This window comes from Carcharhinus amblyrhynchos, chromosome 6 (assembly GCF_965287045.1).
Source record: "Carcharhinus amblyrhynchos chromosome 6, sCarAmb.v2.hapA, whole genome shotgun sequence".
Classification (NCBI taxonomy): domain Eukaryota; kingdom Metazoa; phylum Chordata; class Chondrichthyes; order Carcharhiniformes; family Carcharhinidae; genus Carcharhinus; species Carcharhinus amblyrhynchos.
In genome coordinates, this window is record NC_137329.1 from 57,277,672 (window position 1) to 57,421,850 (window position 144,179).

The 144,179-nt window shown below is 42.1% G+C and overlaps 2 protein-coding genes across 3 annotated transcripts; one reads left to right on the forward strand and one right to left on the reverse strand.

The window, feature by feature from the left end:
• Nucleotides 1-2,589: 2,589 nt before the first annotated feature.
• On the reverse strand, nucleotides 2,590-71,221 carry traf6 (TNF receptor-associated factor 6). Of its 2 annotated transcripts, XM_080190502.1 has the most exons (9): nucleotides 71,136-71,221; nucleotides 68,744-68,920; nucleotides 67,849-67,936; nucleotides 42,713-43,033; nucleotides 32,266-32,416; nucleotides 31,268-31,426; nucleotides 25,855-25,926; nucleotides 19,973-20,050; nucleotides 2,590-11,294 (listed from the first exon to the last, which is right to left on the reverse strand). In XM_080190502.1, the coding sequence occupies exons 4-9, from the start codon at nucleotides 42,970-42,972 to the stop codon at nucleotides 10,356-10,358; spliced, it is 1,659 nt and encodes a 552-aa protein (XP_080046628.1). In that variant the 5' UTR covers nucleotides 42,973-43,033; nucleotides 67,849-67,936; nucleotides 68,744-68,920; nucleotides 71,136-71,221; the 3' UTR covers nucleotides 2,590-10,355. The 2 variants fall into 2 exon arrangements, with proteins under 2 accessions (XP_080046628.1, XP_080046627.1); XM_080190501.1 differs by lacking the exon at nucleotides 67,849-67,936.
• Nucleotides 71,222-87,076: 15,855 nt separating this feature from the next.
• On the forward strand, nucleotides 87,077-140,192 carry arhgap1 (Rho GTPase activating protein 1). Its single transcript, XM_080190503.1, has 13 exons — nucleotides 87,077-87,169; nucleotides 104,349-104,502; nucleotides 111,347-111,448; nucleotides 114,342-114,429; nucleotides 119,479-119,610; nucleotides 120,223-120,309; nucleotides 121,759-121,857; nucleotides 123,592-123,684; nucleotides 124,141-124,217; nucleotides 124,948-125,025; nucleotides 127,956-128,084; nucleotides 131,746-131,849; nucleotides 134,416-140,192. Exons 2-13 carry the CDS (start codon nucleotides 104,364-104,366, stop codon nucleotides 134,587-134,589), a joined length of 1,302 nt encoding a protein of 433 aa, XP_080046629.1. The 5' UTR covers nucleotides 87,077-87,169; nucleotides 104,349-104,363; the 3' UTR covers nucleotides 134,590-140,192.
• Nucleotides 140,193-144,179: the final 3,987 nt, after the last annotated feature.

The following is a 144,179-nucleotide window of genomic DNA, read 5'->3' on the forward strand; positions in this document are numbered from 1 at the left end:
GGTGTTAAAGGAGGTGGCAACAGAGATAGTGGATGCATTTGTTGTGATATTTAAAGTGGAAAAGGATTCTTGTTTACTTTTCAAAGTGGTCTTTAGTTGACAAGAAAATAATAGTTTATCAAAAATACATTTTACTTTTTATTTTGAAATGATCAATTTTCTTGCCATTATAAAGACCTTTGAAGTAGGAGGATTTCCTTCGCATGGCCCACTTTGGAGACATCAACTATTGGAAACCAACCATTCATCCTCAGTGATTCAATTGAAAAGAGTTAATGACATGGCTGGCAACAAACCAGGGACACAGTGGTGTAAAGTAATGGTGCTATATTAGTAGGCCTAGGTCGATGCTCTGGGGACATCGGTTTAAATCCCACTATGGCAGGTGGTGGAATTTGAATTGAGTTAATCAATATGGAATATGAAGCTCCACTTAGTAATGGTGACCATGAAACTACCATTGATTGTTGTAAAAACCCATCTGGTTCACTCATGCTCCTTTGGGGGAGGAAATCTGGCATCCTTACTTTGTCTGGTTTGTGTGTGACTCCAGACCCAAAGTAATATGGTTGACTCTTAATTGCTCCCTGAAATGACCCAGTAAGAGCAATTAGGGATAGGGGTTTGGGAACAAGTGCTGATTAGAGGCCAATTATATCTTGTTTAAAGTAAAGATTGAGGGGTAATGTCAATCCAGAGCCCAGGCTGATGCTCTGGGAACAAGGGTACCCCTGAATTCTGGCAAGGTACCAGTGGATTGGAAACACATTGATTGCTGGAGACAATCATTAAGAACGAGATAACTGAACACTTGGAAAAATAAAGCTCAATTCACCAGTGTCAGCATGGTTTTATGAAAGGCAAGTCATGCTTGACAAACCTGGAGTTCTTTAAGGATGCAACCCACAAGATGGATAATGGGGATCCTGTGGATCTGGTATATCTAGACCTTCAGAAGGCATCTGACAAGGTGCCACACAAAAGACTGATGATTCAGAAGATTGGGGTAGAGTATTGGCTTGGAGGATTGGTTGACTGACAGAAAGCAGAGAGTTGCTATAAATGGGCCCTTTTCTCATTAGCAAAATGTAACTAGTGGAGTACCGCAGTGTTCCAATTCTCAGACCTCAACTATTTATAATTATAAATGATTTGCCAACTGGGACAGAGTGCAACATAGCAAAATTTGTGGATGATACTAAAATAGGTGGGAAAGCAGGCAGTGATGAGGAGATAAAGAGTTTACAGATGGATATTGATAGGCTAGGAGAATGGGTTAAAATCTGGCAGATGGAGTTTAATGTGAATAAGTGTGAGGTTATCCATTTTGACCAGAAAAATAAAAGGGCAAATTATTTAAATGGGAAGCAGATTCAAAGTGTGGCAGTGCAGAAGGATATGGGTCCATGAATCGCAGAAAATCGGTATGCAGGTGTAGCATGGAATAAGGCAAATTGAATCTTGGCATTTATTGCAAAAGGACTGGACTTTAAAAATAAAGTGTTGTTAAGACCACACCTGGAGTGTTGTGTCCATTTTTGCTCTCCTTACTTGAGGAAGGATGTGGTGGCACCGGGGGCAGTTCAGAGGAGGTTCACCAGATCGATTCCAGAAATGAAAGGGCTGTCGCACAAATAGTTGAATAGCTTGGGCTTGTACTTGCTGGAGTTCAAAAGAATGAGGGGGGATCTGATTGAGGTATAAAATGCTAAAGGGGATTGATAAGGTGGGGATTGATAAGGTGGTGGTTGAACAGATGTTCCCCCATGCAGGAGAGTCTGGAACAAGAGATTATAGATATAGAATGAGAGGAGGCAGGTTTATAACTGTGATAAAGAGAAACTATTACTCTCAGTGGGTTGTGAATCTATGGAACTCACTGCCCCAGAGTGCAGTGGGGGGCAGAATCAGCCAACAGATTCAAGAAATACATATGTTTCTGAAGAAAAGCAGGATAAAGGGCTATGGGGAGCAGGCAGGAAAGTGAAGTTAAGACCAGAATAAGATCAGCCACAATCATGATAAATGGCAGAAGGGGCTTGAAGGACTGAATTGCCTACTCCCACTCCTAATTCCTATATTGCACTTGGACTACCTCTGACTGCTCACTTCCCAGGGTTTTAAATCCAACTCCCTTGATTCTACGTCCTGGCATAATTACATCTCTTTGTTAGACAGTTAACTTCATGTAGCTGACACTGTCCCCAATTTTTCTAAACTTCAGTCTTTCAACTGTATCCAACTATTTACAACTCCCAGGGCTTCCTCTGAGTTGTTTAACAGGGATTTCCAGGAGTTTTCTTTGTTTAACAGGGATTTCCAGGAGTTTTCTTTGTTTAACAGGGATTTCCAGGAGTTTTCTTTGTTTAACAGGGATTTCCAGTTTTCTTTGTTTAAACAGGGATTTCCAGGAGTTTTCTTTGTTTAAACAGGGATTTCCAGGAGTTTTCTTTGTTTAAACAGGGATTTCCAGGTGTTTTCTTTGTTTAAACAGGACATCCCACACAACCACCCCTCTCCCCCCCACCCCACCCCTCTCCCCTCCCATCCCATCCCAAATCCTCTCCCATCCCATCCCAAATCCTCTGTAATTAATAGGGCTTCCCCTGCTCCTGACTCCCAAAATTGACTGACTGCCAACTGCTGTTCACTGACACCTGAACTGATCTGGTGATCTGTCAAAACACTGAGGATCCCACCCTTTAGGCAGGAACCAATGTAACAAGCACTGGAATATCTTGTACTCAAATGTTATAATTGTCACAGACTACTAATTTAGCACCTAGGCTCACAAAGATCAAAGATTTCATGACAAGATATAGAAAGTAATTAGGAGAGCTAATGGAATATTTATTGCAAAAGGAATTGGATATAAAGTAGGAGATTATACTTCAGTTATACAGGGCATTGGCAAAACCATATTTAAAGTAGTGTACAGTATTGGTCTCTTTACTTAATAATGGAAAGACAATGGAGGCAATTCAGAAAAGGAGTACTAGACTATTTCCTGGAATGGGAGGCAAGATTCCACTGGACCTTAGTAAAGAGGTACCTTGATTGAAACATACAAGATCCTAAGTGACTTAACAGGTTGGATGTGGAAAAGATGTTTGTTTCTTGTGAGAGAATCTAGAACTAGGGAATCACTATTTAAAACTAAGAGGTCATCTATTTAACAGAGATGAGTAGAATATTTTCTCACAGAAGGTTGAATCTTTGGAATAGCAATATCTTTGAATGTTTTTAAGTCAGAGGTAGTTAAGATTCTTGTTAAGCAAGAGGGTAAAAGGTTAATGGGGTTAGAAGGAATGTGAGGTTGAAGTTACAATCAGATCAACCATGATCTTACTAAATGGTGGAGCATGCTCAAGGAGCCAAGTAGCCTACTCCTGCTCCTAATTTGTATGTTGATATGGTCCCCGAGCCTTAAGTACCCAAGTCCTCTGAATTTAGGTAAGTAGGGTGTGTATGTGCAGGGACATGTGCATTATGGGTTGGACTCGTGTTGATTCCTCTGTGGTTTAGTTTAGATTCTCACAACCATGTTGGAATTCAGCACGAGACCTCAGCTTACCAGAAAAGTCTCTAATCAGTTCACAACTGTGACAGCAAATTCAATCTCCAATCCTCTCATGTAAACCTCTGTTATCTGCTACCATTTTAACTCATTTCCAGCAAATTACTATGTGATCAAATTCCCGGTAATTAATTGGGTAAATTTGGCTCCCTTATCTCAGAAGAGTTGGATCTGCAGTACTTTATCAGTCAAGAACACTGCTACCAGACATCAGTTTGCCAGCTTTTTTTAAAATGGGCTTGCCTGCATTTGTTAGGTGAGGTTGCTTTTAATTGGCTTTTTCTATATTAAACTTCAATTTATCCTTCCCAAATTATCTGTAGCTTCACTCTATCCTCCTGTCATTTAACTGCATTAGACTGCAATCAACAGTCTATTCATAGCCAGGGTATCACCTGCATTGAATTCTGTTTCTGCTGCTGCACTGTTACATTTTCATAAGATCCTGCTTTATCACTTGGAATTCCATGTTCTAACCAGCTCTGGTATAAAGTGAATCATTCCTGATTGTTACCCCAATGGAAGTTAATACACGTGATGCCTCTCGTGGTTGAACATTATGTTATGACGGTTCAAATAACAATACTGAGACACCCAAAGAATCACCCATTAGCAAGAAATCGGAGTTCTCAGGAGAGCTGGAGAGGAATTTGAGGGGAAAGTCAGGGGGAGGAGTAAACCTATGACTCTTCTGTTATTCAAAGTGAAGATCATATATCCTCTCTGTAGCATTTGATGCTGCAATGTAAAAGAAACCAGGCAACATACCATCTGAGGAAAGTCATAGCCAGCAATTCAAATAGGAATCCTGTAATCCTATGGGCATCCCAACTCCACACATGATGGCAAATAAAAGACCTCCATTATGAAATGTGAATCAGTGACCCTAGGAGGGGCTGGTTAAAAACACAGAAGGCAAGATCCTGAAAACCACAGCTAAAGACTAACATTTCCAATGATCATGACATGAATGAATGAGTTACGGAGTGCCATTCCTTCACTGTTGCTGGATCAAAATCCTGGAACTCCCTCCTGAAACAGCACGGCGGGTGTACCTACACCAGATGGACTGCAGTGGTTCAAGGAAGCAGCTCACCATCACCTTCTTAAGAACAATTAGGGCAGTGAATACTGCCAGCAACTTCCACATCCCTTGAATGAATAAAAAATGTCAGAATAGACTGAACAGAGTTGAGTGTGAGATCAGTCAGATCTGGGGAGAGTACAGTCACGATGCAGGACAGAGTAGCTACAAAAATATATAATGCATGTAAAATAATAAGAAGTCCTGAAGTGCTTCATAGGAGCATTAACAGGCAAAAAAGACACGGAGCAACATAAGATGCATCGGTACATATGGTGAAATCTTAGTCAAAAGGTAGGTTTTAAAGCACATTGCAAGGGAGAAAAAAGGGATAGTGATTAGGGAAGGTATTCCAGAGCCTACCGCTGAGGGAGCAGGAGGCACAGCTGCCAATAATGGAAGGATTAAAAACATGGATTTTCAAGAGATCAGATTTAGATGAGCAGACGACAGTTGTGGGACTGGCGATTACAGTGGTAGGAAGGGGCAAGACCACAAGTTCTATTTCAAAACAGGAATCAGAATTTAAAATCAGGCACAGCTTAATTCAGGGCCTTTGTAGGTCAGTGAGCACAGGAAAAATGGGTGAACAGGACAGGAGAGCAGAATTTTGATTCTGAAAGCAGAATCTTAAATTTACAGAGGGTAGACCATTGGGGGTCAGCCAGAAGTGTGTTGGAATAGTCAACCGAAGAGGTAACAAAGATTTTAGAAATAGGTGAATGAAGGGCATGGGCAGAGTCAGGTGATGAGGTGGAAATTAATTGTTGTTATACATCATTGAAAGCTCATCTCAAGATAAATTATAATAGGATTGCAAATAATCTGATTCAGCCTCAGACAGTTGCCAAGGAAAATGGCAGTGTTGGTAACTAAGGAATGGAGTTTGTAACAAGGATCTAAGAAAATGGGCTTCAATCTTGCCAATAAGCAGCTGAAGGAAATTTCTCTTCAGTCACTACTGGATATCGAATTGCACTCTGATAACTTACCAATAATGGAGCTGTTGAGAGAGGAGATGGTGAGGTCGAGCTGGGTGTCATCAGCATGCATGTTGTGTTTCAGATAATGTTATTGAGGGGCCAAGGATAGGTTTTTAAGCAACAGAATATAGAGCTAAAGGCACTGAAGCAGAAAGAGAAGCTATTGCAGGAGATATTCTGACTATGATTACACAGGTTAAAATGGAAGGAGGTGGGCAGATCCACACACTATACAACAGTTTAGTGTCATTGGAGGGCGAGGTCAGCATCTGTGATGGATAAAATTTAATGCAGCGAAAGGTGAAGTAACTTGGCGAGGCAGTATAAAACAAAAGGTACAATTCAAAAAAAAGGGATAGGGAACTGGGATGTACGTGCGCAAACCATTGAAGATAGTAGGACAGGTTCAGCACCCGGTCAAAAAAAACTTAGGGATCCTGGTCTTTATAAAAAGGAGTATAGAGTACAAAATCAAAGAAGTTATGACAAACATAATTCATTCTCAACTGGAGTATTGAGCGCCAAATGTGTTTACAATGTTTTAGAAAGATGTGCAAATCTTAGAGGATGCAGAAAAAGATTCATGAATGGTTCCAGGGATGAGGAACTTTCATTGTGTAGAAAGATTGAAGAAGTTGGGGCTGTCCTTGCAGAGGAATTTGAGAGAAGATTTGAAGAGATATTTAAAATCATAAGGAATCTGAACAGAGCAAATAGGAAGAAACTGTTCCTATTGGTGGAAGGATCGAGAACCAGAGGGCACAGATTTAAGGAGATTGGCAGAAGTAGTAACAGTGAAATGAGGAAAAATCTTGATGCAACAAGTGGTTAGAATCTGGAAGGCACTGCCTCAGAATGTGGTGGAGGATCATTATCTGAAAAGGACAGATTTGCAGGGTTATAGGAAAAAGGAAAGTGAAGAGATATAAATTGCTCTTGCAAAGGGCTGTCACGGAGATAAGGAGCCAAATGGCCTCCATCAAGGCTGTAACCATTCTAAGATTCAAGTGTCAGCGGGTGTTCACAGATTGAGATGGTTAACTGACCTTTGTTACTGACACATAGGACAGCTCTTGTGACTTTGGTATGGGGCGTTTTGGTATTGTTGGGTCAGTTAAAATAGACACACCCATGCATTGAGTGCAGGATCAGTTAGAATTGACCAGAGTACAAAACTTTTAAGATTGAAGTGTTACTTAACTGGGAACAAATGTGCTCACTGAGGTTAGGGGTGATAGGTGAACAGGACTTGGCATGAGTTAGGACATGGGTGGAGTTTTGGATGACCTCAAGTTTATGGAGGGTGGAAAGTGCCAGTGTTGGAATAGTTAAACATATAAGACACAAACAGAATTTGCGGTAGTGATCAAAGTCAATTACTTTGACCTTCCAAATATTTGAAATTTCTGCTCATCCAACATTGGATATTGTTCAAGCAGTTTTATCATTTAGAGGCAGTGAAGGACCAAAATAAAACTTATCCACCTTTCAGTTCTTTCTCCACAGCTGCCTTCAAACACTGGGGTTCTTGATTCTTGTAACAGTTAATGGTCAAGCCTACTTCACTCCACCATATACCAGCAGAATTCAAGCCCAACACCGCAAACACTCAGGGTCAGACAGCCACATACAACACATGATTACATCTACCTCCAGCCTTTAACAGTGGGTCTGCCTTCTCCATACTCTCCTACTGTTGCAAGCACTGTGCCTGTCCCCATCCCCATCACTCCCTTTATGACTCTTTCCATGACAATGAGCCATCAGAGGAAGCAATAGGAGCAGTCAAGGTGGCCAAACGCAGAGGCACTTTGACGTGTAAGGGGGAGAGTGAGAGGGACAGTGAGAGCGAGGAGAGGGAGCAAAAATGGAAAGGACACAGAAAAGAAAGGAAAAGATCCCAGGAATCAGGGGAGTCACAGATCAACATCCCCAAATCTATCTCAACATACAGCTGCATAAAGTTCCCCAGTTGCGATGATATCTGAAACCCAAATATTTGTTATTCAGAAAGCAACAGTCCAATCTGACATTCATGGGTCAAAGGTTCCAATGCCTCTCTTCAGAGAGCCTTCAGTGCCCATAATATTTTAGTAGATAGACATTAACCTTTCAGCAACATAAGACATCATTGAGAACAAGTCAGTACAGATAACACATACAATCCACTCATTCCAAATAAGTGATGCTCACCGGAGGTGAATAGGTATTTTTAAAAATTAAGAACATTTTTAAAATCTCCATGAAGACACCTACTTTCTCTGAATGCAGTGTACTCTGAGCCACCAAAGCAGGCCCATGACTCCATCCAAGTTCAAAAACTAGATCAACAAAAAGCCCAAGGATTATGACTGTGAAAAAAGTGAAAGTACTTAAGTGTTGTTACTGTTGTATTATGCCCAAGTACAGTAGAGAATTTGTCTAGAACTAAGTCCCACATACAAAATGGAAAATAAATCTGGTTGTAAATGTTGTTGGCTCAGAGATAAGTATTGGCCAGGATGTTGGGAGAACTCAGACCTTTTAGTTTGATTTGCCAATGCAGCTGGGCCTCGGTTCAGTATTTCAACCCCTGAAAGTGCAGCAATTTCTCAGTGCCGGACTGAACTGATGAATACAGAATGTGCTGAAGTGTCTGGAGTAGCATTTGAGCCAATGTTCTTCATCCAAAAGTAGTCTAAAATACACAGGGTGAAACTAGAGGCAAAACAGTAGAAAATAGCCAAAAGTATAATTTTCATTGTTTTCATATTTTTTAATCAAATGCTTTGATTTTTGTTTTCTCCTCTTGGCGTGATTCTTCCTATTGAACAAGCTAGTGTTCCTCCTCCAAACACCATCACCAAAATCATTAACTGCTCATTCAACACATGATTATTTATGAAATCGGGTTAAATGATGACCAAGATTCCCTGTATGTCAATCAACGCACGTCATCTAATGTGTTGTCACAAATAAGCATTTGAGAAATCCAATAAGCAGCTGTTTCTTTAACAATCTACTGATGTTGACTGATGCAATAATTTAACAAGTAGCAAATGCTTTAGACCACTTCAGCCAAGGGGCTACTCTTTTTGTTCCCGACGACACAGGTCACTCAACTGCAAATGTCATCCCAGCTAAAACATTGAGCCATTCTCACCAGCTTCAATTACTTTAGAATAGGACGCAATGGAAGAGATGGCTGATGATTTGTCCACAACCCAAACCAGCAGCGCTCACCTCACCCACTGCCCCAGCTCATTCACTACAGAGCAGAGTGTCAACCTGGGGTCGACCAACCTGCAGAGATTACACTGGGTGGTGGCCTTCTCCCACTGACTAAGCCAGAGGGGAAGAGTTCTGATTGTTTTTCTGGTTCTAATTCTGAAATGGATGTGAAGTAGCCAAAAGAAGTTTCTTTTAGTAAAACAAAAAATTGGAGGCCAGAGGATACTAAAAAAGTAACAGGAATGGTCACGGTGTAGAATTTGTTATTCCGGTGTAATGATCTTAATCAGAAAAATTGTGCAAAAGCAAAATATACAGTCACTGTTACTTTGCCACAGTGAGGCACATTTATAATGAAACAAAGCTGCCCATGGACCTGCAACACCTTTCACTTCCACACAGCCAAAAGATACCATGACATTACAATCCCCAAGGTATCGCAATGCCCTTACTGCTTATATTGCAGGGAAACCTGGCAAATTTATGCATAGCAAGATCCCCAAACAGCAATAAAATTAAACAGATTGTATAGTTATTGTGAGCAGTGTGGTGTTAATGGACAACAGTAAGTCAGGACATTAGGAAAACACCCATGTTCTTCTTTAAATAATACTGATCCTTCTGATGTTGGAGCAAGGAAGGTCCTATATTCCAGATACGCACCAGATATGTGCCAAATTAGCTAATTTCAGCAATGAGAGGAAAGGATACGCTTGGGATTTAGAGAATAGGGAGCAGAGAGTAAACCACATTCAACAAACATTGCTGGAAATGTGGCCACCAAGCAAGGACAGGGGTGTGGATGAATAACTTGCCATCTTGACTCACACCTGAAGAATTGTCATTTAGCAAAATTCCTAGGACTCATCCAGCATAGAAACAAACTTTGAATAGAAGAGGGGAATAAATCAGTGAAAGGGGAAGGAAGGAGCTAAACCTCAGCAATTCCCTCTGGGGAACTGCAACCTGGCGAGGCCACAAAACAAAGCAAGGTTTCTGCTCTTGAAATGTTCACTTTGCAAGACAACTGAGGAATGCTCTGATTTTGTGGAGTGGGGGTTCATGATCAACAAACAAACATTCTGCATATTCAACCAGGCATCAATGTCCCTTAACTTGACTAGCATAAAAAAATACATTCGCATTTATTAGATAATAGATGTGTGGGGTCAGGAATATTAGACATAAACCAGCTTAATCATACTGACACAGGGAATATCATTTTTTCAGATCAATTTTAGGTATGAAAATAAATTTCTGCAAATAAATGGCTGGCAATATCAATTTAAATTTACCAACCTATTACTAATCACTGTAATCAGTGATTTTCAAGCACTCAGAAGAATGGACTATTCGTTTTTTGAAGACAATGATTGAGAAGGAGAAGAGGCCTATTTCCATGTAAAGTAACACTGTTAACCAGTTGTATTGTAATAGGCTCCGGTCCTTGCCCTGGGAACAAAGTTACACAATTAACCGGCACTGTGGCACCAGCCAAGTGTCACAGACAGCCTTCTGCTGAGCGGGGCTGGAAGTCATTCTTCCTCATCCAGTTCAGATCTGACCTGGTCACGACCTCACAGCGGACCAGCAGCATGTCATCTTTCACATACGTGCGCTGACTGAGTGCCTTGAGATGCAAGAAGGTGACATAACCAAAGCCCTTGGGATTGCGCGGCTGGAATGGCCGCTGGAAGGCCTGCAGTTCAGGCTTGCTTTCCATGACCTCCTCGTGGTTCTGCTTGATGGGGCCCTCGGACTGATCGAGGATAGAGAGCCGGATGGTGCCTTGGAAGGGCCAGGGCAGGTAACTGTCATACTCGCCTTGCATGGTGTGCACAAAGAGCGAGATGTAGTTGGAGCAGCGTTGGGCACTGGGTGTCTGCAGGTGCAGGCGGAGGCACAATTTGTAGCCTGGCTTGCCAGTATAGAAGCCGGGGCTGTGAAGTACCACAGGCTGGTCTTCTGCTTGTGCCTGCAGATGGGCGCTGAAGTTTTCCACCTTCCAAATATAAATCCCATTGGTTTGCTGGGCCTCCAGCTCACCAAGGCGCTCTTCCAGTGCACGGACAACCCGCTTCAGCTCCCCCACCTGACCACTCTGTGTCTCCATTTTAGCAGTGAGCTCACGGATCTGGTGATCCTGCCGGACCAGTCGCCCCTCCAGCTGCTGGACTGTCTCTTTTAGGTTCTGGATTAGAGGTGAACAGTCACACGATGCTGAGGTTCCAGGTGGTGGGGGCGGTGATGACTGTATGTGTGAGGCCTGCAGTGGCCCTGGGAATGTCGCTGGCTGGAAGTCAACCTCTGAACTCAGCATGTCGATGCAGGACAACTGAGAGTTTAGTCCCGTGCTCACACTGCGAAGCGTCTGGGCCATCATCCTCATGTGGGCCTGTGTGTAGTCCTGTAGGTGCATCGCCAGATCATTTCTCTGCATCTGAATGATTTGAAGCACTTACGTTAGCAGGATCCCACTCTACAGCACACATTATGTTTAATCAATTTTATTGATAAAGGAAGCAATAGTTATATTTATATAATCCTTTAACATAGCAAAATTATCCCAAAGGGCAATTATCAGACAAGACTTTGCATGAAGCACATTTGGGGGTAGTTGGAGAGATAATCAAAAGCTTAAAGAGTTGGTATTTCTATCTCTTTGGGAGGGGGCGATTTTGGAGCTTAGAGCTGAAGATTAATGGTTGGGACTGGGAGGTGTGGAGAAGTAGGGATTCTCAAGAGGCTAGGATTGGAGAAATAGAGAGACTCAGTGGCTTTTACAGCTGCTGAGATCAAAGTTGAGAATGCAACTTTGAATCATAGAATTCTACAGTGCAGAAGGAGGCCTCTCTGACAGAGCATCTTACCCAAGCCCTATCCCCACATATTTATTTGTCCTGTTAACTCCACATATTTATTTGTCCTGTTAATTCCCCTACACATCTTGGGACAATAAGAAACAATTTAGTATGGCCAATCAACCTAACCTGCACATCTTCAAACTGTGTGAGACACTGCAGCATCTGGAGGAGACACATGCAAACACGGGGAGAATGTGCAAAATCTACACAGACACAATGACCCAAGGCCAGAATTGAACCTGGGTTCTGATCCTCTAAATATGATTGTCAGAACAGAGTTAAAGAGAATGACGACAAGCACTGGAAATCTTAAAAAAAACAAAATGTTGGAAATGCAGAGATTACTAAGTTTCTGAAAGACGTAAGGGAGCTTGATGTATGTTTCAGTTTGAGGGGCCTTTGGTGGAAGTGGAAAGAGATGTAGGGGGATTATCAAGGTAAATATGTGGGGTTACGGGAATAGGACCTGGGTAAGATGCTTTACAGGACTTACCCAGGAATGCGTGGGAGGGGGAGAACAAGAGAGAGTGCTGCTAACACTCAAGACTCACCGATCTTCAGAAGATGCCTCAATGCTCACTCTTAATGACAGGAGCAATAGGAGGCCATTCAGCCCCTCAAGCCGGTTGTAACATGGCTGATTTGTACCTCAATCCTATCTACCCGGATACCCTTAACATTTTAAAAAATTCTAATTGAACTCCAGTTACAACAGATTTCCAGAGGGGTGTTCCAGATTCCACTTGTGTGAATAAGTGCTTCCTGACATTACTCCTGAACAATCTAACTCTAATTTTAGGATTATGCTCCTGTGTAGTTTTCTATACCTTTTAAACCTCCTCCCTGAACTGTGAGCAACAAGAACAGAAAGTACCAAAGTGAAGGATACAAACGGATTACTTTTAAAAAGGAACAGCCAGTCAATTTATTAAACAGCAATTGGCAAGTGCCAGGACGATAATTCCAGAATCAAGAAGATTGAAGCTGGGTAAAATCACATTTCATTCTCTCAAGGGTCTAAGACAGCAAGGTAAATTTATATTATAAACTGCATTGGCAGTACCCAACAATGCTACTATATGTGGCAGCAAGCAGAAGAACATGAAAGACCCCTCCAGCTATCTGCACAGTTTGTTATTATACAGTCCTGGCAAATGCAAGGATTTCTTCCTCGAGTTCTTGCTTCCCCACCACCAGCTGTCTCATTTATTGACACTGCTAGGTTTACCAATCACGCCAGTGAGGGAGTTAAAGAAAATGATTTCACCTAAAAGGTTGTTGAGACTATGCAATAGAAACACAGAAGATAAGAGCAGGAGGAGGCTATTTGGCCCTTCGAGCCTGCTCCACCATTCATTGTTGAGCTGGATGAACAGCCATGATCATAGTCTTATCCATAACCTTTGACTCCATTTGTCCCAAGTGCTCTAACCAGCTGCCTCTTGAATACATTCAACGTTTTGACATAACTACTTCCTGGGGTCATGAATTCCACAACCTCACCATTCTTTGGGTGAAGAAATGTCTCCTCACCTCCATCCGAAATGGTCTACCCTGAATCCTCAGACTGTGACCCCCTTGTTTTGGACTCCCCAACTATTGAGAACATCCTCCCTGCATCTACCCTGTCTAGTCCTGTTAGAATTTTATAGGTCTCTATGAGATTCATTCGTCTGAACTCTGGCGAAAACAATCCTAACCTACTCGATCTCGCCTCATACATTAGACCCACCATCTCCAGAATCAGCCTGGTAAACCTTCGCTGCACCCCCTCGAGAGCAAGAATATCCTTCCTCAGAAGAGGAAACCAAAACTGCACACAATATTCTAGGTGTGGCCTCATCAAGGTCCTGTATAATTGCAACAACACATCCCTGCTCCATTACTTGAAACCTCTCGCAATGAAGGCCAACATGCCACTTGCCTTCTTTACCGCCTGCTGCACTTGCATGTTTACCTTCAGTGACTGGCGCACAAGGACACCCAGGTCCCGCTGCACAGTCCTCTCTCCCAATTTACTGCCATTCAGGTAGTAATCTGCCTTTTTGTTTTTGCTTCCAAACTGAATAACCTCACACTTATCCAAATTATACTGCTTCTGCCATTGATTTGCCCACTCACCCAACCTGTCCAGATCACTCTGAAGGATCTCTGCACCCTCGTCACAGTTCACTCTCCCATCCAACTTGGTATCATCTGCAAACTTTGAGATGTTATATTTTGTTCCCTCATCCAAATCATTAATATATATTGCAAATAACTGGGGTTCTGGCACCGATCCCTGTGGCACCCATAGAAGCACAGAACCATTGAACATTACAGCACAGAAACAGGTCTTTTGGCCCTTCTTGGCTGTGCCGAACCATTTTTTTGCCTAGTCCCACTAACCTGCACCTGGACCATATCCCTCCACACTCCTCTTATCCATGTACCTGTCGAAGTTTTTCTTACATGTTAAAAGTGAGCCCGCATTTATCACTTCATCAGGCAGCTCATTCCACACTCCCACCACTCTATGTCTGAAGAAGCCCCCCCCCGATATTCCCTTTAAACCTTTCCCCCTTTACCCTTAACCCATGTCCTCTAGTTTTTTTCCTCCCCTAGCCTCAGTGGAAAAAGCCTACTTGCATTCACTCTATCTATACTCATCATCATTTTATACACCTCTATCAAATCTCCCCTCATTCTTCGTTGCTCCAGAAAATAAAGTCCTAACCTATTCAACCTTTCTCTGTAACTCAGTTTCTCAAGTCCCGGCAACATCCTTGTAAACTTCTCTGCACTCTTTCAACCTCATTAATATCCTTCCTGTAATTAGGTAACCAAAACTGCACACAATACTCTAAATTTGGCCTCACCAATGTCTTATACAACCTCACCAATACATTCCAACTCTTATACTCAATACTTTGATTTATAAAGGCCAATGTACCAAAAGCATTCTTTACGATCCTATCTACCTGTGACCCCACTTTTAGGGAATTACGTATCTGTATTCCCAGATCCCTCTGTTCTACTGCACATTTCAGTGTCCTACCATTTACCTTGTATATTTTACCTTGGTTTGTCCTTCCAAAGTGCAATACTTCACACTTGTCTGCATTAAACTCCATCTGCCATTTTTCAGCCCATTTTTCTAGCTGGTCCAAATCCCTCCGCAAGCTTTGAAAACCTTCCTCATCGTCCACTACATCTCCAATCTTTGTATCATCAGCAAATTTGCTGATCCAATTTACCATATTATCATCCAGATCATTGATATAGATGACAAACAACAATGGACCTAGCACTGATCCCTGTAGCACAACACTAGTCACAGGCCTCCACTCAGAGAAACAATCCTCCACTACCACTCTCTGGCTTCTTCCATTGAGCCAACATCTAATCCAATTTACTACCTCTCCATGTATACTTAGCCACTGAACCTTCCTAACTAACCTTCCATGCGGGGCCTTGTCAAACCCCACTAGTTACTGCCTGCCAATTTGAAAAGCACCCATTAATTCCTACCCTTTGTTTCTTCTCTGCCAACCAGTTGTCTATCCATCTCAATACACTTCCCCCAAACCCATGTGCTTTAATCTTGCACAATAATCTCTTGTGTAGGACTTTGTCAAACACTTTCTGAAATTCCAAATATACCATATAGACTGGTTCCCCCTTGTCAACTCTACTAATTACATCTTCAAAGAATTCCAATAGATTTGTCAAGCATGATTTCCCCTTCATAAATCCACGCTGACTCTGTCTGATTCTGCCACTGCTTTGTAAATGCTCTGCTATAAAGTCCTTGATAATGGATTTGAGAATTTTCCCCACTACTGATGTCAAGCTTAGTGGTTTATAATTCCCTGTTTTCTCTCTACCACATTTTTTTGAATATTGGAGTGATATTTGCTATTCTCCAATCTGCAGGGACTGTTTCAGAGTCTATAGAATCCTGGAAGATGACCACCAATGCATCCACCATTTCTAGAGCCATAAGTACTCTGGGATGAAGATTATCAATCCCTGGGGATTTATCCACTTTCAATCCCATCAATTTTCTCAGCACCATTTCTCTACTAATATTGATCTCCCTCAGTTCTTCTCACTAAATCTTGCATTCTCCAACATTTCTGGCATTTGATTGGTGCCCTCTTTTGTGAAGACAGAACCAAAGTATGTATTCAGTTACTCGGCCATTTCTTTGTCCCCTTTTATACATTCCCCTGTTTCTGTCCGTATGGGACCTACATTTGTCTTCACCAACCTCTCTCTTCACATATCTACAGAAACTCTCAGTGTCAGTCTTTATGTTCCCTGCAAGCTTACTTTCATACTGTATTTTCCTCTTCTTAATCAATCTCTTTGCTGAATTCTAAACTGCTCCCAATCTTCAGACATAGTATTTTCCTTGACCAATCTGTACGCTTCTTCCATAGATCGGATACTCTCTAATTTCCTTTGTAAGTCATGGATTGGCCTTCTTATCCATTTTGTGTTCAGTTTTAACAACGTGCTTTAACCACCTGAGTGTGAGAATTGTATTTTCCACAGCATCATTATGGTGCTTGAAAACTCTTGGCCTTTTGGCTAAGATCAAGTGTAGTTTTTGATCCTGCACTTGATAGAAATCAATGAGGCTATACTGACGCTTCATGTTACTACTTACGGCCACTAAAGTAGAAATTGAGTCAGAATGACAGAAAGATTGAAATTGGGTAAAGGATTAGAATATATCGCTTTAGCAAAGCTCCACCAACACCTTCTATAAAGCAACTCAATTCTCCTTTCCTACCCTTGCTGTAATCCCGTTTGGTCACACCACTCCAGATTTGAACCTAACAAATGTTAGTGGTAACCTAACAAATGTTAGTGTTAACATTTGTTTGTCGAACTGCAACCATTCGTATCTGGTACACATGTATCCCATTGTCAGCAGTGACCGATACTGGCATTAGGAATAATCCTCAGCCTCTAATGGCATACAAACTCACTTAGCAGCAGCAATTTTCAACTGTATGTGAGCAGACAACTAGAAGCAGTTCTTGCTCTGCAGCGAAGAACACCCCATTGTTGGCATTAAGGGAGGAACTGATTATATGGAAATCCCCCCTCATGGTTAATCACTGCTCTATGCTAGTACATGGACATTCAATTATCAAGGAGTAGTTTACTATATAACTATGTATTCATGCAGAATAACTACAAAGTGTAATTATTATTCTGTGCCAGTACACCGAGATAGAACTCTCATTATTTTGCTGGTGTGCAGATGTATAATTATTCTATACTGATGCACCAATTTGGAGTAATCATTACTCTGGACAGATACATGATGTACAATTATCAGGAGTAGTCATTACTCAGGAATGTAGAATGATCAGGAGTAGAATCTCTACAGTGCAAGAAAATAGTCATTCAGCCCACCAGGTCTGCACCAACTCTGACTGATACACTGACAGAATATCTCACCTAGACCCTCTGCATGCCCTATCCCACGACCCCACAGATTTAACACAGGTCAATCCACCTAACCTATACATCTTGGGACACTAAGGTATAATGGCCAATGCAACTAACCTGCACATCTTTGGACTCTGGGTAGAAACCAGAGCACCCAGAGAAACCCACGCAGACACGGGGATAACTTGCAAACTCCACAGTCACCCAAGACCAGGATTGAACCCAGGTCTCTGGCATTGACAGGCAGCAACGCTAACCATTTTGTCACTCGTACATGTAACTGGTATCCAGGGGTACTATCAGGATTACAGCAAATGGAAGGTACCAAAAATAATGGTAGAAAATCAAGGTACAGAAAGGAAGAACTTAAAATAATCACTATCACTAGCGAAAAAGTACTAAAGAAAACTAAGGGGACTAAAGGTTGACAAATCTGATGGACTGATGTCCTACATCTTAGGACCTTAAAAAGGAAGTGGCTACAGAGATAGTGGATGAATTGGTTGAAATCTTCCAAAATTTCCTAGATTCTGGAAACATCCCGGCGGAATAGAAAACTATAAATGTAATACCACGATTCAAGATGGAGAAGAGACAGAAAGCAGGAAACTGTGAGCCAGTTAGTCCAGTGGCCATCATTGGGAAAATATCTGAATCCATTATTAAGGAAATAGGAGCATAGAATCAAGCAGAGTTAACATGGTTTTGCGAAAGGGAAATAGAGTTTGACAAATTTATTAATGTTCTTTGAGAATGTAACAACAGGATTGCTTAAAGGGGAATCAGTTGATGCAATATATTTGGATTTCCAAAAGACATCTGATGGGGTGTCACATAAAGGATAACGAAAGGGCTCATGAACTTCAGAAGAGTCCTACTGGACCCGAAACACAAACTTGGCATCTCCACGAATGCTGCCAGGCCTGCTGAGATTTTCCAGTATTTTCTGTTTTTATTGCAGATTTCCAGCATCTGCAACACTTTATTTTTATTTATATAAGAGCTCATGGTGATGGGGGTAATACATTAGCATGGATGGAAGACTAACAGGAAACAGAGTTGGGATAAATGGGTCATTTTCAGGATGGCAAACTGCAGCTTATGGAGTGCCACAGAGATCAATGCTGGGATCCCAACTATTTACAATTTATATTAATGTCTTAGATAAAGGGATCTAGTGTATTATAGTCAAATTTGATGATGATACAAAGGTATGAGGATGCAGATATACAAAGGGATATTGATAGATTAAGCAAGTGAGCAAGGATTTGGCAGATGGAGAAAATGTGAGGTTGACCAGCTTGGTGGGAGGATTACAAAAGTAGAATATTATTTAGAATTGAGACAAACTGAAGAATACTGCAGTGCAGAGAGAACTGGGAAGTCCTCGCACGCAGCTATAGCAAGTAATCAGGCAGGCAAATGGAATGTTGGCTTTGATTGCAGAGGAATGGTGTACAAACGCAAGACATGTTGCTTTAATTGTTCAGGGCATTGGTGAGATGACACCTAGACAACTGCATACAGTTTCAGAATCCTTATTTAAGGAGGGATGTACTTGTATTAGAAGCAATTCACAGAACTGATTGTATCACAGCTTGGTATGGGTCTTGCTCTGCCCAAGACCGCAAGAAACTACAGAACGTTGTGAATGTCGCCCAATCAATCATGCAAACCAGCTTCCCATCCACTTCCTGCTGCCTTAGCGAAGCAGCCAGCATAATTAAGGACCTCACACATCCTGAACATTGTCTCTTCCACCTTCTTCCATCGGGAAAAAGATATAAAAGTCTGAGGTCATGTAGCAAACAACTCAAAACAGCTTCTTCCCTGCTGCTGTCAGACTTTTGAATGGACCTAGCTTGCATTAAGTTGATCTTTCTCTACTCCCTAGCTATGACTGTAACACTACATTCTGCACTCTCTCGTTTCCTTTTCTATGAACACTATGCTTTGTCGGTATAGCATGCAAGAAACAATACTTTTGACTATATGCTAATACACGTGACAATAATAAATCAAATCAAAGAAGTTCACTAAGTTGACTCCCGAGGTGAAGGGGTTTGTCTTATAAGGAAAAAGTTGAGCAGATTGGGTCTGAACTCAATGGAGTTTAGAAAATGAGAGGTGACCTTATTGAAAGATAAGATTCTGAGCGAACTTGACAGGGAAAATGATAAGGACATGTTTCCCCTTATGGGGGATTCTGGAACTAGGGAGCACAGTTTCAAAATAGGTCTCCCATTTAATAAGGAGTTTCTTCTCTCAGAGTCATTAAAGTTTGGAATTCCTGTTCCCAGAAAGCAGCGGAGGCTAGGTTATTGAATATATTCAAGGCTAAGATAGACAGATTTTTAAGCACAGACAGGGATGTGGAGTTGAGCCACAGCCAGATCATCTTGGGTATTAGTGAATGGCAGAGCAGACTCGAAAGACCAAATGGCCTACTCCTACTTCTTATGTTCTTGAGTAATTTATACCCTACCTTAGCTATTAGTTTATCGGTATTTGGAGTAAAGATGGAATAACTTCCGTGCTTAATTTGCCTGCATGAATTTTGTATAAACTCCTGTATATGTTAGTTTAACAACTACTAACCCGTTTAAAATAAATGATTGGCATTAAAATTGATAGAACTCCTACTCACTTTCTGTTCTACACTAGTAAAGGGATACAATTGTCAGAGTGAGGAGGCAACAGTTCATTTATTTCACGCTGGTTATAGACATTAGGATAACATCAATCACTTGAAACATGTCTTGTATCAGGCTGTACAAAGGCAGGCAATATTGTGGCACTGACTCACCTTTTCTGGGCAGCCAAAGGTACTAAAAGTGCAGGGTACAGGCGCTTTTGGGCAGTCCAGATTATAATGGTTTTGCATCTGTAGAGAGAATGATTACATTTAAGTTAAAAGCCAAATAGCGAGGTATAAAAATGGAGGACAGAAACTAACAGTTTGCAGAGTAGTGTCCACTGTATTTACTGAGGCATTCCTCTTCCTTCCACCCCCACTTGGTCAGCCCACATCCTCCCGCCGGTCCCCAGCTGCTGCAGAGGAATAGATTCTATCAAAACTGATTTCAGTACAGTCCAATCCCTCAACACAAGCGACTCGGATAATCTGTTCCCTTCATCTTGGCACAGAAACCTTCACAATCACCAATCCAGTACTTTGAAATCAAGGGTAACGTATCAACCGAATACCTAGTGGCCCATCAATGCAATATTAAAGAGAAACCTAATGTGTTTTACATTAGAGATCATTACTAGAAAGTTAACGTACTAAGACAGGACTGGGATGAGTTTCAGTCTGCGATGCAAAACAAAAGGTGCGTTAGTGTATTCAGTGCTACGGATATGTAGGGAGGCCAGATTGCTTCTTCCCCTTGAAGGAATTTTAATTCTGGAAAATCCTGAGTTGTTCCTGTTATCTACAAGTTTAATTCTCCTGTTTCACTACAAATTGGTACAAATGTAATTCAAGTCATCTGAGCCAGGTATACCTCTGCTTATTAAGATTGCCAAAAATGGAGGTTCCCTCTGTTGATGGACATCACCTGAGTTTCTCTCTTTCTCCTCACATCCCAAGGTCCCATCCAGATTTTTTTTTAATTCATTCATTTATTCAAAGGATAGAGGCATTGCTGGCAAGATGAGCTTTATTGCCCTCAAGGTGATGTTAAGTTATAAAAAATCTTTCTTGTGACATGGGCATTGCTGACAAGACCAGTAAATATTATTCATCCCTACTTGCCCTCGAGGTCATGGTGGTGAGCTGTCTTCTCAAATAGCTACAGTGGGTGTAGGTACACCCATAGTGCTTTAACAAGGGAGCTCCAGGATTTTGATACAGCAACAGCGAAGGAATGGTGATATATTTCCAAGTCAGAATGGCGTGTGGCTTGCAAGGGGACTTGTAGGTGGTGATGTTCCAAAGTAGGTGGCACAGGTTTGAAAGTGCTGTCAAAAGAGCCTTTGTGAGTTGTTATAGATGATATGTACTGCTGCCACTATGCATTGATGGTGGAGGGAGTGAACATTTGGTGGATGGAGTGTTGTTCAAACGAGTTTGCTTTGTCCTGGATGGTGTTGAGCTTTACAAGTGTTGTTGGAGTTGCACTCATTCCTGACTTGTGCCTTATAAATGGCACAAGTCACCTGATGAAGGGGCAACGCTCTGAAAGCTAGTGGCTTGCGCTACCAAATAAACCTATTGGACTTTAACCTGGTGTTGCAAGACTTCTTACTGTGTTTACCCCAGTCCAACACCAGCATCTCCACATCACTCTTGCAGACACAGTATTTATATGGCTGATCTGGTTCAGTCCATGTTCAATGGCAATCCTCTGGACATTGATAATGGAGAAATTAGTAATGGTAGTGCCATTGAATATCATGGGGAGATGGTAGATTATCTCTTGCTGGATATCATCATTATGTGGCATGAATGTCACTTTGTGATGAAACACTGCTACTACGTTAAGGTTCTTGATACAGTGCATCTTGTATATGGTACCCACTGCTATCACTATGCACTGCTGGATGGAAGAGTGAACGTTTAAGGTAGTGACTAAGTGCCAATCAAGTAGTTGCTTTGCTTTAGCTGTTGTCAAGGTTCAAGTGTTGTTGAAGCATCTAGGCAAGTGGTTCTCAACCTGAGGCCTGCATATCTCTGCAGATCCAAGATTGAATGTGAAAGCTTTTACCAAGCACAGTTGGGTAATGTGGGCAATCACCCAGGACAAGAGTAAAAGGTAAATAAGTGGGGGCTGCAGGTGGGCTAGCTTTGAGTGAGGAGCAGAGCACACTATTATATGTGCAGCACGGGATGGCTGCAAATCTCACCTCTGAGGAAAGAATACATGGAGGACTGCTGACAATGTCACAAAGATTACTAAGTAGACCTACAGTTGTCAGGGTTGGTAGATGGGTGCCTGACAATTTCAGCTTTGTTCAAGATTGGGGAGTTTTATTTAATATACAAGTACAATGCACTTAAAATCAAATTTGCTCATAGCACATTTTCCCCAAGGTCAGGAAGCTAAAATAGGTTCCCATCTGCAAGTGGAGAATAATTTATGGGAATCATTGTGAAATATCAAAGTAAAGATATACAGACTAGGTATTGAGTAGCAGGTACACTTATTTTACCGATACCTTCAAACATCTCTTTTCTTAAAACACTCTGTACTGATTTATTATTGTTACATGCATTAGTATATAGTGAAAAGTATTGTTTCTTGCGCACTATACAAACCACAGTTCATTCAGAAAGAAAGGATAAGAGTGCAGAATGTAGTGTTACAGTCATAACCAGAGTGTGGAGAAAGATCAACTTAATGCAAGTAAGTCCATTCAAAAGTCTCATGGCAGACTTTTGTATCTTTTTGCCAATGGAAGAGGTGCAAGAGAGTATGGTCAGAGTGCACTGGATCCTTGATTATGCTGCCTGCTTTGCCAAAGCTGTGGGAAGTGTAATCAGCATCAATGGATGGGACGCTGGTTTACGTGATGGATTGGGCTTCATTCATGACTCTTTGTGGTTTTTTGCAGTCCTTGACAGAGGAAGAGCCATACCAGGCTGTGATACAACCAGAAAGCATGCTGTCTATGGTGCATCTGTAAAAGTTGGTGAGAGTTGTAGCGAATATGCCAAATTTCGTTAGTCTTCTGAGAAAGTAAGGCATTGGTGGGCTTTCATAACTATAGTGTCAGCATGAGGAGGACCTGGTGATCAGAACACTTAAAATTCTGAAGCTCTTGGCCATTTCTATTAGTCTTCATTGACATAGACAGGGCCATGTCTTCCACTACGCTTCCTGAAGTCGAAGACCATTTTCTTCATTTTATTGACACTGAAGAACAGATTATTGTCAGTTCACCAGATTCTCTCTCTCTTTCCTGTATTCCATCACTTCATTGTTTGAGATCTAACCCACTATAGTGGTGTCATCAGCAAACTTGAAAATTGAGTTGGGCACACAGTGATAGGTGTATAAGTAGTACAGTAAAGAACTGAGGACACAGTATTCTGGGGCATTGGTGTTCAAGATGATCATAGAGGTGTTGTTGCCTATCCTTACTGATTGTGGTCTGTGGGTTCAGAAGTTTAGGATCCAGTCTCAGAGGGAAGAGCCAAGGCCCAGGCCATGGAGTTGGGAGATGAGTTTTGTAGGAATAATGGCACTGAAGGCTGAGCTGTAGTCGATAAATAGGAGTCTGTCTGACATAGATGCCTTTGCTACCTCGGTGTTCCAGAGTTGAGTGCATAGCCAGGAAGATGGCGTTTGCTGCTTATCTATTGCAGCGGTAGGCAAACTGTAGTGGATCCAGGCAATCTGAAAGGCTGAAATGGATTTGTGCCATGACAACTCTTTCAAAGCACTTCATGATGATGGACATGAGAGCCACCAGACAATAGTCATTAAGGCACGCTGCCTGGCTTCTTTTTGCTACCAGGATGATGGTCATCTTCTTGAAGCTGATAGGGACCTCAGATAAAATTTACATAAAGTGTTACATGCAACACTTTCAAAATGAGCCTCATAAGTATTATAACTTAGGTGGGAGCAGGTGATTACTTATAAATTTGAAATGGGACCCCTCGACCCAAAAAATCTGAGAAGCCTTGACATGGGCAGTGGCGAGCATTCCACCACATTCCCAAGTTATGCCTTGTAGATAGTGGAAAGGCTTTGACGTTCATATAACTCACTCACTGCAGACTTCCCAGTCTCAGAATTACTCTATCTTGCTGTTGAAGCCATAGTATTTTACATCGCTGGTCCAGTTAAGTTTCTGTTCAATGGCTTGAAGTTTTCAAATGACACTGCTTTGAGATGTTTTACTGTCTTAAAGATGCTATATAAATAAAAGTTGTCACTGCCAACAGTGATCAGATTATTGGTTAATAAATGCCACTACTGTGATCAATGTTTCTATCATTTGACTAACCAAAAGTGGGCTGTCAGGGCAGTTATTAATAAGATTGAATTTGTCCTACTTCTTGTGGCAAAGAATACATAGCTAAGCAATTTTCAAGTCTGTCAGATAGACAGCATTGCTGTAGCTGTATTGGAACAACCTGTATAAAGACGTGACTAACTTGGCTATGGTGTCAGAGCCCAATGCTTCTGAGCGATCCAGAGTTCTCAAGTATGTTAATTCCTACCCAGTTTTGTTGAAGAACTTTCACCACACTGATTGTGCAATGCTCAGAGCAGAGGCTCATCTGCCACCTTATCCAGCCAGAGAGCATCTGGCTATGTCTATATCCCAAGTACTTGTGGGGGGTGTTGTTGTTGATGTCCACAAACTGCATTTTTTTCGAGCTCTAATGTTACTCATTTTTTAATCTGTTCTTTTAATTCTGATGCCCGACCCTGAATTATCTGATCCTGATGTGTATTATCTATGCTACCTTCCTGGGAGATCATGGCTGAACTTAGAACATAACATAAGAACATAAGAAATAGGAGCAGGAGTAGGCCATCTAGCCCTTCGAGCCTGCTCCGCCATTCAATAAGATCATGGCTGATCTGTCGTAACTCAGTTCCACATTCCCGCCCTCTCCCCATAACCCTTAATCCCCTCGCTTATCAAAAACCCATCAACCCGCGTCTTAAAAATATTTAGCGAGGCAGCCTCCACCACTTCAACAGGCAGAGATTCACCACCCTTTGAGTGAAGAAGTTCCTCCTCAACTCCATTCTAAACTGCCCCCCCTTTATCTTGAGGCTGTGCCCCCTAGTCCTACTGTCCTTTCTGAGTGGGAAGAGTCTCTCCACCTCTATCCTATCCATCCCATTCATCATCCTATACGTCTCAATGAGATCTCCCCTCATTCTTCTAAACTCTAACGAGTACAAGCCTAGTTTATTCAGCCTCTCCTCATAGCTCAACCCCCTCAACTCCGGTATCAGCCTAGTAAACCACCTCTGCACTCCCTCCAAGGCCAAAATATCCTTGCGTAAGTGCGGCAACCAAAACTGCACACAGTACTCCAGCTGCGGCCTCACCAATGCCCTATACAGCTGCAGCAAGACCTGCCTACTTTTATATTCAATCCCCCTCGCTATGAAGGCCAGCATCCCATTAGCCTTCCTGACCACCTGCTGCACCTGCAGGCTGGGTTTTTGCGACTCATGCACAAGGAACCCGACGTCCCTCTGCACCGTCGCCTGCTGCAGTTTTTTGCCACGTAAGTGATAGTCCTTCCTACCATAGTGGACCACCTCACACTTGCCAACATTAAATTCCATTTGCCAGTTCCTGGCCCATTTGCCCAGCCTATCTAGATCCTTCTGCAGACTCTCCACACCCTCCGCACAATTTGCCGTTCCACCAATCTTGGTGCCTTCAGCAAATTTCGACACCATACACTCGGTTCCCTCCTCCAGATCATCTATATAAATGGTAAATAGCTGAGGCCCCAGCACCGACCCCTGGGGCACTCCACTAGTCACCAACTGCCAATCCAAATAGCACCCATTAACCCCCACTCTCTGCCTCCTATTTGACAACCAATCCTCTATCCACACTAACACCGTACCCCCAACTCCATACCCCCTTACCTTTTGTGTGGTAAATGAAGAATAGAAAACTCTCAATAAAAATATCTTTTAAAAAATATCTGCAGAGGACTTTTGATAGTATGTACAATGTAGCGTCACTAGATCCACTCACCTGTTCTCGGATTAGTTCCATGTTGCAGTATTCACAGGTCACATTGGCCAATGGACAATTGAGATCATGACTCTGAATCAGAAACAAAACCCACAGTTCAGTAAACATTCGTGTATCCGACCAGAAATCAGCTCAGGGTTCTGACAGTTGGATAATGCTGCCTACATTATTCTGTTAGTTCACTGACATGGGAGAAGGAATTTGATCCACAGAAGTTTGGTACAATGGGAAAAAATGGGAAGGGATTTGGGCCATTGGAATTTCAGAAAATGGAAATAAATCGGAGCACTGTGGATGATTGGAATGTTACTAGTATCTAATGCATTTGCATGCGTTTAAACTGAAGGGGGGGGGGGATCTGCTGCCACTCTGCCCATGACCTGTGAAGAGGAACGGGGTGCACTGCCACTCTGCCCTGAGATCGATGGGGAAGGGATAAGGGGGTCAGTAATGTTGTGGGAGTGGGACAATATCTGTAGGGGCTGGGGGAGGCATTATCCGGCCCGGAAGGAACGTAGCAGGGGAGCAGCATTCTATCATTTCTTTTCTGTGCATGCGCAGTTGGAGCTGCAGGGTTTTGGGTGCGTTAAGTCCTGCCCACAGCACGATTTGGAATCGCTGATATTTTTTCAGGCAAAGTGTGTACGGAGGCACCTGAGAACGGGTCTAATAGTCGGATCTGAACCACTCCCAGTTTCAAGTCCACCCCAACACTTAGAATCAAAGTGGTAAAATATGTTCCAGTGAGCTCCAAGACTCCTACCACCCGCTGGGTGAAAATGTTTTTCCTCACATCCCCTATAAATCTCCTTACCTTGATCTGTGCCCCCGGTCATTGATTTCTTCCAGCCTACTCTACCTATGTCCCTCATAATCTTAGATATCTTAATCAGGCCCCTCTTCAATCTCTGCTCCAAGGAAAACAACCCCAGTCTATCTAATTTTTCTTCATAACTAAAACTTCCAGCCCGGGCAATATCCTAGTAAATCGCACCTGTGCCCTTTCCAGTGCTATCACATCCCTCCTGTACTGTGAATTCCAGAACTATACACAATACTCTAGCTATGACCTAACCAACATTTTACATAGTTCCAGCATAACCTTCCTGCTCTTAAACTCCATGCCTCAGCTAATAAAGGCAAGTATATTATATATCTTGACTACTTTATCCACCTGTCCTGCTATCTTAAGGGACTGGTGTACATGCACACCTCTCTCTCTCTGACCCTCAGTGCTTCCCAGGGCCCTGCCACAGATCATGTATTCCCTTGTTTTGTTTGTCCTGCCCAAGAGCGTCACCTCACACTTATCCAGATTGAATTCCGTTTGCCACTGATCAGACCATCTGACCAGCCCATTTATATCCTCCTATAATCTAAGGTTATCTGCCTCACCATTTATCACCCTACCAATTTTTGTATCAACCGCAAACTTACTGATCAAACCTCCTACATTTAAGCCCAATCGTTTAAAGTTTATTTTATTGGTCTCACAAGTAAGCTTTCATTAACACTGCAATGAAGTTACTGTGAAAATTTCCTAGTGGCCACATTCCAGTGCCTATTCAAGTACACTGAGGGAGAATTTAGCATGGCCAACGCACCTAACCAGCACGTCTTTCATACTGTGGGAGGAAACCAGAGCACTTGGAGGAAATCCATGCAGGTACAGGAAGAATGTGCAGACTCCATGCAGCTAGTCACCCAAACCAGGAGTTGACCCGGGTTCCTGTGTAGTGGGGCAGCAATGCTAACCACTGTCATTATGCCACCCATAGGTATATAAACCACAAATAGTATGCCCAACACTGATCCCTGCAGGATCCTACTGGACACAATCTTCGGGACTGAAAAACACCCGTAGACCCTATGCTGTCTGCCATTCAGCCAATTCTGGATCCAATTGTCCAAATTTCCTTGTATCCCATGGACTCTTACAGTCTCCAATGTGGAATCTCATCAAAATTTTTGTGGATACAAGGTGCTTAGAGAATCAATAAGAGGCTTAACTTATTTATAAGGTTTCCCAGATAAAAAGGGATGGCTTGGAAATTGGAGATTGTTTAAATCTCTATTTGGGACGTCCCAGCATGCCATGTTGCCATGGGGATAGAGTTTTTTTTTGCATTTAGCTTTTATCTGCATGACTTCTCAGGAAAAAACAGGCAGTTGAGTCAAGAGCTCAAAATCTACTGTTAGCAGTTGCAGAGGATCGTAAGAAACCAGGAGTGTTCCTGATTTGAAGTCACTATGCAAGGATGCACGGAGACCCATGCCTGACCTGGGGAATCCATAATTGAGGCGTTGAAGGAGAGTTGGAGGATTCACCTAGCTGGATGTTAGTGGAAGGACTTCTGGGAAATCTCATACTCAGAATATAGGGACACTAAAAAGAATCAAAGTGAATTCCTGAGAGCTGCGGCAGCCTTTGGTTTGGTCTGAGAAATAAAGGAACCCTCAAGATCCTGTGAAGTATAGGGGAACAGCTGGGTGGAAATAAAAGTAGAACAGAGTGTGTTCTGTTGATATTTTTAGGTTTAATGTGCTTACAAAATATAGCGTTAAGTTAGTAGCACTTGCTTTAACTACTGAACAGTAGAAGTTTTTGTTCAAGTTGTAATGCAGTGATTCTTCCAATTATTAAACTGGGAGGTCAAGTTTATTTTGAAAAGTTACCAGTCTCAACTAAAATCATAGTAGGCCTGTCCATTTCAGTTCTATGGTTGTATAAGATGCATGTTTTTGCAAGGTGAATTAAGAGAGTGAGTAAATTGGTTAGCTAACCATTAAATAAACAGTTGCATAAAATCTCTCAGTAGTACGAGAGCCAGGAATACCAGAGATACATCGAGCAAGAAAAAAAATGGTGTTTGGTTTTTGATTAATTTCAAAATTACTCGAATAAAAACACTTTGCACACAGTAGGTAATGTTATTTCTGACATGCTGATAAAAATAAAAGATTAAAAAGATAAGCCAATTTTTTCGATGGAACACAAATTTTGTGGCTGAACCTATTAAAATAGTCACTCTGATACAGACTATGCAGTAAGACATTGCCCTCTGGTGTACAAACCACAGATTTACTCAAATGTAAAATGCTCATTCCCACATTGGACTTTTAACTTCGCATTTCAATATGAAAATTATTATTTTACCTCATTTTTTGCACTATACTGTATAATAGTTAACAATGGCTAAGAAATCTGTCAGATATCTGTTATTCTAAACTGCCCATTAAGTAGCGAGCAACAGCATAGTCCTCCCAGAATATTGTTTGTTAACTTTGATTTGGGGGAGTACTTGTCTCATGCAGCATCCTTCCTCTAAGGGGTTAGCAGTTCATGACTGAGCCCACAGGATGTGGTCATCATGCTTCGGCCCTGGTTCCTGCAGATAACATGAACTCAAGTCTATTTGAGCACTAACTTTTGAAAAAACCACAATGTTGAGGCAACAAGAACTCTATTTAGTAGGGAGGGGAAGGGCAATGTTAAGTTTCACATGTCCTCCTCATATCCTGAGTTTTTGTGGGAGAGGGAACAGTGGCTGGCTGCACCAGAGCCCTTGAAAGTAAGACACAGCAACTTCTATCGAACTTCTCTTGTCTCATGTCAAGAGTCACCCACTGGGAAAGCTCCACCTGCACGAAACATTTCAACAGCACATTGGCCACTCTCAACAGTCATAACCTCACTACATAAAAAAGTAGACAGGACCTAATTTTAACAAACACTAGTAACAGTGCATTAGAGCTCCAATACATTTGTTCCTCTGCCTGGCAATTACTTCAGTGAAAAACACTATCCTGCTGACAAGGAAGAAGACAGCATTTTGCTGAGCCTGTCAGGAGAAGCTCATTGCTCAAAGGTTCCCAGCAATTAATGGAGGAGCTCAAGTGGTTCTGGTAGAAGCTAACAATCTGAATGAGACAAATCAAATAAAGACATAACACAGGATCGTTGCACTCTCTCTCTGGGTTTGACTCAAAAGTCTGTCATCACTCAGCGGCAGCACCCTTCCTTCTGATTCAGAGGGTTGTGGGTTCATATCCCACTCCAAACACTTGGGCAGATAATCTAGGCTGACCCTCCAATACTGAGTGTGTGCTGCACGATCAGAATTTCATATGAAGCATGAAAATAGGCTTCAGTTACGCTTTGAGGTGAATGCGAAAGATCCCCATGGCAGTATTTTGTAAAAGTGATGGGGAAAGCTCTTTGATGCCTTGGCCAATGCTTATTCCTCACCCACATCATTAAACAAATTGTCTTTTTGCATACCAAAATCCCACAAACAACAAAGTAGCTGCCATGTTTGTTACCGTAGTGATTACACATCAAGAAATACTTAATTGACTGTAAGATGTTTCAGGACATTGTGTTTTTTTTGTTTTGTTCATTTGTGGAACATGGGTGTCACTGGCTAGGCTAACATTTATTACCCATTCCTAATTGCCCTCAAGAAAGTGGTAGTGAGCTGCCTTCCTGAACCGCTGCAGTCCATGTGGTGTTGGCAAACCCACAGTACTGTGAGGGAGGGTGCTCCAGGATTATGACCACAAGGACAGTGAAGGAACGGGATATATTTCCAAGTCAAAATGCTGGATGGCTTGGAGGGGAACTTCCAAGTGGTCCCACATGTCTGCTGCCGTTGTCTTTTAGTTGTGGGTTTGGGAGGAACTGTCTAAGGAACCTTGGCAAATTGCTACAGTGTACCTTGTAGATGGCAGTGACATTGCTGCCATTGTGTACCAGTGATGGATGAGTGAATGTTTGTGGATGTGATGCAAATCAAATGGGCTGCTTTGTCATAAATGGGCCAAGCTTCTTGAATGTCGGCGGAGAGCAGGTGGAGAATGTTCCATGACACTCCTGACATATGCCTTGAAGGCAGTAGCTTTGTGGAGTCAGGAGTTGAGTTGGTTCCTAGCCTCTGATTGCTCTAGTAACCACAGTGTTCATATAGCTAGTCCAGTTCAGTTTCCAATCTATGGTAAGCTCTAGGATGTTGATAGGATTTTGTCCATGTTTGAACCATGGGAAAGGGAATACGTAAACAGAAGACTTTGCTATTAATTTCCACCATTAATGGTGGTTGCAGCAAGTGGAGCTTCAGTTGAATTTTAACATTCTGTAGTACAGGCTGGCATTCACCATGTCAAGCCCCAATTAACACACAAACACACACACACACACACACACACACACACACACATATACACAGGATAACAAGATGACACACAAGGACAAAGAAGAAAGGGGAAGAAAACAGAATAAATAACTTTCAAATTGGGGAGCTAGAAGAGTTTGAAATATCAACCAAAAAAAGATGTCCATAGGCCAAATAGGCTACAGCGTTCCCAGCTGGAGAGGGGAGGGATGTGGGAGTGATAGGGTTTGGAAAAAGCCTGCCTTTTTGTCCTGATAGGCCATCAGCAAAGCACAGTTCTCACAGACAACCGGCCTCTTGGGACACTCGAACTCCATGTGTCCCTGAAGTCCCTTTCGCCAGAGCAAGGCACCACATTGCGAACAGTCAACAAAGGCATATTCACACTGCTCCTGATGGTCCTGTAACACATACACACAGCATAAAGTGGTTCAGTGGCGAAGAAACAGATTTCTATACACAATAAATGATCACAGCTTTCACTGTCACCAAGACCCAGGTCAAATTTTATTCAGCAATTTTAAAGATGTGTTGCCACCAGATTTCCTCCCTCTGCGAACTGAGCATCTCTCTGCCTAAGTTGGTCACAAGGTCTGTCACAGAAGCACAGACTGGGAAATCTAGCTGTAATTCAAGCAAGTGTTTGAAAAGATTGTGCAGCAGTAAGACAACTTGTATTGCCAATATTGGCAGTATTTGTTCACCAACCCCTCCTCAACTCTCACAGCTGCCTCTCTCCCCATTCCATGATCAGACGCCTGATCTGAGACACCCAGCTTCTAATTCAGAATCAAATTGTATGGGGAAGGGGCAAAGTGAACTGTGTCTGTACAGCCAGTGATTGCACTAGATCGAGTGCTGACTGAGTTGGCATGGCCAGTAACCACACTGAACAGAGCACTGACTGGATCTGTGTGGCCAGTGACCACATGGATAGAGCACTGGCTGGATCTGTGTGGCCAGTGACCACATGGATAGAGCACCGGCTGGATCTGTGTGGCCAGTGACCACACTAGACAGAGTACTAATCTACTGAAACTGATAGTGCTTTGACAATAGGTTGAGGATAGGTGGGTTTTATGGTATTATTCAGTCTATCGACAATCTGTTGATCAGATGCTATGCTCATTTTAAACAGCAAGGCACACAATTTTAAATAGGGGAGATCTGCTATTCCCCAATTTCGCTAAATATTATCAGGGAGAAACAGCTGTGAAAGTTTTCAAACATCAAAACCAACCTCTAAATGTCGCAGCTCCATTTTCTGATAACAGCCCTTGTTGGGACACTTGACTGTCAGGGAAAGAATTTCCCGTTTTGCAAAATTATCTGGGAACAGTTGGGCTTCCACAAGCATCTCATTATCCACAGGGCACTTGTGTCCAGCGTCTCTGCGGTTTCAAAGAAAGGGTGGTTAGAACCCTCGTCCCTGTCTCCCCACAGCCCTAATGGGTCCCAGGCTCTCCCCACCACAGCCTGTCCCAAATCACCCCCTTCTCCCAGTTTCCCCTGAAGGGGTGCTAGATAATGTGTTTATGATGTTGGCTGAGAGATTAAGTACAGTCAGCAATTTGGGAGAATTCTCTTGCTCTTGTTTCACAGCACTGTGGGATATTTTACATTCTCCTGAGCGTGCAGACATTTTAATGTCTCATCCAAAGGACAACTCCTCAGATAGTGCAGCATAGATCTACCACCGAGCAAAGGGCTAACACTACTCAATGGGCCACATGGGCTCCTTCTGAACTGTAGAGATTCTACGATTAAGAACTGTGACGAAGCACTGACTCATGCAACTCTCATGTGATAGGGAAATATCAAAATATTACTGCTAACGTAATAGGCAAGTTGTAGCTCTGGAATACTTTGTTCACACTTTATTTAGTTTTGACTCTCCCATGGTTCCAATACAAGCTTAAAATTCAGAAAAAGAAGTGAAAGCCACATTCTTCCTGGGTTGAGGTTGCCTGTAAATCTGCCTAAAGGAAACTGAACCTACTGAGGACACTAAGGAATCGTACCAGCTCGGGCAGCATACAACAGCTCCCTCTCACATGCTGTGTTTACTGGTGCTACAAGTGCCGAGATAAACTCATTTTATGCATCAGGCTGCATATTTTGACTAAGAGCCCAAGGTCGTTTGGGGCATTCAGGGCTATCAGTGTAGATGGCAGCAGGAGGAGACATGCTTTGAGGTAGGTTGTAACTTTTGTAAACAAAAATCTAAAAACATTCACAAAGGAACATACCAGTTTTGAATCTGACTAAATTATGATTCGGATGCATTCAAGGTATTTTCCTTGCAGCCAAAGGCAAAGTCCTATTCCACAGATAAATTCATACTTCACATGAATCAAAACACAACATTAATGGTAAAGTGATCAGAGCTAGCTGCACACACATTGAACAATTAGCCTTTTACCAATATGGCACACACTGGAAAGAATAGATTATCAGATAGCTAAACATAGCTATTGAAAAGCCTAAGGAGATCATCCTTCGTCTTCACAGTCCAGCCACAAAATCCATACTTTAACCATTGATTATAGTCAATGCAATAAGAACTGGGTTTATTTGCACACCAATCACTGAAAGTAAGCAGATGATGAAGGAGAAAAATGGTATGTTGGTCTTCCCAGTGAGAGGATTTGAGTATAGGAGCAGAGATGTCTTGCTGCAATTATGTGGAATGTTGGCGTTGGACTGGGGTAAGCACAGTAAGAAGTCTCACAACACCAGGTTAAAGTCCAAAAGGTTTATTTGGTAGCATATGCCACAAGCTTTCAGAGTGCTGCTCCTTCATCAGATGATTAGGAGTTCCATTCACAAACAGGGCATATAAAGACACAAACTCAATTCACAAAATAATGGTTGGAAAGTGAGCTGTTACAGGTAAGCAACTCTTAAAGGTACAGTCTGTAAAGACTCGCATTGCAACCATTATTTTGTAAAATGAGTTTGTGTCTTTATATGCCCTGTTTGTGAACAGAACTCGCACGCACCAGATGAAGGAGCAGCACTCTGAAAGCTTGTGGCTTGTGCTACCAAATAAACCTTTTGGACTTTAACCTGGTGTTGTGAGAGTTTTTATTGCTGCAATTATACAGGGCCTCGGTGAGACCACACTTGGAATGTTGTGTGCAGATCTGGTCTCCTTACTGGAGGAAGAATGTTCTTGTTCTAGAGGGAGTGCAGCGAAGGTTTACCAGGTTGATTCTTGAAATGGCAGGATGGTCAAGTGAGGAGAAACTAAGTCAGTTAGGATTATTTCATTGGAATTTAGAAGAATGAGGAGAGATCTCATATAAACTTACAAAATTCTAACAGGACCAGAAAGGATGGCAAGGGAGTTCAGAACTAAAGGGCACAGTCAGAGGATAAGGACTAGGCAATTTAAATCTCAGATGGGCCTTGCACCTCTCTACACAGAAAACACTTGAGGCAATAACATTGTATGTTCTTAAGAAGGATTTAATTACAGCACTTACAGCTAAAGGGATCAAAGGATACGGGGGGGGGGGGGGGGGGGGGGGTTGACCAAGAACAGGTTATTGAGTTGGATGATCAGCCATGATCATAACAAATGAACGAGCAGGCTCAAAGGGCTGAATGGCCTCCTCCTGCTTCTATTTTTTAGGTTTCTATTCCTACAGTACAAACTATAGTTTAAGTAAAATTAAACAGATGTAATAGCAAAAACAGAATTAGATTGTAGGTCTTTATTTAATTCCATTTCTAAAATAATGTTTCGTGTCATTTTCTGTATTATATTTCTATTTCACGATGTGAGTTTCATTCAAACTATTTTAAAAAAAAGGTGTGTTTAATTGTTTTCAGATTTTGTTTTATAAAGAGTTCATCTTCTCAATCTGTCACTGTTCTCTGGATTATCAATCAAGGCCTCAGAATTTCTAGTCCAGTAACATAATCAAACCCTGAATTAAGGCAGATATTAAAGCAACAATCAATTTAGATAACATACTTAAATGTGGTTACTTTAATTACTAAGTTTTGCAGAAGGAGCTTTCCAGAAGCAGAAGCCTGGTACAAGATGGTTAGAAGGCTGTATCAGTCCATGGGAAAAATACTTAAGATTAAAGGCAGTCAGGAAATCCCTTCGTTCAAAGTTAGGAAGGGCCAGTCAAGGATCAGAAATGAGTGGCCAAATGCAAAACAAAGTTCTAAAAAAATTTTTTTTTACAAGGAAATGTATAATCATAGCACTTATGATCTGTAGTGAATGCAAATGCTAGGCCGCTTCACATTGGTGAAATTTGGTTTACCTTCTAATGCCTTCAACACTGTGGACAAACGTATTTATACCAAATCAAACAAAGTGACCTCAGGATTTCAACATTCAACGCAGTCGGTGTTTGTACTACAGGACAAAGTTCCAATTAACAACCCAATGTGGCCTGGCTGAATTATTTCCATGCAAGTACTATGGTAAAGCATTTCCCAATGTGAACCCATTTGAACTTACCGCCACCTTCTCAAGCACAATTAGAATGGAAAACAAATGCTGGCCTTCAAGTTCACTTATTACAGATCAACAGATAAAAATACATAATTTAAACACAAAAATTTGCATGTTAAGCACTCTGTAAAAATATTTTACAAACTCATGTAGGTTTCAGCAAAGTTCTCCTTATTTATTGCTGATGGAAGACTCAGCAAAGTCCCACCTCCACACACGATGCAATCAGCCCCTTTCCCCAATTCCCTCAATCACTCACTCAGCAGCCTCTCTTCCTAAACCACTTCCCACCCACTCTCTCAGCAACCTCTTTCCCCAGATTCACTCAGAAGCTCCTCTCCCCACCCCGAGCATGTTGAACTCCACCTTGGGTCGGGCTCCACTGCTCTCCCCAACGTTCAATTAGCAGCCAGCAGCAGAATACACCCTGGATAAGTTGGCTGAGTGGTGGCTTCCCTGAGCCTGCTACTGGCCAGGCTTTCAGAGACTCTCTCCTTTCACCTTTGGCTATGGTGAAAAGAAAGCCGAGGAAAGATAGGAATCAGGAAAAAACCACAAGGGCAGAATTATCCAAAAGTTGGGAATTCTAACAATTAGTGAATATTTTCATCCTTGATTTAAAGGAAGCTATAATTCTTGTAATGGAAGGACAAGACAATCAAATTGGTGTTAAATGACTAACGTCACAAGGAAAACTGCGGTGTGTTACTTCAAAGACTTGAACGAGATGTTTTTAGAAATGGGTGTTGGGAGAAATGCTTTGCAACTTGATCAAGCTCCTGATTAACATGAGTGTGCAACTGAGGAGCCATTGTGGCCTTGGATTCTCCAGTTAAAAGGTTTTGTTGCAACGGCAGCTTTTAAAATCAATGACATCAGATATCTAAATGCTGTGCCCTATTTCTGAGGAATTAATTGTAAGATCTCACCTCCTGTTTCTAATCTTCCTGTCTGCTCCCTATTGCATTTTTAAAAAAACTTTCTCCTTTCACATTCCTTTGCACGCTCTCTCTCAGGAAATGTTTCACTTTAGTTTTTGTCCTTTTTGCTCTCTCCCCATTATTGGTTAATTTGAAAAATGTTTGATCATCAAAAGACTACAATTACTGCTAATTATTTGATTTGTCATACACGTTAGTATACAGTGAAAAATATTGTTTCTCGTGTATTATACAAACAAAGCATACCTTACATAGAAAAGGAGAGTGCAGAATGTAGTGTTATAGTCATAGAGTGTAGAGAAAGATCAGGTCAATATAAGGAAGGTCCATTCAAAAGTCTGATGGCAGCAGGGAAGACACTGTTCTTGATGTCTCCTCAGTCTTTGTATCTTTTCCCAACAGAAGACGACGAAAGAGAATATGTCTGGGGTGCATGCAAATTATGCTGGCTGCTTTTCTGAGGTAGCAGCAAGTGTAAACAGTGTCAATGGATGGGAGGCTGGTTTGAGTGATGGACTGGACTTCACTCATGACACTTTGCAGTTTTTGCAGTCTTGGACAGAGCAGGAGTCATACCAAGCTATGGTACAACCAGAAAGAATGTTTTCTATGGTGCACCTGTAAATGAGTTATAGTGGGTTGTGGCACAGTGTCTTACAGCACCGGGGAGGCATGGTTCGATTCGCGGCTTGGGTCACTGCCTTTGCAGAGTCTTCACATTCTCCCTGCTTCTGCGTGTGTTTCCTCCAGATGCTCTGGTTTCCTCCCACAGTTCGGAAAACGTGCTGGTTAGGTACATTGACCTTGCTAAATGCTCCCTCAGTGTATCCGAACAGACACCAGAGTGTGGCAACTAGAGGATTTTCACAGTAACCTCATTGCAGTGTTAATGTAATGTTTACTTGTGACACTAATGAATAAACCTTAAACAAAAATTTCCTTAGCCTCCTGAGAAGGTAGAGATATTGAACTTTCTTAACTATAGTGTCAGCATGGAGGGATCAGAACAGGTTGTTAGTGATCTGGACACCTAGAAACCTGAAGCTCTTGACCATTTCCACTTCATCCTATTGATGTCGACAGGGGCATGTCCTCCAATACGCTTTCCAATGATTATCTCCTTCATTTTGTTGACATTGAGGGAGAAATTATTGTCGTCATGCCAGTTCACCAGGTTGTCTATCTCTTTTCTGTATTCCGTCTCGTCATTGTTTGAGATCCACCCCATTATGATGATATTAACAGCAAACCAGAAAAATCAAGTTGCAGGGAATTTGGTCTCAGTCATAGATGCATAAGGGGCTGAGGACACTGCCTTGTGGGGCACCAGTGTTGAGGATGATCGTAGAGGAGGTGTTGTTGCCTATCCTTACTGACTGCAATCTGTGGGTTACGAAGTCTAGGATCCAGTCCAGAGGGAGGAGCCGTCCCCCAGGCCACAGAGTTTGCAGATGAATTTTGTAATAATGGCATTGAAGGCTGAGCTATAGTCAATAAATAGGAATCTGACATAGATGTCTTTGTTATCTAAGTGCTTCAGGGTTGAGTGCAGGGTCAGGAAGGTGTCCGCTGTAGACCGGCTGCAGCAATAGGCAAACTGCAGTGGATCCAGGCAATCTGGGAGAACAGAATTGATTCGTGCCATGACTAACCTTTTGAAGCAGTTCATAATGATGGATGTCAGAGCCACTGGATGATAGTCATTAAGGCACACTGCCTGGCTTTTCGTTAGTAGTGTGATGATGGTTGTCTTCTTGAATCAGATAGGGACCTCAGGTTGGTGTAAAGAGGGGTTAAAGATGTCTGTGAATCCCCCACCAGCTGGTCCACACAGGATCTGAGTGCTTGTCCTGACTGAGAGTTAATACAATTGGAACCTTGAAATATACTTCAATGCAGAATACTAATGTCCAGTGGATCTGTGACCAGAGGCTGCAGTGAGCAGAACAAGGATCAGCAAACTTTCCAGTCTTGTTCAGCACCACTTTACTGAATAGAAAAGATGCTTAAAAAATAATCACACACACCTTGCCCAAGCAGCCACGTTCCTTTATGAGTCTAGAAACTGAACCAAGGAAGCAAACGCATCATCAGGATGTCTGAGCAGCCAATGTTTGCACTTTTCAGCAGTGAGCCAGAGAATTAACCCTGCCTGGTTTGTTTGCCTGGTGACAAAAACGGTTGACGATAGACGAGCCATTGATGTCACCTATATGGATTTCAGTAAGGCGTTTGATAAAGTCCCTCATGGTAGGCTGGTAGAAAAGGTTAAGGCACATGGGATACAGGGACAGGTATCTAGATGGATTGAAAACTGGCTAGGCAACAGGAGACAGAGAGTAGTAGTGGAAGGGTCCTTTTCTAGCTGGAGGTCTGTCACCAGTGGTATGCCGCAGGGCTCAGTACTGGGACCTCTTCTCTTCGTAATATATATAAACGACTTGGAAGAGGGCGTATGTGGTGTGATCAGCAAGTTTGCAGATGACACCAAGATGGCAGGATTGGCGGATAGTGAGGATTGTCAGGTGACACAGCAGGCTGGTATATTGGGCAGATGGAATTTAATCCTGATAAATGCGAGGTGATGCATTTTGGAAGGAATAATGCAGGGAGGAGTTACATGATAAAAGGTAGACCAATTAAGAGTATAGAAATGCAGATGGACTTGGGAGTGCAAGTGCACAAGTCTCTGAAGGTGGCAACCCAGGTGGAGAAGGTTGCGAAGAAAGCTTATGGAATGCTAGCCTTTATAGGAAGGGGTATAGAGTACAAAAGCTGTACAGAACGTTGGTTAGACCACATTTGGAGTACTGCGTCCAGTTCTGGTCACCTTACTACTGGAAGGACGTGGAGACCCTGGAGAGAGTGCAGAGGAGGTTTACCAGGATGTTGCCTGGTATAGAAAGGACTGGGTTATGAGGAAACATTGGGTAAACCGGGGCTCTTTTCCTTAGAAAGACGGAGATTAAGGGGGGATCTGATAGAGGTGTATAAAATAATGAAGGGTATAGATAGAGTCAACAGTGGCAGGCTTTTTCCTGGATTGGAGACAAATATCACGAGGGGTCACGAGCTAAGGGTGAGGAGGGAGAAGTATAATTTGGATACTAGAGGGAGGTTTTTCACACAGAGGGTCATGGGAGTATGGAATGCACTACCAAGTAAGGTGGTGGAGGCAGGCACGCTGGACTTGTTTAAGGTTTACTTAGATAGGCACATGACTGAAACAGGGATGGAGGGTTATAGGAGACGGTTTTAAAAAGGGTCAGAGCCTCGGGACGATACTGGAAATGTAATGCTACATGTTAATGTCTTGTCTCTTTTAATCCGCACACAGTCCACCTTGTTGTCAAACGAGGAGCATGCACACAGTGGGTTATGCATGGGCTGCTCTTGGAGGTTTCGAGAGTGGCCTAGTACTTCGTGTCGTTGTGTGTGCTTAAAACTGGACCAGCAGATGGGCACCACAACAGCTCAGTGACTATCACTGCTAGCTGTGCAGACACATGGATTTGGGCCAGTGTCAGTGGGAGTTTGCGCATTCTCCCTGTGGTTGCGTGGGTTTCCTCCGGGTACCCTGGTTTCCTCCCACACCCCAAAGATGTGCTCTTAGGCTGACTGGTGTAACAAATTGTCCCTATTCTCCCCTGAATCTGGTTACAATAGGGGTACCATACGCATACACACGGGCCAAGGTAGGTGTAGGAAAATGCTTTGTTAAGATGGCGGCGCGGGCTTGTTGGGCCGAAGGGCCTGTTTCCCGTGCTGGGTTGTTCTTTGTTCTTTGTCTCTCCAATTCTTAAACTAAAGATGCTGAAACCCAGGCCCATCAGCCAAGATCAGGAATTGAGGAAGACTTTTAACAAAACATGAATTTTCAGGATGTCAGCATTGCTTGCAATTCTTGCTCATTTGCAGTTGCCTCAAGTTGGTTAGGTACTTCTTTTGAGGGCAGTGAAAAGTTAACCACATTGACATATGGAGTTATATCTGGCTAAGAGGATAATAGTGAACCAATTTGTTTTTGTCTCAAACAATCCGAGAGCTTACAATCACTTATACTGATGCCAGCTTTCACTTCACTTTATAAACTGAAACATCATTCAAATTTTCAAGCTGCCGCGGTGGGGTTTGGACTCTCATTCTAGGTATTGTTTGTCCAGTAACATAGTGGCTCTTTAAGTGATTTTGGTTAAAAACCCTTTGTCAAATGGATTACTGATCATGGAAAGTAAACAATATAATATTCATAACACAAGGCACAATGTTTGAACAGTGTTTTGGGAACACCTTTTAAGGAAGCAGATTCTGGCAGAGCAGTACTTTGTGGATCAGCTTATTGGTGTAGACCAGGTTTGTCCAACACTCGCATTGTGGCCTCCAAAGCCATTCTATATGGCTCCCTTAACCATTAGTGAGTTTACCAGTAGCAAATGTGGGAGAGAAACAGGCTGTGATTGGAGGGGCGGTGAACACCAGTGTCAATGAATAACCTACGGGAAAACAGAGGTTTTGTAAGGGTTGGGATGGAAGGAGAGGGCTGCAGTGGCAGGAGGGGCTGCTTGGCTGGGCCCTCTCACTCTTTGGTATTGCTTTAGTTTTGCTCAGCCAGCTGTTTCTTTTCTGCACACAACTTTCTGAAAATCGCGTATCTCTGTGAATTTTACTCATCAACCCCTTGATTTAGGAAAAAAAATGAAAACTGTGGCTCCCTAGCCAAAAAGCTAGGACAAGCTTGACGTTGATGGTGATAGAACAAACCAGAGACAAAAAAAACTGTGCAACTCATTCCAATAAAATTCATGTCAGCTTAGCTATGGTTAATTAATTCACAAATATCATCCAATGCAAACAGCTACTGGTCAAATCAGTTTTAAAAGCTGCCTCACCCTATTTAGCTGTTTCAACAGGATTAAAGCAGGTCTTAACTGAAAAAAAACTTCACTCTATTACAGAGTACTCAACTGAATGTAACATTTTTGGGGGATATTTTATAGACCTGTACAAACAATGCCGGGGTTTCTCAGTGATATTTAATCATTCAACATTATTGTAGCATGATGGAAGAGTGAACTAAATCGAACTGACAGTTTTTTCCAAAAATACAAGAATTGAGCACTAAGAGATTAGCATAAACAGAAAATGCTGGCAATACTCAGCATTAGAATGGTACTTTGTGAATCCAAATTGAATGTACCACAGCAGCAGTTAGCCTCCCACTTCCGCTCTCCTCCTTCTGAAAGTAAATACCAGGCTCAATGCTGAAAACTATGACAACCAAAGAATCCACCATCATGAAGGAGGTTGAGTACTTGGGAGAGTCAGGGATGGACATCTTATCAGCTACTTGTGTGGGACTAATACTGACTATTAGGGGTGGCATGGTGGCACAGTGGCTAGCACTGCTGCCTCACAGTGCCAGAGACCTGGGTTCAATTCCCAGCTTGGATCACTGAGTGGAGTTTGCACATTCTCTCTGTGTCTGATTGGGTTTCCTCCGGTTCCTCCTCCTCCCTTCCTTCCTTCCCCCCCCCCCCCACACACACACACACACACACACACACACACACACACACACACACACACAGTCAAAAGATGTGCAGGTTAGGTGAATTGGTCATGATAAATTCTCCCTCACTGTACCAGAACAGGTGCCTGACTGTGGTGACTAGGGGATTTTCACAGTAATTTCACTGCTGTGTTAACGTAAGCCTACTTGTGACTAATAAATAAAGTTTATTCTTAATTCATACAAAGCTGGGCTGCTTGTCTTTTTTTCCTTTCAGCTCTTTACCCTCCCTTATTATTCTAACAGACCTCTGACAAGTCCCTCTGGGAATGTGGAACCCAACTGGATAACCACTGCACAACTGTAAATACCTGCTAGGGTCTTTACATTTAACCAGTGAATTAACAAGGTAGCTCATAAATCTGAGGTCATGTACCTTCCAACTCAAGAACAGCCTCTTCCCTGCTGCCAGACTTTTGAATGGAGCTACCTTACATAAGTTGATCTTTCTTGACATCCTAGCTATGACTGTAACATTACATTCTGCACCCTCTCCTTTTCTGTGAATGTTATGCCTTCTATAGCACGCAAGAAACAATACTTTCCACTGTATACTAAAATAGGTGGCAATAATAATAAATCAAATCATAAACCCCCACACTGGGCTAAATCAACTCATTTACACCACATAAAAGCAGGGGAGATGGTTAGAGGTCACAATGCTGGACAACTGGAGAGAAAGAGATGATTAACCACTAACCTAATTGATTTCACAATGCAACCTCTACAGAACCTGTGGCCACAGGGTGTCTGAACCGCCTCCCTTAATGCCATCAGACAAATTGGACACTCGTATTTGTTTTCCAGTGGTGGGTCAAATTCCACATCATAGCCTTGTATCTCCTCTAACACATTCTGGGAGTACTGCCCACGGTTGCTGCAATCGTCTCTTGTGCCACTGTTCACTGTGCAGCACGAGCTCTGGAATGCGGAATCACGGCTGCTATCACAGTCCACCATACTCCTGGTCACTGCAAGATGTGGCACGCACTGGCTTCAATGTGCAGACTGATTCATCACCCTGTGATGGAAAAGCAGATTAAATAAAGTATATGTAATAGCCACAGCCACTTAACAAAAGTATCCCACTATTAAACTTAGGTTACCTGCCAGTTACTTCACAGGTAACCAATGAAAGCGTAAAGAGATCTTCCATTGGGTGTTTCCCATTAGTAGCACGTGTCTGATGCTTAGCTGTTAAGTTGGACGCTGTTTAAACTGACTTAACCTTTCAATGCCGCTGCTCAGATATTCCCTGTGGAGGAGTGACATTCCTTTTGGTAATTAAATATTAATTATTACAGGCAGAAAGAGAGCGAGAGAGTCACAAGTACTCATCAATCCACATCACCTGCCCTTGGAGAGAGTTTAGTTACCAAGGTGAGAAAACTCGAAATGGCAGCTTTCTTTTTATATTTTGTTTAATTTTGAACTATGATTAGTTTGTAGTAGACATTAAATCTATAGCGATGGAAAACCTTGTATACTGCTTGTCCTATGTTCCTGCTGTTGTGATTTTGGTTCAGATCTTACACTGATATTTTAACTGATGTAAACATTGAGAATGGAAATCCATAGTTCCTTGTAACAACGTAGTGGCAGGTTCTAACCAAAAGGTGGTGCTATGAAGTTTCTGAAGTCTGCCTCCTAATACCATTGTGCGGTATCAGCAGAGACTGATAGCCAAGTTCCACACATGAGGACGGTCTCAACAGGGATCTTGTCGCACTATTTGTAACCCCCATGACTTGCCTGGTTTGCAAAACCTCACTTACTGTACTGTCTGGAGACAATACACATCTCTTTAACCTGTGATCAGTGCTCCTTCCACTCACATTGTCGGCCACTTTAAGACTTGAACAGCAGGTTAGGTGTAAAGATTCACATTCTAATCAGTAATCTGTAAACTGTCTGTGCTTTATATGCTCTGTCTGAGGCCAGAACTCTCCATTCACCTGACGAAGAGGTAAACCTTGAAAGCTTGTGAGTTTACTATCAAATAAATCGGTTGGCCTTCTTACTCCTAATACCATTACCATAAAAAAGATGTACTGATGTTAATGAACTATCCATGGGAAATCCACAGGAGATTTGTTGGTTTATGGATAGCTTAGGAATAAAGCAATTTAAATCAATTGCATACCATCCAGAAACACAAGGAGCATTGGTGGCATCACATTTTAAAGACCATGTTGAAGCCCAAAGTCAAGATTATCCAAAGAATTGTGATAAAGGAATCCCATTTGTACCTTTTGCAACGATCAATCAAATTCAATCCATTTGAATTAATTTTTGGTCATGAGGTAAGAGGATCATTTAATAGATCAAGGAGAAATTGCTGAGTCGACATTCTGAGGTTACATTTTTGGACGGCATGTCAGGGAAAGATTAACAGGGTTGATGAGTTGGCTAGACAGCATTAAAAGTGGCACAGTGTGTGATGAAAAAAGAAATTTGTATTTTTGCTAGTGGGGATCTATAATTACCAGTAGTAGGTGAACCATTAAAAGCAAGGTCAATTGGGACTTATCAAAAGAAAATTGACTGAGGTGAATGATTCGATGAGAACACCAAATAGAATGTATCATGCTAATATGCTTAAATAGTATTTTGTTAGGGAAAGAAAGCAGAAGGAGGATGTGTTAGTTGTTACAACTCAGACTGAAGAAACTAATCCTGATGGTTCTCGATTTGACATTCCTCAAACAAAACTGGATAATGAAGAAGTAATCAGAAATTGGAATAGAGTTACCTTGCAGAGGAAAATCAAAATGACTTGGAGGAGTTATTATAATCGTACAGAGCTATGTGGGAATAAACTAGGAAGTACTGAAGTAATTGTGCCTGATGTAGATGGAGAAACCGTTGTCCCAGTTGAGCAATATCTGTACAGACTTAACCCACTCAAGTTGGCATAGGTTCAGAAGGAGAAGCTGAGAAGTGTGTACAGTCTAAAATGCAGTAGCCAAAAGTCTCAATCAAACATACAAAGGGCTGGTGGATATTTACAAATCTCAGTTAACGAAGATGTGAATGGAGGCAGGCGAGTGCAATGTAAAACTGGTGAAGGTGGAAAAGGAGAACCAGTTACTAGATTATGATGTGAGTAAAGACAGTGAGCTGGTGCAAAGACAGATGCAAGATAAGTTGACTTATTTGAAGCCTGCTCCCGAGTTGTTGAAATAAGGTGCAGAATTGTCAACAATGGCTCATCATCTACAAGAAGAAAAATGTAGATCAGTTAGCAGTATATGTGATTTCAAGAAGGAGATTTAGGAGCAGCAGTATTTTACTACTGCAGATAAAAGAAAAAGGACAACAACTTGAAGTCAGACTCTTTGAAGAAACTGTACCATCATTTAAAATGAATGGATTATGAATCTATAGTGTGCGCAGACCTGGATAGCAACAAAAAACAGTCCAGTTCGTAGCTGATGTCTGAGTATATTACAATGGTTTTTGCAACAGCATGACAGCCATAATGATTGCTAAAACCATAATTACAACAAATTCTGACACCAAAGATGACAATCTGCCATATATCTTTGCCAAAGAACATGCAGAAAATGATGATGAGGGTCCAGAACAAACAAAGGAATTAATAAACTACCTTGGAACAGAAAGGTACACAGTTGGAGACTCTGGAAAGATTGTGTACATTTTGCAACAGAAAGTGAAGTTGGGCCATCTGACAGAGGAACAAAGGCCAGTTAACAAGAAAGGGTACAGGAATAAAGTGACCATTCTGGATGGCCCTGAACACACATACGAAGCTGCGTAAGGGTGCAATGGGATTAGTTCTCTTTGACAAAGTCTGCAAGCAGACTGAAAAGGATTACTTTATTTTGACATTTCGAACCTTTGAAAATCAGGACCACTCAGCAAACAAAATTAAAAGCAAATCCAAAGTGGTTTGTACCAGTTTGCATTCAATTAAAGGTTTTATCAGCTGGATCCTGCCCAGCTCTCTGAGGACATTATCCGGCTAATTTACAATCACAACAAGTGAATCGATCTCAGACTTAAAGCAGAATCAAAACCATAAGGAGATCTCTGAAAAGAAAGAGGAAGCAACCGGACAACAGCAAACTGTCGAGAAAAGGCAGAAAAGAAAATGTGATTGCAAGCGCGTTATCACAACTTTGCTAAAAGGAGAAAAGTTTGGTGTTACAAGAGAAGAGCTGAACGATACAACTGTAATGTTTGCATGCTTGGATTTAATAAAATGTACATATCTTGAGTACTGATAGTGTGAAACTAGAGGTTTTGAAATATGAAGCCACCTTTTCATATTGTTGGTTCATTTTTTTTAAAGGGGGAGGTGTGATGGTACTGTGCCATTAAGAAATGTATTTTTATCATGTTTCTTGTAAGGGTTAGGTTTCAAATTCAGCTGTTTTACATGGTGCCAATTTGTCTGCACTAGGCAGGTTACATGCTGAGAACAAAGGCTAATTCTTTTTAGCTAATCTGAGTTAATGCATTTTTGTTTATTTTGGTTCTTCCCCTAGGGTTTCAAGGTTGGACTTTAATTAGGTTGATTGACAGCTGACAGAGGCAGATTCATGCAAATGGGCAGTGCTCAGCTTGCAGAAAAAATGCACAGTTCTTTTTAATTTTAAAATAGTCAATTTCTGCCAGTCCTGAAATAAGCAAGAAGTGCCTTCATGTCTCGCTTGCGCTCTCACTCTCTGGAGGCTACTGTTTGGGGCTGTCAGAAGACAAGTGTCTCTCTGTCTTTCTCTGTCTCCACATGACTATCTCTCTCTCCACATGTTCAAAAGGCTCCAGGACTATTAACAAGAACAAGCACGTAAGCCATTGTGTTGCTAACTGATTCCGAAAAGCAGTTAATGTCTACAGGAGGAATATTGCTTGAATTTGAACTAATAGAGAAAGGCTAGCAATTAAGAACTGTATCTTGCCATGTTTAAGTATTTCTATTGATAAAGCTTAAGCTAATCGATTTGTTTTCATAAAACTGCATAGTTAAATAAAGTTCATTTTGATAAAAGCTTCCTAGCATGACAATAGAATCACACCTCGAACATAGAGAAGTACAGCACAGGAACAGGCCCTTTGGCCCACAGTGTTCTGTTGAACATGATGCCAAATTAAACTAATCCCTTCTGCCTGCCTTTGGTCTATATACCTTCAGTCCTTGCATATTCATCTGCTTATCTAAAAGCCCCATAAGTGCCTCTATCGTATCTGCCTTCACCAACACCCCTGGCAGCACGTTCCAAACATCTTCCATTCTGTAAAAAAAACTTGCCCCTCACATCTCCTTTGAACTTTCCCCCTCTCATCTTAAATATTGGACATTTCAACTCTGGGAAAAAGACTCTGGCTATCAACCCTATCTATGCCCCTCATAATTTTATAGACTTCTACCAGGTCTCCCCTCAGCTTTCGCCATTCCAGTATTTGCATGTCCAGCTTCTCCTTATAACACATCCCTTCTAATCTAGGCAGCATCCTGGTAAGCCTCTTCTGCACCCTCTCCAAAGTTTCCACATCCTTCCAGTAATGTCGCGACCAGAATTGAACACAATACTTTTAAACGCAGCTTAACCAAAGTTTTATAAAGCTGCAACATGACATGCTGACCCTTGTACTCAATGTCTCCACCAATAAAGGCAAGCATGCCTCTGACATCTATGATTATGAAGTGTTTCAAAAGGTTAATTATAACACAAATCAATTCCTGCCTACAAGACTGCCTGGATCCACGACCATTTGCCTACCTCTGCAACACAGCAGATACTATCTCCCTGGCCCTGCACTCAACCCTGGAACACCTAATAAACAAAGACACCTATGTCAAACTCCTATTCATAGGCTACAGATCAGCCTTTAACATCATAATTTCTACGAGACTCATCTCCAAACTTCATGGCCTAAGGCACAACTCCTCCTTCTGCAACTGAATCCTAGACTTCCTAATCCACAGACTGAGATAGGTAAGGATAGGTAACAACACTTCCATCATGGTCATCCTCAACACCGGCACTGCACAAGGCTGTGCCTCACCCCCTTACTATACTCCTTATACATCTTAGACGATATGGCCAAATTCCCCTGCAAATTGATTTTCAGGTTTGTTGATGATACCACCACTGTGGGTCCGATCTCAAACAGTGACAAGACACAATACAGGAAAGGGATAGAGAATTTGGTGAACTGGTGCGATGACAATAATCCCTCCCTTAATGTCAACAAAACGAAGGAGATATTCATCAACTTCAAGAAGCGTAGTGGAGGGCATGCTCCTGTCTACATCAGTGGGGATGAAGTAGAAATGGTTGCAAGCTTCAAGTTTTTGGGTGTCCAAATCACCAATAACCTTTCCTGGTCCCTCCATGTAGACACTATAGTTAAGAAAGCCCACCAACACCTCTACATTCTCAGGCGACCAAGGGAATTTGGCATGTCTACTATAACGCTCACCAACTCATACAGATGCACCAGAGAAAGCACTCTTTCTGGTTGTATCACAGCTTGGTGTGGCTCCTGCTCTGTCCAAGACAACAAAAAACAACTGGTTGTGAATGAAGCCTCCCATCCATTGACACTGTCTACACTTCCCAATGCCTCTGCAATGCAGCCAGCATAATTAAGGACCCCACACACCCCGGACATGTTCTCTTCCACCTTCTTCCGTCGGGAAAAAGTCTGAGATCATGTACCAACCAACCAACTCAAAAACAGCTTCTTCCCTGCTGCCATCAGAATTCTGAATAGCTCAAACTTACATTAAATTGATCTTTCTTTACATCCTAGCTATGACTGTAACACTACATTTTGTACTCTTTCTTTTCCTTCCCTATTTACGGTATGCTTTGTCTGTATAGCGCAAGAAACAATTCTTTTCACTTTATACTAATGCACGTGACAAGAAAAATTTTAAAAAATCAAATCATAAGCCTTCTTCATCTATAAGAACATAATACATAAGAACATAAGAAAATAGGAGCAGGAGTAGGCCATCTAGCCGTTCGAGCCTGCCCCGCCATTCAATAAGATCATGGCTGATCTGTCGTGGCTCAGTTCCACTTTCCCGCCCTCTCCCCATAACCCTTAATCCCCTCGCTTATCAAAAACCCATCAACCCGCGTCTTAAAAATATTTAGCGAGGCAGCCTCCACCACTTCAACGGGCAGAGAATTCCAGAGATTCACCACCCTTTGAGTGAAGAAGTTCCTCTTCTAAACCACCCCCCCCCCTTTATCTTAAGGTTGTGCCCCTAGTCCTACTGTCCTTTCTGAGCGGGAAGAGTCTCTCCACCTCTATCCTATCCATCCCATTCATTATCTTGTATGTCCCAATGAGATCTCCCCTCATTCTTCTAAACTCTGACAAGTACAAGCCTAGTTTATTCAGCCTCTCCTCATAGGTCAACCCCCTCAACTCCGGTATCAGCCTAGTAAACCTCCTCTGCACTCCCTCCAAGGCCAAAATATCATTGCGTAAGTGCGGCAACCAAAACTGCACACAGTACTCCAGCTGCGGCCTCACCAGTGCCCTATACAGCTGCAGCAAGACCTCCCTACTTTTATATTCAATCCCCCTCGCTATGAAGGCCAGCATCCCATTCGCCTTCCTGACCACCTGCTGCACCTGTAGGCTGGGTTTTTGCGACTCATGCACAAGGACCCCGAGGTCCCTCTGCACCGTCGCCTGCTGCAGTTTTTCGCCACGTAAGTAATAGTCCTTCCTACCATTATTCCTACCAAAGTGGACCACCTCGCACTTGCCAATATTAAATTCCATTTGCCATTTCCTGGCCCATTCGCCCAGCCAATCTAGATCCTTCTGCAGACTCTCCACACCCTCCGCACAATTTGCCGTTCCACCAATCTTGGTGTCATCAGCAAATTTCGACACCATACACACGGTTCCCTCCTCCAGATCATCTATATAAATGGTAAATAGCTGAGGCCCCAGCACCGACCCCTGGGGCACTCCACTAGTCACTAACCACCAATCCGAATAGCACCCATTAACCCCCACTCTCTGCCTCCTATTTGACAACCAATCCTCTATCCACGCTAACACCCTACCCCCAACTCCATGCCCCCTCACCTTCTGCAATAACCTCTTGTGAGGTACCTTGTCAAACGCCTTCTGAAAATCAAGAGAGACCACATCCACCGGCTCTCCTCTATCCACCGCCCTAGACACATCCTCATAGAACTCCAATAAATTTGTCAGACACAACTTCCCCTTAATGGAACCGTGCTGCGTCTGCTCTATCAAGCAATTCCCCTCAAGATGCCTCGCTATTTCCTCCTTGATGACGGATTCTAACATTTTACCTACAACAGACGTTAAACTATAATTCCCTGCCACCCTTTCTAAACAACGGTGTAACATTAGCCGTTTTCCAATCTTCCGGCACTTCCCCGGAATCCAGCGACGTTTGGAAAATAACCACCAAGGCACTATCACCTCCGCCATTTCTTTCAGAACCCTCGGATGCATTCCATCCGGTCCTGGGGACCGGATCTATCTACTTGTGTGGCCAATTTCAGGGAGCTACAGGCTTGAACTCCAAGATCCCTCTGTACATCAATGATGTTCAGGATTCTGCCATTATCTGTATACTTACCCTTAACATTTGATCTCCAAAACTGCAGCACCTCAACTTGCCCAGCTTACACTCCATTTGCCATTTCTTCGTCCATATCTGCAACTGATCTATATCTCGCCGTATCTTTTGACAATCTTCTACAGTGTCCACAACTTTACACATCTTTGTGTCATCTGCAAACTTATTAACCTACCCATCCCTGGAGTGAAATATCTTATCCTCACTAATGCCAAAATAGTTAAATGCTTGGAGTCTAGCCTTTTGGGCTTCATAACATACTTCAGGGTTTCTGTTTTGGTACCCTAGAAAAGCCAAAGCCAAGGAACAGTGCTCCACAAAATCTTCCACAATGCTTGGAACTGTGAAAATACAATGAAAGTGAATCCATTTTGGTTGCTGCCTTTGCTCTTATCAAACCCCTCTCTCCTAGTTTGAACAGCTAGTGCATTTTCACTTCAAGTACTAGTTTAAACCATCATTGCCCATCCCCTGGCCCTACTTGTTCCCTGTCTCCTCAACCAACAGTGGATCTTTGTTCCAATTTGGCTTCCAAATTCCTGGGCTTCTCTGGACATCTAGACTATTCGACTTGGGCAGAAGCATGGGATCAGCTGCCTGTTGCAGCCAATGGAATTAAGTAAATGGCAGCTGATCAGTATCGCCTGCCTCGAATTACTCTCCCTATCTTTCATGCTAGGTTACGTCAAGACCCAATCCATGTCTTTGACCTGCTATTCTGTTGCTCAAATCTGACACTTCTCTGCTGAGCCAGGAAGTGGCCTACTGTTTTTTCTAGATCCTCGACCTGGTTCAACCAGGGCAGAACTTACTCAGTTAATGGTAGGTTGTTGGGGAGAGTACAGGTTCATAGCTCCTTGAAAGTGGAGTCACAGGTGGACAGAGTGGTGAAAAAGGCATTCAGCATGCTTAGTTTCATTGAATACAGAAGTTGGGATATCTTCTTGAAGTTATACAAGACATTGGTAAGGCCACACTTGGAATACTGGGTACAGTTCTGGCCACCCTATTATAGAAATGATATTACTAAACTAGAAAGCGTGCAGAAGAGACTTACTAGGATGCTACTGAGACTTGATGATTTGAGTTATAAGGAGAGGCTGGATAGGCTGGGACTTTTTTCTCTGATATTCAGAAAGCTGATGGGTGACCTTATAGAGGTCTACAAAATAATGAGAAGCATAAATCAGTCAACATCTTTTCCTCAAGGGAAGGGAGTCTAAAACTAGAAGACATAATTTAAGGGGAGAGGGGAGAGATACAAGAGTCCAGAGGGGCAATTTTTTCATGCAGAGGATGGTGAGTGTCTGGAACAAGCTGCCTGCGGTAATAGAGGCGGGTACAATTTTGTCTTTTAAAAAGCATTTGGACAGTTGTACGGGTATAGACGGATATGGGCCAATGCGGGCAATTGGGACTAGCTTAAGGGTTTTAAAAAAGAGCAGCATGGATAAGTTGGGCTGAAGAGCCTGTTTCCATGCTGTAAACCTCTATGACTCTATAGTTCCTGGCCAGGAATTTATTCACTTTCTGAACCTTATGGAGACCTCCAACTTTGCTATTACTTTTTTTTTGCTTATGCAATCAATCCTGCAACACACTCTGGATTGTCGTTCCCATCAATGCATCATCCAATACTCTATCCTTCACTTGCCTGCAATGCCCATTTCTGAACATGGATTATAAGATCGTGTGAACCCACCCGACTTAAACCAACTTTATACCACAGTACCACTGACTTTAACATCGACTTCCTGTCTCCTCTTTATTCCTCATTTGCTACTAGGATGTATGCATTCCAAAAATTGTTTCATAACTAGGTTTATCAGAGTTTTCCTGTGCCATTCTCATCTGCATTTTGGCAGCAGCTCTGGACCCTAGGCCATCACTTTTCTTTTTCCTTCCAACACCCTTCTGTCTACTGCCTCCTTAAGAACAGGAACATCAAGCATCCTATCCTACTCTCTTGTTGGCCAGTGCACCCACTGAGAACCAAGCTCATCAATCTCCACCCAACCAATCTGACACTGTTTGTGCTAATCCTGTGCATTCCATCAGCTATCACCCTTCACATTTCTCTCGAAGATGGCTGCACATTTATGAACAAGGCCCATGTTACCCATAAACCCATGGTGCTTCAACACCATGACCTTGACAGAAGTCTGGCTGAGCAATGATGACAGCTACAACCCACTAAGTGATGTCTCCGCTCCTGGCTTTAGACCCCCCACTTCCCCACCCAAATTGTCACAGTAACAGTGCGGTTCTTAGCATCAAATCACATCTTCCTTGGTCTGTCCCTTCCTCTTTAGGCACATTCTCCTCCTTTTAGCATCTCATATTGACCCATTTCTTTCATTTAAATGCTCATTCTCTAAGGCCCACCAAGCACCATAAAAATTTCTCAACAAATTTTTTTTTAACTACTTTTCTCCCTCAGTCTCTACAGTGAGCGACTTCAACCACCATCTCAATTCATCAGGATCGTTCTCTCCCGCCTCTGGGTTCAGGGCTCTCCTAACCTCCCTTAATCTCGCTCGCCATATAAACTTCCCAACCCATATCTATGGAAACCCTAGATCTTGCCATCTAATGGAACCTCAGCACCATCATTTGAATCACAGATAAGACCAATGCTGATCATTTGCTTGCATCAATCACCTACACCCTGCCCTTCCCAATTCTATTTCCTTCTACATTCACCCTTGGAACCTTTCCAATTCACTTACAATGGCACTTTCAAAATCCCAACAATCTGGCTTGTGGCCCTCCGTTTCTCCGACGTTCATATCATACAAGTGCCAGGCAATGGACATCTTCAACAAGAGAAAACCCAACCATTCTAAGGCATCTCCTCCTGTAAAATCATCACTGGGGAATCTCCTCCATCAACATTTATTTCGTCCACTGGAAACCATCTTTTTAAACCCCTCTTGGTGTCTCCACCACTCATGTCTTCAACATGAGGAATTAGTGGACTACTTTAGCAGTGAGATCTTAAGGAACAGGAGTAGGTCTTTAAATCTTTTCCACCATTCAAAATCATGGCTGAGCTTCAACCTCAGCTCCACCATCTTGCACTATCCTTAGATCCTTCCAATCCCTCTATCCAAAAATCTATCGCTCTTGTTCTCAAAATGTACAACAAGATTGCCATTTCTCTCCCTTCCCCAGCCTAACAGGCTAAACATTTTCAAAGATTCTGCATACCCTCACCCTATTCTCATATCTTTCTCCAATTTTTCAACTGTCTCCTTTCATGCCCTATCTGAACTCATTTTTCTGAGAAACCAACTCCTTCTCTCTCAACATTATTCCCACCAAAATCCCTGCCGGCTCTTATGTTAGTTGATAAATTGCTTTCTCACCTTAGGTGCTGTCCCTTCTCCTTCAAATCACCCCTCCCCTCGAAATGAAATGCTCAACTTCTCCATCTTTCGCCTCATCTCCAATCTTCTTCCCTTCTTCAGTTCAAATCCTGAGTCCTTGAATTCCTCCCATTTCTCAACTATATGCTGTCCCATCAGTAACATCATCCCAAAATACAGTGTTAGTTTTCACACATACATGGGTGACACCCAGCTAAACTTCATTCATTATTAGCACCACTGCTTTTAAATGATTTATATATTGACTTAGATACATAGGGCAAATTCCAACAATTGAAGCTGACATAAGATCTCCAACTACAATGAATTGTGAGGATGGTAATTGATTTCAAGAGGATAAGCAGACATGACAGATCAAATTTAATGCAGTGAAATGTGAATTGATATCTCTTGGTCAGAAGAACATAGAGAGGCAATATAAACTAAACAGTACAATTCTAACAGAGGTACAGGAGCACATAGACCAGGTAGTAAATGTAGACAATCACTGAAGGCAGAAGAGTAGGTCAAGAAAGTGGATTAAAAAGGTACAGAGGATCCTTGATTTTCTAATTAGAGGCATTGGGTACAAAACCAAGGAAATTATGGTGAACCTTTATAAAACAATGGTTCAGCCACAACTGGAGTGATGTCCAATTCCAGGCACCATATTATCGGAAGGGTGTGAAGTCTTTTAGACCCTCCGTAAATTTGAGACTGTCCAAACCTCTGACGCCTGCATCCAAATTTGAAACAAGTTCTGTTCACCCATTATCCAATCCTCACAGACCACACTGGATCCTTAGCCATCCTCACAGACCACACTGGATCCTAACCCATCACCCCATTCTCACAGACACCTATCTTTCCTTTAAAATTTCTTCACAGGGTCATCTCATGCTTATTCTCAACTTCTCCAGCCTCACAACCAGAAATATCTGAGCTCCTCTAATTCTGACCTGTTGAACACATCCAATTTTAGTCACCCAACGGTCATCATTTCAGCTCCCAAGACCTCTTTCCTCCTTTAAGACATTATTTGAAACCTACCTCTTTGGCCAGGCCTTTGGTCATCCATCCCAATATCACCTTGTCTACCTCGATGTTGTCATTTCAGTGAAGTTCTTTGGAATTTTTTTTACTGTGTTGAAGGTGCTGTATAAATACCGCTTGTTTTTGTTTACAAATGTGCTTTAGAATCACATTTCTTTAACAAAAAGGGGCACCATCATTGCTTCTATTTTCTCTCTAGTTGGACCTCCTTCTTGTAAACCCCATTAGCAACGCCATCGACAACCCATGCTAAATTTATGGGTTCTGATCCATGCTTCATGCACGTCTGTCAGCAAATGTTAACAACCTAACTGAATGCAGCAGTAGTGAGCCAGATTCCCAATCAATGTTTAGCGATCAAGAGCAAGGACTTTGGCTAAGGTTTTCTCCCCTCTACAGCCCAGGTGTATACAGACCATCTGTACTGCCCCTGCAGCTGTCTGGGTTCAAGCCAACTAACTTCACATCAATCAGAAACAGGAGTGAATCTTCCATGCCACATTGCAGGATCTTACACAAATATACAGAGCTTTCAACATTACTCTTCAAATACTAACTCTGTTCAGAAGCCCTGCTAATTTTGGGCAGAGTTGTCACTGTCTTGGTAAACTTTTCCCTTTTTTTGCTCACGGAGCAGTTTTAAGAACTAGCAGAACCTTAGGATGTGGTTTAATGGAACACCACCTCTTTCCGTTAGTCTATGTTTCAATTCACCTCAAAAGCGTCATTTCCACCCACGTACTAGCCCAGTATTCACCATAAAGCAGGTTCTTACATTACGTAGGTCTTGTGGGGGGACAGTTTTACTCATACTCCAATACAGTGAATATGGAACACATAAGAATGTAAGATAGTGTGTTCCATATTCACTATTTACTAGAGCTATAAAAAAATGAATTGTGGTCTACATTTCCGACGTGACAACAGTGACTATACTTCAAAGGTACTTTATTGGCTGGAAAGCGCTTTGGGAAGTCCTGAGGTCATGGAAGGCAATATATAAATGCAAGTCTTTTTGCTGACAAACAAAATACAGCTAATGTGGAACACATTATTTTATACACATCCATTACGGTACAGGTTACAAACAGGTAATCTAGACACATGCTGTCTACAATATATTGAACAATCTTATATGCACACACTCTTCCTTATATGGAATGTGATAAGAACAAGACAGAGGGAATACGAGATCGGCAGAGAAACCAAGGGCCAGAATCAAACAGGGCAACAGTGAAAATTAATGGCAATGGGACAAGGAATGTTAAAAAGATAAGCCTCGAGGCTTTGTGCCTTAATAAGCAGAGCGTTCACAATAAATTAATCGTGCAAATAGATGTAAACGGGTATGATGTAGTCAGGATTATGGAGACATGGCTGCAGGGTGACCAGGGACGGAAACTGGCTTCAGGAGTATTTAGGAAGGACAGGCAAAAAGGAAATGGAGATGGGGTAGCATTGCTGGTTAAAGGGGAAATTAATGCAATAGTGAGGAAGCATATTAGCTCCAACCATATGGAATCTGTATGGGTATAACTGTGAAATATCACAGGGCAAAGAACATTAGTGGGGATTGTACATAGGCCTCCAAATTGTAGTGGTGATTTTGAGGATGACAGGAAATTCAAGACGCATGCAATAAAGGAACATCTGTAGTTATGGGTGACTTTAGTCTGTATATAGATTGAGCTAATCAAATTAGTAATAAGGCCGCAAAAGGAGGAAGTCCGGGAGTGTGTACAGGATAGTTTTCTGGACTAATGCATTGAGGAACCAACTACAGAACAGGCCATCTTAGATTGGGTCTCGTGTAATAAGGAAGACATAATTAGCAATCTAGTTGTGGGATACCCTTTGAGTGATCATAATATGATAGAATGTTGCTTGGTATGGTGGGAAGGGCTGAGGGATTTGAGGCTGTTTTTGTTAGAGAGAAGAAGGTTAAGAGGTGACTTAATAGAGGCATACAAGATGATCAGAGGATTAGAAAGGGTGGACAGTGAGAGCCTTTTTCCTCAGATGGTGATGGTTAACACAAGGAGACACAGCTTTAAATTGAGGGGTGATAGATATAGGACAGATGTCAGAGGTAGGTTCTTTACTCAGATGCCCTGCCTGCAACAGTGGTGGACTCGCCAACATTAAGAGCATTTAAATGGTCATTGGATAAACATATGGATGATATTGGAATAGTGTAGGTTAGATAGGCTTTAGATTGGTTTTCACAGGTCGGCGCAACTTCAAGGGCCAAAGGGCTGTACAGTGCTGTAATGCTCTATGTTCTGAGTACTTCTTCATCAAGACGGAAAGTGATGTAGTTGATTTTGAGATTGGAGTCCTGAATCTAAATAAAGGAAGCTACAATGGTATGAGGCACAAGTTGGCTATGCTGGATTGGGGAACATTACTTAAAAGGATGACGGTGGATAGGCAATGGCAAACATCCAAGGAGTACATGGATGAACTGCAATAATTGTTCATTCCTGTCTGGTGCAAAACAAAACGGGCAAGTTGGCCAAACCATTGCTTACAAGGGAAATTAGAGATGGTATTAGATCCATACAAATTGTCCAGAAAAACAGCAGACCTGAGGATTGAGAACAGATTAGAGTTTAGCAAAGAAGAAAAAAGGAATTGATTAAGGAGAAAATAGGATACGAGAGTAAGCAAGGAACATAAAAATTGACTGTAAAAGTTTCTACAGGTATGTGAGGAGAAAAATATTGGTGAAGTCAAATGTAGTCCCTTACAGTCAGAAACAGGGGAATTTATAATGGGGAACAAAAAAATGGCTGACAAATTACATAAATACCTTGGTTCTGTCTTCCCCAATGTTGGGGAACACAGGGTTTAGTGAGAGGGAGGAACTGAAGGAAATCAGTATTTGTTGGGAAATGGCGTTGGGGAAATTGATAGAATTGAAGGCTGATAAATTACTAGGGCCTGATAATCTACATCCCACAGTACTTGAGGAAGAAGCCTTGGAAAGAGTGGATGCATTTGTGGTCATCTTCCAAGGTCCTAAGGACTCTGGCACAGATCCTACAGATTGGAAGGTAACTAATGTAACCCCACTATTAATAAAGAGAGGCAAAGAGAAAACAGGGAATTACAGAGCAGTCAGCCTGACATCAGTAGTGGGGAAAATGCTCCAGTCCACTATTTAATAGCAGAACACTTGGAAAACAGTGGCAGGACAAAGTTAGCATGGATTTGCAAAAAGAAAATCATGCTTGACAAATCTACTGGGATTCTTCGGAGACGTAATTAGTAGAGATGATGAGGGGGAACCAGTGGATTGTTTATTTGGAGTTTCAGATGGCTTTTGACAAACAATCGTGTAAGTCATCTCCACTTGTAAAATTAAAATGCATGGGATTGGGGGTAGTATATTGAGATGGATAGAGAACAGGTTGGCAAACAGGAAACAAAGAGCAAGAATAAAAGTGTATTTTTCCAAGTGGTAGGCACTGAATAGTTGGGTACCGCTGGGATAAGTGTGAATATCTGGGGTTCGAGCAATGTATATTAATTATTGAGACGAAAGAGTTAAAAGTAATGTCTCCAAATTTGCAGATGACAAAGCTGGGTGAGAGGGTTAGCTGTGAGGAAAGTGCAGAGATGCTTTGGTCTAATTTGAACAAGTTGAGTGAGTAGGCAAATGCATGGCAGATCCAGTATAATGTGGATAAATGTGAGATTATCCACTTTGGTAGCAAAAACAGAAAAACAGATTATCTGAACGGCTGTAAATTGAGAGAGGGGAATGTAAACATGCAGGTTCAACAGGCAGTGAAGGAGGCAAAATGGTACATGTGCCTTCATAGCAAGAGGATTTGAGTACAGGAACAGAAATGTCTTGCTGCAGTGATACAGGTCTTTGGTGAGACCACACCTAGAATGCAGTGCGCTGTTTTGGTCTCCTTGTCTGAGAAGGATGTTCTTGCTATGGAGGGAGTGTAGCAAAGGTTAATAACTGGGATGGAGGATTGACATATGAAGAGAGGTTGAGTCGTTTAGGATTATATTTGCTGGAGTTTAGAAGAACGAAGGGAATCTCATAGAAACCTATAAAATTCTAACAGCAGTGGGGAGGATAGATGCAGGAAAGATGTTTCTGATGGTCAGGGGAATAAAGAGCCAGCGGTCACAATCTGAAGATAGAGGGTAAACAACCTAGGACTCAAATGAAAAGAAATTTCTTCACCCAGAGAGTGGTAAATCTGTAGAATTCACTACAACGGAAAGCAGTTGGTGTCAAAACATTGTATGTTTTTAAGAAGGAATTAGATATAGCTCTTGTGGCTAAATGAATCAAAGAACGTAGGGGGAAAGCAGGAACAGGTTACTGAGTTGGATGATCATAATAAATGACGGAGTAGCTTCAAAGGGCCTACCCTCTCTACCTACATTGCTCCCCACTGTTGCCATTGAGCATTCCCAAGTCTGTGTTAAAGTTGGGGTACAGTGGCATTGGCCATTTCCTTAAGCTGCTTTAGTCTCATCTGGTCCTGTGTGCCCCTATAGTAATCAATAATTAGTTTTGTAATTATTGGTTATGAGTATATGAGTAGATTCCTCATGATCTGAGCATGAATACGGCATACTTTACACATATCCTGTATGCTTCTCAATCTCTGTTCTACAGCCAACAAGGGGGCTTGCCACATTAGATATAGCAATAATCAGTAAGCCAGCTGAGCTAACAAGCTAATGGTTCATGAACATTTATCTATTAGCAATCAAAGTATGATCGAATTCAATGTTATGCTTGAAAAGGGAGAAAACTGAAATATGTATTAAGGTTTTAGATTTAGTGAAGGCCAACTTCAACAGGATGGGTCAATCAGAAACAGTCCACAGTAAACTGGGCAAATCTGTTAAATAGCAAAACAACACAAGATCAGTGGGAGGTGTTCTAAGAACTGAACAGCTTACAGAATCAGCTTGTAAAGTGGTCAAGAGTTCTACTTGCCAAAAGAAATAGCCATTAATGGCTAAAGAGGTAAGTGACAGCATAAAACTAAAGAAAAGGCATACAAGGACATATAAAAAACCACAGATCCGTGTACATGGGAAAAATATAAAGAATAGCAAGAGTAAAAACTACAAAAAGAGTATATGAAAATAAATTTGTTAGGAATATCAAAACGAACAACAAATTTTACAATTATGTTGGACAAAAAGGCATTAAAAGGGTATGGCCCTTTCAAATCTGACAATGGTAATTTCAAAAAAAAACAGGAAATTGTTGACGTGTTAACTATTAACGCCAAGTTATTATTTAAGAGTAAAGGATGCCAGACATCCCAAGAAACCTAATATTGAACCAGAAATAGGGTCACAGCAAAACTGAAACAAATTATTAAGAAAATAAAGAGCGACAAATTCCGAGGAATTAGGTGAGAACATTCCACATGCCCTAACTATAATCTTCTAAAGTTCTCCTGATTCAGTAATCCATTCTTTCTTAAATTTCACACTAATTTGCTATTGAGAGGTGATAAACCAGGGAATTATGGACTAATTTGCCCATCATCTGCTGTTGGGAAGTTGCTAAAATCTAAAAAAGGGATAGAAAGACAGAATACCTTGAAAATTTTCAACTTGTCAAAAAGAGCCTTCAAGGATTTGTGAAGGGCAAGTCCTGCCTGGTGAACCTAAATGTTTTGAAGAGGTGCCTGTAGTAGCAAACAGGGGAACATCTATAGATGTTATTTACATGGACTTCCAGAACGCATTTGATAAAGTCATTCTCAAGAGCCTGGTAGCTAAAATTAAGTCTCATGGAATTGAGGACAAATTATTAAGCTTGTTAGGAAACTAGCTGAGCGGAAGGAGATAGAGAGTAAGGATTAGATACTCTAACTGACAGGATGTGACTCATGTTGTCTGACAGGAAGCTGTAGGAACTTCGACAATTTACATCTTAAATGATGGGATAAACAGCCACGTATCCAAATTTGTTGACAACACAAAGACAGGAGGTATTGTGGACAGTACTGATGGAAGCATGAAATTGCAAAGAGATATTGATAGATAAAGTGAATGGGCAAAATTATGGAAAATTATGTGAGGTCATCTATTTTGGACCTTAAAAGCAGATATTAGCGTTTTTCGTAAATTGTGAAAAATGAGATGCAATAGAGATCAAACAAGACTTAAAGGTCTATGTCTATAGATTAAAATGTCATGAGCAGACACAAATGATCAAGAAGGCTAACGTCATGATGTTCTTTATATCTAGAGTAGAAAAGGGTAGAAGACGGGCTGCAGTAATACAAGGCCCTGGTTATACTTGTCTGAAGTACTGTGGTCAGTTTTGGGCATCACACCTTAGGAAGGATAAATTGGCCTTGGAAGAAGAACTGCATAAATTTAAGACATTAGAATGACATCCAAACTACAAAGTTAAATTATGAAGAGAGGAAGTGCACAAACTAGAATCATAGCCCCTAGAATTTTGAAAGTTAAGGGTGATTTGATCAAAGTTGTAAAGAGATCAGGGTCAAAAGAAAAACTTTCTGCTGTTTGAGGAGCTGGTCTCAAAATGAGGAACAGGCCTTTCAAGAGCGAAGTTAGACAACAATTCTACATGTAATGAGTAGTAGAAGCTTGCTTCTTCCTTCTACAAATAGCTGTTGATGCCAGATTGATTCCTGATCTTAAGTCTAACATTGATGGATTTCAGTGAACCAGAAGTATTAAGGGATATGACACGAAGGTGAGTGTGGAGTTACATGGCAGATCAGCCACAACCTCAGTGAACAGTTGAATAAGCTTAGGAAGCTAAATGACCTATTCCTGTTCCAGTGTCCCTTTCTCAGATGAATTAAGCTTGGTAACATGAGGTCAAATACAACTTGTTAAGCTGCTCTATTTTTATGCACAATAAGTAAACATATGGAACAATCAGAACAAATCTCATTCAACTCTTACTTCTCTCCTCCAAAAATGGGAACTTAGGCCTGAACTATAGTTTCTTGTGTTGAAACCTGATTGCCCAGCTAGCCTTTGTCCTGTGCTTTCTATGTCCCAATTGAACAGTGAGGGGTACAGTTAATGCTGACTTCCCCCTCATCAGAATAAAACCTGCCATCTACCTCCCTCCACATTCTTAAGATGTGGGTTGAAGGAAAACATCTCCCGACATTGTCAAACTGAACAGGAGCTATCCCAAAAGGCCAGAAATGAGTCAACCAGAGCAGATGACAAGTTGGAGTCATAGAGGTTTACAGCATGGAAACAGGCCTCTCAGCCCAACTTGTCCATGCCGCTCTTTTTTTTAAACCCCTAAGCTAGTCTCAATTGCCCACATTTGGCCCATATCCCTCTATATCCATCTTGCCCATTTAACTGTCTAAATGCTTTTTAAGAGACAAAATTGTACCTGTCTCTACTCTGGTACCTCTGGCAGCTTGTTCCAGACACTAACTACCCTCTGCATGAAACAATTGTCCCTCTGGATCCTTTTGTATCTTTCCCCTCAAACCTATGCCCTCTAGTTTTAGACTCCCCTACCTTTGGGAAAAGATATGACTATCTAGCTGATCTGTGCCCCTCATTACTTTATAGATATCTATAAGATAGCCCCTCAGCCTTCTGTGCTCCAGAGAAAAAAGTCCCAGTCTATCCAATCTCTCCTTATAACTCAAACCATCAAGTCCCGATAGCATCCTAATAAATCTTTTCTGCATTCTTTCTAGTTTAATAATATCCTTTCTATGATAGGATGACCAGAACTGTACACTGTATTCCAAGAGTAGCCTTACAAATGTCTTGTACAACTTCAACAAGACATTCCAACTCCTGTATTCAATGTTCTGACCAATGAAATTAAGCATGCCGCATGCGTTCTTCACCACTCTGTCCACCTGTGACTCCACTTTCAAGGAGCAATGAACATGTACCCTTACATCTCTTTGTTATGTAACTTTCCCCAATGCCCTACCATTAACTGAGTAAGTTCTGCCCTGGTTCAATCTACCAAAATGTATCAGGTCGCATTTATCTAAATTAAACTCCATCTGCCATTCATCAGCCCACTGGCCCAACTGATCAAGATTTTGTTGCAATTGGAGATAACTTTCTTCGCTGTCTATTATGCCACCAATCTTGGTGTCATCTGCAAACTCAATAACCATGCCTCCTATATTCTCATCCAAATCATTAATATAAATGACAAATAACAGTGGACCCAGCACTGATACCTGAGATACACTGCTGGTCACAGACCTCCAGTTTGCATAACAACACTCTATAATCACCCTCTGGCTTCTGTTAAGAAGCCAATTTTGTATCCATTTAGATATCTCACTCCGGATCCTGTGCAATTTAACCTTATGAAACAATGGAGTCTTTCACAAACTGGTCTATCTTGCTTCAATACACATTTCAAATTCACATTGTTTTAAAATGATCACAAATAACAAAGTGTTTTAAAATCGGGTTAAGAGAAAGAAAATCTCAAAATGGTATTTTTATGATGGTGAATAAGGAAATGGGAAATGAAATGAACAAATCTTTTGTTTCTGCCTTCTACCTTGTATCAAAGATACAAAAGATATTCCATTAATAGCTATTGATGGAGTGTCTTTTGTGTCTTCTATACAGGATGGAGGTGGAAGGGAAAGGGGAGCTTGGTGAAATTACAATCATTAAGGAAGCAGTACTGAACAAACAGATGGAGCTGCAGGCTGACAAGTCTCCGGATCCTGATGGACTTAATCCCAGGATCTTATAAAAAAGAGATGGCTAATAAGTAGTAGATGCATTAGTATTAATTTTCCAAAATTCACTAGATTCTAGAAATGTTCCAACAGACTGTAAAGTAGCAAATGTGACCCCTCTATTCAAGAAGGGGAGGGAGGCAGAAAATGGGAAACTATAGGCAGCTAACTTGATGTCTGCTATGGGGAAGGTGTTAGAATCTATCATTAAGGAGGTTATAGATGAGCATTTAGAGAAAGTCAAGGTAATTAGGAAGAGTCAGTCTAGTTCTGTGAAAGGGAAATCACGTTTAACCAATTTATTGAAGTTCTTTGATGGATATCATGCACTGTGGATAAAGGAGAATCCCATAAGCATACTGTACTTGGATTTCCAGATGGCATTTACTAAGATGCCACATCTAATGTTACTGTGGAAAATAGAAGCTCCCGGGGTGGGTGGCAACATATTAGTATAGATATAAGATAGGCTGGCAGAAAACAAATTACATATAAACGGGTCTTTTTTCTGATTGGCAAGATGTGACGAGTGAAGTCCCACAGTGGTCTACATTAGGGCCTCAACTTTTTACAACTGATATCAATGACTTAGAAGGGAGTGAAGACACGATAGCTAAATTTGCAGATGACACAAAGACAGGTAGGAAAGTATTTTGTGAAAAGGACAAAGAGATTGCAGTCTGACATCGATAAGTTGACTGGGCAAAAATCTGACAGATGGAGTACAACGTGGGAAAATGTGAAGTCGTTCACTTTGGCAGGAAGAACAAAAAGCAGAAAATGACTTAATTGTAGAACGGCCACAGAATTCAAGGTACAGAGGATTCTAGATGTTTTAGTGCTTGAGTCACAACCTTATTATTTATTATAAGAGGAATTGAATGAGAAAGTAAGGATGCAATGACTCAGTCACACAGAGCATTAGTGAGAATACATTTTGAACATGATACACAGTTGTGGTCTCCTTATTTAAGGAAGGATGTGAATGCATTGGAGGCAGTTTAGTAGAATTATACTTGGAATAAATGGCTGTCTTATGAAGAAAGGTTGGCAAGGCTTGTTTCCACTGGTTCAAAGAGTGAGGGCGACTTGATTAAAGTCTTTGAGATTCTGGATGGTCCTGAAAAGTGGACGTAGAAAGAATTATCCTCTTATGGGCAAGTCCAGATCTAAGAGGTACTGTTTTAACATTAGGCACTGCCCTCTTAGGACAGAGATGAGGAGAAATATTTTCTCTCTGAGGGTTGCTGGTCTGTGGAATTTCAGTAGAGGTTAGTGGAAGCTGAGTATATTTATTGCACATATTTAAGACTCAGACAGATTCTGATTGGTGAGAAGGTTAATCAGAATCAAAAGTCAAAAAATATAAGGGGGCAGACAGGAAAGTTCATGAAGTTGAGGCCGCAATCTGATCGGTCATGATTTTATCAAATACAGAGCAAGCTCAAAGGGCTGAATGCCTACGCTCGCTCCTAATTTGTATGGTCGGGTGAATGTTCATTTAATCACAACCTTGGCTGCTGCAGCCCCAGTCCATTGGAGGGAGAACACAGTTCAAGGGTGACAAGTCTATAATGGAAACTACTTATACAAATGAAGATTTCAAACAGAATTATAAAATGAGAAAATGGAAACTTTAAAACTGGGGTTGAATTACAACACCTTCATTTAAACATCACCCAGGCATCCTTCAACCCCATTTGATCAAAGACCACACTCAATTTTTAATCTTCACTGGCAATGCTTCAGAAATTCAGCATAATACATCAGTATCTGTTTGTCATGCTTCATTTTAGAGCCTGTAGTAGGAACTTAGGACTAACGAGAAGTAGGTCATTCAGCCCTTTGAGATTGCTCCACCATTCAACAAGATCTTAGCTGATCTGATTGCATATCAACTCCACCCAAGCACATAGATGCAGCAAGCAGCAAAGAAAGCAAATGGTATGTTGGCCTTCATAGCAAAAGGATTCTAATATAGACGCAGGAATGTCTTGTTGTAATTATGCAGGGCCTTGATGAGGCCACACCTAGAATATCGTGTGCAGTTTTGTTCTCCTATCAAAAGAAGGATGTTCTTGCTCTATGGGAAGCGCAGAGAAAGTTTATCAGGCTGATTCCTGGGATGGCAGGACTTGCACATGAGGAGAGATTGAGTCGGTTAGGATTATATTCACTGGAATTTAGAAGAATGAGGGGGAAATCTCACAGAAATTTATGAAATTCTAATGGCACTACAGAGTAGATGCAGGAAGGATGTTCCTGATGGCAGGGGAGTCCAGAACCAGAGGTCACAGTCTGAGGATAAACCATCTAGGACTCAGATAAGAAGAAATTTCTTCACCCAGGGAATGGTAAGTACATGGAATTCTCGAAAGCATTGAGGGCAAAACATTGTATGTTTTAAAGAAGGAGTTAGATGTAGCTCTTGGGCTAAAAAGATCAAAGGATATGGAAAGAAAGAGGAACAGGCTACTGGGTTGGATGATTAACCATAATCATAATGAACGGCGAAGCAGGCTCAAAGAGCTGAATGGCCTATTCCTATTTTCTACGTTTCCACTTTGCTCCCCCATAAACCTCGACTCTCGTCTTGCCTTTCACCATTTTACACTTTCGTGGCTCTCAGTCAGCAGATGTTCCATTAGGAAAGCAGCACACTAACATGGTCCACTTCTATTACAAGTTAGCATTTCAAATACTCCAGCTCCCCAAAGATAAGCCAATGTTACATGGTCACAGAGTCTCCATGGCCCCAGGACACAAGAGCTGGCAGTCCAACCTGTGCACTTGGACCACAGTAAAGGCCACCAGCCTACCTGAGGCTGCCTTTTTGAAGAATATTTTAAAAACCTTCTTCTTGCCCCTCCCTGTCAGGTTTGATAGCTCTATACCAAGTTAAAGGAATTGAATTGGCTGAGGATTGGCACGGCCAAAAAGAATTACCTGTCTTTCGCACTCATGTGCTGATATCCGCCATTGTTGAGGATGCGAACATCAGAGTTTCCACGTCCTGTAAGGTGCTTGGTTCATGATTTGATGTAGCAGGGTTTCAGAATTTTGGCCTAATCTATTGGTTGTGGGATCATTTAGCTTAGTCTGCAGCATGTTGCTTTTGTGGTTTAGCATGGCCTTAGCCCTGTAAAGTAGCCACAACAAGTTGGCACTTTATTTTTAGCTGTCTTTGGTGTGCTCTTCTACACGTCCTTAATGTTGCCAGCTATGAGGACCAAAGACAGATTCTCTTCTTTCACTGCTAGATAATATGTCTAGAACACTTAAAACCTTGCATACTGTCATGTTTTAATAGTAAAAATTGCATTCACGATTCAAATATGCACAAAGTCACATTCACTTTCCAACAAATAATGGACAAAATTGCAGAACACAATCTCCAAAGAGAATTAAAAAATCCAATATATCACCTATAATAATAAATCAAATCAAAAAAAAATGAGCTCTCACTTTTAGGAAATAACTCATGCCCTGACTCACCCTGCGAAAACTACACTGCATAATGCACAATTTACATGCAACTCTGTTATTTGATCGAATAGTATTTGACTTATCCAGTCACCGTGAATCAGGGGCCCAGATTACACATTGCGTGACTTGGCATTTCTACTGTGTAAAACAAACATATGCTCCAACTCCAAGAGAAAAAGAGAGAAAACCTTCTGTTTTTATATAAAAATTCTTGCCCCCTTGTGCACTTGCCAGTCACTGATACTTCTGTAAAATTACCTGGCATATTATGGACCAGCTCAAACTGAAACAGCAACACACCGAAACTGAACAGAGACAAGCCAAACAGGAGAAAGGCAGCCATGGCAAAATTATGAAATTGTGAACCTAATCAGAACAAATATGTTCAAAAGAACACATGGAACAGGCAAATCCGCAAGATTTTTCTAATGCTTTTTGACAAAGCAAAATTATCCAATTTTTATTTCTCAGTCATTGAACTTTCTAATGACCAATTGAAGCTTTTAAACACATTTTCATAATACCATGATTAAATTTGTCTGCTGGATGGTCTTTCACATCTTTAATTAAAGCTTTAGTTGCAAGGTACCTGCAAGACAGACTGGCTTTTCAAACCTCAGGCTTTGGTCATGTATTTGGAACAATTGAAGGGATGTAACCAACATTTTGAGTATTTGCTGCACGACAAAGAAAAGAGCATTGGAGAAAGAAACAAAAAATTAAGGAATGGGAATAAAGAAGCGGGGGAAAATAATTTGTAACCTACGAAATAGAACAGAATACAAGATATTCTTTCCCACAAGAGCCTAACACTGTCAAAATGCTGAACATTTCTGAGCCATACTGTGAAACTAACGAGCACACTCCAAGCTGCAAAGATTGTTAATTTAATAGCAATTAGACTGTCACTGCTAAAGTTTTCATCTTAAACAGTTAAAAAGAGACTGAAAGCCAGAGAGCCCTGTTTATCAGCCCCAGGGTCTTTCAGGTCAAACCAAGTAGACAAACTCAAATTATATTAGGACAAAGTAAAAGGGGCAGCTCCCCAAAAGGAAGGGGAACAGCCTGAACAAAAACAAAAGTACAAAAGAAACTTAAGACACATCTAATCAAAGTGTGATTGTCGGGGTCTATAACGCACCTCAGCCCCTGCAGTGCCCAGCGGGCGCGGAAGGTGTCAACTGCGCCCGAGGACACTGCATGCTCCCTCTCCAGGGACACCTGGCCATGAACACAGCCGTGGTAGAGGGGCAGACAGTCAGGATGGACGCCCCCCCCCCCCCCCGATCTCCCGCTGTCTGGACCTATTGATGGGGCGTCTCACCAGGCCCAGAAGCAGGTTCACGAGGAGGTTGGCATCCCGACCCTCCCTTCTCCGCACCAGATGTCCGTAGATCAGGAGCGGGTTGAAACCTAAATACAACCCCCCAATACATAGTTCAGAACAACAAGCTGTGCACAACAACACGTGACTTTTGACTTACCGGGAACAGCACCACTGGAGAACTGCTGTTATAGCCAGGTAGATAAACAGCACATCTGGCCTGGGGTTTTATTCATCACACTTCACAAATCACAGTGCACGTGCCATATTTTATGACAGATCTTTAGTGAAGTCCCAAAGCCAGTTGATTCCTTCTTCCATGCTTCTGATCTGATAGCTGCAAAACAAGACAAGACTTGTTCATTTTTCCAGATTGACAAAATGATGGAGGAGAGAATGCAGCCCATTCAGCTCAATTTGCCAGTTCCAGCTGTATGGAACAACAATTTGTATCTATGTAAGTATCTTTAACGCAATAACTTCCCGCAATGTGCTTCACAGCAATGGTATAAAACAGTATTTGACATTAAGATACATGAGGCATCCAGGCAAATAGTGAAAAACTTGGACAAAGACGAAGGATTTAAGGGGTGTCTTAAAGGAGTAGATAGATGTAGAGAGACGGAGAAAATTCCAGAGCTTTATACCTAGGCAGCTAAATATGTCCGCTGATAGTGTAGCAATTAAAAATTGTGATGTTTCAGAAACCAGAATTAGATGTGCGCAGATATCTGAGGATTGTGAGGCATGATGGGATTACAGAGATGGGAAAGAGTAAGACTACCAAGGATTTGAAAACAATAATGAGAACTTTCAAGACATTGCTTAACCAGGCACAAAAGTAGGTCAGCAAGTGCAGGAAGAGTTATTCAATTAGTCTCTCCACCTCCTGTTTTCCTCAAAAGTGCTGTACATTTTGAATATACATCCAATTCCTTTTTGGAAGATACAAGTGAGTCTGCTTTTATCAGTCCTGCTGCACGAAACTATTCTCTTTAACACCTCAGTGGCTTCTTTTGTCAATTATGTTAAATTTGGTTCTCTATGAAGCTTTCTGCCACAAGAAACAGTTTTTGTTTATATATTCCATCAAAACTAGTTTTGAACGTTGCCATCAAAACTTCCTCTAACTTTCTATGCTGAAAATACTTCCAGGTCTCTAGTCTAATCTTTGCCTTTGTTCTGGTAATCGCCTCTTCACCCTCTCTATGAACGCTCCATACTTCAGCAAGTATGGTGCCAGAAACAAGCTCAACAATCTACCTGGGGCCTAAACAGTAACTGCCAAACGTAAGCCACTGTTTAACCTCAGGAATTCAGAAACAGCTCAGATTTACAATATTTATGTTTAAATTTACATGCATAGTTAGAATCCAAATACAGTCAGTAAAACAGACAAGGTCAATTAAAAGCCAAACAGCACAACTGTGCTATAAATTCCAAACTAAACATTACCAATCCCACAAGAGATCAGCTAGCAACCTAGATATTAGATTTTATGCATATTACATATTTTGTGCTTCAAGGAAGGTTGGATGACACAGATTTGTTGTTAATGTTGATTGAAATATGGCAAAACACAGTGGCACAATGGTTAGCACTGCTACCTCACAGCACCAGAGACCCCAATTCAATTCCAGCCTCAAGTAACTGTGTGGACTTTACATGTTCTTCCCATATCTGCATGGATTTCCTCCAAGTGTTTCTGGTTTCCTTCCGCCGTCCAAAAATGTGTTGGTTACTTGGATTAGCCATGGTAAACGGACAGGGTTTTGTGGATAGGGCAGGAGGGCTGGGCTTAGATAAGATGCTCTTTTGGAGAGTCAGTGCAGAGATGAGCTGAATGTCCTCCTTCTACACTGTAGGGATTCTATGGTCCTTTCATAATTCTACTTACTCTCTTCTCGGAGCTAGGTGGTACAATGCATCACCAGGGCCACAAATCTGACCCAATCAGATCTCTGCTGAAAGGTCATCCAGACTTGAAACGTTGACTTTACCCTCTCTCCCCATAAATGCCATCAGACATTTGCGATCAGACAAATGCTGAGATTTTCCAGCATTTTCTGTTTTTGTTTCAGATTCCAGCATCCACAGTATTTTGCTTTTATCTGGGTAAATCTCTACTTATCGTCACTGCCACCTTGACCTCAGCCACCCTCCCTCGCCCCCCCCCCCCCCCCGGCCTGCTGCTCATTACTCTTTCCTTTGCGGTAGTTGCGGAGGTTACTTGTATTCCACTCCAATTGAAATTATATAAAGGTGGCTTGTATCCAATCCCTCACAATTATTATTACAAATATCTAAAATTGCTCCAATACAATATTTTACTCGGAAATGAGCCTCGTTATGTGACTAACTGGTCTGATTTAACTACTTTAACCAGATTACTGAGGTACTTCAATGGGTAAAAGCCCCCTGAGAGGAGTGGCTGTCTGTTTTGTTGTTGATGACTCTGCTTTTACGTTAAAGGATGAATGTTGACCCTGTTTGAACACCAATCCCTCCAGACTCTCCCCCAGACATGGACACTGGGTCTCGATGTTTCTAACCTGTTTCTCTCCGGGCCTCCAGCTCACTCTCCCCACTCTCTCGGCGCCTTTTCCGGGTTCCGCTCCCTTCACAGATCCCGGGCCTGATCACAGCCACAGACCTCCCCGGGCAGCTCCGCCCCCTGGTGCCCCGCAGTATTGCAGCGGCTCGCCAACATCAAACTGGTCTTCACAACTCAACTGTCCCAACCCAAATCCCATCCTCCACTCACACCCCCCATCCCAACTCCAATCCCCCGACCCCACTCCCCACCTACTTCCCCCAAACCCCTCTAATCCCCCACCCAACTCACTCTCCCATCCCCAGCCATCTCCTAATCCCCTTTAATCCCCAAACCAACTGCCCCAACCCAACACCTCAAATCCCTCTAATCGCACACCCCAACCCAATTTACCATCCACTCCCCCAACCCAACTTCCCACCCACTCCCCCCACCCAACTCACTCTTCCACCCCAAGCCATTCCACAATCCCCTTTAATCCCCAAATCAATTGCCCCAACCCAATCCGCAAAGACGAACCCCCCACCCAGCCCCCCTCCCAACCCACCTCCCAAAGCCAACCCATTCGCTCCCCAACTCAACTCTCTCACCTATTCCCCCAACCTAACTCCCCAGCCCAACTCTATCTAATCTCCAACCCAACTCCCCAAATTCCTCTAATCCCACACCCCAAACCAACTTCACTAATTCAACTTCCCACCCACTCCCCCATCCCTACACATTTTGTGCTTTGGCCAGATGTTGCACAGGTTTGTAGGGTGAGGGATTTGTGTGATGCAGGATTTCTGGCTTAGACTCAAAAGAGAAGTTTTACTGTGAATGAGACATAGTCATTGGATTGAGTCAGCCTCCATGTTTTGGATGTCTAGCTGAAAATTCTTTGAATCAAAGCATTCCTCATGGCCCTGACCCCTTGAGTGTCCATAAATTCCAATCAAAGTCCTCAACCTGTTCATTCCCAGGCTCATCCTCTGACCCCTCGCTGAAGTCGATCTCCCAAGATGGTGGTCCTGTTTCGCTGTCCTCAGCCTCCACTGGGTCCGCCCATATCAAACCTAGATGGTACAGGGTGCAACAGTTGTTAACTATGAGGGAGAAAGATGGATGAATCATGTGAGCTCCCTGGATAATCTTCCACACACCTGACGAAGGAACAGCGTTTCCGAAAGCTTGTGGCCACTTTCTTTAGAACCAAAGATCACTTAATACTATTTTAAAAATTTATAAAAAAACACTCTTAGTATCTGTTTATATATTCCTGGCTAGCTTTCTCTTGCACTATACTTTTTCCCTTCATATCAATTTTTAATCATCCTTCGCTGTTCATTATGTTCTGTCCAATCTTGTAACATTTCACCTGTCTGCACAATTATATGCTTTTTCTGTAAGTTTGATACCATCTTTAAACTTTCTAGTTAACCATACATGGTGGTCTTACTCATTGGAAAGCATCTATTCTCTGTATTCTGAAATGTATCTTAAATGTTTGCTGATGCACCTCTACTGACTGATCACTTAACCTAATTTTCCAATTCACTTCAGCCAGCTCAGCTTTTATGTGCTCATAATTGCCCCAATTTGAGTTTGGGTTACACTTCTCCGTCTTGAATGCTGCGCCTTTGCTGCCAACAAAAACAGAGAATTTGGCGTTCAGTCAAATCTCCATTCACTGCAGCAGGATGGGAGAATCCCAGCACGGGCAAGGTTGGAGAATGCGGCCCATTGGGCAGAATTCTCTAGCCTTGTTAGGTGACTGGCAGAATCCCGATGACCCGCTGAATAGCACATCGGTCAAAAACCGGGATTCCTGCCACACGTGAGGGCTATCAGGATTCACCTGACCTTGCCCTGCCGATCGGCTTCCCGCACATAACAGGCAGCAACTCAATCATAATACAATTAGCAGGCGAAACGGCCCATTCACCGGCCCCCGTCATTCACCCATCTCTCCAATGGGAAAGGTTTTAGTGCTGGTAATGACCAATGTGGACCTGGTGTGCCAGACCCAGAATGTCCAGGGATGGGGGGGCACCACCGACACCTCAGCAAAGAGGGGCATCCTCCCCCACACCACTCAGATCACAGGCCACCACCCTCCCCGACTCTCACACACCAAACAGGCATGAAGGTGGCCTGATTCTCCCCCTCCCCCATTAGATCCCCACCTCAGGTCCCCGGTCGGGCCTCATGCCTTAGCAGTGCCAATTTTATCACCGTCAATTTCACAGAGGTTGGGGGGAGTCTCCTTCTCCACAGCTGTTCACCAAGCTCCATTGTATTCACATAATTTTATTTGAAGTCTCTGAGCCTTCCTGGACACAAAACCTTTGAAATCCTCTTTATTCCATTGAAAACCTTTGATCTTTTTCAATTTTATAGTACAGTGCTTTCCAATAGGCCTTGATTGACAGCTCAATGGATTTCTACTTAGCCTCCAGCCAGCTATAGTCATTTATCTTTCTCTTTCTTTACCTTTGATTTTAAGTCACCTCTGTGCTTCCCTCCTTCGCTTTGTCTACAATCAAACAATTGCTTTCCATAGTCTTTTCTAACCACTTCTTGGAAACATCAGACTTGAGGATACTGATCTCTGATAGCCTGCTTGACTGAGATTTCATGGTGTCTGTGTTTGGACTGAACATTTGCTTCCACCTTCTCACACATCATCTTCAAGCTGTTCAGGGGGACATTAAACTGCTCAATTTTAGGAGAGGTTGTCAAATCTTATGCTGTTCAATTCTGCTTGAAAACATCTCAAGTACCCCCATTGTTCCAAACCACAATGTTTACAAAGACTCTAAACCTGATTGACAGCTTTGGTTTCTTCAAAGGGAATAAGTGGTCTGCAAAAGAGGCAGTGAAACCTCTTATTGCCTTTGAAGAAAAAGATCTTTCCCAACCCAGGGAACCCTTTTGACCTCCTGAGAAACATGCTTATTACATTGCATAATTAAACCACAAGCATTCGGAATAAAGTGGATGAGCTGGTGGCGCAGATCGACACAAATGGATACGATCTGGTGGCCATTACAGAGACGTGGCTGCAAGGTGACAGGGACTGGGAGATGAATGTACAGGGCTATCAAGTGTTTAGGAAGGATAGGCAGGAGGAAAGAGGGGGTGGCGTAGCTCTGCTGATTAAAGACAGTATCAAGGTGGTAGCAAGGGATGATATCGGAGCCAAAGAGCAGAAATGGAATCGTTGTGGGTGGAGATTAGGAACAGCAAAGGGAGGAAGACGCTGGTGGGTGTCGTCTATAGGCCCCCGAATAATGATCTGGAGGTGGGGCGGGCTGTTAACGCGCAAATAAGTGCGGCGTGCAGGAATGGGACGGCAGTAGTTATGGGGGATTTCAATCTGCATATTGATTGGTCGACCCATGTTGGACGAGGTGGGCTCGAGGAGGAGTTCTTGGAATGCTGCCGGGATAATTTCCTTGAACAGTGTGTGTTGGAGCCGACGAGGGAGCGAGCTATCTTGGATCTGGTGCTATGTAATGAGGCGGGTAGAATTAGGGACCTTGCGGTGAAGGATCCTCTTGGAGAGTGTGATCATTGTATGGTGGAGTTTCTGTTGCAGATGGAGGAGGAGAAAGTGGGTTCCCGGACACGCGTCCTTTGTTTGAATAGAGGGGAGTATGGTAGGATGAGAGAAGAATTGGCGAATGTGGACTGGGGGAGCGCGTTGGAGGGAGGGTCTGCTGAGGAGCAGTGGAGAACCTTTAAGGAGATCTTTCTTGGTGCTCAGCAGAAATTTATTCCGATGGTCAAAAAGGACCGTAGGAGGAGAGGTAATAAGCCGTGGATAACGAAGGAGGTGAAGGAAAGTGTTAAATTAAAAGCGGAGGAATTTAGAGTAGCTAAGAGCAGTGGGCGAGAAGAGGATTGGGAAAGGTTTAAATGTCAACAAAGATTGACAAAGAAGTTGATAAAGGAGGGTAGGAGAAGCTATGAAGCTGGGCTAGCACTTAATATAAAAAAGGATAGCAAGAGTTTTTATAAATATATAAAAAGGAAGAGGCTGGCTAGGGTGAACGTTGGTCCTTTACAGGATGAGAAAGGGGACCTAGTGGTAGGGGATGGGGATATGGCTAAGGTATTGAATAACTTTTTTGTTTCTGTCTTCACGGAGGAGGACGTGAATAATTTGCCGGGTGTTAGCGATGGAAAGGTGGTAGGACTGGAGGGTCTTAATGACATTACTGTTACTAGAGAGGTGGTGCTCGACAGACTGGAGGGGCTGATTGTGGACAAGTCCCCAGGACCGGATGGAATGCATCCGAGGGTTCTGAAAGAAATGGCGGAGGTGATAGTGGATGCCTTATTTTCCAGACGTCGCTGGATTCCGGGGAAGTGCCGGATGATTGGAAAACGGCTAATGTTACGCCGTTGTTTAAGAAGGGTGCCAGGCAAAAGGCGGGGAATTATAGGCCGGTTAGTTTAACGTCTGTGGTAGGTAAAATGTTAGAATCCGTCATTAAGGAGGAAATTGCGAGGCATCTTGAAGGGAATTGCTTGATAGGGCAGACGCAACACGGTTTCATTAAAGGGAAGTCGTGTCTGACAAATTTATTGGAGTTCTATGAGGATGTGTCTAGGGCAGTGGATAGAGGAGAGCCGGTGGATGTGGTCTTTCTGGATTTTCAGAAGGCGTTTGACAAGGTACCTCACAAGAGGTTATTGCAGAAGGTCAGGGGACATGGAGTTGGGGGTAGGGTGTTAGCGTGGATAGAGGATTGGTTGTCAAATAGGAGACAGAGAGTGGGGGTCAATGGGTGCTATTCGGATTGGCGGTTGGTGACGAGTGGGGTGCCCCAGGGGTCGGTGCTGGGGCCTCAGCTATTTACCATTTATATAGATGATCTGGAGGAGGGAACTGAGTGTAGGGTGTCGAAATTTGCTGATGACACCAAGATTGGGGGAAAGGCAAATTGTGCGGAGGGTGTGGAGAGTCTGCAGAAGGATCTAGATAGGCTGGGCGAATGGGCCAGGAAATGGCAAATGGAATTTAATGTTGGCAAGTGTGAGGTGGTCCACTTTGGTAGGAAGAATGGTAGGAAGGACTATTACTTACGTGGCGAAAAACTGCAGCAGGCGACGGTGCAGAGGGACCTCGGGGTCCTTGTGCATGAGTCGCAAAAACCCAGCTTGCAGGTGCAGCAGGTGGTCAGGAAGGCGAATGGGATGCTGGCCTTCATAGCAAGGGGGATTGAATATAAAAGTAGGGAGGTCTTGCTGCAGCTGTATAGGGCATTGGTGAGGCCGCAACTGGAGTACTGTGTGCAGTTTTGGGCGCTGCACCTGCGCAAGGATATTTTGGCCTTGGAGGGAGCGCAGAGGAGGTTTACTAGGCTGATACCGGAGTTGAGGGGGTTGAGCTATGAGGAGAGGCTGAATAAACTAGGCTTGTACTCGTTAGAGTTTAGAAGAATGAGGGGAGATCTCATTGAGACGTATAAGATGATGAATGGGATGGATAGGATAGAGGTGGAGAGACTCTTCCCGCTCAAAAAAGACAGTAGGACTAGGGGGCACAGCCTCAAGATAAAGGGGAGGCAGTTTAGAACGGAGTTGAGGAGGAACTTCTTCACTCAAAGGGTGGTGAATCTCTGGAATTCTCTGCCCGTTGAAGTGGTGGAGGCTGCCTCGCTAAATATTTTTAAGACGCGGGTTGATGGGTTCTCGATAAGAGAGGGGATTAAGGGTTATGGGGAGAGGGCGGGAAAGTGGAACTGAGCCACGACAGATCAGCCATGATCTTATTGAATGGCGGGGCAGGCTCGAAGGGCCAGATGGCCTACTCCTGCTCCTATTTCTTATGTTCTTATGTTTACAATAGGTACACATGTACAAAAACAACCTCAAAACATGTCTGTGTTCTATATGTATACATTTATTGTCATAGCAGTTCTGTTGCTCAACAAATAATTCCAAGTTTTCCCATCTTTTTGTCATTTTAATGGGATCACCTATCCACACACTCACCCTCACCTTCACTCAGTACCATCCTCACTCACCCTCACCCACTAAACCTCCTCAAGACACTCAGTCCGACTCTTCTTGGGTCCCTCCCTATCTTGGCTCCTCATTGGGCCCCCAGCCTTGCTTCTCTTTGCACTCTCCTCCCCTTCTTGGCCTCTTCTCGGGCCACCGTGGCCTCGGCCCTTCCGCAAAACCCAGTTTGGGAACCGTGGGTTAGAGTGTATAGGCAGAGCACCAACCTCCTACAATTGTTTTGTGGCCAGGGCTGCAGGAGGCTCCGTCTCTCCAGGAGCGACTTCAATTTGTGGCGTGATAGGTCCCAGAATCACCTCCAACTGTATGGGGCTGGTCAGCCTATGCCAATGACATTGAATAACACGGTGGCCCTTAACCTCTGCACCTCCGGTTCATTTGAGGGCTCAGTAGGTTATCTGTGCAATGTTTTGCAATCAGCCACACATAGTTGTGTCAATCTAGAGACCGATGCCATTGTCAGACACACTTGCATAGATGAAAAGAGAACGGCAAACAGAGTACAAGGGTTTGTGATGATGCCTGGGTTCCTCCACATCCAGGTTGCTATAGACTGTGCACATGGCCATCAGGACACCAGCTGGAAAGCCAATAGATCTCATCAACAGGAAGGATACCACTTGATGAATGTGCGGGTTGGCTGTGACCAAGGACACAGATTCCACAAGTTTGTGCTTGTGCTTGAACCTTCCACACACCTGACGAGGGAACAGCGTTTCCGAAAGCTTGTGGGTTTACAATCAAATAAACCTGTTGGAATTTAACCTGGCGTTGTGAGACTTCTTACTGTGTTTACCCCAGTCCAATGCTGGCATCTCCACATCATGTCTATAGAAAGTGGTCAGGACAATTGATAATGGAAAATAAGGCAGTTGAATTGAACAAGTAGTTTGCATTGGTCTTAACCATAGAGGAAACACAGAACATCCCAGGAGCAGCCATATATCAGGAAATGGAAGGAAATGAAGAACTCAGGAAAATTGCAGTCATCAAGGAAGTGATGCTAAACCAAGTTTTGGGGCTATGGGCTGACTTCAATGTAGGGTCTTTAAGAAGTGTCTAATGAGATAGTTGATGCATCAGTTTTAATTTTCCAAAAGTCCCTAGATTTGGAGAAGGCGCAGTTACATTGAAAGATAAAAAACGTAACTCCATTATCTAAAAAGGGAACGGGATAGAAAGCAGGAAATTACAAGCCAGTTAGGTTAACATTTGTCATTGGGAAAATATTAGAAGGTATTATTAAACATGTTATAGCAGGGAACTTTTAAAAATAAAGGCAATCCAGTAGAGTCAACATGATATTTTGAAAGTGAAGTTATGTTTAACCAATGTAATAGAGTTTCTGTGAAAGTAACATGCTATGCTTAGAGGGGAAACACTAGATGTACTGTATTTAGATTTCCAGAAGGCATTTGATAAGTATGTGCCACATCAAAGGTTATTGTGGAAAATAAAAGCTCATGTTATAACATATTGGCAAAAGATTTGCTGGCTAACAGGAAGCAGAGAGTAGGCATATATGAGTCTTTTTCAGGTTGGCAAGATGTAATGAATGGTATGCTACAGGGATCAGTGCTGGGATCTCAACTTATCACAATTTATGTAAATGACCTGGATGAGATCGAAATGATGGTTGTCAAATTTGCTAATGACACAAAGAAAGGTATAGGAAAGTACTGAATTGGACAGTAAGGAAGGCTAAAAAAATATTGATAGGTTATGTGAGAGGATAAGGATCTGGCAAATGGAGTACAATGTGGGCAAATGTGAAATTGTCAGGAAGAATAAAGAAAAAGCTTTAGATGAAATATTGAAATAGTGAGAGATTGCAGTGCTCTGATGTGCAGGGAAATCTGGGTGTCCTAATGCATGAATCACAAAAAGCTCAAATGCAGGTTGAAATGGAGAATTCTGTTCTTGGTAGCCAGATTATTTTGGAAGTACTAAAAAGTAATTTACTATTTCTCGCAAAGGTAAATGAAACTCAGATTTAAAGCGTAATAAAATTTATTTCCAAAACTTGTTGTAAAACATGCAAACAATACAAAGAACAAAAGACATACATTAGACAAATACAATACTTTGGCTGAATGGGGGGGTCTGGTGATGCAATAGCACCTTGAGTTTGCTCCATAGATCTCCGATTTTCGTGCCAAAATCTTAGGTAATTATACAATTTGGTTATCTTAGATACAGCCCAGCAATTAACTTAACATGATTTCATTTAATATTTAACTTGTCAATTTATCCATGACACATTCTCAGATCGGACACCTTAAATAATGGTTTGTTATTTGTCTGTTTAACTATCGGAAGTACACTCCTAAATCAATCTGTTGCTTACCAATACAAAATTATACATTTGACACATTCAGCATTTTGTAAAGAGGTTAGAAGCAGTTCTGCTGGATGCAAGCTCATGCATTTGGCAGAAGTCCCAGACCAAACTCCATGTTTTTGTCTAAAAATGTATATAATTTGTCCTTTTAAACAATGGATAGTTTCATAACGTACCATTTCTAAGTTACATTGTAATTGGGTTTTCATGTCTTTTTAGTCCATTCTCAGGTGCAAGAAAACCTTAGGCTAATAACCAGTTACTGGAAGATTTAACAAATAACATTAAATGACTTCTAATGCCGTAGTTAGTTTTTCATTTAAAATTCTTATATTAAAATATTAGCTGCTAGTTCCCTATGTTGGTTATTATGATCAACATTATTGAATGCCCTTCATCACAGATACAGCAAGTAATTAGGAAAGCTAATAGAATGTTATAATTTAGTTGATGGGAATTGAATAAAAAGTAGGGAGGTTATGCTTCAGTTGCACAGGGCACTATTTGGAGTATTGTGTTCAACTGTGATTAGGGAAAAGGCAGGACAATGACAGTAAGTCATGAGGCTCGTTTGGAGAGCTGGTACAGACGCATGTACCAAGTGGCCTTCTGCACTGTAACAATTCTGTGATTCTGTGATTTGGTCATATTTAAGGAAGAATGTAAATGTAAAGGAAGAAGTTCAGAGATGGTTTACTAGACTAATACCTGGAATGAGAGGGTTGACTTTTGCAGAAAGGTCGGACAGGTTAGATTTGTACCTGCTGGAGTTTAGGCGAGAAAGAGGTGACTTGATTGAAATGCACAAGTTTCTGACGGATCTTGACAGAGTGGATGTGGAAAAGATGTTTCCTCTTATGGGAGAATAGAAACCATAGAAAATTTACAGCTCAGAAACAGGCCTTTTGGCCCTTCTTGTCTGTGCCGAACTATTTTTTGCCTAGTCCCACTGACCTGCACCTGCACTTGGACCATATCCCTCCACACCCCTCTCATCCACGTACCTGTCCAAGTTTTTCTTAAATGTTAAAAGTGACCCCACATTTACCACTTTATCTGGCAGCTCATTCCACACTCCCACCACTCTCTGCATGAAGAAGCCCCCCCTAATATTTCCTTTAAACTTTTTTCCTTTCACCCTTAACCCATGCCCTCTGGTTTTTTTCTCCCCTAGCCTCAGTGGAAAAAGCCTGCTACCCATCAAAATCTTACACACCTCTATCAAGTCTCCCCTCATTCTTCTAGACTCCAGGGAATAAAGTCCTAACCTATTCAATCTCTCTCTGTAACTCAGTTTCTCAAGTCCCAACAACATCCTAGTGAACCTTCCCTGCACTCTTTCAACCTTATTTACATCCTTCTTGTAACTAGGTGACCAAAACTGTACACAATACTCTAAATTCGGCCTCACTAATGCCTTATATAACCTATAACACTCCAACTTTTATACTCGATACTCCGATTTATAAAGGCCAATGTACCAAAAGCACTCTTTATGACTCTATCCACCTGTAATGTCACTTTTAGGGAATTCTGTACCTGTATTCCCAGATCCCTCTGTTCATCTGCACTCTTCAGAGTCCTACTATTTACTCTGTATGTTCTACTTTGGATTGTCCTTCCAAAGTGCAATACCTCACATTTGTCTGCGTTAAATTCCATTTGCCATTTTTCAGCCCATTTTTCTAGTTGGTCCAGATCCCTCTGCAAGCTTTGAAAATCTTCCTCACTGTCCACTATACCTCCAATCTTTGTATCATCAGCAAATTTGCTGATCCAATTTACCACATTATCATCCAGATCATTGTTATAGATGACAAACAACAACTGACCCAACACCGATCCCTGTGGCACACCACTAGTCACAGGCGTCCATTTAGAGAAACAATCCTCCACAACCACTCTCTGGCTTCTTCCATTGAAAAGGTCTGACATATTCGCATTCGAATCAGTAATCTCTAAACTGTCTGTGCTTTATATGCTCTGCCTGAGGCCAGAACTCTCCATTCACCTGACGAAGGGACTAACCCGAAAGCTTGTGAGTCTATTATCAAATAAATCGGTTGGACTAAAACCTGGTGTTGTCAGACTTTTTACTGTGTTTACGCCAGTCCAACGCCAGCATACCCACATCATTCTTCCATTGAGCCAGTGTCTAATCCAATTTACTACCTCCCCATGTATACCTAGTGACTGAACCTTCCTAACTAACCTCCCATGAGGGACCTTATCAAAGGGCTTGCTAAAATCCAGGTAGACAATATCCACTGCCTTTCCTTCATCCACTTTCCTGGTGACCTCCTCGAAAAACTCTAATAGATTGGTCAAACATGACCTACAATGCACAAAGTCATGTTGACTCTCCCTAATAAGTCTCTGTCTATCCAAAAATTTGTAGATCCTATCACTTATCATACCTCCCAATAACTTGTCCACGACCGACGTCAAACTTACTGGCCTATAATTTCCTGGATTTCTTTTGGAACCTTTTTTAAACAACAGAACAACATAAGCCACCCTCTAATCATCCGGCACCTCCCCCTTGAATATTGACATTTTAAATATGTCTGCCAGGGCCCCTGCAAGTTCACTACTAGCCTCCCTCAAGGTCAGTGGGAATATCCTATCCGGTCCTGGGGATCTATCTACTCTGATTTGCCTCAAGACAGCCAGCATCTCCTCCCCTTTAATGTGTAAAGGTTCCATGACCTCCCTACCTGTTTGCCCTATTTCCATAGACTCCACGCCCGTTTCCTCAGTAAATACAGATGCAAAAAATCCATTTAGTATCTTTCCCATCTCTTTTGGTTCCATACACAGTCTACCACTCCGGTCTTCAAGAGGACCAATTTTATCCCTCACTATCCTTTTGCTCCTTACATACGTATAGAAGCTCTTTGGATTTTCCTTCACTGTGTCTGCCAAAGCAACCTCATGTCTTCTTTTAGCCCTCCTGATTTCCCTCTTCAGTAGCTTCTTGCACTTTTTATACTCCTCGAGCATCTGATCTGTTCCTTGCTGCTTGTACATTTCATACAACTCTCTCTTCCTCTCAACCAGCGTTACAATCTCCCTCGAGAACCAAGGTTCCTTATTCCTATTTACTTTGCCTTTAATCCTGACAGGAACATACAAACTCTGCACTCTCAAAATTTCTCGTTTGAAGGCCTCCCACTTTCCACTTACATCCTTACCAGAGAACAGCCTGTGCCAATCCACATTTCCTAGATCCCTTCTTATTTCATCAAATTTGGCCTCTTTCCAGTTCAGAGCTTCAACCCGAGGACCAGACCTATCCTTATCCATGATCAGGTTGAAACTAATGGCATTATGATCACTGGATCCAAAGTGTTCCCTCACACTCACATCCATCACCTGTCATGACTCATTTCCCAATAGGAGATCCAGTATCGCATCCTCTCTAGTTGGCACCTCTATATACTGATGTAGAAAATTCTCTTGAACACATTTTACAAACTCTATTCCGTCTAAACCTTTAACAGTATGCGAGTCCCAATCCATATGTGGAAAACTAAAATCCCCTACTATCACAACTTTCTGTTTCTTGCAGTTGTCTGCTACCTCTCTGCTGATTTGCTCCTCCAATTCTCGCTGACTATTGGGTGGTCTGTAATACAACCCCATTAATGTGGTCATACCTTTCCTGTTTCTCAGCTCCACCCATAGGGCCTCTGTAGACAAGCTCCCTAATCTATCCTGCCTGAGTATCGATGTAACATTTTCCCTGACCAACAATGCCACCCCCCCCACCTTTTATCCCTCTGCCTCTATCACGCCTGAAACATTGGAACCCTGGAACATTGAGCTGCCAGTCCTGCCCCTCCTGTAGCCAAGTTTCACTAATGGCTATAATGTCATATTTCCACATGTCAATCCACGCCTTCAACTCATCTGCCTTCCTCACAATACTCCAGGCATTGAAATAGTCACACCTCAAAAGATTATTTCCATCACACTCAACCCTTCCATTTGTGATTTTGCATGAACTAACCTGTCTTTTTATCCCCACTCCACAATCTGCTCTGGCATTCTGACTCCCATCCCCCTGCAAATCTAGTTTAAATGCTCCCCAATAACATTAGCAAACCTCCCTGCAAGTATATTGGTCCCCTTGTAGTTTAGGTGTAACCTGTCTTTCTTGTACAGGTCCGACCTGCCCCAGAAGAGGTCCCAATGATCCAAGAATCAGAAACCCTGCCCCCTACACCAGTTCCTCAGCCACGTGTTCATCCGCCCAAGCATCCAATTCTTACCCTCACTGGCACGTGGTACAGGTAGCAATCCTGAGATTATTACCCTCGGGGTCCTGCTTTTTAACTTCCTTCCAAGCTCTCTGTAATCTCTTTTTAGTACCTCCTCACTGTTCCTAACTACGTCATTGGTACCGATGTATACCACGACACCTGGCTGATCACCTTCCCTCTTTAGAGCGCTGTGCACGCAATCAGAGACACCCCTGACCTTGGCACCCGGGAGGCAACAAACCAGGCGGGAGTCTCTGTCCCGAATGCAGAACCTTCTGTCCATACCTCTAACCATTGAGTCCCTTGTCACTACTGCTCTCCTCTTCTTCCTCCCACCCTTTTGCGCTGCAGAACCAGACTCAGTATCAGAGTTCCAGCTGTCGCAGCTTGTCCCAGGTAAAGCATCCCCCACAACAATATCCAATTCAGTATACTTGTTGTGGAGGGGAATGGCCACATGGCAACCCTGCTCTGCCTGTCCTTTCACATTTCCATTCCCTCTTCTTACAGTAACCCAATTTCCTGTGCTCTGCTGCTTAGGTGTAACTACCTCCCTAAAGCTACTGTCTATATCCTTCGCATTCTCCCGAATTAAACGGAGGTCATCAAGCTCCTTCTCCAGCTCCCTAATACGCTTTGCTAGTAGCTGCAGCTGGATGCATCTCTTACAGGTGTTGTTGTCAGGGAAACCAGAGGTCTCCCTGATCTCCCACATCCTGCAAGAGGAGCATTCCAACTTCGTGGGGCAAAAAAAAAGAATAAACTTTCTGAAAAGAAAAAACAACCTACATAAAAACATAAGAAATAGGAGCAGGAGTAGGCCGTCTAGCCCTTCGAACCTGCCCCGCCATTCAATAAGATCATGGCTGATCTGAAGTGGATCAGTTCCACTTTCCCGCTCTCTCCCCATAACCCTTAATTGCCCTGTCTATCAGAAACCTATCTACCCGTGATTTAAATATATTTAGCGAGGTAGCCTCCACCGCTTCAATGGGCAGAGAATTCCAGAGATTCACCACCCTTTGAGTGAAGAAGTTCCTCCTCAACTCTGATCTAAACTGCACCCCCCTTATCTTGAGGCTGTTTCCTCTAGTCCTGCTATCCTTTCTAAGCGGGAAGAATCTCTCTATCTCTACCCTATCAATCCCCTTCATTATCTTATACGTCTCTATAAGATCCCCCCTCAGCCTTCTAAACTCCAACAAGTACAGACCCAGTCTATTTAGTTTCTCTTCATAGGCCAACCCTCTCATCTCCGGTATCAGCCCAGTGAACCTCCTCTGCACGCCCTCCAAGGCCAATATATCCTTCCGCAAGTGCAGCGACCAAAACTGCACACAGTACTCCAGCTGCAGCCTCACCAGTACCCTGTACAATTGCAGCAAGACTTCCCTACTTTTATATTCTATCCCCCTGACTATAAAGGCCAACACTCCATTTGCCTTCTTGATCACCTGCTGCACCTGCAGACTGGGTTTTTGCGACTTGTGCACAAGGACCCCCAGGTCCCTCTGCACCGTAGCATGCTGCAGCTTTTCACCTTTTAAATAGTAATCCCTCCTACTATTATTTCTGCCAAAGTGGATAACCTCACACTTGCTAACATTCTCGCCTCTGCCTGTTCTCACCGAAGCCCGTTGAGCCAAAGCCCTTCAGCCTTCACTCTGCTCCCTCTCGGTCTGCTGCCTGCTGTATCGAGTGGCCTGCTGTTTACAGTTCCCTTTCGCCACTAGTTGGTGTCAGGTGCCTGCACAGTTTTCCCAGACTAAAAAAAAACTTTTGAAAGGAAAAAAGCCTGCCAAAAAACTTTAACTTAACGAATAAATAAGCAAACACTAGCTGCCTTACTCTCAGCACGAATCTCTCCCTCTCCAACTTGCTCTGGTCGCAAAAGTGGAGTATAAAAGCAGGGAGGTCTTGCTGCAAATATACAAGGTACTGGTGAGGCCGCAACTGGAGTACTGTATGCAATTTTGGTCCCCTTATTTGCGAAAGGATATATTGGCCTTGGAGGGAATGCAGAGAAGGTTCACCAGGCTGATACTGGAGATGAGGGAGTTGTCTTATGAGGAGAGATTGAGTAGATTGGGCCTATTCTCATTCGAGTTTAGAAGGCTGAGTGGGAATCTTATAGAGACATATAAGATAATGAAGGGGCTAGATAGGGTAGAGGCAGAGAGATTGTTTCAACTTAGAAAGGAAACAAAAACTAGAGGGCACAGCCTCAAAGTAGGGGGGAGGCAATTTAGAACAGAGTTGAGGAGGAACTTCTCTCAGAGGATGGTGCCCAATGAAGCAGTGGAGGCTACCTCGTTAAATGTGTTTAAGTCACAGGTAGATAGATTTCTGCTCAATAAAGAGAATTAAGGGTTATGGGGAGCAGGCGGGAAAGTGGAACTTAACCATTATCAGATCAGCCATGATCTTATTGAATGGTGGGGCAGGCTTGAGGCGCTAAATGGCCTATTCCTGCTCCTATTTCTTATGTTATCGGGATAGGTGGGAATGTAGAGTTGCGATTACATTGAGATCAGCTGTGAACATTATTGAATAGTGAATCAGGCTCCAGGGGTCCAGTAGCCCACTCCTGATATTTCTTATTACATTTTCTCTACTTACAATTAGCAACATTTACGTAAAATATGTAGAAAAACGTCTGGTAGTGAATGACGTGATAACATAGACGAATTGTTTCATTTAATTTGTTCATATAAAATCTGAACGACAGGCTATTAAATAAAAAAAAAATTCTCCATTTCAATATCAGCAGTAAAGGCAGACGGACCGTAAATGATGATTGTGAGCGGTGGAGGGAATGTAATGGCAGACGAACCGGAAATGGTATATGTATGCTGGGAAACGAACAGCGGACAGACCGGAAATAGTTTTTGAGGGGTGGAGGGAATGTAATGGCAGACGAACCGGAAACGGTATGTGTATGCTGGGAAACGAAGAGAGGACGGACCGGAAATGGTTTATGAGGGTTGGAAGGAATGTAATGGCAGACGGACCGGAAATGGATTGCGAACGGTAGAAGGAATGTAATGGCAGTCGGACCGGAAATCGTTTGTGAGGAGTGGAGGGAATGTAATGGCCGACGTACCGGAAATGGGTTGCGAGCTGTGGGTGGTGGGAATATAATGGCAGACGGACCGGAAATGAGTAGCGAGCGGTGGAGGGAATGTAATGGCAGATGGACCGGAAATGAGTAGCGAGCGGTGTAGGGAATGTAATGGCAGATGGACCGGAAATAAGTAGCGAGCGGTGGAGGGAATGTAATGGCAGATGGGCCAGCAATCCTGGTTCCGTTTCCTGAGGCAGGGACCGGAAGTGGTAGCTGTGGTTTTGAGCTTTTTCCGGTTGGAGGTGAGATCATCAAAACATCGAGAGCGGCTCTGGGAGCCAGAGGAGGTGAGAGGACTGGGAGAGAGGGACGGGGAGGCAGAGCCCGGAGTCCGGAGTCCGAGCAGCGTCGGGAGCGGGAGGGTGTACGGCTGGTCCGGGACTGGACGGGAGAAGGATGTGGCCCAGGTTAATGGACTGTGGCCCCTTTCCCCGCTGTGTAACACTATAAACAGGTCATTCTGATCAAAGCTCTTTCAACAGGATTATAGCAAAAAAAACTCGATTCCGATTTGTTCAGTAATAATATTTGAGGTCAGTCTAACAGGAGTGGTTTACTTTCCAGAATGGCATCTACTTCACCACTCCCTTTCCGCATTCCCTACTATCGATCAGATTGCTTATCCAGAATCCAGTACTGAACAAGCAGAAATTTCCTTCAACTAAACATGAAAAGACGAACGGCATTATCTTCAGCACTCCTGCCCTGCCCAAATTTTGTTCTCGAGCCACTGATTCCCTCCCTCGCCCCAGCAACTATTTCCGGCTGAACCAGCTCATTCACACTCTTGGGATCAGATCTGTCCACGTATCGTCCCCATCACAAAGACTGTTGCCTTCCGCTTCATCTTTGCCCTGACCTCTGTGTATCTGCTGCTGAACCCTTCTAGGCTCATTCGTTCTCATGTCTGACCATGCATTTTTCATCCTTTATGAAGTGTGAGTTCATGAAAAATTCTGCTGCTCATCATCTAACTTGCACTTAGTCTTATTCGTATAAACACAAAAGAAATAGGAGCAGGAGTGGACCTCACCAGCCCACTGACACTGCTCTGCCATGCCATATGCTTCATGTATCCTTTTATTTTCAGAGAGACCAAAAGATTAATCTTTCTCTACCTTAAATATATTCACTGATAGAGTGTCCACTGCGGAAGAGATTTCCAAAGGTTCACAACCTTGAGTGATGGAATTCCTCCTAATCTCAGTCTGAAATTATCAACTTTATCCTGAGGCTGTATCTTAATTCACCAGCTGTGAGAAATAAACATCCTTCCTATCCTCCCTGTCAAGCTCCTTCAGAATCATGTCTTTTCAAAGAGATCATCCCTCCTTCTAAATGGCAACCGTCAAATCCTTCTAAGCCTTCTACCGATTATCTTATATTTTAAAGTGATTGCCCTCTCCCTGGTAGTTCAGCTGGGGAAAACTGGTCTTTGCTGTCTGCCCTGTCTAAGCCCCTCATAATTGTGTGTACCTCAATTAGGTCACCTCTCAGCCTCCTGTGTTCTAAGGAAAACACTTCTGGTCTATGTAATCTTTCCTCATAGCTGCAGTTTTCAAGCCTGGCAGAATTCAGTTTGAGGGAGAGAAGTGTGTATCCAAAACTAGTATTTTAAACTTAAATAAGGGCATCCACGAGATTATGAAAACAGATCTAGCTAAAGTGAACCTGCAAACTTCTCTTTTAATTCATTTTATGGGACATGGGTGTCACTGGCTGGCCAGCATTTATTGAAAGAAACCCCACAACACCAGCTTAAAGTCCAACAAGTTTATTTGTAGCAAATGTCCCAAGCTTTCAGAACAGACTGTCCCTTCGTCAGGTGGTCAAATTCCGCACACGAGGATGGCATCAACTGGGATCTTAGGTTCATGTCACACTATTTGTAACCCCCATAACTTGCCTGGACTTGCAAAATCTCACTAACTGTCCTATCTGGAGACAATACACATCTCTTTAACTTGTGCTTAATGCTCTTTCCACTTACATTGCCTGTACCTTCAAGACTTGATTAGCTGAAGACTCACATTTCAATCGTTATTCTGTAGATTGAGTTTGTGCCTTTACATGCTCTGTTTGTGAAAAGATCTCCCACTCGCCTGACAAAGGAGCGGCAAGCGCTCCGAAAGCTAGTGGCGTTTGCTACCAAATCAACCTGTTGGATTTTAACCTGGTGTTGTAAAATTTCTTACTGTGTTCTGGAGGCACACATAAGATCATAAGAAATAGGAGCAGGAGAAGGCCATCTCGCCCCTCGAGCCTGCCCCGCCATTCAATAAGGTCATGGCTGATCTGTTGTGTCTCAGTTCCACATTCCCGCCCTCTCCCCATAACCCTTAATCCCCTTGCCTATCAAAAACCTATCAACCCGCATCTTAAAAATATTTAGCGAGGCAGCCTCCACCACTTCAACGGGCAGAGAATTCCAAAGATTCACCACCCTTTGAGTGAAGAAGTTCCTCCTCAACTCTGTTCTAAACCACCCCCCCCTTTATCTTGAGGCTGTGCCCCCTAGTCCTACTGTCCTTTCTGAGCGGGAAGAGTCTCTCCACCTCTATCCTATCCATCCCGTTCATCATCTTAAATGTCTCAATGAGATCTCCCCTCATTCTTCTAAACTCTAACGAGTACAAGCCTAGTTTATTCAGCCTCTCCTCGTAGTTCAACCCCCTCAACTCCGGCATCAGCCTAGTAAACCTCCTCTGCACTCCCTCCAACGCCAAAATATCCTTGCGTAAGTGCGGCGACCAAAACTGCACACAGTACTCCAGCTGCGGCCTCACCAGTGCCCTATACAGCTGCAGCAAGACCTCCCTACTTTTATATTCAATCCCCCTCGCTATGAAGGCCAGCATCCCATTTGCCTTCCTGACCACCTGCTGCACCTGTAGGCTGAGTTTTTGCAACTCATGCACAAGGACCCCGAGGTCCCTCTGCACCGTCGCATGCTGCAGTTTTTTGCCATGTAAGTAATAGTCCTTCCTACCATTATTCCTACCAAAGTGGACCACCTCACATTTGCCAACATTAAATTCCATTTGCCATTTCCTGGCCCATTCGCCCTGCCTATCTAGATCCTTCTGCAGACTCTCCACACCCTCCGCACAATTTGCCGTTCCACCAATCTTGGTGTCATCAGCAAATTTCGACACCATACACTCGGTTCCTTCGTCCAGATCATCTATATAAATGGTAAATAGCTGAGGCCCCAGCACCGACCCCTGGGGCACTCCACTAGTCACCAGCCGCCAATCTGAATAGCACCCATTGACCCCCACTCTCTGCCTCCTATTTGACAGCCAATCCTCTATCCATGCTAACACCCTACCCCCAACTCCATGCTCCCTGACCTTCTGTAATAACCTCTTGTGAGGCACGTTATCAAACACCTTCTGAAAATCCAGAAAGACCACATCCACCGGCTCCCCTCTATCCACCGCCCTAGACACATCCTCATAGAACTCCAATAAATTTGTCAGACATGACTTCCCCTTAACGAAACCATGCTGCGTCTGCTCTATCAAACAATTCTCAAGATGCCTCGCTATTTTCTCCTTGATTACAGATTCTAACATTTTACCTACAACAGACGTTAAACTAACCGGCCTATAATTCCCTGCCTTTTGCCTGCCACCCTTCTTAAACAACGGCGTAACATTAGCCGTTTTCCAATCTTCCGGCACTTCCCTGGAATCCAGCGACGTTTGGAAAATAACCACCAGACCAGCTAAGCACAGCAAATTTCCTTCCCTAAAGGATATTAGTGACCTAAATGGGTTTTTCCAACTATTGATGATGGTTTCATGGTCATCAGTAGGTTCTTAGTTTTTTTATTGAATTTAAACTGCACTATCTGCTGTGCAGGATTTGATTCCAGATCTCCAGAACATTCCTGGAACAATGGTCTAGTGATAATACCACTAGACAATTGTTCAATTTATTGAACTCTCTAAGGTCACTGCTTAAAGTCAATTAAATAAGTTCATATATTTTTTAATGGCATTCAGTTTTAGGGCTGTTTTATTAATTGTTTTGATCTTCCTTTAGAGAACTGAAGTTCGATATTAGTACAAAATAACTATTTCTTAATTCAACTCAACAATCTTTTGAAGGATTTGGATGATTTCTAACTGTAAACATCTCGCTTAATATTTATTGTTGACATGAAGCTTCATGTAATCTTACAAATATATCTTTTCCTTTTTCTCCTTGCACTTACCTAACTTCCTCTTCAATACAGCTAAGCTCTTTGTATCAACCATTCTCTGTGGTAGCAGGTTCCACATTCTAAATCCTCTCTTGTTAAAGAGTTATATTTGAATTTCCTACTGGATTTATCTTTTATTTATGCTCCAAGTTTTGATCTTGTCCCAGATGGACCATCTCTCCAGATCTACTTTATCAAACTGTTGCACAATCTTAAACACCCCATCAAGCTATTCTTTAGCCTTTTCTTGCCTAAAAAAATAACACCCCAGCTTGTTCAATCTTTCCAGATAGGTATAAACTGCACTTTAAATTGTGTTTGACAAAGTTATTAGACTTCTTTGAGGAAGTGACAAGTAACGTGGATAAAGTGCAATCTGTAGATGTGGTGTTCTTGGGTTTCCAAAAGGCATTTGATACCACATTAAAGGTTGTTACACAATATGAGCTCATGGTGTAGGGGATAACATGTTAGCATGGATAGAGGATTGGTTAGCAGAGAGTAGGGATAAAGGGGCCTTTTTTTGTTTTGGCAAGCTGTAACTTGTGGAGTGCCATAGAGATCGGTGCTGAGTTTAAACTATTTACAATCGATATCAATGATTTGAATGAAGGGACTGAATGTATGGTAGGTAAATTTTCCAATGACGCCTAGAGAGGTAGGAAAGTCATTGAGATGTACAGTGTGGGAACAGCCATTCGGCCCAACTCATCCAGATCATGAATGTACCCCAATCTATCACGCAAATCAGCCTCCTATCCATTGACTCTGTCTACACTTCCCACTGCATCAGCAAAGCAGCTAGCATAATTAAGGACCCAGCGCATCCCAGACGTTCTCTCTTCCACCTTCTTCCGTCGGGAAAAAGATACAGAAGTCTGAGCTCACGTACCAACCGACTCGAGCACAGCTTCTTTCCTGTTGCTGTCAGACTTTTGAATGGATCTACCTCGCATTAAATTGATTTTTCTCTACACCTGTGACTATAACACTACATTCTGCACTCTCGTTTCCTTCCCTATGAATGACATGCTTTGTGTGTGGAGTGCGCAAGAAACAATACTTTTCACTGTATGCGAATACATGTGACAATAATAAATCAAATCAAACCACGCTGATCAGGTTTCTTAAATTGAACTAGTCCCATTTGCTTGCGTTTGGTCCATATCCTTATAAACCTTTCCTATCCATGTATCTGTCCAAGTGTCTTTTAAATGTTGTAATTTTACCCACCTCTACTGTCAGGTTCATTTTTCAGAGACCCTTACGTACTTGATGCAAGAGCAAGACACTGACCTGTGTAAGAAAACCCAGTTCTTTATTTTCAAGCAAGTACAAGCTTTTTTTTGGAGGATCACTTTACTAACTCAGAACAATGTTCTGAGCTTAGCCAAGCGATATTCCCTCGAACAGGGGATTCTCCCCCTTTGTACTCTTTTTACAGCAATTAGTCACGTACACGCAGTATAACTTCGCCCAGATCACGTGCTTAGCAACAGCAAAATTAAGTACAAACACAGTATGTGAGTAAAAATATGTCGAAAACCCACCCCCCACCCTGGTTGCCATCGAAACTGCACGTCCACCATTGCTTCAATGTGAGATAGCAACCGTTCTCGTATATCTTGGGACATTACTTTGCCCATAAAGTGAATGTTATCTCCTTCAAACAAGTTCAGTCTAGATTGATTTAACAAAGCAAAAGTTTTGTTATATTTCGTTATTTACAAGGCCAGGGTGACAATTCAAAATAAGGGAGTATGCACTGGTATCAGCACAGGTTGTTTCAAACAAGATGCAGTTAATCACAGCTTTTAAGCTAATGGAGACTTTTCACTTTATCTTAAAGCAACTGGCTACATTTGCAATTTTGTAGGATCTCAGCTTGCAAAACCTTTTTACAAATGGCCAAGATCATTGGAGATTCATGGGACGTTAACCCCTTAACATCTCACTACCACCATCTTTGGCAGTTAATTCCATATGCACACTCTTGTGTGAAAAAGTTGTCCTTCAGGTCCCTTTTAAAACTTTCTCTCACCTTAAACCTATGCCCTCTAGTTTTGAACTCACCTACCCTGGGGAAAAGACCTTGGCTTTCACCTCGTCAAGGGAAGATAAAGAATTTCAAAGGGGTATAGATAGGCTATGCATGTGGGCAAAGAATCTGTGGATGGAATATAACATGGGTAAATATGAACTTGCCCATTTTAGCATGAAGAATAAAAAAGCAGTGTGCAATTTAAAAAGAGATTGTAGAACTTGGTACAGAGGGATCTGGTTATCCTGATACATATATCACATAGTATGCAGGTACAGCAAGTGATTGGGAAGGCAAATTGAATTTTGATGATTTTAATGCAAGTTAGAAGTTAGAGCTAAATTAGTTTAAAAGCATTCAGTGAACCCTGAAAGGCTGTGTTGTCATGAGGTTGGTTGGAGTTTAAGAATGTTTGTTAGGTTTCAGTTTATCTATGTGTTTGCTAGGAGAGGGTGTTACTGTTTGGATCTTGTGTGAGAGACATCCTGAAAGCTATTAACAGGCTCCATGCAATTTGGGCTTAAGTCCAGGGGAGCTGAGAAGGTGGCAGCAGGTCACTGGTTGCCTGTCAGGCATTAGGACTTACAGAAACTGTGGGGCTTAGCTTATGAAAAAAAGTTTCAATAGTACATGTACCCATTGGAGTTTAAAAGAACGGGAGGTGATCTTATTGAAACGTATAAAATTCTGAAGAGACTTGTCAGGATAGATACCAGGAAGATATTTCCATTTGTGGGAGAATCTAAAGCTAGCTGACACAGGTTTTAAATTAAAAGTCTGTCTCAAGATGTAGATGAGAAGAATGTTTTCCCTCTGAGGGTAATTAGCCCATGGAATCCTCTTCCTTGGAATGCAATGGAGGCTGAATTTATTTGAAGCAGAATTAGATAGATATGTTACAGACAACGGAGCAGAGGGATATGCCGGACAGAGGGCAAAGTGGAGTTGAGACTGCAGTCAGATCAGCCATGATCTTATTGAATGGTGGAACCAGGTCCCAACGGCTTCATGTCCAATGTTCCTCTTCCTAAGTGAAGTTCTGGTATTATTCCAGTAAATCCTTTATAGTATTCCCAATGGCTCTATATCCTTCTCAATCTAGATCAATTAAACTATACTTGCCAAGTATGTATTCTATTCTGATTGCTACATGCATTAGATTAGAGGGAGGCCTGTTCCAACCATTTGTCTATGGTGGGATTGTTGATTTTATAGAGAATAAATGATTTGCAAGGTCCCAGCTTCATGGTTGTTCCACAACATTGTCATGGTAGGGTACACTATCATGCCTAAAAATAATAAATAAATAGAGTAATGTTCAACAATATTTTTCATCTCTTCCCATTAGAAATTTGGGGATTTTTTTGCTTTCCCCTAGTACCAATCTGAATGTTCACATCACAGAATATTTAATCACAATTAGATACACTAAACTCTTCTTCCCTCTGAAATCTTCTGTCCCAGGTACACAACCTCTCTTTGGACTATCTATGCTTTGTTGCTCTATCTAGCCTTGTGTCTTTTCAGGTGCAAGTGAGTAAGTCCTGTGTGTGCTGTTCTTCTGTGTTGGAGGCTAACAGGATATCGTCCATGTATTGGATAATGTTGGAGGTCAATGTAGATAGTTCTTGCAAATGGCTTTTTAAGGCTATGTGAAATACCATAGGGCTACTGTGAAACTCCTGTGGTAGCTGGGTCTAGGTATGCTGTTGCTGCTGGACCGTAAAGGCAAACCGTTGTTGAACCTCGGGTGCCAGTGGCACCGACCCAAATCCGTTAGCCATGTTGATGACAGAAATACTCGTGTTCCGGGTTAAAGTGTAAAAGAAGGCAGACGGGTCCATGACTAGAGGAGCCTTTTGATCAATACACTAGCTTTTCTGTAGTCAATGGTCAAATGCCAAGTTCCATTTTGATTTCTTTACTGGCCACACAGGGCTGTTAGATGTGCCATGTGGGTTGATTAACACGCTTTGTTTCTCCAGTTGTTGAATAACTGGGTAGGATGCTGGCGATAGGTGTTGGGCTGATCGGGTACTGTCTGGTACAGGGTGGTTCTTTTCTCGTAAATGAGGCTAGCTCCATCTGGAGTAGATTGCAATCATTCTTATCTCAGGAACATAATTTTCCTTTCTTAAAGGTTTGATAGTCACTTTACCCTCTTTAAAATCTAAAGAGAAGTTTAGCTGAATGAGGACATCTATTCCAAGTACAGACTGTTTTAACAGTCCCACTCGAATTTGAGTGGTCACTTCATGAGGACTGATGTGAACTCTAGTGTGTTTAGTCTGCTGGAGTTTTACTTTACCTCAGTTTGTCCCTTGCGTTGTTAACAATCGACCGTCCATGGAGAAATGTCTTTTGTATTTCAGTAGTAGACAGGTTAATTCTGCTCCGCTGTCCAGGAGACAGTGTATGTCTTGATCGCCCACCCTCATCGTTACATATATCCCATTTCCCCACTGCTCCACTAGTATCAGAAGGGTGAGGGCAGGCTCTTCTAGTTTTTTGCTGTGGCTAGTAACACATCTTGTTGCTCTGTGCTTAAAGCTCTCCAAACGTTCTTCATCTTCAGACTAATGCTGAAATGGACGTTGTCCCTGATGTCCTTTAGCCTGCTGCTTGGCGTGGCATGTTTTTGCCCAGTGACTGCCTTTTCCACAGTAGCGGCATTTTCCTGTAACTTCCATTTGTGTGGCCTGTCTGAATCCTTGGGTTTCCCTCCAGCTTGCAGGGTGTGGACTTTAGCTCTCATGTCCTGATCTATTTGGTAGAATGCCAGCCATCAACGTTCTGAACGTTGCTCCGAATTTGTCCCATTGTAGTAAGTGTAACTTTACCACCTTCGCCAATTCTGGCTTTAGGCTGATAACAAATGCAGCTTTCATGGGTCTGAAAGTACTGGCATTCATTTGTTTGGGTCAGTTGTTGTCTATTTCTGCATGTTCCATCCACACAGCCCTAAACCGTTTGTCATATTCCCAGACCCCTTCAGTACCTCTCTGTTGACAGGCCGCTATTTTTCCCTAGTCTGTTTTGGAAGAGCCAAATATCTGTAGCCACTGTTTGATGGCGTCCCATCCTGATCTAGCTGTTGTTTGCCTGCACCCAGAGCAGTTTCCACCTCCTGTTGTAGTTGCTTTGCCGCTTGTCTGGCCACCATTACAGTTATAATCTGAACTCGATCGCATGGGTGGAGTTGGTAGATAGCTTTGGGACAGTTTAATTGACCCCAGGTCTTCAAGCCCCCTTTCTTATGGTAGGGCCATTCTTTACAATGGCTGTACCCTATCAATTGTATCATTGTCTCCGGGTCTGCTGCCTCATGAGGTAGGTGGTAGGCAAATTGGCTTTCACTAATGGTTTTGCCATTTGCTGTATTGTCTCAGACTTGAACTCGTCCCCTTTTTTTGTTTAACAGTGTGCATCTTGTCAGAAGACCCTTCCTTCTGCAATGTTGCTGTCCTCGCTAAAGTTGCTAGATGACCTTGAGTCTGCTTCAGAGGCAGCCCCGCACCCTTGCGCATCTCACAGTTCCTTTCCTATCTGTTACATGCTAGGGTGATCTGTGTGGATGAGCAGAGGGATATAGGTGTATGTGTACATAGATCCCTGAAAGTTGGGAATCAAGTAGATAAGGTTGTTAAGAAGGCATACGGCATCTTGGCGTTTATTGGTAGGGGGATTGAATTTAGGAGTCGCAGCGTTATGTTGCAACTGTATACAACTCTGGTGCGGCCGCACTTGGAGTACTGTGTGCAGTTCTGGTCCCCACATTACAAGAAGGATGTGGAGGCTTTGGAGAGGGTGCAGAGGAGGTTTACCAGGATGTTGCCTGGTATGGAGGGGAGGTCCTATGAGGAGAGGCTGAGGGATTTGGGGTTGTTTTCGCTGGAAAGAAGGCGGCTAAGAGGGGATCTTATTGAAACATATAAGATGATTAGAGGTTTAGATAGGGTGGATAGTGATAGCCTTTTTCCTCTGATGGAGAAATCTAGCACGAGGGGGCATGGCTTTAAATTAAGGGGGGGTAGTTATAGGACGGATGTCAGGGGTAGGTTCTTTACCCAGAGGGTGGTGAGGGATTGGAATGCCCTGCCTGCTGCGCCTAGTTTGGGGGCGTTTAAGAGATCCGTGGATAGGTTTATGGACGAAAAGGGATTGGTTTAGGTTAGTGGGTCATTGTTTTGTAACTGGTCGGCGCAACATCATGGGCCGAAGGGCCTGTTCTGCGCTGTAATGTTCTATGTTGTTCTATGTTCTAATCTGGCCTGCACCCGATACATACTCCTTTAGACGGGGTTGATTCTTTACAAGATGGATTCTTTAAATCTCGGTTCTCAGTTTTAAGGGTTTTGTTTTCAGACTTAAATCCCATAAGTTGTGCTTGTAACTTTTCTAACTTCTGCTTTTTATTTTCCACTGTATACTGCTTTTAGTTAGTTCTTTGCATTGGTCAGATCCCAGTCATGTTAAGAATTCTTCATAATTTCATTCCTTTGTTGAATCTGGGCCATGACAGCCAGGGACCATCTTATGTGTTCCATATCCTTCATGCGGGCAGTCTTCCCCCAGATCCTCTTTATCTTATCCAATGATCACTGTCCTTTGGAGGTGTCATACTTCTGTTCAATCTCAGTACAGGTTTTGGGCAAGTCAAATTGCTGTTCTATATACTCTCTGCTGCTGCAGAATTTCATCTTCTGACACATTAGGTGGGGCCTGCCCTCCTTTTACAGTGGAGATTTGGCCTGACTTTTCGCTTCTGTCATTGTGCTGGCCGTTTAGGAGTTATTGGTCTTGAGCCGTAGACTTTCTAGCCAGGTTAGAGTCACTTATCACAGATGCCGCCGAAACAAGATATTGCTAAGTGAGGCCGCAATTCACTGGTATCAGTATGCCAGTTCACTAGGGACAGTGTAAAGAGAAGGACAACTTGGACAATCGACTGAGGACTTTTAGACAGGAGGAATCCTTACGTCTGAGTCGCAACTTGGGCTTGATGTCCTGGATTCAGTACAAAAAGCCTTTCACTATCCTGTTTGTGACACCAATAACTGTTTTCAGAATAGACGTAGGCAAAACTGGTCTGAAGTGAAACTTTATTGAGCATCATTTAAAATTAACTACAGAAATGAAAAAAGATTTACTGGAGAGAGGAGACCAAAAACTGGTCCCCATACAGACTTGTTCTTGAACTTGTACAGTATTCAACTGAATGCATTTAATTGTTACCACAATATGAGTGCTTATCTGTTATGAAATTACCAGGTACAAGCAGTGTTTGTAACTTTCAAAAACAATTTGCAGCAGTGACCATGAAAGCTGCTCTTTATTGAAAAGCTTTGCTTGCATTGTATTTTCAAAGAATGCAGCCAACTCCTAAGCTCATCCCAGAATTGAGTTCAAAATGTGGTCAAGTCAGCTTTAAAGCTGAGCATAGTTAGTTACATCGGCATAAATACCTTAAAATGAAGTTGTTTAACTAAAGCAAACCATACAAAGGGCCCCACACAAGGCGTACCAACATAGGTGCAAAAGTAGGCCATTCAGCCCGTCCAGCCTGCTCTGTCATTCAGTGAGGTCATAGTTAATCAATTCCATTTCCTTCCTGCCACCTGTATTCTTTGGCTCTTTTATCAATCAAGAATCTATTTAAGTCAGCCTTAAAAATAATTTTAAGTGACCCTTCCAGTGCTGCTCTCTGAGGAGGAAAGTTCTAAAGACTCTCAACCCTCAGATAAAAAAAATCCTCACCACCCTCTTAAATTGGCAACCCCATATTTTTAAATAGATATCTCCCAGTTCCCAGTCTCCTGGAACATATGCACTGTTGAGCCATGCACATGAACAATGGAACATCATGTTGGCATCCACTCTGTCAAGTCCCTTCAGGATTTTATATGTTTTAGTAAGATCATGTCTCATTCTTCTAAACTCCATTGGGTCCAGACCCAGCTGGTCTGACCTTTCTTCCTAGGATAACCTCATCATCCCAGAAATCAGCTAAGTGAACGAGACCCTGTCACATTGAAAATGCAGTCCAATTGATATGCAGCCTATTGCCGTACACTGGCGTAAAATGTAACCTGGATCCAATGCATTATCTTTAAATGATTACTATGTGTACAAAGATCACACTACAGAATCAAAAGTTATCTGTTTTACAAGAGAGTGTTGCCCACATTCCCAGAATGGCAGCTGTAGAAATGTTGAGCCGAGGCTCCTTTTGGAGATGACTGTTTCAGAGCCCCATAGACAGCAATGATCCAGGTCTGGATCTCAGTCAGAGTGCTACAAATGACCACAGTAGTTGGTGTTCAGATTTGATCAGGGTCCCCACTGTTAATCATCATCCAGTGGCTCCTGCTAGATAGAGTGGGTATTTGGACAATAAACATCACCGCCCTGGCCATAGTCGAATAACCTGGAGCTCATATTGAGCCGTGTATGTGAATAATGGCCATGTGCATTTCGTTGTGATGCTGCCTTTGTCAGGGAGATATCACTTTCTGGTATCCAGTGTGACAATATTGTGCCTTTAAGAAATGTATTTGTGACATGTTCCTTGTGTAGGATTTGTTTCAGCAGTTGGTTCTGTTAACCGGTGCTGCTTTGTAACCGGTAACCACTGTTGTTACAGCAGCAGCAGCATGATCTTAATTGCTAAAATGTTTGTTTTAATCTGGGCTGATGCAGTTTGTTGTTTTAGTGTTTTTTCCCGGAGGGTTTTTCCAGAGTAGGGCTTGATTAGGTTGATTGACAGGAAAGGTCACGTGACTGTGTGGGGACTAGGTTTACACAGAGAAACAAGTTCAGTTGTTGCTTGGGATCTTTAGAGAGAGAGGAAGCTTTGTGTCTTTATTGGTTTGAAGACTGGGATCTGCCAGAAAATGAGAAAGTTTCTCTGAAGTTCTGCGTCTGGGGATGAATCTTTCTCTGGAAGCTGCTGTGTGAGAATCAGAAGACGAGTGTCTTTCAGATATGTCTGGAGGGGGTAAAAGGGTGGAAAATGTAACACCTATGTGAGCATATTTATTCCTATGCTAGCTGATTCCGAAGGTAGATTATATCTGCGGAGATGGTGCTTAAATTGGAACTATAGAGATAGTTAGCTTTAAGAATTATACCTTGCCATGTTTAAGTATTTCAGGTGGTGAAAGGTTGTGCTAATTCTTCTATTTTAACTGTTGTTGAATAAAGTTTGTTTTAATAAAAGCTTCCTAGCGGGTCAGTTGAATCATATCTGGAGCAAAATACCTAATGTCAAAATCAAATAAAGGTCTAAGCTAACTGCACGATGTACTTTGGAATTTCTGATTCAATCTCTAACAAGTGTAATATACAAAGGCGTTTATTTTGAGTTTGATGTCAGGACTATGAATATGACAATCTGTATTTCCAATGTTTGCCAATATTATTCTTCACTGCGTCTGTTTCTTGGCAGGCATGTACTATTCTGATACATGTACTATTCTGATTGTATTCCAGTATGAAATCAATGGGACATGCAACATCCCAGTTAAAGGAATATTGTACTATAGCTTTCATTTCAGCAAAAACTTCACCACAATAAACATTTTTGTTTTAGAACTGCACAAATCTGCAGTGAAAAGTCTACTCCACAGCCCAAAAATCAACATATCATTCACAGTCCCAACTAGCTTTCTCTATTCATAGAATAACAATAACATTACTACTTCTCTTAGGCAGGGCCCGATCTGGCTGCTTCATGTGTCTCCTGAAGATTACCCAGCTTGTTGGCAGATGATTATGTGGACACAGCCAATTTTCCACTTGCCTTATTCAAATGCTTATTATGTACAATTCTGCAAAGTAAGTGTTAACAGACTGCAGGAATGGAGTTACCACAGCTGAACATGTTCCTTCATTCACTCACTTTTTCTAGCAGAGGGTTACATGTCCAGTGATCAAAAGTGGGAATTCGCAATCCATTGCCAACTGCCCTTTAACCTCCAGGCAAGAGAATTCCAGTTTCCATTTTAACTCTAGTTATTTGTAAACTGTATGGCCTAAGTTACTCATTACACAATAAAACCACAGCCTTTTTCCGGATTTGGTCAGTAAAGAGGACTGAAGACAGGGCTTTAAACTAATTAGGGGGGGGAGGGTGCGAGGGTAGGTGATGGTACGAGGTCTTAAAGTTAAGGAGAGTGTACATGTAAGGGAAGAGGCCGAGGATGTCCCAATAATAGAGGGAGTAGGGGGCATGAGTGTAGTTGGTGGTGTTGCGGCAAATAGGGTCCAGGTGAAGGCTGGGATGAAAGCACTTTATCTGAATGCACGAAGCATTCGGAATAAAGTGGATGAGCTGGTGGCGCAGATCGACACAAATGGATACGATCTGGTGGCCATTACAGAGACGTGGCTGCAAGGTGACAGGGACTGGGAGATGAATGTACAGGGCTATCAAGTGTTTAGGAAGGATAGGCAGGAGGGAAAAGGGGGGGTGCGTAGCTCTGCTGATTAAGGATAGCATCACGGTGGTAGCAAGGGATGATATTGGAGCCAAGGAGCAGAGGGTGGAATCGTTGTGGGTGGAGATTAGGAACAGCAAAGGGAGGAAGACACTGGTGGGTGTCGTCTATAGGCCTCCGAATAATGATCTGGAGGTGGGGCGGGCTGTTAACGCGCAAATAAGTGCGGCGTGCAGGAATGGGGCGGCCGTAGTTATGGGGGATTTCAATCTGCATATTGATTGGTCGACCCATGTTGGACGTGGGGGGCTCGAGGAAGAGTTCTTGGAATGCTGCCGGGATAGTTTCCTCGAACAGTGTGTGTTGGAGCCGACGAGGGAGCGAGCTATCTTGGATCTGGTGCTATGTAATGAGGCGGGTAAAATTAGGGATCTTGTGGTGAAGGATCCTCTTGGGGAGAGTGATCATTGTATGGTGGAGTTTCTGGTGCAGATGGAGGAGGAGAAAGTGGGTTCCCGGACACGCGTCCTTTGTTTGAATAGAGGGGAGTACGGTAGGATGAGAGAAGAATTGGTGAATGTGGACTGGGGGAGCGCGTTGGAGGGAGGGTCTGTTGAGGAGCAGTGGAGGATCTTTAAGGAGATCTTTCTTGGTGCTCAGCAGAAATTTATTCCGATGGTCAAAAAGGATAGTAGGAGGAGAGGTAATAAGCCGTGGATAACGAAGGAGGTGAAGGAAAGTGTTAAACTAAAAGCGGAGGAATTTAGAGTAGCTAAGAGTAGTGGGCGAGAAGAGGATTGGGAGAGGTTTAAATGTCAACAAAGATTGACAAAGAAGTTGATAAAGAAGGGTAGGAGAAACTATGAAGCTGGGCTAGCGCTTAATATAAAAAAGGATAGCAAGAGTTTTTATAAATATATAAAAAGGAAGAGGCTGGCTAGGGTGAATGTTGGTCCTTTAGAGGATGAGAAAGGGGACCTAGTGGTAGGGGATGGGGATATGGCTAAGGTATTGAATAACTTTTTTGTTTCTGTCTTCACGGAGGAGGACGTGAATAATTTGCCGGGTGTTAGCGATGGAAAGGTGGTAGGACTGGAGGGTCTTAATGACATTACTGTTACTAGAGAGGCGGTGCTCGACAGACTGGAGGGGCTGATTGTGGACAAGTCCCCAGGACCGGATGGAATGCATCCGAGGGTTCTGAAAGAAATGGCGGAGGTGATAGTGGATGCCTTGGTGGTTATTTTCCAAACATCACTGGATTCCGGGGAAGTGCCGGATGATTGGAAAACGGCTAATGTTACGCCATTGTTTAAGAAGGGTGCCAGGCAAAAGGCGGGGAATTATAGGCCGGTTAGTTTAACGTCTGTGGTAGGTAAAATGTTAGAATCTGTCATTAAGGAGGAAATTGCGAGGCATCTTGAAGGGAATTGCTTGATAGAGCAGACGCAGCACGGTTTCATTAAAGGGAAGTCGTGTCTGACAAATTTACTGGATTTCTATGAGGATGTGTCTAGGGCGGTGGATAGAGGAGAGCCGGTGGATGTGGTCTTTCTAGATTTTCAGAAGGCGTTTGACAAAGTGCCTCACAAGAGGTTATTGCAGAAGGTCGAGGGACATGCAGTTGGGGGTAGGGTGTTAGCGTGGATAGAGGATTGGTTGTCAAATAGGAGGCAAAGAGTGGGGGTCAACGGGTGCTATTCGGATTGGCGGATGGTGACTAGTGGAGTGCCCCAGGGGTCGGTGCTGGGGCCTCAGCTTTTTACCATTTATATAGATGATCTGGAGGAGGGAACCGAGTGTAGAGTATCAAAATTTGCTGATGACACCAAGATTGGGGGAACGGCAAATTGTGCGGAGGGGGTGGAGAGTCTGCAGAAGGATCTAGATAGGCTGGGCGAATGGGCCAGGAAATGGCAAATGGAATTTAATGTTGGCAAGTGTGAGGTGGTCCACTTTGGTAGGAAGAATGGTAGGAAGGACTATTACCTACGGGGCGAAAAACTGCAGCAGGCGACGGTGCAGAAGGACCTCGGGGTCCTTGTGCATGAGTCGCAAAAACCCAGCTTGCAGGTGCAGCAGGTGGTCAGGAAGGCGAATGGGATGCTGGCCTTCATAGCGAGGGGGATTGAATATAAAAGTAGGGAGGTCTTGCTGCAGCTGTATAGGGCATTGGTGAGGCCGCAGCTGGAGTACTGTGTGCAGTTTTGGGCGCCGCACCTGCGCAAAGATATTTTGGCCTTGGAGGGAGTGCAGAGGAGGTTTACTAGGCTGATACCGGAGTTGAGGGGGTTGAGCTATGAGGAGAGGCTGAATAAACTAGGCTTGTACTCGTTAGAGTTTAGAAGAATGAGGGGAGATCTCATTGAGACGTATAAGATGATGAATGGGATGGATAGGATAGAGGTGGAAAGACTCTTCCCGCTCAAAAAAGACAGTAGGACTAGGGGGCACAGCCTCAAGATAAAAGGGGGGCGGTTTAGAACGGAGTTGAGGAGGAACTTCTTCACTCAAAGGGTGGTGAATCTCTGGAATTCTCTGCCCGTTGAAGTGGTGGAGGCTGCCTCGCTAAATATTTTTAAGACGCGGGTTGATGGGTTTTTGATAGGAGAGGGGATTAAGGGTTATGGGGAGAGGGCGGGAAAGTGGAACTGAGCGGCGACAGATCAGCCATGATCTTATTGAATGGCGGGACAGGCTCGAAGGGCTGGATGGCCTACTCCTGCTCCTATTTCTTATGTTCTTATGTTCTTATGTTCTTATGTTCTTATGTTTAGGTGAAGTAATCAGCCATGGCAACAACTGATCTGTTGGTGGATTTACAAGATGATTTGGTGTCAGATGATACCTCAAATGCAATTGGACAACTCAAACTCTCTCCATTGGATGAAAAACCCTGGCCTACAGATTGTGATGGTGACTTAAAGTCAGGTTAGTAATGACAGTGCTTGGGTTTCTGCATAGGAGCAGAAGCTCTAAACACTGAGCTCCCATCCTTGTAACAATACTGAACTCTTAACTATCGCCAGAGCTCATCGTGAGCCATTCACAACTGACCTAAAGGCATGAGAGAAATCACCAGGTGGACATTCTCCCCATACTACTCAAGTTGATTTTTCTAATAAATTCTCCAAGACTTAACCATTTGGCAGAAATTAACACTTTAAATTGTAAATTCAGAAAAATTATTAATGATAGAAAAGTAACATGATAAAAAGAATTTTTAAAAAAGTTTCAGCCAACAACAAGAGGAGAAAGCTTAACTTCAACAATGAAACCGATTTCTCACAACTTCCCTTGGTTGATCAAAGACATGAAATGATCACACACAACGTGGAAACCATGCTAACAAAAATGGCTTTACTTTTATACGTGTAAGCCAACCTTAGCCAAGTTGTTGGAATTAGCTAATTGGTCTATAATTTGTCAATAAATTAACCCCATTGATTTTACCAATTTACACATATTGTCTTATCCTTAAGCTAATGCCTTCTTTTAAGCTATATCTCTTGTCTTGAATTAGCCTGTATTGAACAATAATTAGCTAGCTTACCTGTTAGCGTCTCCTGATGTCTTGGTACAAAACCCAACTGAAGAATGGGACAGCCTGAATAAGGCCTTAATCATTATCCACCTAATGTATCTTGCTCAAGGTCATAATATGTTTGTGAGCCGCACACTTTATCTTACCACACTGGCTGGGAAGACAATTTTTTACAATTCTCATGGTTTAAAGTTGATGTGTATGTTAGTTATGTGTAATTATAATATTGTGAGTTTTGTGCTACAGATTATGATCAGTCTTCCTAATATATCTATTGATTACTTATTCTTTAATTGTCTCACTATTAAAGCTCTTTGTTTGACCAATCCGGCTGGTTTTTGATAATGCAGGAACTGGTTTAGTTTTGAAATGTCTTCTAGATTAATTCAAAATGGCCTCTAACCATGTTAGTTTATCATGCTAAGAAACATATTGATTCAGATTGCAAAAATGGTCGTCGCACTCAGACTATTGAATTTTGAAACCATTAACACTATATCCATCATATACACCCCCAAACTGTTGCCTGACCTCAATCTGTCCAAACCATCATCCCCATTTACCACCTGCTGAGATCCACAATCTAACATCAAAATGAAATACCCCAACATGGACCACAGTCTCACCTTGCGTTTAGCCCAGGTCCAGGCTTGCAGGTTCAACCAGAACAAATTAAATTCACAGCTCATCGCAGCAGGTCTGGCAGCATCTGTGAGGAGAGAAAAGAGCTGATGTTTTGAGTCCAGATGACTCTTTCTCAAAGCTCTTTTGATTTCAGATTCCATCATCCACAATAATTTACTTTTATCTAGTGCACAAAACCTACCCTACCACCCATATAGTCACTTAACAGTCCCAGCTTGTATGCCAAATCCAGAACTTCCCCTCTCATGCTTAAACCTGTCATATCGTGGGCTTTATCTGCAATAACTGAGAGGTTCTGTAGTTTATGATACTATCACTTGTTTGCCTCCGGCTGTTGTCAATTGGGGCAAGATTTCAAGTGGTGTCTAACTAAATAATGCCTGTATTTGGCAATTCATTCTTTATAAATTCTAATACTAGATTAGCAACCATCCAATGGTCTGGACACCTAAACATACACAGGAACATGGACCATTTTTGTGATGTCACAACAATCATGGGAGTTTTTTTAACCGTGTGATGTATGTGTCTCTGGCAAGATCAGCGTTTATTGCCCAACCCTAATTGTCTTTGAATTGAGCCAGTTGTTAAGCCATCTCCAAGGACAGTTAAAAATTAAGCACATTGCTGTGGGTCTGGAATCACATGTAGGCCAAACCAGGTAAGGATGGCACGTTTCAATCACTAAAGGACATCAGTGAACCAGATGGGTTGTCACATTTGACAATGGTCTCATGGTTGCCATTACTGACACTAGCATTAAAATTCCAGCAGCTGCCATTGTGGGATTTGCGCCCTTGTCCTGAGAGCATTAACCTGGGTTTCTGGATTATTAATCCAGTGACAACATCTCCCTATTAGTCTTCCCTGTTGGCCAATATCTTTGAGTTTACTAGGAACTACGAAGCATTAATGTTGATTTTGTGCTGCTGGTGTGATTGTTACTCAGCTGCTTTGGGTAGGGTAGAAGTTTCAACACCTTTTAGCTTGAAAGAGTGAAGGCAATTTCGTACAGAAACTGGCAGATCCCATCTGAAACAGCAGAGCCAACACGCTAAACGCTGCTTCACTTGCCCTAGACCACCCAAAAGCAGAGTTCTATACAGCCTGATTCGAGAGTCACCATACAAACATGGTAGATATCCACCTGTGGGAAGTGGTGGGGATTATTTCTAGGATGTTGAGAACGACACAGCTCGAGTGGCTTCCTGCACTAGCATATATTGAACCTTCTGAAGTCCACAGTCAAAACGCCCTCCTCAAAGAATACCATCTGCTGATTACTAATAAAGTGTTCCCACTGACAAGGAACCTTAAAACTCATGCACTATTCTGAAATCTCAGAGTCCCTACACACTCTACGCCCTTCAAACTGATGACAGCCCACCTCTTTATGACATTCCCTCTGGTTGATGTGGATAGTGAAGAATGAATCAAATTGTGATCTGGGCATCCAAGTCACCACCATCCACAGACTGACCTGTCTGAGATCCATTCTTGGTGGGATCACAACCATTCACACTGTATCAGCTATTGAATGGGTTGTCACCCCCAGCATCAAACTATAACTGCTGTTCCACCAATACAAATGAAAAAAAACAATCATGAGACTGTTCATAAGCAAGAGTCTAAGTCCAACAGAAGTAATAAAATGATCTGAGAAAGTTGAAGGGTTTCAGGGCATGTTGTTTAAAAATAATTATAATTATATTATTATAATTATATTAATATATATCAATATAATATGTTAATAAAATTATAATATTATTATAACATATTATAGTTATATTAATATATATAACATAACATATATAAATATAATTATAATGATTCTTTAAACAACATGCCCTGAAACCCTTCAACTTTCTCAGATCATTTTATTACTTCTGTTGGACATAGATTCTTATAATTATATTATCAATATAATAATATAAGCTCTCTCCTATCAGCTTGTGTTCTTATACATGCTCTGGAAGGTGTTGGGTAAGGTCTGAGTGTCAACACATGCTGGCATTCCAGTTGATAAAGCAAATTAAATGAAAGGAAATATGTACAGATTGTAATCGAGAGCAATGAATTCGATAAATGTAACCTTCTCAGTGGTCAGACATAGCAATCATCAAATGTCAGACAGTTATTGAGAGTTTTGGAGCAATTTTCTAAGTCTTCAAAGATTTTTGTATAATTTAACCCACTTTTTACTTCAATTCTTAATCTTAGTCTTCAATGTTGATTTATTAAAATGTTTGAAGACATTGTGGCACCTAGTGGAAATTCTTTTTGATTGCTTCACTATTTGCACCTGTTTAACATGTGAATTGGGGATGACCAAATGTCATTTATCAAAATTGTAAAATTTAATTTGATCTTTAATTTTGCCCTCCTGAATTATGTTCCAGCCTGTAAAATTGACAGAACCCATATCATCCCCCGTTGAGTTTGTTTGAAGCATTTCTCAGCCCAGATTACACATTTGGCCTTTGGCTCAGAAGAGCAGAGAGGAGGATTTAATCTATTGTGACATCGCCTGTGTGTAACCATCCCCGATTGGTTGCTGTGGTTGTTAGTCAGCCTTGGCGACCAATCCCATTCTGACTCAATCACCCTAAGCTATCGCCTGCTCACAGTAGAATGCCTTTTGACTGTGTATGTTGTTCCTTTCTGCGCAAATTCGTCACATCTGAGGGGAAACTAGGTAAGGAAAGTCATCTAATCTAACTTAACTGATGCCTTGTGAGAGCCCAATAACAAAATTAAGATTTTAGCTTTGTACTTGAAACAATATTAAGGCCTCTGAAGATCAGCTGTTTTGAGGAACCTGACTGGGAATAACTTGATTGTGGCTATGGAGGCATGCAAAGCCATTCATTTCAACTTTACTGAGCAAGGTAAGTTACATTGCCTGGCACTCAAACTGTAGTTTCAATAAAGTAATAGGAAAACCAGGTTTTCCAGTGGGCTAAGGACACAATTCTGGGTAGCACTGAGGCATCATGCATCTGAATGAAAGGTCACTGGTTCAAGTTAACTGATCCAGCTGCTCCTGAATGTCCTGCAGGCAGGCTTGAGAGATGACTATCTGGGCTGCTCACCTTTGTTTCCTGCACAGGACCCATGTGTGTTATACTGGATGAAAGCCAGATTAATTCAGCTGCAAGCCTGTACTGACTGAGCTCAGGACACTGAAGGCTACAGGTACCCAGAGGCAACAAAATATGTCACCTGGAGGACAGTAAGGATTGGGAGTTATTTTTAGAACTTGCTGTCCTGATATTTACACTCAGTGTGAATGTTAATGCAGAAGACCAAAAGCACATCTACCATGTCCCATCCAGACAGCTTGGGTGGAATTTTACAGCCCCTCCCACCAGGGGAATCTTCCAGACCCGTCAAAGATGGAGTTTTGAACGGCTCGCTCTATTTTCTGGCCCTGCCTCTGTCACAACAGGGCCATAAAATTCTGCTAATTAACCAGGAAAAGTTAATATAGAAAAAGGCCATTCAGCCCATCATGTCTGATCTGGCCAGTGAAAATGTGGCTTATACCACTGACTCCACTTTTACATGAAGATTTGGTAGACCCCAGCAAGAACTTGCAGCTAGGAACCATTTGGTAAGGTGAATAATGAGCCTTAAGGTAAAGATGTGGGGTGAAATTCTCCCAATAAAGTTCAAAGTGTCAAATTCACTTTTTTTCAAAATATATCTCCCACATTTTGTGAAGTGCAGAGTGCACTGGCAAGAATCACACTGAAAAGTTGTGGGCAGTGCCTATTCCCACTAGAGAGGCCAGCAGCATAGCACTGAGTGGGTCACTGTGCACATGCCAATCTGTCAGTGCTGAGATCAGCATATGTATGGTAACCCTGCACTGCTGGTCTCCTGATCGCTGGACATTGGAGACCAGGCTGCCACTGTCAAACTTGCAATGTCTGGCAGTAGCTCTTCCTTACTCCTACCTACTGGGGAGCCCCAATGCCAAACCCCACCCCCCCTCCATCACTCCAGTGGTGACTGGCTGCCAGTACCTTGCACATGGGGGGCTATTGTCAACCCCACTGGAATGAAACACTTCTGGTGGGGGGGTACTTCTAGCGGGCCTAGACACTTCAGTCCTGGGCTCATTAATTACGTGTGAAATATATTGTAATGAGTATATGCGTAATTTATTCATCACCATCAGCTCTGGCTCTGCTCACCCGACCTCCCCAACCCTCCCCTCTGCTGCCAATGTCACCCTAGCTCTGAACATTAGCAGTAAAAGAGTTTGGTAACAAGTTTGAGAGAGCTCTGAAGAGTAATTACAGCAAATGTTTTTCATTTCTTGAAAATAATTTGTATTTTGCTAACCCACTGCAGCTGTGATTATCACAACTCCTTGCTTTGCTTTATTCAAAAGCATTCATAAACAGCCATTTGTCAAATTTTATGGCACAGGTGGCCATTCAGCCCGTGTTTTTATTAACTCATTGAAAGAGCTATCCAATTGGTTATCTCCCTTCTCTTTTCCCTGGTTCTTCCTTTTAGAAATCTGCAGCAAGATTTATTTATTTGTCTGCGACCCATAAATCTCTAAAACAGTGGCTGCTTCCAAATTCTTGCAGAAACAAAAAGGCATGTTTTGTAATAACCATCGTGTGAGTGAATGTGTTTCTCTATCTCTGTCCTGCCACTTTTGAAATAAGAAATTAAAATAGCGCCCATCAAACTATACTTCAGGTTACAAAGTTCATATTCTAGTTTATTATGAAATCATTTATGATGAATCATTAAGTACAGTTCTAGGCTAAGGAAAGACACACTTGAGTTGTTACATTGAGAATCATACTGCTGAATGCTGAGAAATGGTCCACATATATTTGCTGATAAAGAAGGTGCAAATATTGTACTTTTATAAGCTGACAAACTAACAACATTGGGCAAAATATCAGTTGCGGTTGGATGGGTGGAATCAGGCAGCGGTGGGATTGTTTGGGGGTTTGGTTGGCTGTATAGGGAGATGTGTGTGATGGTTGAGTTACATTGTTAATCAGCAAGTATATCAAAGATTAAACAGTGTAACAATTCAAGGATAGTTATCTCGTCCAAGTCTCCCAACCTGAGATCTGTTCAGTGTCCCAGGTAGTGAAATTTGTCATGTTAGAAGTTTAAACATTCAGGTAATTACAATCCTTGTATAAATGTCAAGACCTCTGAGTCCCAAAGGACAACAGTGGCAGACCCGTCAACTTGCGCTTCTGTAAGCATCGGGAGGTCTGACCCAAAACATCTAACACATTTTCTATCTTTTAAGTTCAAACTTCAAAGAAATGAATATCGAAGAGGGAGAAAACGAAGGGACTTTCCAGAAATACTTACTACAGATGTTTTTAGCTTTTTAAATGGTAGTTGGATTCACCCTGATTTTACTTAACTGGCACCTAGCTGCACTTTGTTCCATATAGAAGCTATCCTTGAAGACATCCTAAGAAAACACACCCCATGTGTACGTTAATGTGGGGGGGAAGGGGGAGTGGAAAATTAAGCAGACAGAAATCTGATTAGCATGTATGGACATTAACTGTTTGTTTGTTTAATTTTAACCAGGTAAAGAAGAATACTCACCTGAAATTGTTGATCCTCCCGCTGATTTGAAGTGGGATGATCCATACTATGACATTGCAAGACGCCAAATTGTGGAGATAGCAGGTAGGCCTATAAAATAATCCTGAACTATAATTACCATCTAGTTGTTCAGAATAGAATTAGGGAGGGGGATAAGAAAAAGAACCACTCCAAATGAAACATTTTTGAGAGAGCTGCTTGTGCGTGTCAGGTCTGTAGTATTAAAATGAAGGAATATTATTTTCTATGAGCTCTTACTCTAGTTGTTTCTATTCATGGAAAATGAATTCTTAAAGTTACCGCTTATCTCTGCTTCTCCTTAAACAGATTTTAAATTCCCTAATGGATTTCTTGTTGACTGTCTCATCAGAATATAGAATCCCTACAGTACAGAAGAGGCTGTTTGGGCCATTGAATCTGCTCTGACTCTCTTACCCAGGCCCTCTTCCCCCACCCTGTCTCCTGTAACTCCATGCTTATGACTAATCCATCTAACCTACACATTTTTGGACACTAAGGGGCAATTTAGAATGGCCAATCCACCTAACTTGCACATCTTTGCAAGTAGAAGGAAACCGGAGCACCCAGAAGAAATCCACACAGACACAGGGAGAACTTGAAAACTCGACACACAGTGACTCAAGGCCGGAATTGAATTTGGGTCCCTGGAGCTCTGAGGCAACAGTGCTAACCACTGTGCCGCCATTATGCTGATTGCTTCTCGTTATGCTTTCCTTGCAAGGGGAAATGCTCTCGCTCTCTATCCACTCTGAAAATCTTATAGCCTTCTTATTGGATCACCCCCTCACCTTCTGCTGGTGTTCCAATTTATCCCTAAGTGTACTGAGAATGGAGGATGTGGAAATCTGTCTTCTTGCTCTTAAACCAATTACCACTCTCCAAATATTTATTTGGTTAATGAGGTATTTCATGCAGGCAGAAACCATCACCATGTCTGTAGTGTCTCCTGACTAAATTGCAGTTGTTCCCATGTCTTCATTCTTCCCCTCTTGTAGAATGTGAAGTCATGAAAGGATTTGGATCTTGATGAGCAGTTTGATAGGCTCTGATGTGAACCGTGCCTCCGTGGCAGTAGCTATCTACTGTTTGTCCTTTTTGGAAGAAGGTTTTGATTGACTCTGAACCCATACATTGAAAGGAGTGGGACACACTCAGACTCACTGGATGCTGGTATCTCACTGGATATTGCCCCAGAATTCAAAGCTAGACTGGGCTACTGTCGCCAGTAATACCTGGTGTGAGATTCAAACCTTTCTCATTAATTGAAATGCTACCACTTGGAGGAACGATCCTTCAATCTGGTTGTTGAATAATCTACGCTGGTAGACTTTCTGTTCATTTGATGTTGTTTACTCATTGTCTCCTATTTGGTCACACCAACCTTTTACCATGTGATGAGGAGGAGGCTGAGTCTTGTCCTTTGTGGTTCAGTGTGTTGTGCCAGACTGATGCTGTAAGAGCACTGTTTTCTTTCCTGTCAGGTTTTTATACCACAAGAGTCTTACGTACACAGCATTTTCATATTTTTCAAAGTTCATGAAAACCTTACTTCTTTTGTTGAGGAAGTGTTGTGGAACTGATCAGTAATTTGCTGAAGTGCTTGTGTCAAATCAGTATATTGCATTTCTTTTGGTTTTGTATGGAGGAAATAACTACACAGGATTGTACAGGACAAAAACCAACCATTGGGTCTAGTTGGTCTGTAATGCTGTCAGAGCTTCCTCCAAGCCTATTTCATTTAACCCTTTCATTATATCCTTCTATCCACTCCCTGCTTAGCTTGCTTCCCCATAACTGTATCATTGCCTTAACTACCATGTATTTGTTGACATCAAGATTTGTTCCCCACTTCAAAATGAAACAATTTTCCATTGCTCCTGTGCACTGTTTTCCACAAGCAAGCATGTTTTTAAATATAGTGAACTCTTGTGTAAATGCCTCTGTAGTTGTGGCAGTGGAGCAGCAGCATCTCGAGGCATTACAGTACTGGATAGCTGATGGCGGGGTGGTGTGTGTGTTGCGTGTGTGTGTGTGTTGCGTGTGTGTGTGTGTTGCGTGTGTGTGTGTGTTGCGTGTGTGTGTGTGTTGCGTGTGTGTGTGTGTTGCGTGTGTGTGTGTGTTGCGTGTGTGTGTGTGTTGCGTGTGTGTGTGTGTTGCGTGTGTGTGTGTGTTGCGTGTGTGTGTGTGTTGCGTGTGTGTGTGTGTTGCGTGTGTGTGTGTGTTGCGTGTGTGTGTGTGTTGCGTGTGTGTGTGTGTTGCGTGTGTGTGTGTGTTGCGTGTGTGTGTGTGTTGCGTGTGTGTGTGTGTTGCGTGTGTGTGTGTGTTGCGTGTGTGTGTGTGTTGCGTGTGTGTGTGTTGCGTGTGTGTGTGTGTTGCGTGTGTGTGTGTGTTGCGTGTGTGTGTGTGTGTTGCGTGTGTGTGTGTGTGTGTTGCGTGTGTGTGTGTGTGTGTTGCGTGTGTGTGTGTGTGTGTTGCGTGTGTGTGTGTGTGTTGCGTGTGTGTGTTGCGTGTGTGTGTTGCGTGTGTGTGTTGCGTGTGTGTGTTGCGTGTGTGTGTTGCGTGTGTGTGTTGCGTGTGTGTGTTGCGTGTGTGTGTTGCGTGTGTGTGTTGCGTGTGTGTGTTGCGTGTGTGTGTTGCGTGTGTGTGTGTGTGTGGAGGAGGACACAGCACATGGGTGGAATCAGAGTAGTAGGACATTGAGATGGGAGTTGGTCTTTGATTTTGACAGCTTTATAGATTAACCAAAGCATTAAGAAACTCTTTTGATGATTGAGTGTGAGATTAAAAAGGAAAATTAATCCATAGAACTGCATATTTCCAGAATTTTCTGTTTTGATGTGTGACTTTGAAAGGTTCACTTTCCTGTGGAAGGACCAGTGCTTTAGTTCTGACTAGTTTGCAGGAGAAAGCACTGGTTTGTGTTAAATAAGCTGACTCATCCTATCTATTCCTACAGGGGATGATAACTTTGGCAGGAAGGTGATAGTGTTCAGTGCCTGTCGGATGCCTCCCAGTTACCAGATGGACCACTCCCTGCTGCTTAAGTGAGTTTGCCAATAGATATGCCTTGTCCTTTAGTCTTGTAAAACTCCACTTCCTTAAAGTGCATCTTGATTTTTCTCCCTCCTTATTTTGTTGAAAGCACAAGGTGCACTTTAACAACTAAGGTATCGGGAGGTAAAGCATTCTTCGTAGAACATAGAAAAAATACAATACAAACAGGCCTTTCGGCCCACAAGTTGCGCCAATGATATCCATACCTACTAGGCTTACCTATAACCCTGTTAAGTCCCATGTACTCATCCAGAAGTCTTTTGAAAGACCCTATCAAATTTGCCTCCACCACCACCGACGGCAGCTGATTCCACTCACCCACCACCCTCTGATTGAAAAACTTACCCCTGATATCTCCTCTGTACCTACTCCCCAGCACCTTAAACCTGTGCCCTCTCGTAGCAACCACTCCAGCTCTTGGAAAAAGCCTTTAAGAATCCACCCGATCTATACCTCTCAACATCTTATACACTTCTATTAGGTAACCTCTCATCCTTCGTCTCCAAGGAGAAAAGACCGAGCTCCTTCAACCTACCCTCATAAAGCATGCCACCCGATCCAGGCAACATCCTTGTAAATCTCCTCTGCACCCTTTCAATAGCTTCCACATCCTTCCTGTAATGATTAAGGATACGCAGCATGGCTTTGTCAAGGGGAAGTCTTGCCTTACGAATCTGGTAGAATTCTTTGAGGAGGTGACAAAAATGGTTGACGAAGGACGAGCCGTTGATGTTGTCTATATGGATTTCAGTAAGGCATTTGACAAAGTCCCTCATGGTAGGTTGGTACAGAAGATTAAAGCTCATGGGATATGTGGTCAGGTATCTAGATGGGTAGAGAACTGACTTGCAAAGAGGAGTCAGAGAGTAGTTGTGGAGGGGTCTTTTTCTAGCTGGAGGTCTGTCACTAGTGGTGTGCCGCAGGGCTCGGTACTGGGACCTCTTCTCTTTGTAGTGTATATAAATGATTTGGAAGAGGGAGTAGGTGGTGTGATCAGCAAATTTGCTGATGACACCAAGATGGCTGGATTGGCGGGCAGTGAGGAGCAGTGTCTGGCAATACAGCGGGATACTGATAGGCTGGTTGATTGGGCAGATACATGGCAAATGGAGTTTAATCCACATAAATGTGAGGTGATGCATTTTGGCCAGAATAATGTAGGGGGAAGTTATATGATAAAGGGTAAGCCTGTAAGGAGTATAGAGTCGCAGCGAGACCTGGGGGTGCAAGTGCACAAGTCTTTGAAGGTGGCAGTGCAAGTGGAGAGTGTGGTGAAGAAAGCCTATGGTATGTTAGCCTTTATAGGAAGGGGTATAGAATATAAGAGCTGGAGTCTAATGTTGCAGTTGTACAGAACGTTGGTTAGGCCGCATTTGGAGTACTGCGTACAGTTCTGGTCGCCTTACTACCAGAAGGACGTGGAGACTCTGGAGAGAGTGCAGAGGAGGTTTACCAGGATGTTGCCTGGTATGGAAGGACTGGGGTATGAGGAAAGATTGAAGAAATTGGGGCTGTTTTCCCTTGAAAGATGCCAACTGAGGGGGATCTAATAGAGGTATATAAGATTATGAAGGGTATAGATAGAGTAAACAGAGGTAAGCTATTTCCTATAATAGAGTCACATAGGACAAGGGGCCATGGACTTAAGGTGAGGGGGCAGAGGTACAACACAGATATTAGAGGGAGGTATTTCACACAGAGGGTAGTGGGGGTATGGAATGCTCTGCCAAGTAAGATGGTGGAAGCAAACACGCTAGAGTCCTTTAAGAGTGACTTAGACAGGCACATGACTGAGTTGGAGATGGGTGGATATAGGAGAACCTTTAATTAAGGGTCATTAGCATTGGGGCGTCCCTGGTAATGTAAATGGGTATAGTATGATAATAATGTTTTTCTCTTTTCATTCACAGGTTTTAAGTCAGTCCACCTCGTGTCCAACGAGGGGCATACACGCGATGGGTCGTACTGGGGCTGCTCTTGGTTGTTCGAGATTGGCCTAGTGCTTCATGTCGTTAGTGTGTGCCCAAACTGGACCAGATACTGGGCAAGACGACAGCTCAGTGACTATCGCTGATTGCTGTGCAGACACATGGATTTGGGCCGGTGTCTGTGGGAGTTTGCGCATTCTCCCTGTGCTTGCGTGGGTTTTCTCCGGGTGCTCCAGTTTCCTCCCACACCCCAAAGATGTGCTGTTAGGCTGATTGGCAGGAATAAATTGTCCCTAAATCAGTTTTCCCTCAATCTGGATGGCCATAAAACACTAGATAGGGGTCATGGGTAGAGAGGTGTTGTTGTGATGGCAGCGTGGGCTCGTTGGGCCGAAGGGCCTGTTTCCCAGGCTGATTTTGTTCTTTGACACGACCAGAACTGAGCACAGTATTCCAAGAGAGGTCTGACTAGGATCTTATAAAGCTGCAGCATTATCTCCCGACTCCTAAACCTCAGTCCCTCGATTGAAGAAGGCTAGTACACCATACGCCTTCTTAACCACATCCTCTACCTGCGAGGCCAATTTGAGAGTCCTATGGACCCGGACCCCAAGGTCCTTCTGATCCTCTGCACCTCTAAGAGTCTTACCCTTGATGTTATACTCCTTCATCCCATTTGACCTGCCAAAATGGACCACTACACGTTTATCCAGGTTGAAGTCCATCTGCTACTTCTCCACCCAGCCTTGCATCCTATCTATGTCACACTGCAAACATACAACAACTTCTGACATCCCTCCAAACTATCCACAACACCACCGTGTCGTCAGCAAACTTACCAACCCATCCCTCCACTTCCTCATCCAGGTCATTTATGAAAATTACAAACAGCAAGGGTTTCAGAACAGATCGCTGGGGCACTCCACTGGTGACCAAGCTCCATGCAGAAAAAGACCCACCTACAACCACTCTCTGCCTTCTGCGGGCAAGCCAGTTCTGGATCCACAATGCAACAGCCCCTTGGATTCCATGCCCTCTCACTTTCTCAAGAAGTCTTGCATGGGGACCTTATCAAACGCCTTGCTGAAGTCCATATAAATCACATCTACCGCTCTTCCTTCGTCAATGTATTTAGTCACAATTTCAAAGAACTCAACCAGGCTCATAAGGCACGATCTGCCTTTGAAAAAACTTTGCTGACTACTATTGAGCATACTAAAATTCCCTAAATATTCATAAATCCTGTCCCTCAGAATCTTCTCCATCAACTTACCAACCACTGAGGTTAGACTCACCGGTCGGTAATTTCCTGGGCTATCCCTATTCACTTTCTTGAATATAGGGACCACGTCTGCAATCGTCCGATCCTCCGGAATCTCTCCCATCTCCATTGACGATGCAAATATCATCACCAGAGGTTCTGCAATCTCTTCCCTGGCCTCCCACAGTAACCTGGGGTACATCCCATCCGGTCCCAGCAATTTATCTATTATTTATTTATCTATCTTCATCTGATAACAACCTAGTCGGCTCTCCGTATGACCAAGTACCTGATGTAAAGCTGAATTTGTGCGTGGATTGGTACAAGTCACAGCCAGTTCCTTTCAGAGAGCATTACATTCAGGAACAAGTAGAATTTTCAGGTCAAATTCAACTTTAATGAAACTTATTGTTGGAAGAGCTTCAAAATGGACTTTACCCCCACACATGCGGTGATATAAAACAAACCCAGCACAATATCTTGGCAGCATTCTTGCTGTTGTTTGCTGCCCACTGCAGCATGTACAGACTAAGGTAAGTTGAACTGTAACTCACACCTCACTTGCCTTGGGTTCACCTGTGCATAATGGCTGCTTGAGTGTGTGTGTTACTCAGCCTCCATCATAAGTCAACAGTGAGGAGACCCTGCAGGGAAGAGGAGTGAGTAGTGTTACAAGATTGACTGTCTCATAAAGTTGAACTTGTGGCAATGTGGTGGATATGATATTGTTGTGCTAACCTGCCCAGTAATCCAGTGCTTTGACTAATCAGTGAGTGTGCATTATTGAACTGAATCTGAGTCAGCAGCTAGTTTGCTCATAGCTGGCTTCCCTGATTCCTTCCTGGTTGCCTGATTAATTTGAGGAGAGAAGTTTGAATTCCTTTGAGAATGCCCGCTGGAGTAATTGGCACACAGGCAGATAGTGGCTCACACGGAAGAAATAAAAGCCCCAATCATTATTGCCCAGGCAGTCAGATGAATGCTCTATCTTCAATTCTCAAAGGTTAGTTTTGGCCAGTATTTCCTGTGCCAGTTGTTAGACTTCCTGTGAGGGTTAACCCAATTGCGCTGATGAGCTACTTTGATCTTGCGTCATCGTAACCATATTCATCTTTCTGTTTGAATTGAAATCAGATGTAGGCAAACTGATCCTGAATTTTGCTTTTTATTACAACATTGATAATACTGGGGACTGTTCATTTGAGTGCAGATTGTTGGTATTAAGGAGAGTGAGTGTAGTGATATTGTCACTTGGTCTAGTAATCCAGAGCCCAGGATAATGTTCTGGGGATTTGGAGTTTGAATCCCACCATGGCAGATGGTGAAATTTTAATTATATAAAAAAAATTCTGGAATTAAAAGTCTAATTATGATCTTGAAACCAATGTTAATTGTAGGACCTTCAATCTAGCCAGTAAATAAGAATTCCACTCACTGCTATGGTGATCATCTGTGTCTAAATGACAGAGACACTAAACGAATATTTTCTACCAATACAAGACATACGTTACAGAGGGTAACCAAGGGATATTGGTGATTTTACGTGCATGCTTGTCAGGCACACACCTATCTAAGTAAAATTCTGGCCTCAGTATATTTATAGACAGATATTTGACGTCTTGAGGAATCACAGCGTACGGGAGACGGGTAAAAAAGTGATTAGTGATCAATCATGATCATGTTGAATAGTGTAGCAGGCTTGATAGGCCACATGCTTTACTTCTCTTTCTGGTGTTAATGTGTTGTATTTATCTGAATCTTCAGCTTAATTACATTTTATCAATGGGGTTCCTGCTTGCAGTATTAAGGTCTTGATGGTTTTGAGTCTGCTTCTCTCTCCCCTACACTAGATACCTGAAGCACACACTGGACAAATACGTGGAGAGCGATTATTCAGTTGTATACTTTCACTATGGACTCAACAGTCAGAATAAACCTTCATTTGCTTGGTTAGTGGAAGCCTACAAGGAGTTTGACAGGAAGTAAGTGTGTCTGTGCCTTGGTTAGGCTTTTATATATTTCAGTCATGTGAAATTGGTTCTCCCCTATTCTTCTGTGATTTGCTGTTTTGTTATACTTACTGTAACAGGAAAATGCATACATTTAAAGTCTCCATGAATATAGGCGGCCATTGGGGGTGGATGGGGGTTGGGGGGGTGAGCGGTGTTTAGGTCAGGGTTCTTTGTTTTCTCTATTCCTCCTTTTTTGAAAAATGGTGTAACCTTCACCAATTCCAATCTCATGGGATATTCACAAATGCATGGAATTTTAGTAAACCAAGTATTAGGGTATCCAAATGTAAACTGAAGATCTTTGGCATTTCCAAACTATTCCGGGTCTTTGAGTGAACTGTATTTAAGAGCTTCCTGCTGGGAGAGCTGTATCACTTCCCCATCACTAACAGTCCAGAAGGATCTCAGCCTGTCATTAACATTTATTATCATTCATCGCTCCCCAGTGATGGAAGAACTAGCACCATTGTTCGTGTTGACCTTGAGGGATGAACTGTCAATGCTTCCCTGTAAAATCAGTAAGGTGAAAAGAGTACATAGTGAATTGTATTCAGAAAACTGGACTATTTCCATCCAAAACAGGTACAAGAAGAACATAAAGGCTCTGTACATCGTCCATCCTACTAGACTCATCAAGGCCTTCCTTGTTGTCTTCAAACCCATAATCAGGTCAGTCCATGCCTGCTGATTATTCTCAATAAAAAACTAATAATTAATTAATTGCTTTGTGAAAATTGCTGATAATGTCTTGCTCTTCTGCCATAGTTTTCTCTTGAGTTGGTCAGATTTGTCATGCCTGACCTCATTCTGGCCAGCAGAGGAATACTATAGTTAGAAAAGGGGAAGATTAGTCATGCTTCTGATCCTGATTGGTGTCCACTGGAAACTGAGAAAATATAAATGTGAGGATTTTGCTTGGCTGTAATGATCAGCCTGAACTGGAAAAAAAACTCCAAGACGGCGCTAGAGCAAGGCAACTTATTTCAAGCTGTGCCCAACATGCCTTCTAATTCTAACTTTTACTCTTGTTCTATGCTTCTAAAACTTCATTCTAACTCTTCCTTAAATTTCTAACAATGGTCTTTCTCTACACCCTAGCAATGACTGTAACACTACATGCTGCACTGTCTCGTTTCTTTCTCAATGAACGGCATGCTTTGTCTGTATAGCATGCAAGAAACAATACTTTTCACTGTATACCAATACATGTGACAGTAATAAATCAAATAACTATTTCATGATGAATTGCCTGTCCCCACAGACACACGTAGACAGTAGGCATGCATGGACTTAACAATCCAGACACACGCAAAGAAATGCTTTACCATGCTCTCTCACGTCTCTGCCGCAATGACAACTTGAATTATGTAGCACTTAAATATAGTACAATGTCCCAAGGCATTTCAAAGGACTCACGTTAACAAAGATGAGACTTGGAAAGACAAGTTTAGGGAGGAAAGTTGAGAGATTAGGACCTCAATCGCTGAAGAAGTGCCACCAATAGGATATGCAGGAGGTCAGAATTGGAGGAATACAGAAATCTGACTTATAAGGTGGGAAGAGATCATTTTTTCTACTGAGGGTGGGAGGCTAGTCATTTAATTGAAGTTTGCAAATATCCACATGTATGTGCGCATTCTCTCTTAGCTAGCCCTTAACACACACACACCCACTCATTTGCCTATTTGCTCACTTACCTGCAAACAAGTACTGTAGGCAGGGTTCATCGTGTATGCCCACTATCTGGTTATATAACATCTGTTCACTTGCACTCCAGGCTGACAGTCCCTCTCATGGTCTTACATGCTACCCAGACTCAAACATGAAGAATGGACACTAGGTAACATAACAAAGGATACTGATTGAATTTGTTGGGCTGTATGACTGGTGGTCAATGTGGAGCTTTTACCCACTAAACCACATGAGACAGGCATCCTGTTCCTCTGATTTTACTGCCTGGCTTGTATTCATCAAAGGTAGGAAGTCACATAGGATTTGCTTATTGAAACAAGTCATGAAAATGCTTGTGTGTGGGGAGATTTGGTAAACAATGCAGCAGTCTCAATTGTACTTTAATGTTTCCATTTCATTCTTCTCCATCTTATACTCTTGATGCAGTATGAAGTTTGGTCGGAAGATCTTTTACGTTAATCGTTTGGATGAACTTGAACACTACCTGAAGTGTGAGCGAATGGTGATCCCAGCGTGTGTGAAAAGGTAGATCCGTCTAAATCATATCCCTGGCTGAGAGGTGTTCAATTCCTAATTTTCAGGTACAGGTAACTAAAATTTCTACTGGACCAGTTTGGCAGAGGGATGGTTCCAAGAATGAGAAACTTCAGTCATGAGAATAGATTGGAGAAGTTGAGATGTTCTCTTTGACGAGAAGGCTGAGAGAAGATTTGATAGCAATGTTCAAAATCATGAGATGGCTAGACAGAGTAGATAGTGAGAAACTCTTCCTGGTTGTAAAAGAATCAGGAACGAGTGGGCATAGAGTTAAAGTGATTTGCAAAAGAAGCAAATGTGATGTGAAAAGATCTTTTTCACATAGCAAGTGGTTTGGGACTGGAATGCACTGCCTCGAACTGTAGTGGAGGCAGATTCAATCAAGACATTCAAAAGGGCATTAAGTGATTACTTGAATAGAAACAATATGCAGGGGTATGGAGAAAAGGAAGAGGAATGTCACTAAGCGACAGTGCTCATTTGGAGAGCTGGTGCGGACGTAAGCTAAGTGGCAGCGTCTTGCGCTGGAACAATTCTGTGATTCTGAAGGATTGTAATTATGTTTCCTTTGGGGGGGTTTAATTTTTAATGTTGTTATTTTGAAGGAATTATAAAACATTTTTATTTATAAAACAGACCATTTTCTGTGTCTAAATTCATTTATGCTAATTGGTGATGACTGAGGTGGGAAAGACTTTTTTAGAATCACCGTCTGGGATTCACTGACCTTGTCCATTGGTGGGATTCTCCAGTCCTGCTGCTGTGAATGAAGAGTTGGCTAAACGCCAAATTCTCTGTTCTCATCAGCAGTGGTGGCGGGGTGAACAATGTTGGGGAATTCCGGTCGTTGTGACACAGGAGGAGGCCATTTGGCCATCAGCCCCATATTGGAAAGAAAAGACAAGTAAATGCTGTCAACTCTGTCCATCATGCTGTGGACTAAAAAACTGAAAGATGGGGTTAACGCCATACTCTCAAGCCTTATTCTTATTGAATGGCGGGGCAGGCTCGAAAGGCTAGATGGCCTACTCCTGCTCCTATTTCTTATGTTCTTATGTTATTCTCTGGGAGTCCCTGCTAATAATCATTCTTTGGCCAGTGCCACCTGAAACATTATCTAGACAGTCATTTCCTGTTCCTAGTGCTAGTTGCTTGCTTTGTATGCATGATATGTGACTACACCTTACCACTACACCTCGTATCTCCCATTTGTAATGCACTGGACTGGTAATCCAGAGGTCCAGGCTATTGTTCCTCGGATATTGGTTCAAATCCCATCACAACAGCCTGTGCAATTTAAATTCAATTAATAAATCTGGAATATAAAGCCAGTCTCAGTAATGGTGACCATGATGATTCTCATCATATCTGGTTCACTAATATCCTTTAGGGAAGGAAATCTGTTATTCTTACTGGTCTGATCTACATGAGTCCAGTTCCACAGTAATGTGTGGTGACTCTTTACTGTTCTTTGAAATGGCCTAATAACTCATTCAGTTCAAGAGCTTTGGGATGGCAATAAATACTGGCCTTTCTACTGGTACTTGCGTCCATGAAAAGCATAAAATGAAAAGTGATCAATGGCCTTGAAAGGACTTTGGAACATTCATAGAATGTGTGTATTTATGTCTTTTGTTTGGAATTGATGCTATGATTTCATTGTGTGGTAGCAAGTGATTGAATGGGGCTTCTTATCGTCTTGTGATATCATCTTTACTTTAGGTTTGATGAGCATTTACGGGCAGCACAGAAACCAGTGCCACCAGAACCTAAGAAGAAAATGCCTCATCAACAATTTGGAGTCTCACTTGAAGAGTAAGTAATTCCCATGACTCCTTTGAGTTGTGGTTCTGTGGACAGGAGTAACACCTGGATTATTTAGGGTGAACTCAGTGTGGATTGGCATTGGAGTTGCAGAATCAATTCTGTTTAATGCCCCATATGCATGCTGTATCAGGCAGCATCGCTAATTAGAGATTAGATTTGATTCCTTCTCGGCACCCCTTACCCCCATACGCTTGCTCAACGTACATAAAGTGCACTCTTTCTCAGAATTGCCTGAACCAGGAGCTGCTGAGCTGTTTTATCTGTTCCACATGTGTTTACAGGAAATATGTGGGTACAGCAGTGTATTTCAGGCTGCATCTTTGTCAACTATAGTCACCTTTCTTGTAGTTGTGTGACAGCAGATAAACTGTTGGATGTACAATATCTGCGTTGTGTAAGAGTCTAGTTTGCATTTTTAATGATTTAAACTTTTTGTTGTTTCAGACTCAAAGAAAAGGATCCTGATCACAAGGTCATCCCATTAGTGGTGGAACAGACAGCCAGTTACATCATGAAAAATGGTGTGTGATCTATTCTTAAACCAGAAGGAATCATTGGTGGACATGATACATGTTTTGTTCCATTTTTCCCTGCTTATTGAGGGCATTGACTCCTTAATGGGATATAGTTCAATAGCCTTCTATTATGTAACCAAAGTTGCTATTAATCATGTACGAGTCATGATGGTAAGTGGCAGCAGGTCATTTGATCATGTATAGTGGGTTATTGCAACCAAGCCTAATCGGCCGCTCCCCTGATATCCACAAGTATACATTTCCGGCAGTTGGGCGATGACCGTGGAACAATCAGAACAAAGCTGGTACCTTTCAGTCAGTCAGTCATACAGATCAGAATCTGGATGGAACCTCGTTTCCTTCTGAATATTCAGCCTGATTTTCATTTGTATTAACCTGTCATATCTCGTACACCCCATTTTTATCTGCTTCATTGCATTTGCTTTGTTTGACTTGGCCTTTCTCCCTTCTGGAAATGCACCCCAATCATCTCCTATTTAAAGGCAATTAATTGATTTTTTTACAGTTTTTGCCCGCCAGTCCTTGATTCCAATTTACCAGGACTAAATCCATTCTCATTGCCTTGAAATTTGCCCCCCTTCAAATTCAGTATTTTTATTCCACCATGTCCTTTTCCATATATAATCTGTTATTTTCCAATCTCATTGCCAGTGTTGAAAGAGTTAAAATATTTGTGTTCGTTTTATTTGATGACCTGCTGTCTGACCTTCCTTAGGTCTGAACAAGGAAGGGATATTCCGCAGGTCTGCTAACATGTACATGGTAAAGGAAGTACTGGAAAAATACAATAATGGTGAGTGGGCAGCTATACAAATCACATTGCGTGTACTTGTGTATTTTAAGTTAAAATTACAGATGTGATCTTTTGACCCATGCATTAATAATATGTGGAACGTTTGTCACAGAATAAAAGTTGACGATGGCTTGCCAGTTTAGCAAGCTGGTCTTCTTTCATCTCAGCAAAGGAGTTGTTAACTCCCTACAAGCCAAAATCCAGTGTTAGGATAATGTTGATCCAGTTCCATCTAAGCAGCATATAAATCTTCCTGCAGTAATATTATAATATTGTAATTTAATATCCGAATGGGCACCGGAATGTGGCAACTCAGGGATTTTCACAGTGACTTCATTGTAGTGTTAATGTAGGCATACTTATGACACTAATAAATAAACTATTATTTATCTGGCATCTTTAATATAATAAAATACTTCCACATTAATGTTATAATTCCAATAATGCTTCCTGCAGTAATAACACAGATTTACAGAAGCAGGTATTGGCCCACTTAGCTGGCCTTTGCTACTCATGCGTTGTAATATTAAATATTTGGAAGATTGAAGCCATTGTGTTTGCTGTCTGCTCTAAACTGTGTTCCCTTCCTAATGACTCTATCCCTCTTCCACATAGTCTGGTTTAATCTCAACCAGAATGTTTGGAAACATGGTGGCATATTTGACCCATGGGACATACCGTCAACAAAATATCAGTAATACTGCTGATTTCCACCTCTGTTACTTTGACCCTGATTAGCTCATCTGTTGCTGAAGCCCCCATTCATGCATTTATTATCTCTAGATGTGGCTATTCCAGCTCGCATCTGACAGATCACCCACATTCTATCCTCCAGAAACTTGGGGTCATCCTAATTGGCCTCCTTACTCGCACCATGTCCCATGTCCTGATCACCCTCCTGCTTGCTGGTCTTCATTGGCTCCCTGTTGAGCAATATACCTGGATTTTGGAATTCTCAACCATGTTTTTTTTCCCAAATCTGTCCAAGGGTTTGCCGTTTCTTATCTCTGTAAACTCCTCTGGCACCACAACCCTCCCTGATATCTTTGCTCATCTAATTCTGACCTTTTGAGCAACCTGAGTTTAATTGCTGAATCTAGGACCTAAGTTCAGGAATGCCCTCCTTAAATCTAAGATTCTGCCCTCGTTTAAGACTGACACCCCATCTCTTCGTTCAGTTTTTTGGTCATCTGGCCTAATATGATCTTACGTGGCTCAATTTCTAATTGTTTTCTAATATGGCTGTGGAAGTATCTTATTAAGTTAAAGATGCCAGATAAATAGAAGTTCATTTATTAGTGTCACAAATACTCTTATATTAACACTACAATTAAGTCACTGTGAAAATCCCCTAGTTGCCACACTCCGGTGCCTATTCAGATACACTGAGGGAGAATTTAGCATAGCCAACTTGCGCGTCTTTTGGACAGCAGGAGGAAACTGGAGCACCCAGAGGAAACCCACACAAAAACGAGGAGAACGTGCAGACTCTGCACAGATAGTGACCCAAACTGGGAATTGAACCAGGGTCTCTGGTGCTGTGAGGCAGCAGTGCTAACCACTGTGCCATCGTGTCACTAAGAAATTGCTGCTAATGTGCTTGTAGTCTCAGTCCCTTATACCTATTTTCTTTCTTTGTCCTTTTTTTTCCCACTTTTCCTTCAGTTTCCTTTTGAACCTAATCTTGAATGATGGTATCAGCTGCAATCACTAACTTCAGTAGTGGATTCTGCAATGTGACAACTCCCACTGTTATAAGATTTCTCTTCCTGTCTTAATTCTCTTCGATGTAAGAAATCTTAAATGTATGTCTTTTTCTCAATTCTTCTATCTCAACCTATCATTATTTTTAGCATGTTTATCAAATCACCCTTTTGTACTCTTCTAACCAAAACTCCCAATTTTTATAAACTTTCTTTGTATTTGTATTTCATAATATGCAGCATTCTCGTGAATCTGTATCGTACCCTCACTTTGGCAGGAAAGTAAGATCTGTAATTCTGTTACATCAACTATTCCCATATATTTGTGTTCTCCTTGCTTTCTGTTAGTGAATAAGAGGAAGAAAATGCTATATCTTACTTCAGGCCGGACATTGTGAATGAAAGCCCTCTTCCATCCAGACATGTAATCTGTCAAGGGTCACAGGTGATGCAAAGGAGCCGCAAGTGGCGCTAGGCTTGATTGTAGGTATTTGCAGCTCAGGTACTCCTGTGGTTTAGTGCAGTGATCTGTGCTGTGACCATGGAACAAGGTTGGGATGAGATTTGGCATCCTCCTGACTATGGTTTGCTGAGTTTTGTCAGATTTTCTGGTGTTGCACCAATTTAGAAACATTTTCAACATGGAATTGGGAAATAGAAGTTAGATTGCCCCCTTTCCTGTGTACACTGCATCATGAAAAAATCTGTGATGCCAGTCTACGTTACATGAGGGAAGTGGAAGAATCAGATAAAATGCTGACACAAAAGCCAGAAGTCAAATGAGAAGTCAGATTTTCAACTTTGAACTAAAAATTTCATGTAGGCAGCAACATAAAGTGAGACTAAAAACAGCAGTGAAGAGCAGTGGTGATTATCCATGGTCATTTCATTGCACATGAAATGGAATTCATCAAAACAGATAAGTTACCTGGTATTTCTTTTGACAAATGAATTTTAAATGTCACAGTCCATGTGGCTTTATTTAAATCAATCCAACATGTAAACCGAAATGTCCTGGTTAAGTATTTGCTCAGAGCCATGTTTGTACAGAATGCAGAGTGTGAATTATAAGTTTAATATATGAAATATGAGCCACAGTGTCACAGTTTACACATGTGGTCTTACATTTGCACCTTATTACGGATTTTGGTTCTGAGTATCTGCCCATTTATCACTTGGCATTTAGTGAGAGATGTTTGTTTGAAATACTTTTCCATTGTTGTGCAGGTGTTCCTGTGGACTTTGACGCCTACAAGGATGTTCACTTGGCAGCTGTAATGCTAAAGACCTTCCTTCGTGAATTGCCTCAGCCTCTGCTGACCTACAGTCTGTATGATCGAGTGATCTCATTTGGAAGTAAGTTTTACACTTAAGAGCCAGCCTCTTGCATTGTGTTATAATCTTTGCTACTTTGAATTTTCCAGAATATTTATTGTCTTGATCTAGCAAGCTTCCCTTTGGAAAAATTGCCATTTGGAAAGAATTACATTAAACAGTCTGGCTAGATTTGGTTCTTAATTGCTACTCAACCGCTAAGTTTAAAATAATGAAACATTACACCTTGTAGACAGTTTCAGATATCATAGCACAGCTAACTACACAGTCTCCAGAAAGCAATAATTTTATTGAGTTATCAAACAATCAAAGGTCACTGTTTATAATGCACGTTGATAGATGACTACCATTGTTTGGGATGGTTTCACCTTTTATTCTGAATGTACTGATTAGGTTACCTTAGATTGCTGTGCTTCCTTACAATGTAAGTGACTACACTTCAGAAATACTTCACCAGTTGTAAAGCACCTGATGTTACGGAAGATGTTAAATAATGTAATTTCTTTCTAGCATGTTCCACAGTCATTACAATCAATGAGGTGCTTTTCATTTAAGGCACTGTTGTAATGTGGGGAATGCAGCAATGCCGCAATGCCATAGCAACCAGGTAATCTACATCAGTGGTGTTGCTCACATGATATAAAGTCTATACACAGATGACTTAACTTCTCTGTGCTGGCATTACATTCGCAAGAACCTATTCTCACCCTTATCCAACACTATCAGCATGGCCTGTTCATTTCTCCCTCATGCTTATCTAGTTTCCCTTTATCATATCTATGCTATTCACTGTGGCTACTCCCTATAAGTTCCACGTTTCTTTCTACTCTCTGGGCAAAGCAGTTTCTCCTGTATTCCCTATTGCAGTTTGTTGGTGCTATCTTTATGAATTCTAATTTGGACAACCCCGTAGGTGGAAACATTTTCTCTACCCTGTCAAACCCTTTCATTATCTTTTAGACCTCTTTCGCATTACCCCATATCCTTTTCTAGAGCAAAAAGCTGCAGCATTTCAAACTTTATTGATAAGATTGAGGGATAATTGTTGGTCCAGATACTCCCAACTCTTCAAATTGAGCCATGAGATCTTTTACATAAAGTAAAGAGAGCAGACTGAGCTTTTGTGTAATGTCTCTTCTGACATAATGAGCTTGTTTGTAGACTTGATCTATTTTCTGATGGGTGTAGGCACAGAACTAGTCTCAGTGTCAATTAGTGCCAAACTAAGTCAAAACTCTTACAAAGGCAGATCTGAAGAATGGAAGAGTCGCATTGATTCATTGGGCTGGTGTTATTCCGAAACTGAGACTGATGAGGGGGAGCTTTACTTTCTGTATTATGCTTGACACAGGAGTGCTTAATCATCAAAAATTGAAAGTGTTCCATTCACCAGTTTCTAGTTCTCTTACCTTAAAGAGCACAATATTAACTAAAAAGTATTTATTATTTAAAGCATTTACAACAGGTTTCAAGCCTATTTGTGACTAATAAATAAGCTTTACTTTAAATATTTCCTTTTCTCTCCATGCATGCTGAGGTTATAACCTTTTGGAAATGATCTCAAGGCTCAGTATCATACACCACATAGAATCTTTACAGTGCAGGAAGAAGCCATTCTGCCCATTGAGCCTGTTCTGGCTCTCTCAAAGAGCATTCTTCCAAGTCCCACTCCCCGTCTGAAACCTTGCACATTCTTTTCAGGTAGCAGTCTGATTCCCTTTTGAATACATCCTTGAACCTTCCTCCACCCTCTCAGAAAAAGCATTCCAGACCCCAACCACACTTGTATCACTTTCACTCCTTTTACCAATTTACTTTGGATCAGGATTTCTAGTATTTGATGCTCTGAGTGGGAACAGGTTCTCTATTTACCCTGTTCACATCTCTCAGGATCTTGAATACCTCTATCATGTCTCCTCTCACAGCCTTTTCTCCAAGGAAAGCAGTGCCAACCTCTTCAGTCTATCCGCACAGCTGCAGTTGTTTATCCCTGAAATCATTCTTGTGAATCTCCTCCGTGCTCTCTCCAATACCTTCACTCCCTACATTGAGTGTGGTGCCCAGATTGGGACGCAGAACTCCAGATGAAGCCTAACTAGTGTCTTATGTAAGTTCAACGTGATATCCTTACTCTTGTACTCAATGCCCCTATTAATAAAGCCAACATGCTATATGCTTTATTAACTGCTCTCTTAACATGCCCTGCCATCTTGAATATTTATGTACATGCACACCAAGGCAGCACTTAAGGCTGTTTTTACGCTTCCTGACTCAAGTCTCTGAAAACTAGTTTAAGGCAGTTGTCAAATTAATTAGCTGTAGCTCCAAGCTGAGCCTGAAAACCCCTGATTTAAAACCCAACCCAAAGAACAACTTTCCATTAATTGCTAATTTAAAGAAAAGACGAGACTTTAGATAGAAATTAACCCTTCAAGCTCCCTCACTCACCAGGCTCCAACTTATGCTCACTAATGCACCCCAAGCAACATTCCAGTTCTAAATAAACCAATCGCAGAAAGAATCTTTCCCATCTCAAACCTAGTCATAGTGGAGGTGTGCAATGGTGACTGTTACATACTGGAGTATGTGTCGCAGAAAGAATGCTAAAACTGGATGCTTGCACACATAAGCTTGATTCCTTGTCATTGAACATACCTGACATGCTTCTCATTCTCAACTGCACACTCTTAGGGAAAAAAGGCATTGAGTGGAGGCCGGAACCACGCTCTCTGACCCCTTCCCATCCTCAACCTCCATGAAAACCGGGAAAGAATTAATCTGAGGGCAAGCAACCCCAGTGTGACATTATTATAGATTGAAGAATGTAATGTGCTGAGGTATGGGAGCTGATTGTTTGTTATACTGCAGGTTAGAGGGCACTCTGTGGTAAGAGAGAGAAATTTGCAAAACACATTTTAAAAGATCAAATTGAAATTGCCATCAAAGATCATCTTGATTGCATTGAATGGCGGGGCAGACTCAATAGCTGAATAGCCTACTTCTGGTTCTATGTCTGTGATCTTGTGATAAAGCCTGTAACTTGTTATGTAGCTCACTATTTTGCTGGAAGGAACACAGTTACAGAATTCACTCAAGCCCTGCCATATTATCAGTTCTCCACCATCGCTAAACTAAGCAACGGCCTGAAAAGATTGCTTTGCTTTCAGACCTTCAGGCAAATCTGTGCAATGCTATGGAAAGTGGTGAACAAATTCCAACTTAGATTAATACATATAACGTGGTATGGTAGTTAGCACTGCTGCCTCACGGTGCCAGGGACCCGGGTTCAATTCCGGCCTTGGGTCACTGTCACTGTGTGAAGTTTGCAAGTTCTCCCCATGTGTTTTTCCTCCGGGTGCTCTGGTTTCCTCCCACAGTCCAAAGATGTGCAGGTTACGTTGATTGGCCATGCTAAGTTACCCCTAGTGTCAGGTGGATTAGCAGGGTAAGTATGTGGGGTTATGGGAATAGGGCCTTGGTGGGATTGTGGTTGGTGCAGACTTGATGGGCTGAATGGCCTCCTTCTGGACTGTGTGGATTCTATAATATATATTGGTGAATTAGCATCTTTATGGTGGTGCACAATATTGACTTAAGCCAGTTGTGCTTGTTTGCAAGTACATGCATGGTTGTTCCTTTTTTACTTTCTGTGACTATTTGTTTTTTTTCCCTCACTAATTAGAAGTGCCACAGAATAAACAGATCGAAACCATTGGTGAGATGATTCAGTCTCTTCCTCAGGATAACTATGCGGTGCTGCATTATTTGGTGAAATTACTGGGAGTGGTAAGTTTAGTTGTGTTGTCATTGAAACTTATCCCTTGTCACATCTGCCCAGACAAATAGTTTTTAAAGGTATTTTTGATTGGCTGATGGGAAGCATTGACTCAGGGGACTGAATGCAGTGGATTTCTCTCTGCCCAAAAGGTTCTTGTGCAGTAGATTCTTCCACCCTCTTAGGATAGTGATTGTTGTAAGCTTGGTGTTGGGGGGATTCATTGCTTTGTGGAACTTCTGCAAGGAGCTTTTCTGTGTAGTTAACCTCAAAACTTGAGAGATGGGAACTGAACCCCCAACAAAGCTGACATCTTTCACCTTGACTAGTAAAGTTTCTGAGCAGTAAGTCAAGACCAGTGGTGGCAGTGCCCAGTTGAGTTGCAATATGAAGAGTATTCTACACAGACCTATATGATAAGGCAATAGTAGTGGGCTGAGGATCTTTGCACCTTCCTAATCTGCAGATGGGCTCAGCGCTATAATTATTACACTGACACACTGTCAACAGCACTTCATTAGTGTTAATGTAAGCCTACTTGTGACTATTAAACCTTAGTTTAATAAACCTTGAGCTTATATGTGCTCATACAAAGCCCTCCTCTTCCACCAACCCCCCCCAACCCCCAAGCCTGTTAGCTAGAATTACGAAGAGCTAAGTTTTAGAATTATTTTTAAACCATTACAAATTGAATCTCAGCCTTTGGGAAAATTGAAACCTTACTGAAAATTTAGCGAACATTTAAGAGAGCCAATGCAAAGGTTTGCCCCTATTTTGAGAGATTGTATTCCAGATGCCTCGATGAGCTTAAAACATTATTATTTCTATCTTGGGTGTATTCATACATTGTGTTGCTTGACTTTGGTCTCAAGATGTGCTTTGTAGTTTTTAGGGAAAAGGACATTCTGTCCACATACATGCACACTCCACCAGAACCATCATCTGTGATGTCCAGCTTATCTTCAGAATGTGGCAAATTTTAGTGCAATCAGGAGTTTCTTTAGGAGAAGTAGTGCACTGTGCAAAATCTAATGCTTCATCACTTCACTTTGTAAAATGACACCCAGGGTATATTTATTTCAGATGCAACAGGAGGTACTTGATGTTGTAAAATGGTAGTCTGGTAGTAAAATGGTAGTCTACTAAGATATTTGCCAGGAAGGCCCTAGAATCTGACTCTGGATGTACTGTTAGGGGCTTTCAACCTGCAAGCATTAAAAATACCTCTGTGTCTTGAGATAGCTGGGACAATGATTCAGAGCACCTGGCCTTTGTAACTAACCTTTGTCCACTGTGGGAGCCTGTCCATTGGCCTGACGAAGCTCAGCTAATGAGCTTCATGTGAGCTTAGCTTGTCAAAAGCCATATGAGCTGTTAATTTCTGCCTGGGACTTCAGTTTTGTGCTAAATGTGCCTGCCTGCTGAGTACATTGATTTGAACCTTGGTGGTGTTGTCATGCAAGGTGAATAAGATTTACTTTGTGCTGATGTTTCATCACCATGAGCTTAGAGCTGCAGCAGCAATATTTTCAAATAATTTATTTACACATGCCTGCATGTTAATGTTTTACATTTTAAAAATTCCTTTAATATCTTGTTCTATGTGGAAAATACATACTGAAATAATAATAGATTTCCTGCTTAAGACCATCAAGGCACAACTCAAGCCTCAGTGCTTGATCTAATACATCTTAATCAATGTCAGTAGGATGGCCACTAAGTGTTTCACCAACATGTTTCCATTGAAAGGAATTATCATTCTATTGATGTATAAGGCATCATATAGAGTAAAGGTTGGATAAGTTCATTGAGTTGTTAATTAAAGGTTAGCACATTAAGCAGTAGACTGTTGCACTTTGTTATTCTCTCAATGGTCAGTGGCTTTCAGAGCAGTTAGAGCATATTCTGTATGTGCTGCAGCCAATGTGTTTGATTTAGGATCCATGCTATATACATAAAAATGACTTGGGAGTAAGTTGTATGCTTTTGTCATGTGTAAAAAGCCTTGATCCATAGCCGTTTAGGTGGGGGAAATTCACCACGGCCAATCCGAGTGCCCCAAGGTGTGTAGGTTGGATGGATTAGCCATGGTAAATGTGTGAGGTTACAAGGATAGAGTGGGGGGACCAGGGTAAGATGCTCTGTCAGAGAGTCGATGCAAACTTGATGGGCTGAATGGCCTCGTTCTGTACTGTAGGGATTCTGTGATCTAACTGAGCAGGTATTCAGCTAACATCAAGATTGCTGACTCTGGTAGCACAGACTGGAGGAATATTAATATTCAAGTGTCAAAGCTTTTACACCTGCGATTGATTCATTGCCAGGTGGGTCAGCTAGGTTATGTCCTTTGTGGGTCGGTACAACAATTAAAAGAATAAATGTTTTTTCACAGTGCAGATACTAGGCACTCGTATACTTCAGCAAAGGTAGAGTTCCTTTCTGATATGTTTGGGTAGTTTGAGCAAGAGGAAATCTGAAAAAGAGGTTTTAATTCTTCTTGAAGAATAAATGTGTAAAGTCCTTCCCAGGTGTTTGATTTATTAACATGACCTCATTGTGTTTTCTGTTTGTTCCCAGATTGCTGACAACAGTGACCTGAATAAAATGACTGCGTCCAATTTGGCTCTGGTGTTTGGACCCGCTCTCTTGTGGTCAAAGGATGCTGCAATTTCACTTAATGCCATCAACCCCATTAATCACTTCACTCAATTACTCTTTGAAAATTATACTGAAATCTTTTCAGCCAAATAGGATAAAGCATTAATGTCTTAAACCACTACTGGAGTCAAATCAGGTTGCTCTACTTTTTTCTAAATGTTCATGGTAATGTACCTCGTGTGGCAGCACACAGGAGACATGTTATCAAATTATAGGGTGCACCCTTTTAGTTAGGGATGGGGTTGTACCCTGCTTGGTCTGTGTGGAGTTTGTGGCTCCGTATATGTGCACAAGCATTAGGGATGGGGTTAAATCATTGTGAGTCCGGGGCTGGATTCCGTGGCTCTTTTTGTTAATTTGTAGACTTGATAATCACTGTGGTGGGAATGCAGATGGAGAACTTGTCTTTTGTGTTGACATCTTGTGGTTTAAATTCTGAATATTTCTTTTCCTACCCTATCCTGGTACTCTTAGCACATGAGACAGACAATTAAATCAATTTTAAAAAATAATAAATTTGTTCAATAGTGCTACATTTGTAAGAGAATTTCTACTGCTGGGATATTTCCATGCTGGATACACCTGAAACTGAATTTTGCGGATGATGTTTTTACTGAACACCCAAACCTGATTTTTATACATATATGTGTGAGTATATAAGAGAAACGCACATTGTAATGGTGCCAGTGTTACACATTTTTGATTGCCTTGTGTGAAAATGGATTTGTCAAAGATTTTCAGTTTCATGGTGCTGTGTGCCATTTTTTGTTAACAATGCAGCATATGTATTTCACAATTAAAATCTCTGTACTGGTTTCACAGAATCCGTGCAGGTCCACGTGATCTGAGAAGTTGGGGGGTGGGGTGGGTGCGGGGAAACATTTCGTTCATGTAACTAGTCTGAGATATTATAAATTCATTCTAATGTGCAAAGTGCTCTCCCTGTGGAAATAGGATATCAAAAATGCCATTTGTTGGATCAGCTTTGAAAGTTTTAAAGCTTAAGAATATTAAGATGCAATCTAAATTGCATTATTTTAATTTTTAAAAAATGCTTTGTTTAAAGAGGGAGCTTTTCCTCTCTGGAATATTAGTGGCAGTATGAGGGAACTGACTTGTTCAGAGAGAGAGTGATCAATCCCAGATGCTTGTGGAAGTTGGACTGACAATGGAATTATAAATCTGTGGCCTACTTCAGGTTGTCATGCTCTTTTAACTGTTAATTCAGCAACAATCTATTGTCAGACTTGAGATTTTTGTACACTTGTAAGAGTGGTCTAGACAAGTACTGTAAGCCCTGATTGGCACTCCATTATTAACTTCCTTTCCAGCTGGCATTTCACAATAAATAAGGAGAGCTACTTAATCCATTTTCTTCAAAGGGAGGAAACCTGGTTCGGCTTTTACCTGGAAACTTTGTGGTAACTGACTGCGATTTTTCCATTTTTGAATCATTTATATTGGAGCTTGCAACATTGGTATTGCTGTGCATCATTGGCAGTGTGAAACTGGTCATCTAAGTTCTTATTTTAATGTTCACTGTTTAAAAATAGAAAAACAAAAATATTAAATGACTTATCGTTGTCAGCAAGCTTGCATTTTTGCATATCGTTCATTAGTGGGTGGTTGTGCCTCATTCCTGGCTGTTTGTTATTGGTGCTATTTTTTTTTCAAGGTATGCAACCCAACAATTTAGTAAGAGCCTGTCCATTCTGAATTGGCACTACTATAATCATACATAACTTAAAACAAGGTTGTGGCAGATAGCACATGTCCTCTTCTGTTTGCTTTACAGCATGTTAATTATTTTACAAGTAACCACAAATAATGTAGTTTATTCTCCATGATCTTAGGATATTTTTTGGAAGAAAGAAGTACTATTTGCCATAGATCACAACCTGGCAGGTTTAGACGTTAGAAGTATTTTAATGTTGCAGCATAAGGAGAGGATTGAAATGGCCAGGTTTTAAACTTCCCTGAGTAACCTTGTTCCCATTGCCTGTAAGGAAACCATGAGGTTTAATCCATTACAAACTCTCCAATTAGAAGTTTGTGTCACTGATAATATTTTAATCCTTTTGTGTGAGATGAGGTTGGGTGAAACAGGGACCATTAACAAGAAATTCAGTGATTTCCCTCTGTTTCCTTTTCTCTTCTGGAGGCACCAGCTCCTGGCCGAGATGCCCATGCCTGTGAATCCAGATAGTGTGTGTGTGGGGATTTGGATTAAGTTCCAAACTGTCTTCATCAGCTCTGAACATTCCTAAATTGACAGGAAGATACAGACATAGCCTGAAATATTTTAGTTAATTTGTCATCTTGTGTTTTTATATTTTCATATTTTTGTTGCTAGCATCTTTTTAAAAATCGGTGAACATGACCAGGGTCATTGAAGCCCTGTTTCTTATCTGACAGAAATCTATTGCTTAAATTGATATTTATTCCATAGTAAAGACTGAAATTTCCACAAAATGTATTGCTTAGATTATTCTGATTTGTTTCACCTGTTAAAAAGCAGAAGTCTAAACAACTCTATTCACTTTACTGTGGCAGGGACATCTGACCCCTTTTGGACTTGTACAAAGTATCATTGCTGCCGCTGTGGTTTAGACTCATGTAGCTGGCTGGCAAAATTCACTAAATTCACTCCAGAAGAGGGGAAGAGATGGGTGTCCTTTCTGACTGGAGTGTCAGAGCCTTTCTGTGCTAGCCTTTTGAAGAAACTTCTTGTTTGGTCTATATGGACTTCCATCAGCTAATGGTTCATTATCCAGAAAACCTGTTCTCCAATAAAGACTTAGCTGAGTATATGCAAGATTGCATGCAAAGGCTTCCATTCATGGCTACAATTGTTGTGGAATCCACCACAATATTAAAGGGAAAATCTGTGTTGGAAGCTGATCCATTTCCATGTCTCCATGACAACTCCATCTAACTTGAAGTGGGCCTGTGCTGTCTATTAATCGGAGACTGTTTGATGTGCCTTTTTATACATTTGATTACTTATTGGGATAGTATGACTAGGAGAGAACACTGGGTAAAACTGTGTAAGCCAGTTCACATGGCTCACAAAAATCTCAGTCAAAAGTTCATCATAAAGATAAAAAATAATGTTATAAAGATACAATGTTTTTCCAGCTAGCTGATTTCTGAAACCTGTACATGACATTTAGGGCTCATTTTAAGTGTGTAAGTAAACAGCTAAATTGCCAGGTAATGGATTCATTTATGATGCCAAATGTTGCCCTTGATTTAAGGTTTGTGAAAGGAGATTAAGCACATCTTGTGACAGCTCCTTCTGTTTTTTAGAACAAAAAAACTACCCATATTTGAGGCATTAAACAGTGGCTAAGATTTTGTGATAAACTAACAACCACAAACATCAATAATATTCCTGTAAACACTTTATACTGAGGCATTTTCTTTGTACATCCAGCCATTTCAAATTTTGTCGTGCCTTTTCCCTTCACAAGGTGAGGTCTAATTTTCAACTATTAACCTAAAGTTTTGTTGTGAAGCTTTTCACCAATAGAAGCAATTTTTTGAAAAATATTGTGACCAGGATCATATTATCTGAGAAGGGCATTTTCTTAGGGAATTCCAATTTTAAATGTGCCAACCATTGTGCCAGGCTATTGTCTCATGAGTTTTATTCAACCTTGCCATCTTCTCCTTGAGGATCTTTCTTCCTGCTCCTTGAGCAGTTTTTCTGTTGAAATAAAGATCAGGATTCTAATGCAAGTATTTGGTAATATTCTTGGTTTAGTTTGTTTTAAAATAGTTGGAAAATGTGAGGACAGTAACCTCGACTTTAGGATCGAGCAAATTTAATTTAAACCACAAATCCTAAGATTTTAATATACAGAGTGTGGCTCATTGGTTGTCAGTTGGCAAGAGACATTCCTTGTTCTCAGTTTCTCCCTTGTGGACACATCCACATAAACACCTGGAGTTAAAGCTCAGCAATGTGAGCAATTCCCAACAATTTGTATACTTCATTGTGTCTGAAGCTTTTTGGGATACTTAAATGCAAGCCTTTTCTGGATAACCTTTGGCCCACCCTGAAAAAATCATTTCCTAATATCCAAATATAAGCACCAGTGCATATTTCTTCTCCTTCACCACCCCTGCTTTGACCTCTGGAATTGTCTCATACCATTACAAAATTATTTTGTTGAAGGTTTTCAACGGCAATTTAGCATGACCAACCAGTTAACCTGCACATTTTTGGACTGTGGCAGGAAACCAGATCATCCAGAGGAAACCCATGCAGACATGGGGAGAATGTGCAAACTCCAACACAAACAGACATCCAAGACTGGAATTGATCTTGGGTGCCTGGCACTGAGGGAGCAGTGTTAACCATTGTGCTGTTAGTGGGCAGGTTTACATTAGCTACCCTCCGATCTGTAGGAACCATTCCAGAGTGCAAAGAATTTTTAAAAATAGCCACCAATGGGACAATTTCTAGGGCCACTTCCTTTAACAACTTTGGGATTAAGATTATCAAGCCCTTGAGATTTATCTGCCTTCAATCCCATCAATTTCTCAAATTTTGCTGTTATTACTGATTTCCTTCAGCTCCTCACTAAAACTTGGGTTTCTCAGAACTTCATGTACTTTGCTTCTGTCTTCATGAAGGAAGCCATTCCTTTGTTTTCTGTTGTGAATTCACCTGATGCTGAGTGTAAGGGTCCTACATTACTTTTTTGTCAAAGTTTTTCTCTTTACATACCTATAGAAAGTTTTAGTCAGTTTTAATGTTCTTCAGTAGCTTACTTTCAATCCTCTTCTTGATCAACCCGAGTTCACTTATTCTTTCACTTCAAAGTACCACGTTTGGTTTCTTTATTAAATTATTCTGGTTGCTTACTTCCATGTTTTTTACCCAGCTATGTTAAGTTTACATACATTTTCTAACTGGGGAGGAAAGGAGTGAGAGATTTCCCCTGTTGCAGGGTGGGTAGGTAGGAAGTGGTTGTGCACAAGGGAAGGTAACAGCATAGTGAGAGTTATCATCAGATACCGAGCTGAAAGCAGGCTAATTTTTTTTGGTATGGATCTGTAGTAATTGCCCTCTGCAACGGAAAACTTTCTTTAAGTGCTTCCCTAGAATAGTCTATACCAGCTGACATTGTATAAATTGGTACCCGAGTGGAGCTAGTGTTTTCTTGATCATCACAGAGTTGGAAAATGTTATAAGTACAGGTTCATTGAAAGTTAATGGATGATTGCTTAGGCAGCTGCAATGAGGAATGCTTTGGATTCCTTACCCAACACCCAAATATTTTCCTTTATAATGGTACATTTTAGTATTTAATTGTGCCTTTACAATACTTGCCTGGAAAATGCAAAATTGGGGTGTTAGGTTTACTTATATCCTATCTTAGGTGTAGCAAAAAGAAATCATCTGATAAGCAGAATTGTCTCTTGAATTTCAATGTGTGACACTTTCTTTACCAAATAGTTTATTGTATGTTTAATATTGAAATTTATTGCTATCACTTGTTGACTGCTTTATGCTTTGATGTGTGTGTGAAGCAGATGATATTTGTACATCTTGCTGTATGGTGAGAGGTGATGGTCCATTTCAGTTTCTGAAGACCTCACATCACATTTTATGTAATTTGATTTGTTTTATAGTGTAGTGTGTGACTTTAAAATAAAATATTTACATGAATTATATCATAAAATTCTGAACATAGCAAGTGTCTATTCTGTTTAAGCTCAGAACCAGCTAATGTTGTTGTGTATTTTACTGTAATGAAGAACATTTGAAATCATTTTAAAAAAGAACATATACAGCAATGATCAGTGGAGCAAGACGTTCTGACCACCCTCAATGTACAGACCTGGAAAAAGGAAGTTCAGAGTCTGCTTAACTGTAAAATAGTTAATTAGGATCCACCTGCACAGAAGTGTGAAAAATCTTTACACAGTCACTACCCGCTGCCCCCCTCAGCTGAAATCAGGAGCTATTGTAGAGTTGAACTGTATGATATTAATAAAGAATATTGCATAAATTCACCCTAACAACCACTTGCAGTTCTGTTGGCAGAGGAAGATTGAAGCAAGAAGCTGAGGATTTATATTTTTAAAAACTCATTCATGAGATGTAAGTGACACATTTTTTAAATGTGACCTAATGCACACACTGAAGAAAATATGTATTCTAGGGAGATGGTCATGTTTCTATCATTATCTTCAGACTCTTGTTAAGACTTATGGCATCAAGTCAAACATGGGACAGGGAAACTTCATTACCAGCCACCATCTGTTTCCACCTGATGAATTTGTACTTCTCCATGTTGAACACCATTTGAGAGAAGGCATGGAGGATAGTAAGGGCAAATGTTAGTATGGGCAGGATCTTCACTATTCACCACAGCTGGCTGTGTTCTGAAGGGCATATCTGAGTGATTGAATGTGTAGCAAAGGAATTAAAAAGAGGGAAAAATCTACTTGACCTCATCCATGCCTATCTATTTGTTGCTGATAAGTCTACCCATGGTAGAAGTGATCACTGCACAGTCCTTGTGGAAGCAGCCTTGTCTTCATATGGAGATGTTCTCTGTGTGGACTAATGGGATAGATGCAGAAAAAAATTAGGTCAAAACTGCAGAGCATTCCAGTCACCCACTATTCTCTGCGTGAAAAACTTCCCCTGCCTTTCTCCTTTAAGCTTTCCCTGTCACCGTAAACTTGATGCTTCTACTCTAGGAAAAAGCCTCTGATTATCCACCCTGCCTAAGCCTCTCAATTTTGTAAACCTTTATCAGGTTTCCCCTCAGCCTCTGTCTTTCCAGTGAAAATCAATCCTAGTTTATTCACCCTCATAACCAACCACCTTTGAGGCCAGGCAACATTGGGGTGAACCTTTTTTGCACTCTCCCCAAAGCTTCCACGTCCTGCTCATGTGATGACCAGAACTGCACACGATACTTCAAATGCAGCCTAACCAAGATTTCATATAGCTGCAACATGATTTCCCAACTCTTGTACTCAGTGCCCTAGCTGATAAAGGCAAGCATGTCATATGCCTGCTTAATCACCTTGGCCACACATGCCACTTTTTAGGGCACTGTGGACTTGCACACCCAGATCCCTCTGTATGTTGATGTTCTTAAGAGTTGTGCTATTCACACCTAAACTTGATCTTCCAAAATGCATCACCTCACGTTTATCCAGATTAAACTCCATCTGCCATTTTTGTGCCTAAGTCACCAATCTATATCCTGTTGTATCCTCTGACAATCCCCAACACTATTGGCAACGCCAATGTGTTATTTGTAAACTCACAAATTAGATACCCAACATTTTCTTCCAGATCATTAATATACACTACAAACAACAGAGGTCCCAGCACTGATCACTGTGGAACATCATTAGCTACAGATCTCCATTCTGAAAAACACCCGTCCATTGCTACTGTGTCTTCCGTAATCAAGCCTGTTCTATAGCCATCTAATCAGACGTCTCTGATTTTTTTACTTTTTGAACCAGTCTGCCATGTGGGACCTTGTCAAACACCTTACTAAAGTCACAGAAACTACATCCACAGCCCTTCCCTCATCAATTCTTTGTCACTCTTCAAAACAAATCAAGTTGGTGACCTTCCCTGTACAAAACCATGCTGCATGTCACCGACTAGTTCATTCTTCTCCAAATGTGTACATATCCTGTCCTTCAGTAGCTTCTCCAAAAGCTTCCCCACCACTGATGTCAGACTCACCAGCCTATAATTTCCTAGATTATCCCTGCTTCTTTCCTAAACAAGGGAACAACATTAGCTATCCTCTGGAACCTCACCTGTGATCAAAGAGTATGTAAGGATATCTGTCAAGGTCCCAGCTATGTCTCCCCTTGCCTCCCGCAGTAGCCTGGAATAGATCCCATCTGGCTCCTTCCTCCTTGTATATATTGATGTTCTCAGGAGTGTCCACATACCTACCCCTGACCTCAATATCTATCATGTTCATCTCCTTGGTGAATACTGTTACAAAGTACTCATGAACAATCTCAACCAATTCCTGTGGTCCCACACATAACTTCCCCCCATTGTCTTTGAGTAGGTTGACTCTTGCTCCTAATATATGCATAAAAAGTCTTGGGATTCTCCTTGACCTTGTTTGCTAAAGACATTTCATGGCTCCTTTTAGCCTTCTTAATTCTATGTTTAAAAGTTCCTTCCTACTTTCACTGTATTCCCCAAGGGCTTTGTCAGTTTTTAGACGCTTAGACTGATTATATGTTTCCTTTTTCCTTACAATTTCCCTTTAATCCATGGTTCCTGAATCCTGCCATTTCTATCCTTCATTTTTGTTGGGACGTGCCTGTCCTGCATTTCAATCAAATGGCCTTTAAAAGCCTCCCACATACTAGACGTGGATTTGCCCTCAAATAGCTGCTCCCAATCCACATTCCCCATTTCCTTTCTAATTTGGATGTAATGGGCCTTTGCCCTATACCACAAATGCTAAACAGCAGAGCCAGTTCAACAATTTCACAACCAGTAGATCAGATCAAAGCTCTGTAATCTTGCCATATCCAGTCATAAATGGTGGTGCACAATTTAACTAACAAGAGGAATATCTGCAAACATTGCCATCAATGATGGCATGATGATTAAAGCTTTTACAGTAACCTTTGATGTCAGAGGCTGGGAATTCTGCAACGACTAACTCACCACCTGACTCCTCAAAGCCTGTCAACCATTTAAAATGTGGAGATGCCGGCGTTGGACTGGGGTAAACACAGTAAGAAGTCTGACAACACCAGGTTTAAGTCTAACCAATTTATTTGATAAAGTTGACACAGACATCAAGTTTTTACAAAAATGCAAGAAAGCAGACAAGACATAAGAACATAAGAAATAGGAGCAGGAGTAGGCCATCCAGCCCTTCGAGCCTGCCCCGCCATTCAATAAGATCATGGCTGATCTGTCGCTGCTCAGTTCCACTTTCCCGCCCTCTCCCCATAACCCTTAATCCCCTCTCCTATCAAAAACCCATCAACCCGTGTCTTAAAAATATTTAGCGAGGCAGCCTCCACCACTTCAACGGGCAGAGAATTCCAGAGATTCACCACCCTTTGAGTGAAGAAGTTCCTCCTCAACTCTGTTCTAAACCGCCCCCCTTTTATCTTGAGGCTGTGCCCCCTAGTCCTATTGTCTTTTTTGAGCGGGAAGAGTCTTTCCACCTCTATCCTATCCATCCCATTCATCATCTTATACGTCTCAATGAGATCTCCTCTCATTCTTCTAAACTCTAACGAGTACAAGCCCAGTTTATTCAGCCTCTCCTCATAGCTCAACCCCCTCAACTCTGGTATCAGCCTAGTAAACCTCCTCTGCACTCCCTCCAAGGCCAAAATATCTTTGCGCAGGTACGGCGCCCAAAAATGCACACAGTACTCCAGTTGCGGCCTCACCAATGCCCTATACAGCTGCAGCAAGACCTCCCTACTTTTATATTCAATCCCCTTCGCTATGAAGGCCAGCATCCCATTCGCCTTCCTGACCACCTGCTGCACCTGCAAGCTGGGTTTTTGCGACTCATGCACAAGGACCCCGAGGTCCCTCTGCACCGTCGCCTGCTGCAGTTTTTCGCCTCGTAAGTAATAGTCCTTCCTACCATTCTTCCTACCAAAGTGGACCACCTCACACTTGCCAACATTAAATTCCA

Coding starts and splice junctions, on each gene's coding strand:
- arhgap1 (XM_080190503.1), top strand. CDS start 104,364: ATGGCAACAACTGATCTGTTGGTGGATTTACAAGATGATTTGGTGTCA. Junction 111,449..114,341: donor CCAAATTGTGGAGATAGCAG/GTAGGCCTATAA, acceptor CTATTCCTACAG/GGGATGATAACTTTGGCAGG. Junction 125,026..127,955: donor ACTGGAAAAATACAATAATG/GTGAGTGGGCAG, acceptor ATTGTTGTGCAG/GTGTTCCTGTGGACTTTGAC.
- traf6 (XM_080190501.1), bottom strand. CDS start 42,972: ATGGTGGACTGTGATAGCAGCCGTGATTCCGCATTCCAGAGCTCGTGC. Junction 32,417..42,712: donor TGCATTGTGAAATCAATTAG/GTTAGTGGTTAA, acceptor TTGAAACCGCAG/AGACGCTGGACACAAGTGCC. Junction 31,427..32,265: donor TGGAGCTGCGACATTTAGAG/GTTGGTTTTGAT, acceptor TATGTGTTACAG/GACCATCAGGAGCAGTGTGA.